Source organism: Hyla sarda, chromosome 4 (assembly GCF_029499605.1).
Source record: "Hyla sarda isolate aHylSar1 chromosome 4, aHylSar1.hap1, whole genome shotgun sequence".
NCBI lineage: Eukaryota > Metazoa > Chordata > Amphibia > Anura > Hylidae > Hyla > Hyla sarda.
The window spans coordinates 284,193,802-284,337,980 of record NC_079192.1 but is presented as its reverse complement, the minus strand read 5'-3'; the positions used below and the strand labels follow the sequence as shown (position 1 = coordinate 284,337,980).

Here is a 144,179-nt window from a genome sequence, read left to right as displayed (position 1 = left end):
TGTATGGAAAAGAGATGTCATTTTTACCGAAAAATGCACTGCGTAGAAAAAGAAGCCCTCAAAATTTACAAAAAGTGTTTTGTTTTTTTTTCACACAAATATTAATTTTTTTGTTTCGTTGTAGATTTTTTTGGTAAAAAGACTGATGTTATTACAAAGTAGAATTGGTGACGCAAAAACAAGCCATCATATGGGTCTGTAGGTGCAAAACTGAAGGGCTATGATTTTTGAACGGTAAGGAGGAAAAAAACATGCAAAAATGGAAAAAAACGCTCAGTCCTTAAGGGGTTAAAGAAAACGCCCATAAACCAGCGTTTCCTAACAGGGAACCTCCAGCTGTTGCTAAACTACAACCTCATCATTTCCAGACAGCCTTTGGTTGTCTAGGAAAGATATACCATATTTATCGGGGTAAACCACGCACCGGCCTATAACACGCACCCTCATTTTACCAAGGATATTTGGGTAAAAAAAGTTTTTTACCCAAATATCCATGGTAAAATGAGGGTGCGTGTGTGCGCGTGTATACCCCGATATACCCCCAGGAAAGGCAGTGGGAGAGAGGCCGTCGCTGCCCGCTTCTCTCCCCCTGCCTTTCCTGTGGTCTAGAGCACTGCTGCCGGCCCTTCTCCCCCGCTGGCTATCGGCGCCGCTGCCCGTTCTGTCCCCCTGACTATCGGTGCCGGCGCCCCATTGCCGGCGCCCCATTGCCGGCGCCGATAGCCAGGGGGAGGGAAGCGGCGCCGACAGCCAGGGGGAGAGAAGGGGCAGCGGCACCCATTGCCGGCGCCGCTGCCCCGTTGCCTCCCCCCATCCCCGGTGGCATAATTACCTGAGTCGGGTGCGCTGCTGCAGGCCTTCGGGGATGGGGGGAGGCAACGGGGCAGCGGCGCCGGCAATGGGTGCCGCTGCCCCTTCTCTCCCCCTGGCTGTCGGCGCCGCTTCTCTCCCCCTGGCTATCGGCGCCGGCAATGGGGCGCCGGCACCGATAGTCAGGGGGACAGAATGGGCAGCGGCGCCGATAGCCAGCGGGAGAGAAGGGCCGGCAGCAGCGCTCTAGACCCCAGGAAAGGCAGGGGGAGAGAAGCGGGCAGCGACGGCCTCTCTCCCCCTGACTTTCCTGGGGGTGTATTGGTGTATAACACGCACACAGACTTTGGGCTAAAAATTTTAGCCTAAAAAGTGCGTGTTATACGCCAATAAATACGGTAAGTAGAGATGAGCGAACTTACAGTAAATTCGATTCGTCACGAACTTCTCGGCTCGGCGGTTGCTGGCTTTTCCTGCATAAATTAGTTCAGCTTTCAGGTGCTCCCGTGGCTGGAAAAGGTGCATACAGTCCTAGGAGACTCTTTCCTAGGACTGTATCCACCGGATAGGACAGCACCGGAAAGCTGAACTAATTTATGCAGGAAAAGTCAGCAACCGCCGAGCTGAGAAGTTTGTGACGCATCGAATTTACTGTAAGTTCGCTAATCTCTAGATATAAGTTGTAACTTGGCAACAGCTGGAAACTCACTGTTTCTAAACTACAACTCCCGTCATAAGAGTTGTAGTTTAGCAACAGCTGGAGACACCCCATTCCTTAACTACAACTTCCATCATGAAAGTTGCAGTTTAGCAAAAGCTGGAGGCACCTCGTTCCTAAACTACAACTCCCGTCATGGAAGTTGTAGTTTAGCAACAGCTGGAGGCAGCCCAATTCTATAACTCCCATCATGAAAGATATAGTTTAGCAGCAGAGTGATTCCAGCCTGGGCTCCTTTGTACAGCAGTTATTTCATATTTCCCGCAGGAGCCATGGTCTCGGCTACCGGAAATATGAAATCCCCCTCTCCAAAGCAAGTTTTGTAAGCCAGTTCCAGGCTGGCTTACATTTGAGGTGCTTTGGAGGCGGTTACGACTTTTCATGCAAATTTCGCACTTGATAAATCCCTGACCACTGCAAAGTGAAAACTGTCTTTCAGCCAAAAGTCGCACAAAAAATTGCTTAGACGCAGATAAAACTTTTTGTGCGACTTTTGTAAGGAAAAAAAAGAGCTCTAAATCCCTTGATAAATCTCCCCCTTAGGTTGCAGTGGGTTTCACGCTGCGGGAAACCTGCTGCGAGTTACACTGCCATTGATTTGAATGGGTCCACAGACAGTCCGCAATAGTGTCAGATTTATTTAAATCAATAGTAGCGTAACTTGCAGCGGGATTCCCGCAGCAGGAAACTCGCTGCTAGCTACTAGCATGTGAGAGGGTATAGAGAAGCACAAGCAAATTGTCAAATCAGCATTGCCATAATTTCATAATTGTTAAATTATCATTATGTAATTGCTGCCTCTTTATGAGACACCGTCTGTCATCCTGAAATTGCTTTTCTTTTCTGTGTTTTGATTTTTGGTGAAAAAGTGTTCCAATAATAATAAGAGATCACCATTTATGTCCCTTCCAAAAGAGCATAGAGTAGAGAATACTTGTTTTCATATATAAATATATATATATATATATATATATATGTATATATATATATATATATATATATATGTTGTGATTGAAAGTTTACCTTCTCAGATGAGAGGGGGAGGGTTCCTTTATGTGGGGAAGCCCATATTAGATGGAACATTCAGTCTGCATATAACTAACTCTTTTTTCCTTCTATATAGGTTGGCACTGCAAGCTGATTCAATTAAAGAGAGTTGCACCACTTCCTCCAGAGCGTGTAAAACTTTTGAGACCACACTTTTTATACACAACATTTTTGTATGGGGTGACATTATTGACCAACTTTTTACCCTGAGATAGCCTAATGAGTCTCTGCCCATGCAGTATGTCCCCCTTCACACATAGAAATCATCCCCAATCTGTGATGTCCCCCCCTTATCCCCAGTCGGTGCAGTATGTCCCCCTTCACACATAGAAATCATTCCCAGTCTGTGATGTCCCCCCCTTATCCCCAGCCTGTGCAGTATGTCCCCTTCACACATAGAAATCATCTCCAGTCTGTGATGTCCCCCCCTTATCCCCAGTCTGTGCAGTATGTCCCCCTTCACACATAGAAATCATCCCCAGTCTGTGATATCCCCCCCTTATCCCCAGTCTGTGCAGTATGTCCCCCTTCACACATAGAAATCATCCCCAGTTTGGGATGTCCCCTCCTTATCCCCAGTCCGTGCAGTATGTCCCCCTTCACACATAGAAATCATCCCCAATCTGTGATGTCCTCCCCCTTATCCCCAGTCCGTGCAGTATGTCCCCATTCACACATAGAAATCATCCCCAGTTTGTGATGTCCCCCCCTTATCCCCAGTCCGTGCAGTATGTCCCCCTTCACACATAGAAATCATCCCCAGTCGGTGATGTCCCCCCTTATCCCCAGCCTGTGCAGTATGTCCCCCTTCACACATAGAAATGATCCCCAGTCTGTGATGTCCCCCCCCTTATCCCCAGCCTGTGCAGTATGTCCCCCTTCACACATAGAAATCATCACCAGTCTGTGATGTCCCCTCCCCTTATCTCCAGCCCGTGCAGTATGTCCCCCCTTCACACATAGAAATCATCCCCAGTCTGTGATGTCCTCCCCCCCTTATCCCCAGCCCGTGCAGTATGTCCCCCTTCACACATAGAAATCGTCCCCAGTCTGTGATGTCCCCCCTGTGATGTTTACCAGTATATCCCTTGTCGTTAGAGTATGACTTAAATAAATCTATAGATAATAATAATTGGATGCAATTGGGTTACAAAAAATTACAAATATGAACATATTCACATCCTAGTATCCAACCAGGTATCACAGATGTAGTATTTATTCCTCATGTGTATATTAGATATGTCCACAAAACATACCCAAGTAATTACACATATAGCCACGTAGTTATGAAGATAATAAATCTACCATTAGCATGATTTTAAGGTTATGCCAAATAATTAGGCACAAACAAGAAATGCACTAGTTCAAACTATAGATACATATAGGTGTTAGTAAAGAAGCGATACTTAGTCTGTCAGATGGAAAGATAATTCATGTCTTAACGCGTTTTCTTGCTTAAGTCGTCAGGAGACTATTGAAAGCTTGATACAGTGAGCACGCCATAGTTACAAATGATGGTCTGATGGAGGATGCGGCTGACGAGATCAGCTGTGCTGTGGTTTAAATACCAGATGGAACGCACATACCTGATTCCAATTCATCGCCTGTGACCCGCATGAATGCCGGAAGTGGTATGATCTCCGTCACATCCGGCCGCTGTATGCCCAGAGTTAGATTATACGTCACTATTGTTGTTGTTACTCGGCAATAGCTCCGCTGGCTCTGGCCAGTTGCCGGGAGAATTTAACGGAGGAACGGTTATCGGAGGAACTGTTCTGCGCGTCATCGTTGCTAAGCGACGGCGGCTCTAGTTCCGACTCACTACTAGGTAAGTTTAACAACATACCTGGCTATCAGATGTCATATTTGAGACATCATCATTGCTAGTTAAATGTTTTCTAGAGATAGTACTCGTTTGCTGTATGCAAGGGATAATTGGTTTCTCAGAGATGATTTTAATCTACTGCGGATCTACCATATGTAATCCAATAGAAGCTGGTAAAACCCATATATGATATAAATATATAATATAATTTTGGAGAATGTGTAGCATATACACCTGATATTAATTCTCCTGTGGTTTACCCTGGAAAATTATAAAACAAGGGTAGAACGTGGTGCTGTTTTTAGCACACACCAGCAGAGTTTCCCACTAGGTTTGTATATATGCATCGGATCCTAAATGTAGATTGATAGGTAAAGACCAATCAGACTATTAGAGATTTACAGATTCTTAAATAAAACAGCCAAATGATAATGCCTCATTGAGGCCATGCGGTGTAAATGATCGTAATCGATATATCCACCTAAGTTCTCGCTGCAATAACAGTTTATTATAGTCTCCATCCCTTGGTGACATTGTATTTATCATATATGATAAATTTATAATATATAAGTTGTATTATATCTGGTTTTGTGGTATTGGTCACAATTTGAGCACTTTTTTTTGGTGTTGTTAGCCCAGTGTGGGCATGGTTTTAAAGTAATCCAATAAAGGTTATATTTTAGTCTATATTTTTGGCTTTCCCTGATTTGGTGATAGACTAGCAGCATCTAGAATTGAATTTTTGGTCCCCCCCCCCTTATACCCAGCCCATGCAGTATGTCACCCTTCACACATAGAAATCATCCTCAGTCTGCGATGTCCCCCCCTTATCCCCAGCCCGTGCAGTATGTCCCCCTTCACACATAGAAATCATCTCCAGTCTGGGATGTCCCTCCTCCACCTTATACCCAGTCTGTGCAGTATGTCCCCCTTCACACATAGAAATCATCTCCAATCTGTGATGCCCCCCCCCCTATCCCCAGCCCGTGCAGTATGTCCCCCTTCACACATAGAAATCATCCTCAGTCTGGGATGTCCCTCCTCTACCTTATACCCAGTCTGTGATGTCCCCCCCTTATCCCCAGTCTGTGCAGTATGTCCCCCTTCACACAGATAAATCATCCTCAGTCTGTGATGTCCCCCCTATCCCCAGCCCGTGCAGTATGTCCCCCTTCACACATAGAAATCATCCCCAGTCTGTGATGTCCCCCCCTATCCCCAGCCCGTGCAGTATGTCCCCCTTCACACATAGAAATCGACCCCAGTCTGTGATGTCCCCCCTTATTCCCAGCCCTTGCAGTATGTCCCCCTTAACACATAGAAATCGACCCCAGTCTGTGAGGTCCCATTCAGGGAATCAGATGGGCTTGAACTTAATTTAAAAAATGGGAGTGAATATCAGGGTGGGATTTTACAGTTAGGGGGTCTGAATTTTTTACATTGAGGACTGTTTAGGTCTAGCACACATCTCATGGCTGTATAATCCCATCCATTACTTGATATTCACTTCCATTATTAAAATAAGTTTACACTCATCTGACTGATTCACTCAATTGTCAGACAAATTATAAAGCCTCATATCATGGGAGTGGGAGGGAGTATCAGGGAACTGCAAAAAGATATGTGATCAGGGTACTGCTATGTAATGATATTTTTGGACTGTTGGTTACAGGTACTCTTAAAATTTGATCATTATGGTTAGTATTTATTTATTAGATTCCCTATAGAAAGGTAGATACCAGCCACAAAAGCATCTTGAAGAAACCATTGAAGAAAATAATTTCATTCCTTCATCTTCCTTGTTTAAAATGCAGTACTACTGTGATTTTGGTCTCTACTCTGTTATATTTAAAGGGTTGTCTGGTAATTCTTCTTATTTCGCTATTGTGCCCATGCTGCCTAATAACCCACCTTCCTCGCTCCCTTGTAGCCTACTGTATCAGATCGCCCCATGTGTGGGAAGTGACACAGCTTTTACCTGAGCTGCAGATCATTGCGTCCGCAGTTCAGGTAACTGGCAGTGCTCATCCACCAATCTCTGGCTGGAGCGGGACACCACTGAGGCCAGTGATTGGTTGAGCAGTGCAGTGACATTCCATCTGCAGCACCGGCTGGTTTCAGGGAAGCAATGACCATCGGAGACAGGCCACAAATGGGACACTCTGATACTGGAGGCTACGAGGGAGCGAGAAAGATAAGTTAAAGATTTTTTGTTGTTTTAGGCAGTCTTGGCACATTAGTAAAATCTATTTTTTTTACTGGACAATCTTTCTAATGCAATCTATTTTCCCACTCCCCCATTTCCTCACAAGTCCACCATATTTCACCCACATATTAAACTATCCCTTCATGCCCATTGGAACCCTTAGGGTATGTTCACACAAGCCGATCCCCAGCATGCATACGCTGCAGATCAGCTGCAAATCCACCGCTGAAGGACCGCTGTATGCTGCCTTTACAGGTGCCTGCTCAGAGTGGCAATCCGCCGCTACGAGCAGACACACTGCGATGTGCAAGTTGCTGTGTGCATGCGCAGTATACTCGCACATCGCAGCAGCTCTCAACCTAGCTCATAGAGCAGGGGGAGCAGCCACGATGTGTGCGAGTCTTCAGTGTGTCTGCTTGTAGTGGCATATTGCTGCTCCGAGCAGGCCCCTGTAAAGGCAGCATACAGCGGTCCTTCAGCGGCGGATCTGCAGCGTAATACGCGCTGGGGATCTGCTCTTGTAAACCTACCCTAAATCGGCTTTCTGGTTATAGCTGTCCCTCTACATATTCCACTAATACACCAACATCTGATTTGATGTGTATTCATCTTTTAGTATCCTGCTGAATAGTATCATGATAGTCGACTATTGCCTTTACAGTTTATGTATGCATTTACTCTTGATCTGAGAAGTTTTGTTTTCCAATTTGATACTTTCTTTATCTGCATACTGTGTTTCTTATTAACTTGAGAAGCATCCTGTGGTGCCGATTTGTTTGACTCTTTAATTTACTGTGTCACTTTTATCCTATGCTTTTAATGTCCCAATATTATATTACATAATATAATGTGTGTTATACTTTTATTGTCGTGAATATATCTGACCCCCTATTACATAATTATGACTCTTTTTTTCTGGTTATTTCAGCGTTTATAAACCATGCACTATATTTTTTTTATTTTCATTGATTTTTGTTTTATATTTGCCTGCCAAAGCATCGGTTTCATGCCAAAATGTGGTACCAGTTAATACATTTTTTTCCTATTTATCTGGATTGTATTCGTCCTTCAGTAGCACTCAACATTTCCAATTTTTTTCCTTTCTGCTACATTGTATTATTTTAGTATTTTGCTTATTACGGTTCTCTGAAAGCTAACATTGCATCATTGTTTTTCATTTTGTGAACCCCTATTGAGAAAACTCTCTTGCCAATAATGTTTGCATATATGAAGAAAAAGATCCCCTCTAGCACAGTCCAAATCCACAGTCTGTGAATGAAATGCTACTTCTCAAAGGTGATACTTTATCATGTTGATAAACACTCAGTTCAACTTGACAGTAACTTTGTATTTAATCAGTAATAAGTGGAACCACTTCCACCAATACTTACTTGCAGGACAGTTACTGCAGACTAGGGTCCCTTCGCAGCTTCTCAATGGCAAGTTTTACAATCTAATGGGATGCCCAGTGCAAAACACAGTCACTGGTTTCCTTGCAATAGTCTTTCAAATGTTTTAGCCTTTATGGCTCTTTCACAAGCTCAGAGTGACAACCGCTTATGGCATCTTTCTCCAGGAACCATCTAACACATCAATGTACACCATTCTCTCAACTGGTCACTCCTTTGACCTTTTCTCTCTCCCAAAAAGCACAACTCTGCTCCTCAGTGGCAATCAGGACCAGATACCCACCCAGTTTCACTGCAGATACTTACTGTGCCTTAACCCCTTGGGGACAGAGCCCATTATGACCCTAAGGAAGGGAGCTTTTTTTTTGCAAATCTGACCTCTATCACTTTATGCATTAATAACTCTGGGATGCTTTTACTTATAAATTTGGTACCGAGATTGTTTTTCTTGACATATTCTACTTTATGTTAGCGGTAAATTTTCGTCCATACTTGCATAATTTCTTGGTGAAAAATGCAAAATTTTCAGAAAAAATTTGCAGTTTTCTAACTTTGAAGCTCTCTGCTTGTAAGGAAAAGGGACATGTCAAATAAATTACATATTGATTCACATATACAATATGTTAACTTTATGTTGGCATCATAAAGTTGACATGTTTTTACTTTTTGAAGACATCAGAGGGCTTCAAAGTATTGCAGCAATTTTCCAATTTTTTATGAAAATTTAAAAATCTGAATTTTTCAGGGACCAGTTAAGTTTTGAAGTGAATATGAGGTTCTTTATGTTGGAAATCCCCTATAATGGACCCCATTATGAAAACTGCACCCCTAAAAGTATTCAAAATGAGATTTAAAAAGTTTGTTAACCCTTAAGGTGTTTCATAGGAATAGCAGCAAAATGGAGGAGAAAAATCTAAATCTCCATTTTTTTACACTAACATGTTATTATAGACCCCTTTTTTCATTTTTTCAAGGGGTAAAAGGTAAAAAGGACCCCCAAAACTTGCAATTTATTTTCTCTTGAGTAAGCAAATACCTCATATGTGGATGTAAAGTGCTCTGTGGGTGCACTAGAGGGCTCAGAAGGAAAGGAGCGACAATGGTATTTTGGCGAGCAAATTTTGCTGAAATGGTTTTTGGGGGGGCATGTCGCATTTAGGAAGCCCCCATGATGCCAGAAAAGTAAAAAAAAAACACATGGCACACTATTAGTGAAACTAGACCACTCAAGGAACGTAACAAGGGGTAAATTGAGTCTTTCTACTCCACCGGTGATTGACGAACTTTCGTTAAAGTGGGATGTGAAAATGAAAAATTTGATTTTGAACACAAAATGCTGGTGTTAACCCAAACTTTTCATTTTCACAAGGAGTAATAGGAGAAAATGCCCCCCAAACTTTGTAACCCCATTTCTCTTGAGTAAGGAAATACTTCATATGGGGATGTAAAGTGCTCTGTGGGTGCACACAGAACAAGGGGTAAAGTGAGCCTTAACACCCCACAGATGATTGATCAACTTTCGTTAAAGTGGGACATAAATATAAAAAAAAGGTAAAAATTGTACGTAAATTTGTTTTGCCTTAGTCCTAACAGCAGCACAATTGGGGTGTTTCTACCCCTGCAAAGCTGGCAGGATGGTGGAATTTTTAAACGCATTATGAGTGCTCCTGGAGGCTGCAGCGCAGATTTGTTCCAGGGGAACAGCTTTCCTCTCAGAAAAAGAGGAAGCGATTGCCTGGGTAGAATGGGTGGTGACAAAAGAAGGAGAAGTTAACTCCTGGGCTACAAAGACCTTCAAGACTAGAGATGAGCGAACTTTTCAAAAATTCGATTCGGCCGATTCGCCGAATTTTCCCGAAAAGTTTGGTTTCGATCCGAATTTATTCGCGGTGAATCGATGTTAAAAAAGGCTATTTCTAGCCTACATACAGCCTCTATAGGGGTATAGAACACTTTGCTGTGTCGTAAAACGCATATGGAGTGTGCTGGGGTAGTGAAATAATACTGTTATTCAGAATAGCATGCAGATTACCGGCATCGCTCTTAGAATCACTGCCGCACAGCAGCACAATGACAGAGCCTGATGGTGGCATCAGTGTCAGGAGACCATATAGTGACTGAATGACATAGCGTGGCAAGAGGAGACCATTTAGTGGCTGAATGGCACAGCGAGTTGGCTGATGCACTAGTACACTACACACCAGGGCTTCACAATCCCCCCAAAAAAACAACACAATATATTACATTTTTGTCAAAGATTTCTCATTGTTAGCACCTGCTATCCAAAAATTTGAAATTTCCAGAACCAGGCCCCACCCCTGTGGCATCAGTAACCCATATATTGCCTGCATGACACAGCCTGGAGTTGGCTGATGCAAGAGTACACACCAGGGCTTCACAATCCCCCCCCCCCCCCAAAAAAAAAAAAAACAACACAATATATGAAATTTTTGTCAAAGATTTCTCATTGGTAGCACCCGCTATCCAAAAATTTTGAAATTTCCAGAACCAGGCCCCTCTCCTGCGGCATCAGTAACCCATATATTGCCTGCATGACACAGCCTGGAGTTGGCTGATGCAAGAGTACACACCAGGGCTTCACAATCCCCCCTCCAAAATCAACACAATGAAAAATGTTTGTCAAAGATTTCTCATTGGTAGCACCCGCTATCCAAAAATTTGAAATTTCAAGACCCAGGCCCCACCTCTGCGGCATCAGGAACCCATATATTGCCTGAAGGACACAGCCTGGAGTTGGCTGATGCACCAGTACACACCTGGGCTTCACAATCCCCTCCAAAAAAAAACAACATTTTAGAAATTTTTTAAAGAAATACCTTTGTGTAAGAACAAGCACATATCCAACAGTTCACAAGACTCTATAATGCAGGACGGTGGACCACCCAAAGACATTCTTCTCAAAAATAATAAACCACACAATGTTTGAATTTTTTTTACAAAAACTAATTCAATATGTGTGTAAGCGCATCTGTCTCCAAAAGATCAGATCACCAAAGGACTTTTTTCGCCCAAAATGATGAAGCCGAGTTAATCCCTGTCCGTATTTTTTATTTTTTTTTTCATTAAAAAATCACACGCAACAAGCGTTCCGTTGTGTAACGATTAGCATTCTGGAAAATTAAATTTTATTACTGATAAAATTATCAGTAAATAAAAAAAAAAACACTACCCAAGAGTGTTTAATTACCCCATACATTGCACCATGAGCAGTCAAGAGTAGGCCTCAGCAGTACCCAAGAGGCTTTAGTAACCCCCTACCTTTGCACGATCAATTGCGAGATCAAGCAATACCAGGTGTGTTATGCCCTCTGATTTCTGGGGCCGCAGGTGCGCTCCACTGAACGGATTAGCGTGTCTCTATCTTTCATCGACCGGTGCTGGTAACCCGCTAACTCCCGGAAAGGTAAGCTGCCACGAAGCAGGTGTTCTCCCCCGGGCACGTTTGGCTCCAGAATTTCCACTACTGCCAGACCACGCTGACTGCCAACCGTGCTACCGCCTTGCTGACTCAAGGGCAACCTGCAACTCTTTTCTCCCGATGATGAACCCCCTTCTCCTGAGATCGAGCAATAACAGGTGTGTTATGCCCTCAGATGTCCGGGGCCGCACACTGAACGGATTAGGGTGTGTCCATCTTTTTTTGTAGCACCCTCAATCCAAAAATTTCAAATTCCCAGGCCCCACCTCTGCAGCATCAGGAACCCATTTATTGCCTAAAGGACAAAGCCTGGAGTTGGCTGATGCACCAGTACACACAGGGCTTCACAATCCGCCCCCAAATCAACAAAATTGTATAATTTTTTTTTTTAATTTACAACTTTGTGTAAGCACAAGCGCATATCCAACATTTCAGAAGACTCTATAAGGCAGGACGGTGGACCACCCAAAGACTTTCTTCTCAAAAATAATGAACCACATAATTGTTGATTTTTTTTTTTTTTTATTGAAATTCCTAGACCCAGGCCCCACTTCAGCTGCATCAGTAACCCATAGATTGCCTGAAAGTCACAACCTGGAGTTTGCTAATGCACGAGTACACACCCGGGCTTCACAATCCACCCCAAAAAAACGCAAATTTTTTTTAGATTGACTGACAAAATACCTTTTTGTTAAAACAAGCGTATATACAGCAGTTCAGAAGACTCTATAATGCAGGACGGGGGACCACCCAAAGACATTCTTCTATAATATAATAAACCACACAATATGTTTAATTTTTTTTTTTAAATAATTGAAATTCCAAGACCAAGGCCCCACCTCTGCTGCATCAGTAACCCATATATTGCCTAACGGACACAGACTGGAGTTGACTGATGCACGAGTACACACTACACACCCCTCACCCGGGCTTCACAATCCACCCCAAAAAAATGCGAAATTTTATCGAAATTGTCTGACAAAATACCTTTTTTTTTTTTTTTTTAAAAACAAGCGCATATACAGCAGTTCAGAAGATTCTATAATGCAGGACGGTGGACCACCCAAAGACATTCTTCTATAATATAATAAACCACACAATATGTTAAATTTTTTTTAAATAATTGAAATTCCAAGACCAAGGCCCCACCTCTGCTGCATCAGTAACCCATATATTGCCTAACGGACACAGACTGGAGTTGACTGATGCACGAGTACACACTACACACCAGTCGCCCGGGCTTCACAATCCACCCCAAAAAAATGCAAAATTTTATCGAAATTGTCAGACAAAATACCTTTTTTTAAAAAAAAAAACAAGCGCATATACAGCAGTTCAGAAGACTTTATAATGCAGGATGGTGGACCACCCAAAGACATTCTTCACAAAAGTAATAAACCACACAATGTTTGAAATTTGGTTAAAAAAATTATTACATGGGTGTAAGTGCAAAATTCTATTTTATTACTGATAAAATTACCAGTAAATTTAACAATAACACTACCCAAGAGTGTTTAATTACCCCATACATTGCACCAGGAGCAGTCAGGAGTAGGCCTCAGCAGTACCCAAGAGGCTTTAATAACCCCTTACCTTGCCCAATCAATTGCGAGATCGAGCAATAACAGGTGTGTTATGGCCTCAGATGTCCTGGGCCGCACTAGCGCTCCACTGAACGGATTAGCGTCTCTCTATCTTTCAAGGACAGGTGCGTGTTGCACGCTGAAACCAGTTCGTGATAGGGATCTGTGATTGCAATTATTTAATTTTAAAACGAGGAATTACCAGTAAGTGAGGGTCATAAGCTGGCGTTTATTAAGTCCCTGCCCTTTGTACACACCGCTCGTCACTATTTAGCAATTGGATTAGTTAGTGAGTTGGTTAGTGAGGTCCTCGGATCGGCCCAGGCGGGGTAGGAGAAGGCCCCAGCAGAGCGCCGAGAATTTAACCATCATTGTTGAAATTTGTATTAAGCATGTATTTAGCTACTGCTAAACATCCAAAAATTTAAGGCCCAAGGCCATAGGCACCAGAGGGGCAAGTAGTTCCTGAAAGACACAGAATGAGTCTGGAGCATGCATTTGCAGCACCCAAGAGGTTTTCATAACCCCTTACATTTAAAGATCAATGTTTACATTTGCATTAAGCATTTATTTAGCTACTGCTAAACTTCAAAAAATTATAGGCCCAAGGCCTGAGGCACCAGGGAGGCAAGTAGTTTGTGAAAGACACAGAATGAGTCTGGAGCAGTCATTCGCAGTACCCAAGAGGGTTTCATAACCCCTTACATTTAAAGATCAATGTTGACATTTGCATTAAGCATGTATTTAGCTACTGCTAAACTTCAAAAAATGATAGGCCCAAAGCCAGAAGCTTCAGTTTTCCCCATATTAGGAGCATAGTTGTCCCCCAGATTAGGTAGCATAGATGTCCCCCAGATTAGGACCATAGTTGTCCCCCAGATTAGGCAGCATAGATGTCACCCAGATTAGGAGCATACTTGTCCCTCAGATTAGGCAGCATAGTTGTCCCCCAATCAGCACGGGCCGGTTAGAGCCAATCAAAGGGCCGTATGTGTTAAGCGGGCCGTACAATCCCCAGGTCTGCCCCAGAGTGTTTCATAACCAACCACAATAGAGAAAATTTTGTTGTAGGAGCATGGTCAATCTACTCAGACCCATCTGTCATTGGTAGCTGGAAATCCTGGGTGATCCATCCCTGATTCATCTTGACAAACGTCAGTCTCTCCACATTTTTAGTGGACAGACGAGTTCGCCTTGGGGTGACTATGGCCCCGGCCGCATTAAACACCCGCTCTGATGGCACACTACTGGCTGGGCAGGACAGCTTTTCCAGGGCAAACTCCGCTAGTTGCGGCTATAAATCGAGTTTGGCTGCCTAGAAGTCCAGCAGATCTTCAACGGTTGTTGGCAGGGTCATGTCGAGGTAAGCCATCACCTGCTGGTTCAGGTCCTGCTCCATGTCCACCTGCTGCTGATGAGTAGCTTCACTATGCGGCTGAAGGAAGCTACTCATCAGCGACTGTAGACTCAGGCTGCTGCTGATTGAGCCGGTACTGCTCCTGCCAACCCTCCCCTCCCCAGCAGCCGTGGCAGGGGAAGGTGAGCGCAGAGGGCCCCCCCGAGTCAGACCTGCGAGTGGATGGACCATGTGGCCGATAGGCATCGGCCAACCGACTACGTAGAAGCTCCCTGAAGTAGGTCAGCTTGTCCTCCCTCTCAGTGGGTGTAAAAAAGGCCCCCATTCTGGGCCGGTAGCGAGGGTCTAATAAGGTGGAGATCCAGAAGTCATTGCGCTGACGAATTTTGACAATTCGGGGGTCACTACGCAAGCAACTCAGCATGCATCGTGCCATTTGTGACAGTGACTCACTGGGACTACCTGCCTCCATCTCCACTGCATACTGCCACGGTGTGTCTGGGTCCTCTGTCTCGCCTCCCTCGTAATAACCCTCCAGCTCCTCTGGCTGCTCCTGCTCCTCCCCTCCTGTCCAATGACCAGAAACACCGGCCATCTCATCCACCGTAAACTGTGCTCCGCTCTGCCCCTCATCATCCTCCTCCAGTTCATCCCCCACAGGACTCATGTAGCCTTCTGATGTAGGCGCAACATCTCCATTGCCGTGACCAGCCATATTTGCAATCATTTTTTGGAGTAAATGTAGGAGTGGAATTACGTCGTTCATGGCGTAATTTGAGCGACTAACAAAAAATGTGGCTTCCTCAAAGGGCCTCAGCAAACGGCAGGTGTCACATATGAGCTGCCACTCGTTCACATTGAAGTTACACAGGGGAGTACTCCTATCTGCTTGTATCATCAAAAAATCCGTGATGGCTTTTCTTTGTTCGTATAGTCTGTCCAACATATGGAGGGTGGAATGCCAACGTGTGGCAACGTCACAAATGAGACTATGTTGTGGGATACCGTTCTGACGCTGCAGCTCAAGCAAAGTGTGCTTGGCGGTGTACGAGTGGCTGAAGTGCATGCACAGTTTCCTTGCCATTGTCAGGACGTCTTGCAAATGGGGTGAAGACTTGATGAACTTCTTGACAACCAGATTCAACACGTGTGCCATGCAGGGCGAATGGTTCACACTTCCTTGTCGCAGCGCGGCCACAATGTTCTTCCCATTGTTGGTCACCATGGTTCCCATTTCCAGATTTCGTGGAGTAAGCCATACTCGGATTTCTTCCCTAATGAACTTCAGCAGTTCCTCCCCTGTGTGACTCCGTTTGCCAAGGCAAACCATGTGAAGGACGGCTTGACACCGCTGTGCCCTACACACGTGGTACGATGAAGGGCCACCGAGATTTGGATGTGCAGTGGAGGACACGGGGGAGGAGGAGGAGGAGGCACACACTGTAAAAGGACCAACTGCCTGGGAGAGAGATCGTGGAGGAGGAAGTGGTGTGACCTGTCCAAGTTGCTGCTGTGGCTGTGCAGGAACAACATTTACCCAGTGGGCCGTAAAAGACATGTATTGTCCCTGCCCGTAGTTACAGCTCCACACATCGGCGCTGCCGTGCACTTTTGAACACACCGACAGGCTCAAGGACTGGCTCACCTTCTCTTGTACAAACTTATGCAGGGCTCGTATTGCCCTCTTCGCAAAGAAATGACGGCTTGGGACTCTCCACATCGGCTCGGCACAAGCCATCAATTCCCTGAAAGCTGCAGAGTCCACCAGTTGGAAAGGGAGGGACTGCAACACCAGCAACTTGGACAGGAGCACATTCAACTTCTGCGCCATTGGATGAGTGGGCGCATACTGTTGTCTCTTGGACAAGGGGTAAAGTGAACCTTAATACCCCACAGGGGTTTCACGACTATTGCATATGTAAAAAAAAATGCATATGTAAAAAAAATTTACCTAAAATGCTTGGTTTCCCAAAAATTTTACATTTTTAGAAAGGGTAATAGCAGAAAATACCCCCCAAAATTTGAAGCCCAATTTCTCCGGATTCAGAAAACACCCCATATGGGGGTGAAAACTGCTCTGCTGGTGCACTACAGGTCTCAGAAGGGAAGGAGTCACATTTGGCTTTTTTGAAGCAAATTTTGCTCTGGGGGCATGCCGCATATAGGAAGCCCCTATGGTGCCAGGACAGAAAAAAAAACACATGGCATCACATTTTGGAAACTAGACCCCTTGGGGAACGTAACAAGGGGTAAAGTGAACCTTAATACCCCACAGGGGTTTCACGACTTTTGCATATGTAAAAAAAAATTATGATAATTTTCACCTAAAATGCTTGGTTTGCCAAAAATTTTACATTTTCACAAAGGGTTAAAGCAGAAAATACCCCCCAAAATTTGAAGCCCAATTTCTCCCAATTCATAAAACACCCCATATGGGGGTGAAAAGTGCTCTGCTGGCGCACTACAGGTCTCAGAAGAGAAGGAGTCACATTTGGCTTTTTGGAAGCAAATTTTGCTCTGGGGGCATGCTGCATTTAGGAAGCCCCTATGGTGCCAGGACAGAAAAAAAACCACATGGCATACATTTTGGAAACTTAACCCCTTGGGGAACGTAACAAGGGGTAAAGTGAACCTTAATACCCCACAGGGGTTTCACGACTTTTGCATATGTAAAAAAAATTTTTTTTTTACCTAAAATGCTTGGTTTCCCAAAAATTTTACATTTTTAGAAAGGGTTAAAGCAGAAAATACCCCCCAAAATTTGAAGCCCAATTTCTCCCGATTCAGAAAACACCCCATATAGGGGTGAAAAGTGCTGGCGCACTACAGATCTCAGAAGAGAAGGAGTCACATTTCGGCTTTTTGGAAGCAAATTTTGCTCTGGGGGCATGCCGCATTTAGGAAGCCCCTATGGTGCCAGGACAGCAAAAAAAAAAAACACATGGCATCACATTTTGGAAACTAGTCCCCTTGGGGAAAGTAACAAGGGGTAAAGTGAACCTTAATACCCCACAGGGGTTTCACGACTTTTGCATATGTAAAAAAAATAATAATAATTTTTTACCTAAAACGCTTGGTTTCCCAGAAATTTTACTTTTTTATAATGGGTTGAAGCAGAAAATACCCCACAAAATTTGAAGCCCAACTTCTCCCGATTCAGAAAACACCCCATATGGGGGTGAAAAGTGCTCTGCTGGTGCACTACAGGTCTCAGAAGAGAAGGAGTCACATTTTGGCTTTTTGGAAGCAAATTTTGCTCTCGGGGCATGCCACATTTAGGAAGCCCCTATGATGCCAGGACAGCAAAAAAAAAACAAAAAACACATGGCATCACATTTTGGAAACTAGACCCCTTGGGGAACGTAACAAGGGGTAAAGTGAACCTTAATACCCCACAGGGGTTTCACGACTTTTGCAAAGGAAAAAAATGTTTTATTTTTTTTTTTACCTAAAATGCTTTGTTTCCCAAAAATGTTACATTTTTACAAAGGGTAATAGCTGAAAATACCCCCCAAAATTTGAAGCCCAATTTCTCCCGATTCAGAAAACATCCCATATGGGCATGGTAAGTGCTCTTTTGGCGCACTACAGGTCTCAGAAGAGAAGGAGTCACATTTGGCTTTTTGGAAGTGCTCTGGGGGCATGCCACATTTAGGAAGCCCCTATGGTGCCAGGACAGCAAAAAAAAAAAAAACACATGGCATACCCTTTTGGAAACTAGACCCTTTGGGGAACGTAACAAGGGGTAAAGTGAACCTTAATACCCCACAGAGGTTTCACGACTTTTGCATATGTAAAAAAATCACTAAAATGCTTATTTTCCCCCAAATTTTGCATTTTTACAAGGGGTTATAGCTGAAAAATCAGCCCAAAATTTGTAACCCCATTTCCCTTGAGCAAGGAAATAACCCATAAAACGACGTAAAAGGCTTTGCTGGTGAACTACATGTCTCAGAAGGGAAGGAGCAAAATTTGGAGAGAGAATTTTTTGGGGGGCATGTCCGATTTAGGAAGCCCCTATGGTGCCAGAACAGCGGGAACCTGCTAAGGTATTCATCTAGGGGTATAATGGAAATGTTTTAACCCCTTAAGGACTGTTTTTTTTTTTCCGTTTTTGCACTTTCATTTTTTGCTCCTTGCCTTTAAAAAATCATAACTCTTTCAATTTTGCACCTAAAAATCCATATGATTGCTTATTTTTTGGGCCACTAATTCTACTTTGTAATGACGTCAGTCATTTTGCCCAAAAATCTACGGTGAAACGAAAAAATAAATCATTGTGAGACAAAATTGAAAAAAAAAACGCAGTTTTGTAACTTTTGGGGGCTTCCGTTTCTACTTAGTAAATTTTTCGGTAAAAATGACACCTTATCTTTATTCTGTAGGTCCATACGATTAAAATGATACCCTACTTATATAGGATTGATTTTGTCGTACTTCTGGAAAAAATCATAACTTCATGAAGGAAAATTAATACGTTTAAAATTGTCATCTTCTGACCCCTATAACTTTAGTTTTCCGCGTATGGGGCAGTATAAGGGCTAATTTTTTGCGCCGTGATCTGAAGTTTTTAACGGTACCATTTTTGCATTGATAGGACTTATTTATCGCTTTTTATTCATTTTCTCATGATATAAAAAGTGACCAAAAATGCACTATTTTGGACTTTGGAATTTTTTTGCGCGTACGCCATTGACCGTGCAGTTTCATTAACAATATATTTTTATAATTCGGACATTTCCGCAAGCGGCGATACCATATATGTTTATTTTTATTTACACTGTGTTTTTTTTTATGGGAAAAGGGGGGTGATTCAAACTTTTAATAGGGGAGGGGTTAAATGATCTTTATTCACTTTTATTTTTCACTTTTTTTTGCAGTGTTATAGCTCCCATAGGGACCTATAACACTGCACACACTGATCTTTTACATTGATCACTGGTTTCTCATAGGAAACCAGTGATCGATGATTCTGCCGATTGAGTGCTCATGCCTGGATCTCAGGCACTGAGCAGTCATTCGGCGATCGGACAGTGAGGAGGCAGGTAGGGACCCTCCGGCTGTCCTGTAAGCTGTTCGGGATGCCGCGATTTCGCCGCAGCTATCCCGAACAGCCCACTGAGCTAACCGGCACTTTTTACTTTCAGTTTTAGCCACGTGGCTCAGCTTTGACCGCACGGCTAAAGGGTTAATTGCGCGCGGCACAGTGATCAGTGCTGCGCGCTATTAGCGGCGGGTCCCGGCTTCACTATGACGCCGGGCCCACCGTGATATGATGCGGGGTCACCGTGGGACCCCGCGTTATATCACGGGAGCGGGACCAAGGACGTACTCATACGTCCTTGGTCCTTAAGGGGTTAAAGTTTTGTTTAGGGGTTTAGCAAGATGGTGAAAATAAAATTATACCTGCCAAGGTATTCATCTAGGGGTATAATGGATTTTTTTTTGTTTTGTTAGAGGTTTTGCTAAATGTTGAAAATATAAAACTATACCTGCCAAGGTATTCATCTAGGGGTATAATGGGAATTTTTAGTTTTATTAGGGGTTTGCCAATTAGATTTTTGGAAATAGTGTAGTGGAGAAAAAGGGGAAATTATTGAATTGCTCACATGTCATTCCAAGGGTGCGTTGGGTAGAATTATTCAAAGTCATTCTAAAAATAGTTAAAGGGGACACATTTAGATATCACATATTGTGTGATAGATTTTAAAACAGTCTTCAATGCACAGACCGGGTTTGTGGGGACATGTCTCACAGTGGTGTATAGTGTCTATTCTAATGCCACGCTTGGAGCACAAGCGACACCGCTTCTGTTGCCTACTACCCGATTCTCTACGGGGAACGACCCCAGGAAAATGTTGCCCTGGAACTATTCTGTTCTCAGAACCTGTGGCTCTGATTCCCTCCCCTTCCTGATCCCCAAACAGAAAGTCCTTAATAACATTTTCCTGGGATTGCAGGTATGTGCATGTATTTCCTGCATGTTTGTACACCACAAATGAATTGTACATGGTAATTTGGAAGAGGTGCAGTGCCAATTTTTTATACCAGGTCTTAGTTTTGCGTAGGGCAGTGTACGGCTGCAAGGCCTGATTTGACAGATTCACCCCTCCCATGAACTTATTATAGTCCTGGATACACACAGGTTTAGGGGCACTCTCTGTGGTACCACGGACTTGGACAGGGGTGGATCTGTTTGGGTGTAAGGTGGTTAGTACAAGGAAACACGCTTGTCCCGGTACTTGACAAGCATCATGTTGTCCTTGCACACAGCCTTGCTTTCCCCCTTCTTCAACTTCTGCCGTACAAAAATTTTAGGCAAATCCCTTTGGTTTCGCCTGATGGTACCACAGGCCACAGTCCCCTTGGCAAACAGGCATTGTAGTAATGGGACGCTAGTGTAAAAATTATCAAGGAAGATGTTATATCCTTGATCTAGCAGGGGGTGAATTAGATCCCATACTATTTTTCCAGTTGTTGTTAGTACGGGGGGACACTCTGGGGGCTCTATTTTAGAGTCTTTCCCCTCATAAACTCTAAATTTGTGTGTATAGCCTGTTGCACTCTCACACAATTTATAAAGTTTTACCCCATACCTGGCCCGTTTGTTAGGCAGGTATTGCCTAAAGTGCAACCTTCCTTTGAAGTGCACAAGAGATTCGTCCACTGCAATCTCTTTTTCTGGGGTGTACACTTCTGAAAATTTTTGATTTAAATAGTTTACAAGGGGCCAAATTTTATATATGCAATCGAAATTTGGATCACTGGGAGGTGGACAATTTTCATTATTAGCATAATGTAGAAATTTGAGGAGGGCTTCAAACCGAGCCCTTGGCATGACCGACCGGTACAGTGGAGTATGGTAAAGCATATCATTACTCCAATAGGAGCGAATTGTGGGCTTTTTAATTAAGCCCATGTTAAACAAAAGGGCAAATATTTTTTTAAGCTCTAGTGGATTGGTTGGCGTCCATCGGAAAGGCTTAGCATAATATGCCTGTTGATTGGCCGCAATTAATTGCTGAGCATACTGGTTGGTTTCCTCCACTATCAAATGAAGCAACTCTTCTGAAAAGAAGAGCTGGAAAAAATCCACTTCTTTTAACCCCGTGGTGTCAACACGGATGCCTGCAGTGGCCACGAACTCAGGCAAATGGGGTAAAAAGTTTGAAGCTGGAGCCCACTCAGAGAGGGCACTAGGACCTGGCTCAATACTGGTACTAAGACCTGTCCTAGGGCGGTGGCGGGGAGGTTCCTTGTCAGAATCAGAGGAGGAGGAAGAAGAAGAGGGCAAATATAGTAACTCTTCCCCACTATCTGAACCAGAGGAAGATGCCTAGAAGACATATGCCTCCTCAGTGCTGTACATGCGATGCCTTGACATATTGTATGTACAACAGTAAAACTATATATTTTTTGTATTTTTATTTTTTTATAATTTTTTTTTACTTTTTTTTTTTTACGGAAGCAAACAACCAAAATGTAATTGCGCTGCGAACAGCAAAACAGTGGCGAACTGTCACCGCTGTCCTAAATCCCTAGAACTAAGCTCGTGGTGTGGAGAGTATAGATAAAAAAAACTGTAACAGCACCACTAGTACTATAAGATGTCTCTAATAACTAATATATATTTTATATATTTTTTTCTTTTTTACTTTTTTTATAACTACGGAAAAACAAAAAGCGCCACTAGAAGTAACAAAAAAACAGTGGCGAACTGTCACTGCTGTCACAAATCAGTGACGCACTAGGTAAAAATGTAAAAGGGTAGTATGGAGGTGTGCGAGGTGGTGATGGGATGAAAGGGTGACAGTCACTTCAGGGGCACTGACAGTAATTTATATTATTCTTCACTGTCACTGTTATGGTCAGTGACAGACTTCAATTTCTTCACTGTAGCCTGTTCACAGGTTACAGCAGCAGTTGATGAATGAATGAACAAATGAATGAATGAATGAATGAACAAATGAATGAATGAACAAATGAATGAATGAATCAGCAGCAGGGTACGGGGCACTGTAACACTTCTGGGAACTGAAACTTTTTATTACTGTACTGTACTGTAAAATGTAACTATATTCAGTTACAGTTACAAGAATCTTCACTGCAGCCTGTCAGATCACACAGGCTGCAGACTTCAGACAGGGAGGACAGCAGCAGGATAAGGGGCACTGATGGGCACTGATGGGCACTAGACTGTCACTGTTATATACAGTGACAGTCACTAGGATCTCCACTGCAGCCTGTCTGATCGCACAGGCTGCAGACTTAGGAGGCAGCAGGTGGGCACTGATGGGCACTGAGGGGCACTGCTGGGCACTACTGGGGCACAGATTTATACAAGACTGTCACTGTTATATACAGTGACAGCCGCTAGGATCTTCACTGCAGCCTGTCAGATCGGACAGGCTGCAGGCTTCAGACGGCGACCGCAGCAGCAGTGTATGGGGCACTACAGGGAGGCTTCTTAGTACTTTTACTTTAAATTTTAGCTTTAAAAAAAAGCTTTTAACACTCTTCTGTCACTCTGCTACAGTGTAACACTCTAACACCGGCTCCGATTGCTATTCTGACTGAACTGAAAGCTTCGGAGCCGGTGTTAGTGTTAAAAAGACGCAGAGACACTGTGATTGGTCCACCCACAGGGACCAATCACAGGGCTCTAATCCCAGGACCAATCACAGATGGTCCTGGGATGTCAGGCAGAACTTGTCTCCCGCCGCTAGCCGTGGGAATTCTGCCAGTTAACCCGTGCGATGCTGCACAGCGCCGGGTTAACTGTATGCCTTTTATAAACGGCGGTTTGAGCAAATGAACTGCACAACCCGCCGTTTATAAACGGCAGTCTGCGGGAAGGGGTTAATCAGCATAGGTTTTACATAAGATTTTTTTTCTTTTCTGTTTGTGTGTGTAGTCTTTTTACTCATTCCATTGTATTTCATTTTTCCCACGCTATGGATGCACTTCTCGTGTATGTTATAGTGACTATATTGTTATAGATTTGCATTCATTTGTATATATTTCCGCATGTGTGCATGCATGTACTTTATGCACTTCACTCTGAATAAATACAATTCATTACTTTTTGTATTTTTATAAAATTTTTTATATTTGTCCATATATGTTTTTGATATATGTTTTTGACATGTTCCTCCTGTATTTGTTAAATCACATTACTTACTCCAAATATCCCCTCTCCCTTCCTTGTACTGACCACTCCTATAAAATACCCATTCCCTGTTATGCCTGATGAAGTTGTTTCCTCTGTCTTTATTTGTACACAGGATTGTCAGGATGCGGTAGCCCTTCTGGGTGTCCCTCCTGGCTGTCTAGGGGAGGTGTGTGTGGCCATTAGGTTCCTCACTTCCCTGCAACCCCTGGGCATCTTGGCTTTGGTCAAGATGCCACCAGTATACGGCTCCTCGGCTGATACCTTAGTTAACGCCTAGGTTGAAGCCAGGAGCATTTTCGGCTCCTTAGTAGCTTCAGCGAAAAGGAGCATTGAACCTGGATCCTTGCAGGTGCCTTCTGGCCCGGAGGTGAAGGGTAGGTTTGTTGGGGGGCCTCTCTCCTGTTGGAGAAGGGCTTAGTGATAGACCACATCCTTTGTGCACGTTTTCTTTGTGTGACATGTTTGCACTTTTTCTTACACTTTTGGTGATAGAGAGCACTTGCCTCGGCTCTTAAAAAAAAAAAAAACTTGGGAAATAAATTCTCTCGATTTTGTATGATCTCTATTCCTTTTGTATCCTGTGCCACGTGGAGCCGCCGTTCTCCTTGAAGCCAGACTGATTGAATACCTTGCCTAGCCAGAGGGCTGCGGATACACTACCTCTTGATGCACTTACCATTGTTGTGTATAATGCTACACAACCACATCTGGTGAGCTGCTGTCTTATTTCACTTTTATACTGATTATCTCTCTTTTATCACAACAATAAGCTCTCTCCTTTTTCTCCCCTTTCACAATAATTAGGCCCTTAAAATTTTAACAGGAACAAAATCGTACACCACCTATGTACGCACAGGTTGCACTTAATTGAGGACAATACGCTCCACCACGCAACCTGTATTCGACACGAATATCTGGTGATTATGGCTTTTCTGCTTACCCTAACTGGCTGGCTACTATTAGTTTTTCAATTGTTGTACACACCAGTGCTGCAGCACACAGTCGCTGTGTACTACACCCAAAATTGCACTTTCAATCTCTCTCCCTTCCCTATCAGTGCTTCTAGGCTGGATTTGGCCTTGAGGTGAATCGCTGCTGTTATAATGATTTTCTGTATAAAACACACTGCTCCCTGTCCCTCTCTCTCTGCAATAGAACACTGATGTGACTGGCTGCAAGATGCCTGATGATTATATAGGGCTGTGACATCACAGGGGTTGCTGGCTGCTTATAGGTTGCATGCTGCATGTGATTCAGGGTCCGCCCCCCTACCCGTGTTCCCACCTTCCCAGAGTTCCTTGCCCCATGTCCTGAGATGTGGAGCCGCCATTTTAGATGCCCTGGACCGCACTAAATGAAGTTTAATGAAGCGATTTGTGCAATTGAATCGCAGTGATATTTGGATTAGTTGCGAAGCAAATTTTTCATGAAATTCGTAGCGAATTTCGTTTAGTCAGATCTGATTCGCTCATCCCTAATATCTATACTAAGATGAAAATCCAAAGTGCAGACTAAAAGAATCAGATGGTCCTATATTGATGTCAATTGTCTATGTTTATATGCAGGATGGCAGTTCATAATGTTTATTGTGTCCTCACCTAACATGACATTGAAACGATGGTTAACTTGGTTCACCAGATTCTATTGAACACACCAGGGAGTACCTGGTCTCTGTAGGTAAAATTACATTAACATTATTTTATAATCTTTTGCATTTAACATCAGCCCAAAGACGCAGAAACACATTTCTCTATAGTGCATTACAACACAATATAACATTGTCAATGAATTCAATTAATATGGATGTCAATAAAGGGGCTTGTAGGAAGAGGTGTAGCTTGTAGCTTCTGGGCCTCAATGCAAAATCTGCAACAGGGCCCCATGTGCCAATTATAATACTGGTCTCTTATGGGGCAGATGTGCTTTGGGGCCCCCTTAGGCACCAGGGCCCTGGTGCGACTGCTACCTCTATAGCTATGCCCCTGCTTGTAGTTCAGCAGCCATCCACCACCTTTTAAGGCATTTAGTAGGAATGGTGGAGAGAGAGCTTGGTTCACAGGGAATGCCCACTGAACTCAGAGATTGTAGCTTCACATACATGTAGGTAAAAAAAATGGTTTTACAAAACAGTAAAGCATAGGTACATATCTAAAATATGTTTCCCATGAAAAAGCTACGCATACACACATACTTCAGGCTCTGTTGAAAAACATCTGTACATCAAGTCAGTATCTGGAATAAAGTTGTCAGGTATAATCCAAACAAGTAAAAACTTGGCTGGGGATAATTAAACATACACAGGCACCATAATCCTAATGCTTCAAGTCTATTATGACATTTTCAAATTTCCAGTGTTTTATACAATTAAACAGATGAGAATTTTTTGAACTTTCCTTTTTCATCATTTTCTAGGCCAACATATTACTTGGAATATTACTGGTATTATTGAGACACAAATTTTCTTTCCAAGCCTAAGGCCCTTTCAATCTACCATGACTGTAGCTGGCAAAATATTTAGTGACCTTTTCTACAATATTTCAGCCAGTCGCTAAAGGCCTAGAAAGTGCTCACTTGTATTTACAATTATTTCTTAGTGAACAGAAAGCCCAGACAATTTTTATTTCCAAATTGCATGCTGTCAGACTTTTTATTTTTTCTTACGCTCTCAATCATATAGTAGAATAAAGATAGATTTCAGTACAAAACAAATAAAACTCAACTTCTTTCTCTGTGTTAAAATAGTAAGTAAAAATGTTACTGGTGTTTAGATACTGTAAGCACCTTCAGACCTTACAGATGTAGCGAGTCTAAGTTTGTCATTTAAGATTTTAAGGGTTGACAGATTTGTGGACTGTGATAATTCTCTAAAATAGTGTAGCAGCTTGATGTGAATCCAAAACCTGACAAATTATCATGAACGGGGGGCAGGGAGCCCTAAGCTATCCCTAGAAACCACTCTCCCTGCCTACTTGCCCAGACACCCTAGTGGCGAATGACAACTTGGAGCTGATCCCTTCCTTGTGCTAAAGTGCATGGGCATTGAAGTCAACAAAACAAATGGAACTGTACAAAGCCGGGGAACAAGTCGGTAACATAACAGGAATACAATAACCAACAAACAGATATCTAAATACAAACAAGGCAGGAAATAGCATAATAACATACAGTTCAGAAACCGGAATCAAGATTAACGGCAGATATGATAATATAAACAAGACTAGATATGGGGATAAGTTTACAGCAGAGAAAACCAGAGGATGCAGGGGATAAACATGTTAACTGAATGTCAGTGAAGCATAGGTGTAACTGTTAAGGATGTTACTAATCCAGATGTGTAAGGAAAATATGTAAGATTTTAGTCAGAATTCAGGAAACAACATATTTGCCAAGTGATACTTTATTATGAACATACAAAACTAATGTACAAAATGTGGTAGATCAAACTATACATAAAAGGTGTATAATATGAATATAACAGTCAACTATTGTACATATACAGGGTGGACCATCAACCTTGGTGCATAGGCTCAGAGGACTTGTAGAAGAAAGAGGACCCTAATTTTGCCCTCGCTAGATATAGAGCCTGCCTAGTAGCTGCAGGTCCCCTGTCCTTGTGACAGGAAGCCTGCACTGGAACCTCTTGTCTGTACCCTGGTGCTGCGGGAAGCAGGGCAATGGCTATAACGATTTGTAATAAGTTACACCAAAAGTCACCACACAATAAGATTGTAAACCAGTTTGCATGCAGTATGCCATAGAGTTTATCTATGGCTATGAAAGAGTATCCCAGAAAGAGTATTACTTTAACCAACGCATTTCACTGTGCTGTGTCATATCAGTCAGCTCATCAGGGATATTTTAGGAGGTACGCAGAGGGTATCAATAACCCATGCATACAGATGGAATGTATAATATATAATCATGTGGACGGATAGCAAGGACCCGAGGACCCAATAAAAAGGATATAGGTAGTGCTTGAATGATGGTATAGTCAGTCCAATTAGAGGAAGACCTAGGGAGCAAATAAAAGGTAAGTATGGTAATTCGTTTTGTTAGGGAGGTAAAAATGTGTATATAGGTGTAAATGCGATATGCGAAAGTGTGGGGATTACCTGAATCCGCACTACTAAGTGCGTATAGTGTGCATGTACGTAATCCCCAAGGTACTAGAAGGATATCGTATACATTATAAACGGATACACCTAGAAGCCACAATAATAGGGGTTGGATGAGCCTTGTGTGCCACAGGGAATTTTAGAGTGATAGACTATGGTTCTCTTGTATGTGGGGAGAGGGTTACCTGTGTGGGTACTGTTAGGTAAATGAGAACATAGCCTGGTCTTCTTGGTACTGGATAAATTGTATTGCACGGGAAGGTACATCTGAAACAAATACCATGAGGTTATGTGGATAACCTCATGGCTCACCCAGCCATTATCAAGTCATTATCAATCTGGCTTGATAATAGCTGGGTGAGCCAGCCGAAACGTCACTCGTTGGAGTGAATAAAGACACCACTTTCTTAACCTATCTGGAGTGCCACTATTTCTACTTCTTGTATCCAGTTTGGATCTCTGACCCAGATCAACAATGGAAGGCACCCGTACATACCTACACCCTACAATGCTTTCCTCTTTTGCGTATATATATATATATATATATATATATATGTGTGTGTGTGTGTGTGTGTGTGTGTGTGGCTGTGAGATACAAGCACACTGTGTTTATTAGGGATCCCATGTAATTACCTGCTGCAGGGATGGACCAAGTATAGGGAAGATGCCTGTGGATAGGTCCTGTGATGTGCCCCAGCAGTTGCGCTGTGGTCCGTGGAGTAGGTCCCTATATTCATGACAGACCTTTTAAGTGCATATGCTCAGGTTTCCAAGGGGCACATCCAATATATCTATCAGGTAGCATTTCATAAGCAGAAGTATACAGTCAGTCTACTAATAAATAGCAAGGGGACAACTCACAAAGTGCGTGTGTTAAGGTCTCCAGGAGGCGCAGCCTATATAGCTATCCGGTGACAACATTAGGCATAAGTATAAGGTAATTCTATTGATGAATAGCAAGGGGACAACTCACCAGGTTCGGTAGTATTGTGAAGCTCCCGTCAGCGTCTTCTCTGTAACGCTCAGTAACCTGCGTCTTAAGACGTAAGGCACCCGGAAGTATATCACACTCAGGGTAGGGATGCGTTCCAGTGTGTAGCACAGTGTCCATGGAAGCTTTTGCTCTCCAGTGTGAAACGGAAAAGCTGCACATGCGCAGTGCGGTGTTATAGCTGCAAGCGTGTGATATGTACTCGCAGCGTTCCCCAGAGTAGTGGTCGCTGCCTAGCCTGCAATTGATAGGGGGTGGCATATTTTAATAACTGAGATTAATGACAGGGTATGGATTGCTGTCTAAGTAGGAAATGTGGTTACAAATAATGGTATGGGCTGAACCAGGGGAGTTGGAGGGAGAGGTAGGGGAGGATTTTTAGGTCTTTGGGTTGATTTTCCACCCTGTATATGTACAATAGTTTACTGTTATATTCATATTATACACCTTGTATGTAGAGTTTGATCTACCACATTTTGTACATTCGTTTTGTGTGTTCATAATAAATTATCACTTGGCAAATATGTTGTTTCTTGAATTCTAACTGAATGTCAGAACACTAAATGGGTCAGGAAATATAGAACACTGTTCACCCTGGACTTAGAACAAGGAACTCACTAGACACCCCACTCCAAACATGGGGGGACATCAATACCAAAGCCAAATAGGCTCCTAGCCCACTTGGAGGAAACAAAAATCCTAAAAACAAGCCCACATGGGTAAAGGCACAAGACTCATTCACTCCTAGATAGACAGATTAGGCCAAGGTTTATAACAGGATTCTATCCTCACACTTGCAGGATCAAAAAAAGTCAAGACAGGACTGTGAAAACACACAATGTGAATAGAGACTAAGGCAACACAAAGCAAATGCAGAGCGAACATTCAAAAATACTAAAACCTGACAAATATACTAAAACAAAGCAGGCTAAAATCTATATATCAAAAGGACAGATAACCATGGTTAAAACTCAGGATATGTGCTCAGACAAACATAACTAAGGTGCATAATAAATAAGACATAGTCAAAGTACAGGTCTAATTACCATCCACAAGCTCCAGCAGAGCCAGGGTCTAAATAACCCCACCCGCGATCTTATAGGCTGGAAACATGAACTCTTCCCTAACCAGGGAGAATTAACACAGAAACTGTTCAGACACAAACCTAATGCCGGACCCAAAGCAGAAAAATGCAAAAACACAGAAACGGACATTACTCAAATCAATTCTACCATCTCTAGATTACACAAAAGGGTATGAATGTATTATTGCTTTTTGCCAGCTGATCGGCGTACAATTGCTACAAATATTTGCACAGTTTAAAATTCTCGACAATTTGCAACATTTACCAAATTTTACACTAGTAGAGCCTCTTTTGAAATGGGACTAAGGGTGCATTTACACCATGATTCGCTTATAGGGTAACCAGAATGATAGTGACTCATTTTTGCCCCATATCTGGTTTTGTGACTGGACTCAAAACCATAGTATACCGGTTTTCACATGACCTAGCAGGATCTGGTGACCGTATTAACTGTGATTTTAGCACAAATTTTTAGCACAAAATTATTTTAGCACAATTTTTGACCCAGGCTTACTCCAGTCCTGGCCACACTTATAAAGGTATTTCAACACAATTTATGGTAAATAGCAAATCAGCTTGTTAGTATCCATCATTGTATTGTGCTAAATTTATCACACACCTAGTTGTTACGTTAGACACATGATACACTGCACTTAAGAGAAGAGGCATGTCCAAGGCAAGCACTGAGCCTGCCTTCACTTATATGGCTGACATGACATATAGGTGAAGTTCAGAAGTACAGTAGGTGTTTATAAATTTGACTTATAGTTTTGTAAAGGGACTCCAGAGAATGGAAACTGTTTACATAAAGTATGTAAACATAAAATGTCATTCAATCATAGTGTTACCACTGCAGAGACCAGCACAATCTTGGTGTCAGCATTATAACCCTATAGATGCCATGGTTAGTTCAGTGGGGTCCGGATGGTTGCCATGGCAACAGAAAGCATGTATCAAAAGGTAAAGTGTCGTAAAAATGGTACCATTAAAAAGCACAGCTCATCCTGTCAAAAAAAAAGCCTTCACAACATAAAAAAGGTATGGCTGTTAGAACATAGCAACACACACACACAAAAAAAAAAAAAGGAAAAGGGAAAAGAACATAAAAAAGCTAGATAACTTGGGTATAACCATAATTTTTTACATTTTTAACATTTATACTGCATAGTGCTCTCCAAAAAAAATCATTAAAAAAAAGTCCAGAAATTATCCAATTTTTTTTACAATATTTTGGAGTTTTTTTTTTACCTAACTCAGTGTTTCACGACCGGTGTGCCTCCAGCTGTTGCAAACTACAACTCCCAGCAGTCACCTTACACCATGCACCGTACATGCTGGGAGTTGTAGTTTTGCAACAGCTGGAGGCACACTGGTTTTGAAACACTGAGTAAGGTCACAAACTCAGTGATACATAACCAGTGTGCCTACAGCTGTTGCAAAACTAAAACTCTCAGCATGTACAGTCTGTCAGCGCATGCTGGGAGTTGTAGTTTTGCAACAGCTGGATGTCCCCCCCAATGTGAATGTACAGGGTACACTCACATGGGCGGAGGCTTACACTAAGTATCGGGCTGCAAGTTTGAGCTGCAGCAAATTTTCTGCAACAGCTCAAACTGCCAGCGAGAAACTACTGTGAACCCTAAAAACACTACACTACACTACGACAAAAAATAAAATGAAAAGTAAAAAACACTACATATACACATACCCCTACACAGCCCCCTCCCCTCCCCAATAAAAATGAAAAACGTCTGGTACGCCACGGTTTCCAAAACGGAGCCTCCAGCTGTTGCAAAACAACAACTCCCAGTATTGTCGGACAGCCGTTGACTGTCCAGGCATGCTGGGAGTTTTACAACAGCTGGAGGCAACCTGTTTGGGAATCACTGGCGTAGAATACCCCTATGTCCACCCCTATGCAATCCCTAATTTAGGCCTCAAATGCGCATGGCGCTCTCACTTTGGAGCCCTGTCGTATTTCAAGGCAACAGTTAAGGGTCACATATGGGGTATCGCCGTACTCGGGAGAAATTGTGTTACAAATTTTGGGGGGTATTTTCTGCTTTTACCCTTTTTAAAAATGTAAAGTTTTTGGGAAAGAAGCATTTTAGGTAAATTATTATTTTTTTTTACATATGCAATAGTCGTGAAACGCCTGTGGGGTATTAAGGTTCACTTAACCCCTTGTTACATTCCCCGAGGGCTCTAGTTTCCAAAATGGTATGCCATGTGTTTTTTTTTGCTGTCCTGGCACCATAGGGGCTTCCTAAATGCGGCATGCCCCCAGAGCAAAATTTGCTTTCAAAAAGCCAAATGTGACTCCTTCTCTTCTGAGACCTGTAGTGCGCCAACAGAACACTTTTCACCCCTATATGGGGTGTTTTCTGAATCGGGAGAAATTGGGCTTCAAATTTTGGGGGATATTTTCTGCTATTACCCTTTTTAAAAATGTAAAACTTTAGGGAAACCAAGCATTTTAGGTAAAAATTTTTTTTTTTTTACATATGCAAAAGTCGTGAATCACCTGTGGGGTATTAAGGTTCACATTACCCCTTGTTACATTCCCTGAGGGGTCTAGTTTCCAAAATGGTATGCCATGTGTTTTTTTTTTTGCTGTTCTGGCACCATAGGGGCTTCCTAAAGGTAACATGCCCCCCCAAAAAACCATTTGACGCTCCTTCCCTTCTGAGCCCTCTACTGCGCCCGCCGAACAATTAACATAGACATATGAGGTATGTGCTTACTCGAGAGAAATTGGGTTTTAAATACAAGTAAAAATTTTCTCCTTTTTACCCCTTGCAAAAATTCAAAAATTGGGTCTACAAGAACATGCGAGTGTAAAAAAGGAAGATTGTGAATTTTCTCCTTCACTTTGCTGCTATTCCTGTGAAACCCGTAAAGGGTTAAAACGCTTACTGAATGTCGTTTTGAATACTTTGGGGGTGCAGTTTTTATAATGGGGTCATTTATGGGGTATTTCTAATATGAAGACCCTTCAAATCCACTTCAAACCTGAACTGGTCCCTGAAAAAAAGCGAGTTTCAAAATGTTGTGAAAAATTGGAAAATTGCTGCGGAACTTTGAAGCCCTCTGGTGTCTTCCAAAAGTAAAAACTCATCAATTTTATGATGCAAACATAAAGTAGACATATTGTATATGTGAATTAAAAAAATTTTTGGGGAATATCCATTTTCCTTACAAGCAGAGAGCTTCAAAGTTAGAAAAATGCTAAATTTTCAAATTTTTCATAAAATTTTGGGATTTTTCACCAAGAAAGGATGCAAGTTACCAAAAATTTTACCACTAGGTTAAAGTAGAATATGTCATGAAAAAACAATCTTGGAATCAGAATGATAACTAAAAGCATTCCAGAGTTATTAATGTTTAAAGTGTCAGTGGTCAGATGTGCAAAAAATGGCCGAGTCCTTAAGGTGAAAAAGGGCTCAGTCCTTAAGGGGTTAAACACCTTGTCAACATGTTTTCTACAGGGAACAACAAAAATACTAAGAATGTCATACAAGTAAAACTGAAGTACTGCGTGTCTAAGGCTCCTTTCACACTATGTGTTGCTCCATTTTAAAGATTCGTTATAATGTCCCATTAAGAAAACCCTTAAAAATGGCCATTAAATGGCCGTTACATGATCCCATTCAAGTCTATGGGATTTTTTCATGTGCGTTATCACCCGTTATAGCCCGTTATGACGCTATTTGTTACGGGAGAAAAAACATTACTTGTACTTATTTTTCTCCCGTCACAAATGACATACTTTATTCATAATGGGCTATAACGGGTGAAGACGAATAATCAAAAATCCCATAGACTTGAATGGGATTTTATAACGGCCGTTAAATGGTCGTGTTTAAGGGTTTTCTTAACGGGACATTGAAACGGGTCTTTAAACGGAGCAACATATAGTGTGAAAGGAGCCTTAATTATAAAACCTTTAGAATATCGAAGAGGCAAAATGTTCACATTATAAATATATTTCACACACAGTTTAAATTTAATAGGCAATTAAACGTTTTTAAATTTTTTTTTTAAATGTACGATAACAATGACGAACAAAGTATCATGTATATAGTAAAAAAGTTCAACGTATTCTAAAATATAGTGCACTATGTGCAGTACTTTATAATAGGTCCTCTTGTTTACCCTTTAATATCCAATTCACACAGAATTATCTTCAGCTTTAAAGGGGTAATCCGCCCCTAGACATCTTATCCCCTATCCAAAGGATAGGGGGTAAGATGTCAGACTGCCGCGGTCCCGCTACTGGGGACCCCCGGGATATCTGCTGCGGCACCGTGCTAACATTACTGCAATGATGGGCGATGCAGGGGACAGAGCAGCATGACGTCATGGCTCTGCCCCTCGTGAAATCACGGCCCGCCCCCTTAATGCAAGGCTATGGCAGGGGCGTGACAACGCCCCCTCCCATAGACTCCTATTGAGGAAGCGGGCCGTGACATCACGAGGGGCAGAGCCATGACGTAAGGATGCTCCGGCCCCTGTATTGCCCGTCATTACGTGCAGAGCGAACTCGCTCTGTGCAGTAATGACAGCGGGGTGCTGCAGCAGCGATCCCGGGGGTCACCAGCAGCGGGACCGCGGCGCTCTGACATCTTATCCCCTATCCTTTGGATAGGGGATAAGATGTTTAGGGGCGGAGTACCCCTTTAAAGTAAAGATTTGTGTATTTTAATTTCAATTCCTAGATCATAAATTTTTTTCTGCTATATCCTATGTATCTATGTTGGTGCTAAAAGTCTATTTATGTTCCTGACATTTGCATTGACATCAGTGGAATAAATGTAGCAATTACATAAGATTTTTGTCTAATGATAATTCTTCATGGATAAGAGCCAACAGATTCACAATGTAATGGCTGCTTGATGAATAAAAATAATCTAACTCTTATTTAATGGAGTGCAGAACTCCTAGGGAATAACATTGTTCAGTTTCCTATAGTTCCACTGGTCCCCGAGGAAACATTAATCTGCTCACAATTTGATTTCACTATTTTAGAATCTGTTCTCAGAAAGCCTAAAAGAGAAAATGAAAAATAATAAATAAACAGCTGCATCTGTAGCCTTGGTAAAGTGCACTTGATCTTATAAAGTAGCTGTCAAGTCTGTTTGTTTTCCTTTCTTTGCTCTCAGCTGCTCATTCACTATTTTTTTAGGTTAACCTTAGAATGGACTCTTTAAAAGACACATAAAAGAGGCTCAAAGCAATATCCGTCTGATTCAGAAATACTTCCAAAATAATACAAAGCTATTAGCTTTCAGTCCAGTGATTACCATTTTAACGCCATGTCTGATGAAGGGAGTGAAGTGGTCACAAAAAGCTCACTATTTGTCATCATCTTTTCATTTAGCCATTAAAAAGGTATCAGCTCTTAGGGACTTTTATTTTTACAACGTTCAGAAAGATTGCTTATAAGCAATGTATAATATGCGTTTAAGAAGATGTTTACAGTTGACAGTTTTGACCTTGTTTTACCACACATTACACTTGAATACTGAGTATACATGAAACCTCATAAACACTAATGCAAAAAACACAAAGCATTGCGTTTATAAACTAATACGATGACTTCCTTTATTTTACACCTTGCACTAGTAACATCAGACTCATTTGAAACATCCGAAGACATGATCCTAGAAATCAACTTTTCGTCTATATAGAATCCGTAAACTTTTAAGCCTATCTTAATCTGGTTTATATTACTGCACACACAGGACATATAACAACAAGGACATTTGCATAGTTTGTGAATTATACAAATAAAAAAGACCCTAGTGGTGAGTGATTGGTTCAGAGAACAACTTGTAAAGGGATTTGTTTTGAGATGGACCATTGGGGTTCATTATTGTTTCAGCCCAGCTCACCGGAGAGTCCTCTGCTTCTCTAGTAGGCCAGTTAGACCTTATGCAATAGAAAAATGTGACAAACAATGGACGTGTATCAGCTAAAGTATTACATTTAATTGCCCGCTCCAAAAGGCATTGTCTAAGTAGTGCACTGGTTTTCACCCTTTAGCCCTTTCTCCAGATTGCTACTTCTGGGTGTTGCCCTGGTGTAGCATGGCCCAGAAGGCCAGGACATGTCAGTACAAGGCGCCAGTACAGGTAGAGAACAGTCCCGGTACTGGGGGTGTCGTCCACTTTGTGCCGTGGTGGACACACTTCATTTTTTGGCCGGGGTGCCAAAAAGGAGATTTCATGAGGGGGGGGGAGGGGGTTTCTGCCACTTATCCCTTGATCAGACCCTTTTCCCTGTGGTAGCAGTGTGGAGAAATTGAATACTTATTGCTAAGTTTCCCTACAAATAAAAGAAGAAACTACACTCATAGTCTACACTTGAAATCTGATTATAGTCTTAGTATGAATCCAATGCAGAGAGCTTATTTAGTGAGAAATGATCTCTAACTCAGAATTCTTTAGTAAGGCATTCCAAAATGTGTTTTTTTTAATTTATTTTTTTAAACAGACTACCTACGAAAAATCAGCAAGTTGGCTTCAGGGTTAACAAATCGCATTCATATTTATGCTAATAACACACAAAAAGGCTTTTAGTTTCATATCCCACTGCGTATTACTCTCCTAATATAATTTTATGCCTGTGAAGAAGTGGGGTATTAGATTATTTTTTAATGATGATGAAGATGATAAGTACTGTGCTGTCTCTTCACCAAATTTGGGAGAAATGATTTATTGGACCACACATACAGTGGATTGCTATCCTATCTAATAGCTATTTGAATCATACTAGTTTATGTCAACATTTTGCATTCTCTGGAGTCCCTTTACACAACTATAAGACAAATTTATAAACACCTAATATACTTTTGAACTTCAGCTATATTTCGTGTACATGTCTGATTGTACAGATTTTCTTTGTAATAATAGTTCAGTTCCTCTTGATAAAGAAATTACAAGCATGAAACTATTTTATTAGACATCTTCTTCTGAAAATGGATTTGAAATGACTAGTTTTATTTCAGATAATACGAATCGCTAAGGTGAATTTCCATCTTTAAACATCATGTCGTTTTTATCCTTAATATATCCATAATGGTCTTCTAGCTCTACTAAGAAGCTAAATTGACAATGCTATAGGCAAAGGATTTCAGACTTAGATATTAAGGCTATTATTGTACTGTATGTGACCTGTGCAGAGGTTTTGGATTATTTTAAAATATAAATAGCTAAATAGAAAATTAGAAACAAACATCACCTACATTTCTCACACAATATTAACTTGGTAAGAACCAAGGGCGTATCTGTACGCCCTTGGCATTTTTGGTTACCGCCGCTCGCCGGGCGGTGATCGGAATGGAATGACTGCTGATATCTATCAGCAGCCATCTCGGAGAGTCCTGAGACCCCCCCCCCCCCAATTCTGACCGGCGAATCACGTTTTTTCCGGGCTAATCGGGTGATCGGTGCTGTCAGCAATTACCCTGAAGGATAGGAGTGAAATAGCAGGGGTGCCACCTCCTCCAATCCCCTGCCATTGGTATTCAGGATTGAACAACCAATGGCAGATGGGGGCAGGGGTGATAAAGTTCATTATCCCCGCTCTGCCCTTCCATGAAAGCACAGGCAGAGCGAGGGAATGCTAAGAGAAGCAGGGCTACTTACCCTCAGTCGCGCAATCCTCCTGGCAGCAGAGGTGTGATCCTATGGGCGGCGATCAGGTCAGTGTTTGCCTAGCAACAGCTGAAGGGCCACAGTTTGGAGACCACTGTGCAGAGGTCTCTAAAATGTGACCCTACAGATCTTGCAAAACCAGAACTCCCAGCATGCCTAGACAGCCGTTTGCTGTCTGGGCATGCTGGGATTTGTTGTATTGCAAGATAATGAGAGCCACAGTTTGGAAATCACTGTGCAGTGATCTCTAAACTGTGGCCCTCCAGAGCTTGCAAAACTTCTGTTCTGGCACCATGGGGGCTTCCTAAGTGTCACATGCCCCCCAAAAACCATTTCAGTAAAATTTGCTCTCCAAAATCCTATTGTCGCTCATTCCCTTCTGGGCACAGTAGTGCGCTCGAAGAGCACTTTACATCCACATATGAGGTATTTCCTTACGTGAGAGAAATTAGGTTACACATTTTGGTGGCTTTTTCTCCTTTTACCCCTTGTAAAAATGAAAAAAAAAATGGGTCTACAAGAACATGTTAGTGTAATAAATGAAGATTTTGAATTTTCTCCTCCACTTTGCTGCTATTCCTGTGAAACACCTTAAGGGTTAACATACTTTTTTGAATGCCATTTTGAATACTTTGAGGGGTGTAGTTTTCATAATGGGGTCCATTATGGGGCATTTCTAAAAAAAAAAAACTCAAATTCACTTCAAAACTGAACTGGTCCCTGAAAAATTCAGATTTAGAAATTTTCGTGAAATATTGGAAAATTGCTGCTGAACTTTGAAGCCCTCTGATGTCTTCCAAAAGTAAAAACATGTCAACTTTATGATGCAAATATAAAGTAGGCATATTGTATATGTGAATCAATATTCAATTTATTTGGCATGTCCATTTTCCTCACAAGCAGAGAGCTTCTAAGTTAGAAAAATGCAAAATTTTTCACGAAGAAATTATTCAATTGTCGATGAAAATTTCCCACTAACATAAAGTAGCATATGTCAGGAAAAAACAATCTCGGAATCATATTCATAGATAAAAGCATCCCAGAGTTATGAATGCTTAAAGTGACAGTAGTCCTTAAGGTCAAAATGGGTTTGGTCCTTAAAGGGGTACTCCTGTGGAAAACTTTTTTTTTTTTTAATCAACTAGTGCCAGAAAGTTAAACAGATTTGTAAATTACTTATTTTAAAAAATCTTAATCTTTCCAGGATTTTTAGGGTCTCTATACTACAGAGGAAATGGTTTTCTTTTTGGATCACAGTGCTCTCTTCTGACATCATGACCACAGTGCTCTCTGCTGACATCTTTGTCCATTTTAGGAACTGTCCAGAGCAGCATATGTTTGCTATGGGAATTTTCTCCTACTCTGGACAGTTCTTAAAATGGACAGAGATGTCAGCATAGAGCACTGTGGTCATGATGTCAGCAGAGAGCTCTGTGTGCCAAAAAGAAAACCATTTCCTCTGTAGTATTGAGTACTGAAAGGATGAAGACTTTTTATAGAAGTAATTTACAAATCTGTTTAACTTTCTGGCACCAGTAGATAAAAAAAAAAAGTTTTCCACATGAGTACCCCTTTAAGGACCAAGCAAATCTGTTTAACTTTCTGGCACCAGTTGATAAAAAAAATAATAAAAATGTTTTCCACGGGAGAACCCCTTTAAGGGGTTAACATAAAAGCTTGAATTAAACAATAGGCCATTTTCTCATGACACGTTCCTTTAAGTCAGATTCATAAACTTGCTGCAGCTCCTCCTGTTAGTACGAAGTGAGCTACAAACACTAATATGGTTAATCTTACTAAGACAATTAAAGGGGTACTCCCCAGAAAACATTTTTTTTAATCAACTGGTGCTAGAAAGTTAAATAGATTTGTAAATCACTTCTATTTAAAAATCTTAAACCTTTCAGTACTTATCAGCTGCTGTATTATCCACAGGAAGTTTTTCTCATTTTTAAATTTCCTTTCTGTCTGACCACAGTGCTCTCTGCTGACACCTCTGTCCAGAGCAGGCGAGGTTTGTTATGGGCATTTTGCTTCTACTCCGGACAGTTCCTAAAATGGACAGAGGTGTCAGCAGAGAGCGCTAAGATCAGACAGAATGGAAATTTAAAAAGAAAAGAGCTTGCTGTGGAGTGTATAACAGCTGATAAGTACTGGAAGAATTAAGATTTTTAAATTGAAGTAATTTACAAATCTGTTTAACTTTCTGGCACCAGTTGATTTAGAAAAAAAATGTTCCCCTTTAATCTCCCTAACTTTTACAGTTGATACTCAAACAGTCTTACAATCTTATTAGAGATATTTAGGCTGTCTTATAGTAAGATTCTCTTAGTTGCCCATAGCAACCAATCACAACTCATATTTCATGTCTCACATTTACATGGTAAAATGAAAGCTGAGCTGTAATTGGTTGCTATGGGCAACAAAGAGAATCTACCCCTATGTCTTTATATAAACTATTGGCTGATTTCAGAGATGCAGAAAGAAATAACAAGTAATTGTATGTTCACACATTGGTTTTTGAAGTGTTTTTAGTTTGAAGAAATGACAGTAAATATGTTACTGTTATTGTAATGGAAAAATGTAATGACACTTTTCGTATGAAATCTAGAGAGAGGGAGGAAGGCGCCTCATGTGCGGGATCAGTAGATCTTGTAGGTGGGGGTAGGGGACGGTAATTCCCAAGCCGCTTACCAAAGTTGGTTGTGCGCCCACACACAACAAGGTAAAGAGCAGAAGAGATATAGAAGAAGGTCCACTGCAGCCCTCCTGGGTAAGAGTAAAATCAAAACCGAATGACCAGGGAGTCAGGAGTTTGTCTGGCGCAGAGAGGAACCATCAGGCAGCCAAGTAAAATCAATGGATTTATTAGATGCAACGCGTTTCGCTGCGCATGCGCAGCTTCATCAGGCATTCATAATGCCTGATGAAGCTGCGCATGCGCAGCGAAACGCGTTGCATCTAATAAATCCATTGATTTTACTTGGCTGCCTGATGGTTCCTCTCTGCGCCAGACAAACTCCTGACTCCCTGGTCATTCGGTTTTGATTTTACTTTTCGTATGAAGGAAAAAGTCCAATAATTGAGACTTGAAATGGTAACACCCAACTATACAGAGCAAATCGCAGGAAATTGAACAAAAAATACAGAAAGGAGGCCATGCCTACTGGTTACTGATACAAGTAACTTGGTACCCAATTGAAACTCACACAAACAAAGGGAGAGCATACAGAATCTAAAAGGATGTTGCCATTGTCCAACTTTGAACCGAGGATCTTAATGCTGCAAGGCAACAATGCTAACTACTTTGCTAATATGGTACTAATGTGTGTGAGGAAGAGTCTGTGAGTCTTGAAAAGCATAAACATTGTTCAGCATGTTGCCTGTTTTACATGGATCTTTAAATGTCAAGCTTTAAATGGGAACTCCGGTGGAAGTAAGTAGAAAACAAATGTTTTCAAATCATCTGGTGCCTGAAAGTTAAACAGATTTGTAAATTATTTCGATTAAAAAAATCTTAATCCTTCCAGTACTTATTAGCTGCTGTATAAAACAGAGACATTTTTTTATTTATTTTCTGTCTGACAACAGTGCTCTCTGTTGACACCTCTGTCCATGTCAGGAACTGTCCAGATTAGAATCTTATCCCCATAGAAAACCTTCCCTGCTCAGGACAGTTCCTGACATGGACAGAGGTGTCAGCAGAGAGCACTGTTGCCAGGCTGGAAAGAACTTCACAAATTTCTCCGTAGCATACAGCAGCTGATAAGTACTAGAAGGGTTAAGCTATTTGAAAACATTTTTTTCACCAGAGTTCCCCTTTAACTCCTGTGGCTTTGGTCCCTTTCAGATGGAGTTTAGGGTTGGCATGTGGCTTGTAATTGTCTATGCTTTCAATTTGTTTCTATACACCAATTTTCATGGTGAAAAATCTTTTTGAAAAGACTAACTTATGTTTTCTTAGGGTCTATTCACACATAAAGTATTGTGAAGGATTTCAAGTGGTGTTCAGTCATTTAGTTTACATTGAAATCTGCAGCAGAAAATCCTGCGCATCAAATCTGCGTACGTGTGAGCGTACCCTTACAGTAACTCTTATAATAGTGGTACAATACCTCTTTAAACATGTATATTGTGCTTGTGTGATTATTCTAACTTTCATAGTATACCTTACATAAGTTGTTATATACACTTCTTGATGTTAAGAAGGTTTGTTGTTGTAAGTCACAAGAAGAGAACAGACTGTATATGATGTATTTACTTACATTTAAAGTGTGTTATGATGATTTATAATGTAGTAAATAAAAAAAAGAATTAACCTGGAACCAGACTGAAAGGAAGTTATTGACTTTAATGACAGCCATTGCCATACTATTGTTATGTAGTTGATGATGCTAATCTAATTATCAATACAAGAACTTATTAGGTGGTTAATCTTTCCTAGGAAGACATGATGACTTCCTGGAGCTATAATATCTCTGACATTTTTCTGTATTTTTTTTAAATAATTTATTTATTATACTTTTCTAAGTATAGCCTTTTATAAGTTATTAAAATTAAATACACATAAGAAAAACATACTGTACATGCAGATGTGTCCCCACTGATAGTTATTAAAGTTCAGAGCCCATCTGTTCAACTCTTAAGGTCCTTGATGTTAACCAATTACATAATTAAAATAACTAATATACTCTTTCCAGAAAAAAGAATTAACCTTAAAACACGACAACACATGGGAGAATACTATGACCTGTCCGTAAAAGGAAATGCAGTGAGTTGCCAGTGTCAACAATAACTGGATCTATCAAATCTCTTGTTTCAGCTAATATAATAAAGAACTGTAGTCCAAATCAAACAAGTCCTCAAGGGATGTTTGAAGTTCACAAATAGGGAGGATGTTTTTTGAGAGGCAATGATGGGTTGTGGAATCCAAATATTCAGCTATAGAAAGATTTGAGATGAATTCAATTATAAATTATTCTCTATAGACTAAATATGCAACAAATAAACAAATGTGGCATTTTCCAATAAAATGGTTAGAGATGAGCACATTTTTTGAAAAATTCGATTCAGCCGATTCGCCAAATATTCTGAAAAAAATTGGTTCGATACGAATTTATTTGCGACGAATTGCTATTAATGCAGTCTATTTCTGGCCTACAGAGAGCCTCAATGGGGGTGTAGAACACTTTACCTTGCTGTAACACTCATAGGGTGTGTGCTGGGTTAGTGAAATAATACCATTATTCAGTATGACATGCAGATATGAGGCGTTGCTATTAGAATCACTGTCGCGGAGCGGCACAATGACAGAGCCTGGAGGTTGCATCAGTACGAGGAGACCATATAGTGGCTGAATAACACAGCATGGAGGTGGCGGCAACATGAGGAGAACATATAGTGGCTGAATGACATGTTTTGGAGTTGGCGGCAGCATGAGGAGACCACATAGTGGCTGAATGACACAACCTGAAGCTTGCGGCAGCATGAGGAGAACATATAGTGGCTGAATGACACAACCTGAAGCTTGCGGCAGCATGAGGAGAACATATAGTGGCTGAATGACACAGCCTGGAGGTGGTGGAAGCAAGAGGAGACCGTATAGTGGCTGAATGAGACAGCGTAGAGGTGGCAGCAGCATGAGGAGACCATATAGAGGCTGATTGACACAGCCTGTAGTTGGCGGCAGCATATAGTGGCTGAATGACACAGCTTGGAGTTGGCGGCAGCATATAGTGGCTGAATGACACAGCCTGGAGTTGGCAGCAGCATAAAGTGGATGAATGACACAGCCTGGAGTTTGGGGCAGCATGAGGAGAACATATAGTGGCTGAATGACACAACCTGAAGTTTGCGGCAGCATGAGGAGAACATATAGTGGCTGAATGACACAGCCTGGAGGTGGTGGCAGCATGAGGAGACCATATAGTGGCTGAATGACACAGCCTGAAATTTGGGGCAGCATGAAGAGACCATATAGTGGCTGAATGACACAGCCTGGAGTTGGCGGCAGCATATAGTGGCTGAATGACAAAGTCTGAAGTTGGCGGCAGCATATAATGGCTTAATGACACAGCCTGGAGTTGTTGGCAGCATGAGAAGAACATATAGTGGCCAAATGACACAGGCTTGAGTAGGAAGCAGCATGAGGAGAACATAAGGATGCAGAATGAGACAGCCTGAAGGTGGCATCAGCATGAGGAGAACATATGGCGGCAGAATGAGACAGCCTGGAGGTGGCAGCAGCATCAGGAGTCCTGAAAGTGACCCGGTGACAGAGTTGTGCGGTGGGTGGAAATACCAGTACCCAGTGATGAAAGTGGGGAAAAAGGGAGAACTTGGCATGAGATGTGTGGCATCAGGTGGGTGGCAGGATAAGAAAAGTAGCTGAGGCAGAAAGGCAGAAGAAAATGGTCTCTTTTGTAAAAGTGTTAGTGTGCATGAGTATTGAGGATAGACATTACGTAAAACTAAACTTTTAATAATGTGCTTAGGATAAAATATAATATATGGACCCCAAATTATTTTTTAATCAAACAAACGGAAAGGTTTGCAAAAAACATGATGTGCCACCTACACCACCAATTATTGATGTGATGCAAAGACCTCTAAAAGGTGGAAGGGAACAATGTATGGTCCATTGTAACCAGTAGGGGTAAAAACTTCCCCTGTAAATCCCTACTCTTGCATTATTAATCCCCTTCTTGGCAAGTGTTACTCACCCTAAAAAAAGCAACCCCACACAGGAACCTCTACCTATTGCCACCTACAAACACTGCCATTTCATAGGGTTTTTGGTGGAATAGGGATTGGTTCCTGTGTGAGACCGCCCTTTTTAAGATGAGTAACACTTTCCTCGAAAAGGTGGAAGGGAACAATGTATTGTCCATTGTTGCAGGTGGGGGTAAAAACTTCCCCTGTAAGGCCCTGCTCTTGCCCTATTAATTCTGTTCTTGGCAATTGTTTCTCACCCTAAAAAGGGCGACACCACACAGGAAACTCTCCCTATTTCCACCTAAAACCTTGGGAAATGGCAGTGTTTGTAGGGGGAAGTAGGGAGAGGTTCCTGTGTGGGGCCGTCCTTTTTTGGGCGAGTAACACTTGCCAAGAAGGGAACTAATAAGGCGAGAGTAGGGCCTTACAGAGGAAGTTTTTACCCAAACCAGTTACAATGGCCCATACGTTGTTCCCTTCCACCTTTTAGAGGTCTTTGCTAGTGTTGAGCGGCATAGGCCATATTCGAATTCGCGAATATTCGCGAATATATGGACGAATATTCGTCATATATTCGCGAATATTCGCATATTCGTTATATTTTCGTTTTATTTTCGCATATGCGAAATTTCGCGTATGCGAAAATTATCATATGTGAAAATTAACATATAGGAAATTCGCATACTCGAAAATTCGCATATGTGAAAATTAGCATACACTAATTTTCGCATATGCGAATTTTCGCACGCCAGTCTCACACAGTAGTATTAGAGCCTTCTTTACACCACACAAGCTGGAAGCAGAGAGGGGTGATCACTGTGATGTGTACTGTGAAGAAAAAAAAAAAAAAAAAAATGAAAATTCGTAATTACGAATATATAGCGCTATATTCGCGAAATTCGCGAATTCGCGAATATGCGATATTCGCGAATAATATTCGAATTGCGAATATTCGCGAGCAACACTAGTCTTTGCATCACATTAATACTTGGCGGTGTAGGAAGCACATGGTGTTTTTTGCACACCTTTCCTTTTGCTTGATTAAAAAAAAATTTGGGTACATATATTTTATCCTTAGAAAAGTTAGGTTTTAGCTAATGCAAATCCTCAATACTTACTTGTGTTCTGATTCGGAGGAATGTCTGTAACTGGGGAGCAGCACCTTAAATATGTTTAGCTCTATCCATATTTGCGAAGTCTTGGTGTGGTTCCATGGTCAATCTACTCTGATGCATCAGGTACTGGTGGGTGGAAATTCTGGCTGATCCATGTCTGATTCATCTTCACAAATGTCAGTCTCTCCACATTTTTCGTGGACAGACGAGTTCTCCTTGGGGTGACTATGGCCTCCGCCACACTAAACAACTGCTCTGATGGCACACTACTGGCCGGGCAGGACAGCTTTTCCAGGGCAAACTCTGCTAGTTGCAGCCACAAATCAAGTTTGGCTGCCCAGAAGTCCAATGGATCTTCAAGGTGTGTTGGCATGGTCATGTCAAGGTATGCCCCCACCTGCTGGTTCAGGTCCTGGCGACTGACTAATAATGTGGCTTCCTCAAAGGGCCTGAGGAAACGTCAGGCGTCAAGTATGAGCTGCCACTGGTTGACATTAAAGTTACACAGGGGAGTCCCCCTATCCGCTTGGATCATCAAGAAATTGGTGATGGTTTTTCTCTGTTCGTATAGTCGGTCCAACATATGGAGGGTGGAATTCCAATGAGTGGAAACATTGCAAATAAGACTATGTTGGGGGATGCCGTTCTGATGCTGCAGCTCAAGGAGGGTGTGCTTTGCGGTGTACGAGTGGCTGAAGTGCATGCAAAGTTTCTCTGAAAGGTGCAGAGTTCACCACTTGAAAAGGGAGGGACTGCAGCACCAGCAACTTGGACAGGAGAACATTCAGCTTCTGCGGTGTTGGATGAGTGGGCGCATACTGTTGTATCTTTGACATGGCTTCAGCAATGGATTGCTGGCAGAAGTAGGAGGAGCAGGAGCATCTGGAGCGACAGCAGATAGGTATGACACACAGCTCCCTTCGGATGAGTTGGTGGAGCCTTGGCTGACTGAAAGAGGAAGCAGCCTGCCACTGGGTGATGCTGCATATGTTGATGCAGGGCCGTGGTGCCAACATTGGGACCCTGGCCATGCTTCACCTTCTGCCGACACATCTTACATGTGCCCAGGTTAACATCCTTGGGATGCTTGATGAAAAACTGCCACACCGCCGAGTAGCCGGTTTTCCCATCAACAGTCTGCACTGATTGACTGCTACTGCCACCAGGAACCCTTATTCCACTACCTCCCAGGAAATTAGGCTGCCGCGAAGCAGATGGTCTACCCTGGGCACGTTTGGCTCCAGACTTTCCACTTCTGCCACCATGCTGACTGCCAACCATGCTACCACCTTGCTGGCTCAGCTGCTGCCTTATGGGCAACCTGCAACCCTCTTCTCCTGATGAAGCCCCTTCTGCACCTGGCTCCCAAGTGCGATCAGCTTTATCATCATCGAGTTGTGTCTGCACGTCACTGATGTCCTCCTCAGGTCCCTCAACATTGTCTGCTTGAGGAGCCTGAACGCTCGCAACACCACCTCCCACGCAACTCTCCTCATCACTACTTGCCTGCCTAGCGGAGGAAGAGGAGGACGTCTCCTCCACTTCTTGGCTGGGCAGTAGCTGCTGAATGTCCTCTAGATCCTCCTCACTAAATAGTGGAGCTGAACCCACAGCATACAATACTTCTGTGGGGGAGGGAACAGCATAGGACAGAGGTAATGGGAGGACATGTACTGCTCTTGGGCTATGCCAACTGAGGGTTGTGCCTGAGTAACCCACCGACTGTTGACTGGGGGTGTCAGATGTCACTTGTGATGAAGTGGATGACCATATTAACCAATCGATGATGGCAGATGGGTTGCTGATTGAGACAAGACCGCTAGCTGATACTGGGAGCTCAAGCCTCTCGCTGCGACTCCTGCTGCCACTCGCCACTAGTCTGCTGCGACCTCTGTCTGATGAATTTAGGCCTCTGTCACTCCTCTGTGCATGTCCTGGCACTTCTCTGCCTGACATACTTAGTGCGTATACGCTCCACTACGCTCCAGAAGGGTGTGTACTTTTGACTGGCCTTTCACAATATCGAGGCCTTTAAGACTTTAACAGGAACAAAATAGTACACCACTTAGATATACGTATGTGGTATGCACTTATGAGGGGTATGCTTAAAAGATTATTTTTGTACAACACCAGCAGTACACAACAGTGCTGCAGCACACAGTCGCTGTGTACTACACCCAAAATTGAACTCTCTCTCTCAATCCTACTCCCTTCCCTATCAGTGCTTCTAGGCTGGATTTGGGCTTGAGGTGAATTTCTGCTGTGAAAAAGCTTTTCTGTGCAACACACTGCTCTCTGTCCCTCTCTGCAATAGAATGCTGATGTGACTGGAAAGTGAATCGCTGCTGTAAAAATGCTTTTCTGTGCAACACACACTGTTCTCTGTCCCTCTCTGCAATAGAACGCTGTAGACAGTGACTGGGAGGTGAATCACTGCTGGAAAAATGCTTTTCTGTGCAACACACAGCGCTGTCTATCCCTCTCTCTCTCTCTCTCTCTCTCTCTCCCTCCCTCTCTGCAATAAAAGGCTGAAGTGACTAGCTGCAAGATAACTGCCGATTATGTAGGGCTGTGACATCACAGGGGTGGCTTATTGCTGATAGGCTGCATGCGGCATGCGATTCAGGATCCCGCCTACCCCTCCCAGGATTCCTTGCCCCATGTCCTCACATGTTGATCCGCCATTTTAGATGCCCTGGAGCCTGGACCGCACAAAATGGAGTTTATTGAAGCAATTTGCGTGATCGAATTACGCCGATATTCACATTCGTTGCTGACCGAATATTTCTTGAAATTCGTAACAAATTCGGATTTGGCAGATTCGATTCGCTCATTCCTAAACATGGTCATTTCACTGAACTTTTGCATTGCTTTCTATACATAGACATTATATTTTAAAATTGGCAGTGGCATTTGTGTTGTTGTATTAATTTTATACAAAACTATGGTATAGGTAAAGAAAACTTGACCTACCCACTATTCACCTTAAGGCCACAAAGCTGCTGATTCTCTTACATTGGCATGATACAGATCCTGCTTCTGAGTCAGAGTGGGTGAACAAAGTTTAACAAATCACAAGATTAGAGTGCAAACATTGTTCATTCCATAATGTAACATCAGAATCTGTACTCATTTGTTCAACCTTCTATGCTTTCAGCATCAACACTGTGGTTCTTCCTGTTGAGCTTAGGTTACTTGGCAGTATTGATGGTGTTCATGGGTATGATGTCTCATACCCATGATCCCACTGCAGCCAGTCACTGGCATCAGTAGTCTCATCCTGAATGTGAACTATGTTAGCTGTTTATTGTTAGCTGTTTAGTATTTTACCTGGACTTTTTCTGACCCTGGCTCTGCATCGCTGCCTGTCCTGACCTGTTTTTCAGTTCTCGTACCTCATTGTGGAAATACCACCAGCAAATCACCAGGGCACATCAACTGAAGATTAGATTATACCTCTAAACATCTTCAGTCAAACATGTTTTGTAGTGAAATACTAAACATACCACTATTTTTATGAGAATTGATACCAAGGTGTGTGACACATTCTAATCATTTGCTTTTCTTCTATCACTGTAAAATATATACATATATATATATATATATATATATATATTTATATATATATAAATATATCTATTGTCTAATGTTTTAATATTACTGCTCAATTACTGGCCTTATCTGGATCCTTGGTACAGGGATATTAAAGGGGTTCTCCCTTGTTTATACTGTTTTTTGTTATTATGTTTGTGTTATGTGTGTATAAGTATGTGGTTTTTTATGTGTGTTGTGATTATGTATATATGTATTTTCTTACCCTTTGTGAAGATCCGGAAGCTGGCCCCTTTTTCTTGTAGTGGGTTGCTGTGCACCTCGGCCTCCGCCATGTTGTGTTCGGTAAGTGGGATGTCGTGGGGGGTGTTCTTGCTTCTAATTTTCCTATCTTCTGACGTCCGAGGCAAATCTTTTCTTCCTGTTTCTTCCGTGGCTCAGCGACGAATCTGCGGCCTCTTCCGGCGCATGCGCAGGTAGTTTTCTTTTTTTTTTAACCAATAAAGTTTTTTTTGTCTAATTGACAAACTGTCTGCGGATGCGCGAGTACGCAAGTGCTACGCTAACAGCGTAGCGTACATTAGGTCTACGCTAATAGCGTAGCTTCGCGCAAGCGCAGACAGTTTGTCAATTAGCCAAAAAAAAGAAGAGGCCGCAGATTCGTCGCTGAGCCACGGAAGAAACAGGAAGAAAAGATTCGCCTCGGACATCAGAAGATCCCACTTACCAAACACAACATGGCGGAGGCCGAGGTGCACAGCAACCCACTGGAAGAAAAAGGGGCCAGCTTCCGGATCTTCACAAAAGGTAAGAAAATACATATATACATAATCACAACACACATAAAAAACACATACTTATATACACATAACACACAAACATAATAAAAAAGAACAGCATAAGCAAGGGAGAACCCCTTTAATATTTCCCATAGGTACCTGCAGTATGTGGATACCAGGTTTCTGGAAGCACATATCTTTATCCAGAAAAAGCTGTGTAAGATATAGGAAATCCAAAAATTGGTAAATCACTAGGGAGACTTAGCTTGCTAGGAACTATGGTAAGTCCTATTGACTGGATTTCTATTGGATAAAAGGCAGGTTTGGTATTGGGGTCTTTCATCCTCTTCCTTGGCCGTTCCAGCTTTTCAGTCTAGCCCAGATCAGCACAGGTGCTGAAGACAGTTTGTCACTGGGCTTTAAAATTAGGTGAGAGTCAGTCTGAAAGTGCAAACCTGTACCACTGATCAAAGTTTGAATTTGGAGATTTGTAGCTTCAAAAAAGTGACTTTGTGACCTGTGTCAGTAACACATTTGTTGTCTACTTTGTTGGGTGGCTGGTAGTAAGTTAACTGTATAGAAAGCAAGGAGATCTGTATTGTAAGCATTCATTCATAGCTGGAGGTCTATTACATACTTATATGTTGATTCTAAAGTAATGTGACATTTTCACTAGAGATGAGCAAATCGAATCTGACAAAGTCGAATTTGTTTCGAATTTCATGAAAAATTTGATTCGGACCGAATCCGAAATTCTACTCGATTCTAAATAACTAATTTCTTAATTAGTGACATCCCTGTGATTGTCCTGTATAATGTATATATGCGAGTGGCTTTCTCCTAAGCTTGCATCTCTGCAATAGATAGGACAAATGCAGTGGGTGTCAGGAGTGACACTTGCTGTGTTCTGTCCTCAACTGCAGGTACTACTGCTCCTAACATGGAGCACACTCTGCTCCATGCTGGGAGCTGTAGTACCTGCACTAATAGACAGGACGCGAGTGTCTCTTCTGACGCCCGATGCGATTGTTCTGTATAATGTATAGATGCGGGCGGCCACTCTTCTCTGGTCCCACTGTAGTATGAGTATATGCCGCATATGTACAAATAGGGTGACTGGTTCTCAAGGTCTGAATTATGACTGTATATGGGAATGTGGCTCAGTAAATGGTGAGTAAATCAAATATAATGAAATAAAATTGGGAAGTACTGTAATTACCACTACAAATGGATGTATATTAAATGAGCAATAAACTATATATAAAAAAAATGTATAAAATAAAAATATCTAAGTGTGATTTGATTGTGTATAGGTGGTAGGAGATCAGAGGAAGGAGAGACAAAAGAGGAAAAACAAAAAAAAAATGGTGAATTAAAGCACTTGATTGAAGAGAGGAAGAAAGAGATACTGAATCAGAGACAAGTAGGTGATCCCCAAATGTGCACAAAAAATAGGATTAAATAATGCGTTATAACAATAAAATACACTTTATTTATGATAAAAATGAAACAAGTGCAAATCATGGAGAGCGCTGGGCCCTAGCGCTATAAATCTCCGAGATAGGAGTAGTCATATATGTTATAAATACAATAATGCAATCAATGGTTAAAAAACTAAATATCACACATGACTGTGGGTCACTATATGGATGCAACAATACCTTAAAAATAAAGTAATCTGTGCTTGTTCAATAATCATATATCAGTTACTAATGTTGCAACAATTATATCCGTGCGATGCTATCGCTGTAAGAAAATGTTAGTGGCAACAGTTCCCAATGTTGCAACAGTTGTATCCGTGCGATTATATCTTTGTAAAAAATATGTTAGTGGCACGTTTGCCACAAACGCCGGCTGTGCGAACCTGCAAAGGAATACTGAAAATGATGGTACTGCAGCCGTTGCAAGGCAGTCCCGGGTATAATCCAAAAGGTAGTTGAAGGTATATACCATGCATCTACGGCACGGCCCTGCAGAGCAAAGTGAAAGTAACGGCACTGCGGCCATTGCAAAACAGTCTCGGGTGTATAAAGTTACTATGTACCACTCACCCATACTCCTGTGTAGTCTTACTGTTGTCCGCTCCAGCTGCAGTCGGGGTCTCCGCTGGACTGTATTCCTGGCAGGACAGTTGGTGGTGAATGGATTCTGATGTCTGTAAAATGATGAAGGGTGCGTCATCATGGTGGGGAGCGCACAGTGATGATGGTGTTATGCAGTAAAAGCGGCAATAGCTCTGTAGCCTGGTTTTAGTAATGCTTAATATAGTGACTGATGGCACAGCCAGTGGCTGTCCAACAGACCAGATGCCTTTAGACCCCTCTAGGTCCTTCCTCAGTAGGCTTGCTGTTATAAGAGCAAAAACTCCAGGGAAAAAAGGAAAACAAGGGTGGAAGAATCCAGGATTGGGATATAATGGTGTCATGACCGACTGGGGTACAAGGAGAGTGAGCCCTAACTGACCCTAAAAAGACTCTCATCTGCCTACTTGCCCATCCATCCTAAACGATGAATTAACAACTGGGCACCGGTCCCTTCCTGCGCTAAAGTGCAGTGGCATAAAAACACATAATATACATAGTCGGTCACAGGCCAGAAACGCAAAACAACTAGACAACCAGATATACCAGACAGAATGCAAATACTAACAAGCAGAATATAGTGAATTAACAAACAGTTCATAAACCGGATATCAGATAAACGGCAGACATGATAAAATACAAGGAAAATGCTCAAGCAGACATAGTCAGAATATAGCACAAACCGACATAGTAGTATGTCTCACTCAGAGCATTCACTCAGAGCATTAACTATTCCCTATACATGGTGGAATAGCAAACTTCTCTGAACAAACAAGTGTGTGAATACACACCTAAACAGAAAAATACAAAAACAAATAAACAAACAATACAGATGGATTCCAAGAGCAGATTGCAGATAGGAAAACAAAGAGGACAAAAATTCAGAGTTAAATAAAATAAAAAACAAAGATGGAAACTGAAAAATCAGCAATATGATGTACATTGTATGTGTAGACCATTAAAATGGACACTATAAAAATGGACAATATAAAGATGGATAATATATAATATTATAATAATATATATTACCGTATTTATCGGCGTATAACACGCACTTTTTAGGCTAAAATTTTTAGCCTAAAGTCTGTGTGCGTGTTATACGCCGATACACCCCCAGGAAAGGCAGGGGGAGAGAGGCCGTCGCTGCCCGCTTCTCTCCCCCTGCCTTTCCTGGGGTCTAGAGCGCTGCTGTCGGCCCTTCTCACCCCCTGGTTATCGGCGCCGCTGCCCGTTCTGTCCCCCTGACTATCGGTGCCGGCGCCGATAGCCAGGGGGAGAGAAGCGGCGCCGACAGCCAGGGGGAGAGAAGGGGCAGCGGCACCCATTGCCGTCGCCGCTGCCCCGTTGCCTCCCCCCATCCCCGGTGGCATAATTACCTGAGTCCGGTCCGCGCTGCTCCGCTGCACCAGGCCTCCGTCGTGCGTCCCCGGCGTCATTGCTATGCGCTGAACAGCGCGGCGCATGACGTCAGTGCGCCGCGCCGCGCATAGCAACGACGCTGGAGACGCACGACGGAGGCCTGGAGCAGCGGAGCAGCGCGGACCGAACTCAGGTAATTATGCCACCGGGGATGGGGGGAGGCAACGGGGCAGCGGCGCCGGCAATGGGTGCCGCTGCCCCTTCTCTCCCCCTGGCTGTCGGCGCCGCTTCTCTCCCCCTGGCTATCGGCGCCGGCACCGATAGTCAGGGGGACAGAACGGGCAGCGGCGCCGATAACCAGGGGGTGAGAAGGGCCGACAGCAGCGCTCTAGACCCCAGGAAAGGCAGGGGGAGAGAAGCGGGCAGCGACGGCCTCTCTCCCCCTGCCTTTCCTGGGGGTATATCGGGGTATACACACGCACACACGCACCCTCATTTTTTCATGGATATTTGGGTAAAAAACTTTTTTTACCCAAATATCCGTGGTAAAATGAGGGTGCGTGTTATAGGCGGGTGCGTGGTATACCCCGATAAATACGGTAAATCTCTAAAAAATAAATATGCATGTAAAAATATTTTATATTATGAAATAAAACCGAATATTTCATATCTGAATTTAAACCACAAGGTGCCAAGGTTTGGAGATCATATATCATCTTACTTTCTCGACATCCTATTAATATGGTTGCTTCCTCTTCAGTCTTTTTTAATTTTCTTGATAGCTGCAAACATTGGTCCTGATGGATCTTTATTATGTTGTTTCCCGGAAATGTGCGGATAAAGAGTGATTCTTGAAACCTGTCTTAATATTGTAAATGTGTTCATGAATCTTTTTCTTTAGGCTTCTTTTTGTGTGTCCTACGTATTGCTTCCCACAGGGACATGTAATAACGTATATAACAGATGCACTATCGCAGGTGAGGAGTTCCGCGATTTTGTTCTTAGCCGTTTGATTTTGAGTTTCCGTTTTTCTTGGAGAATTTGTGTTTCTGCAGTTTAAACACTTCCCACATAAATAAACCTTTGAGAGCCAACCAAGTCTTGATGGGGTTTGTATTTTCTTCAAATATAGGTTGTTTCGTTGTTGTTGCTATTTTAATCCCAGGTTAGGCTCTTTAGTGTAAATTATTTTTGGTTTCTCTGTTAGAATTGAGGTTAAGATCTTATCTTGTTTCAGTAATGCACAATGACGTTTTATGATGTTCTCAATCTGTCTATGTTGGCTATTAAAAGGTAAAATGATTTTGAGACTCTGTTCTTATGTATTTATTTTTATTTTTTGTTCGAAGTAATCTTTCCGTTCTCAGGATAATCTTTTTTTTTTTAAACTCTTCTGTTAGTTGTTTGGCGTCTTACTCAAAATCCTCCTCATTAGTGCAATTCCTCTTCAAGCGTCTGTATTGGCCTTGGGGTACATTGAGAAGCCACTGTGGGAGATGGCAACTGTTAAAAGGAATGTAAGAATTCCTAGCAGTTGGTTTTTTATATGTTTGGTATTTTAGTTTTCCACTTTTGACTGTAATTAATAAATCTAAAAAATCCACCTGTTCAGTACTGATTTGAGGAGTAAAAAGTAGATACAAATTGTTAATATTTAAGGAATCTAAAAATGTATCTTATTGAGATCTCAAACCTATCCAAACCATGGTATATGGTATATTGATGTCATCAATATACCTCCGCCACAGGACCAGATTTGCGTTTAATATGGGAGTTGCGTAGAGTTGTTCCCAGTAGCCCAACACAGGCAATCTGTCAATTAGTACTGGTACTACTACTCCCATCATGGAACAGTGTGTTCCATGGTGGGAGTAGTAGTACTACCTAAAAAAATAATAAAAAAATAAAGGAAAAACACACACACACATTTTTATTATTATCAGCTACGTTTTTAGTGCCCTGCCTGCCCACATAAATTCATCCCTGTTTAAAAAATAATAAAAATTTCCTTATAATAAAGATACATTTCGTTAAATACAATTATTTCTATCACTGCTGTATCTTTTCAATATATTTTTTTAATGGTACCCTATGAAATTTTATTTTTTTTGATTGCTAAAGGATGTAATCTCTGTTATTGCCTCCTAAAAGGACCATTCTAATAACGAATACAAACTGATGCAAAGGGATGTCATCGTCCAGTTTTTCATCCGTTGGTATAAGCTGTCGGCAGACTCCCGCCGGGACTACTACTACTTTCGATGATGGGATTAACAGTCCCCTGGCTGCGGGAGTCTGCCGGAGGCTGGAGAGGCTACATTAGTATTTGTACTACTACCCCCATCATTGAACAGAGTCTGTTCCATGTTGGGGGTAGTAGTGCAGGGGATAGGGATTGTGTTATGATTCGGCTAGCTGGATGTGGATCCACTGTGTCAGCGAGGGATTGGCGTGGACCGTGTCGGTGGACCAGTTCTAGGGTTGCTACTGGTTTTCACCAGAGCCCGCCGCAAAGCGGGATGGTCTTGCTGCGGCGGTAGCAACCAGGTCGTATCCACCGGCAACGGCTCAACCTCGCTGACTGCTGAGAAGATGTGGGACAAAAGGACTAGACAGAGGCAAGGTCAGACATAGCAGAAGGCCGGGGCAGGCGGCAAGGTTCGTAGTCAATGTGGATAGCAGAAGATCTGGAACACAGGCTTTGGACAACACTAACGCTTTCTCTGGCACAAGGCAACAAGATCCGGCAAGGAAGTGCAGGGGAAGTGAGGTAATATACACAGGGAGCAGGTGGAAGCTAATTAGACTGATTGGGCCAGGCACCAATCACTGGTGCACTGGCCCTTTAAATCTTAGAGCGCTGGCACGCGCGCGCCCTGGAGAGCGGAGCCGCGTGCGCCAGAACATGACAGCCGGGGACCGGGACTGGTAAGTGGCTTGGGATGCGATTCGCGAGCGGGCGCGTCCCGCTATGCGAATCGCATCCACATCGCGAATGTCAGTGCAGCGCTCTCGGTCAGCGGGTCTGACCAGGGCGCTGCAGAAGGGAGAACGCCGCGAGCGCTCCGGGGAGGAGCAGGGACCCGGAGCGCTCGGCGTAACAGTACCCCCCCCCCCTTAGGTCTCCCCCTCTCTTTGTCTCCTTGTCCCTTTAACTGAGAAGAGAACATAGGGGGCGTCTCTTGAGTTTCCTTCCGGAACAAAAAACAGTCCTGGGTAGCTACATCAGTGGCCGGTAATCCGGAAGAAGTGGGAATGGGGAGGGGGGGCAGAGGGTGAAGCTTGTCACGGGGCAGAGTGTCACCAGGACGGGGGCTATGAGGAGGCACTACACAGTCCTGATAGGCCTTGGGGAGACCATGCACAGTAGGAGACACTGAGGCCCAACAGACAGGACTGGAAGCAGACGTGAGGCATTTCTTGCGGCAAGCAGGGCCCCAATTCTTGATCTCCCCGGTGGTCCAGTCAAGGGTGGGAGAATGATGCTGGAGCCATGGCAGACCGAGGAGGACTTCAGAGGTGCAGTTGGGAAGGACGAAAAATTCAATTTACTTGTGATCCAGTCCAATGCTCATAAGCAAGGGCTCTGTGCGGTAAAGCACAGTGCAGTCCAACTTCACTCCGTTGACCGAAGAAATGTAGAGCGGCTTGACGAGACGGGTCACCGGGATGCAGAACCTATTCACCAAAGAGGCCAGAATAAAATTTCCAGAAGCACCAGAGTCCAAGCAGGCCACGGCTGAGAAGGAGCAGTTGGCAGAAGGAGAAATCCGCACGGGCACAGTGAGACGTGGAGAAGCAGACTTTGTACCAAGAGACGCCACACCCACGTGAGCTGGGTGCGTGCGTTTCCCAGACGTGGAGGACGAATAGGGCAATCCACCAAGAAATGTTCGGTACTGGCGCAGTACAGACATTTATCCCTACGGCGAGTGCTCCCTTCTTGGGTCAGACGAGACCGATCCACTTGCATAGCCTCCTCGACGGGAGGCACAGGGGTAGTTTGCAAAGGATACTGTGAGAGAGGTGCCCAGAGATCAAGGTCTTTTTCCTGGCGGAGCTCCTGGTGTCTTTCAGAAAAACGCATGTCAATGGATAAGTTCTTGCAGGTTGGCAGGAATCTCTCGTGCGGCCAGCACATCCTTGATGTTACTGGATAGGCCTTTTTTAAAGGTCGCGCAGAGAGCCTCGTTATTCCAAGATAATTTTGAGGCGAGAGTACAAAATTGGATGGCGTACTCGCCTACAGAAGAATTACCCTGGACCAGGTTCAGCAGGGCAGTCTCGGCAGAAGAAGCTCAGGCTGGTTCCTCGAAGACACTACGGACTTCAGCGAAGAAGGACTGGACTGTGGCTGTGGCAGGATCATTGCGGTCCCAGAGCGGTGTGGCCCAAGACAAGGCCTTTCCAGACAGAAGACTCACTGCGAACGCCACCTTAGACCGTTCTGTAGGAAATTGGTCCGACAACATCTCCATATGTAGGGAACATTGAGACAAGAAGCCACGGCAGAGTCCCCATCATATTTGTCCGGCAGGGACAAGCGGAGGCTAGGAGCGGCCACTCGCTGCGGAGGAGGTGCAGGAGCTGGCGGAGGAGATGGTTGCTGCTGTAGCAGTGGCAGAAGTTGCTGTAACGTGGTGGTCAACTGCGACAGCTGCTGTCCTTGTTGGGCAATTTGCTGCGATTGCTGGGCGACCACCGTGGATAGGTCAGCGAGACTTGGCAGCGGCACCTCAGCGGGATCCATGGCCGGATCTACTATTATGATTCGGCTAGCTGGATGTGGATCGACTGTGTCAGCGAGGGATTGGCGTGGACCGTGTCGGTGGACCGGTTCTAGGGTTGCTACTGGTTTTCACCAGAGCCCGCCGCAAAGCGGGATGGTCTTGCTGTGGCGGTAGCAACCAGGTCGTATCCACCGGCAACGGCTCAACCTCGCTGAGAAGACGTGGGACAGAAGGACTAGACAGAGGCAAGGTCAGACGTAGCAGAAGGTCGGGGCAGGCGGCAAGGTTCGTAGTTAATGTGGATAGCAGAAGATCTGGAACACAGGCTTTGGACAACACTAACGCTTTCTCTGGCACAAGGCAACAAGATCCGACAAGGAAGTGCAGGGGAAGTGAGGTAATATACACAGGGAGCAGGTGGAAGTTAATTAGACTGATTGGGCCAGGCACCAATCACTGGTGCACTGGCCCTTTAAATCTCAGCGAGAGCGGAGCCGCGCGCGCCAGAACATGACAGCCGGGGACCGGGACGGGTAAGTGGCTTGGGATGCGATTCGCGAGCGGGCGCGTCCCGCTATGCGAATCGCATCCCCATCGCGAATGTCAGTGCAGCACTCCCGGTCAGCGGGTTTGACCGGGGCGCTGCAGAAGGGAGAACGCCGCGAGCGCTCCGGGGAGGAGCAGGGACCCGGAGCGCTCGGCGTAACAGATTGATTGCACCCAGTCTCACTTCTGAGACCTGATGCGATCAGCAGTTATAGCAGTTATAGGAGAGAGTGGCATGCTCCGCTCTCCTGCGATGTATATACTACTGTGTAAACTTTCCTTTTTAAATCCCCCGCCAGGAGCCCTGATTGGCCGGCACTGAGGAGCTATTCAGGGCTTTTAAACTACTACTTTGTCCCCCAAATTTATGTCCCCATGCATGTTTATAATAATTCATTGGCCCCAGTGTGTTTAAAATTATTCATTAGCCCAAGTGTGCTTATAATAATTTATTGGCCCCAGTGTGCTTATAATAATACATTGGCCCCAGTGTGCTTATTCCCCCTCCTGTGTCCTTCTCCTCTTCTTCTTGGAGCAGGGCAGCAGCGGATGTAGGCTTCATTCATTCATTCGCCGCCGACATGTCCCAGCTTCTGCCCTGCTCCTAGCGCAATCATTGCACTGCCGGGACATGTCTATTCTCTGCTGCTCAATTCTGAACCTGACGGTAATGAGCAGCAGAGAATAGACATGTACCGGGGGTGCGCTGATAGCTCTAGGAGCAGGGTAGCAGCTGGGATGTGTCGGGTGGCGGTGGCGAATGAATGAAGCCTACATGCGGGACATGTCGGCTTCATTCATTCATTCACTGCCACCAGTCCCGCTGCTGCCCTGTTTCAAGAAACTGAGAGCAGGGATTTGCTGCCACCATCCGGCCAATCCCCACACTATGAATGAGTGATGTGAATTTAATTTCACATCACTGGCCAGCCCGGAGTATAGTGCCGAGATGCGAGCACTGTATAGAGCTGCTCCGCATCTCTGCTATATTATGGATGATCGCATCAGATGTCAGGAGTGATACCCGGGGCGATCTGTCTATTAATACAGGAACTACTACTCCCATCATGGAACAGTGTGTTCCATGCTGGAAGTAGTAGTACTTCCTAAAAAATATTAAAAAATTAAGAAAAAAAAGTGAAAAACACACACACACTACATTTTTATAATTGTCGGCTACATTTTTAGGTCCCTACCCACCCACATAAATTAATCCCTGATTAAAAATTAACATAAACTTTTTTTTTTTGCATTTCATAATTTTTTTTCTAGTTTTCATTCTGAATCAAATTTTTTTTTATTTTCACTTTACTTTTTTAGCCCCATTTTTAATATTTTGCACTGAATTTTCTGGTCCCTGACCACTCCCGAAAATTAAAAGACAAAATAAAAAATGTTAATGATAATTTTTAAACAGGGATCAATAGGCAGGGACCTAAAAATTTAGCCGACAATAATAAAAATGTAGAAAGGGGCCATTTAAATGTAAAAATAATATATTTTTTATAATTATTTTTTTTTATTAGTAATGTATTTTGATATTGTGTTTAATAAAGTGTTTGTATGTGTGTTTCACTTTTTTTTCTCTTTTTTTTTTATTTATTAGGTAGTACTGCTACTCCCAGCATGGAGCAGACTGTTCCATGATGGGAGCTGACTTTAACGAAAAGTCGTCAAACACCTGTGGGGTATTAAGGCTCACTGGACCCCTTGTTACGTGCCTTGAGGGGTATAGTTTCCAAAATGGTATGCCATGTGGGGGGTTTTCTGCTGTTCTGGCACCATAGGGGCTTCCTAAATGTGACATGTCCCGCAAAAACCATTTCAGAAAAACTCACTCTCCAAAATCCCATTGTCGCTTCTTCCTTTCTGAGCCCTCTACTGCGCCCGCCGAACACTTATGAGGTATTTCCTCACTTGAGAGAAATTGGGTTACAAATTTTGAGAGGATTTTTCTCCTTTTACCCCTACAAGAACATGCGAGAGTAAAAAATGAAGATTTAGAATTTTCTCCTTCACTTTGCTGCTATTCCTGTGAAACACCTAAAGGGTTAACACACTTACTGAATGAAATTTTGAATAGTTTGAGGGTGCAGTTTTTATATTGGGGTCATTTGTGGGGTATTTCTAATAAAAAAAAAGCCCTTCAAATCCACTGCAAACCTGAACTGGTCCATGAAAAATTCCGATTTAGAAAATGTTGTGAAAAATTGGAAAATTGCTACTGATCTTTGAAGCCCTCTGATGTCTTCCAAAAGTAAAAATATGTCAACTGTATGATGCAAACATAAAGTAGACATATTATATATGTGAATCAAAATATAATTTATTTGGAATGTCTGTTTTCCTTACAAGCAGAGAGAATTTTTCACCAAAAAATGATGCAAGTATCGACAAAATTTTACCACTAACATAAAGTACAATATGTCAAGAAAAAACAATCTCTGAATCACAATGATAGGTAAAAGCATCCCAGAGCTATTAATGCTTAAAATGAAAGTGGTCAGATGTGCAAAAAAACGCTCTGGCCCTACAGTGAAAAATGGCCTTGTCCTTAAATGGGTTAATCTTGCATTTTTATCTAAAGTACATTTTACTTAAGTTTAAAACAACTGATCATGACAGATCAGATGAAGAATCTCATTATTTGTATTGGACATACTGCTGCTTAATCTGTGTTATTGAAGCAGAACAGTGAAAAAAACTGGCTAACATGGCACACACAAACAATGCCCACAAAGCCCATCGACTTTAATAGGGTATGTCAGGTTTCTTTCATTTTATCAGAAAACATATTTCTGTATGCTGTCCTATTTTGTCTGACATTATTGGCATAATTGATTATTGACTTTACTCTGACACAAGCATACACCCCAAGAAATAGTGTTGAGCGGCATAGGCCATATTCGAATTCGCGAATATTCGCGAATATATGGACGAATATTCGTCATATATTCGCGAATATTCGCATATTCGTTATATTCCAGTTTTATTTTCGCATATGCGAACATTCGCGTATGCGAAAACTATCATATGTGCATATTAGCATATACAAAATTAACATACGCGAAAATTCGCATATGTGAAAATTCGCATGTGCTAATTTTCGCATATGCGAATTTTCGCGCGCCAGTCTTACACAGTAGTATTAGAGCCTTCTTTACACCACACAAGCTGGAAGCAGAGAGGGATGATCACTGTGATGTGTACTGTGAAAAAAAAAAAATACAAAAAAAAACGAATATTCGTAATTACGAATATATAGCGCTATATTCGCGAAATTCGCGAATTCGCGAATATGCGATATTCGCGAATAATATTCGAATTGCGAATATTCGTGAGCAACACTACCAAGAAATAAAGACATACTGGTGTGACGTGCTATACATACTGTCTATTACTTTAATCTGGGATTATCAAATGGATTATCAAGGGATTACAGAAAAGTACATTGGTGGAATTTTAAATTTTTTGTATCAAGTTTTTTTATCCCCTTTTCCCTGGGCATATGTCATGTTTACTTTCCCCCATGGGTGGTGCATATTCTTCACAAATAGCAAAATAGCACAAAAAAAATCCAGCAGGGCTAATGGAAGGTGTCTCCAAATCACTGTGGGGAGAGGGGGATGGCTCTATTTTGGGGGCTTCCATTTCTATGCAGTATATTTTGCGTATAAATGATACTTTCACTTTATTCTGTAGGTCCATACGATTAAAATGATACCCTACTTTAAAAAAATAAAAAATAAAAATAGCTTAGATGTAGACAAATTTCTAGGTGTAATCCAAGATGATGTGATTTAGTGCAACAATGTAAGTGTTTACTCAAAAATTTGACACAATTAAAAAAAAATTACAGTTAATAAATCCCCAACCTCTGCAAAAACTGACCATGCCACACTACATACAAGTTGTTTCCTTGAATGACTCTAAATGCATTGTGCAAACAGTAGCATCTTATTACCACCAGAAAAACAGGGTAAAAGCAATACATTCCCCCTCAAAGTACTGTAAGGGTACAGAACCTTTCAGAAAGAAAGCCCAAAATACAATATTAAAATTTGTTATGACTATTTTTTAGTACCCTGACTTATTAGACTTAGGTTATTGGAAGCTGGATTAAAAGAAAATGATTGTATATGTATAATGACTGTACGAATACACATAAAGGTTCAGTAAATTACAATCTAGAACAGTACCCTAAGGAAAATTTCCGTGCAGACATTGCCAGAACAGTGGAGCACCGACATAACATGCAGGTGCTAGGACTTCTCGGAAATGCGCCGTCTCACAGACGGCAAAGCATTTCCATTCAGAGTCCGCTAAAAGAATAGACATGTCTATTCCATTGTGTGAATATAGTCTCACATTACAAGCATATTACATACAGAAAAATCAGCTACAAGAACAGAGATGAATATATGTGTTTTTATGCCATTCCAAAAACTTTTGAAATGTCACAGAAATATGTAAAAAGTTTTGACCAGTTGGGGGTCTAAGTGCTGAGACCCCCTACTGATCCGGAGCAGTGGGGAAAAATGCACAATAGCGCACTTTACACCCCGGCTCTCGTTGAGCTACCTTGAGTCAGTATGATGGAGTTTGCTGCAAACTGGGGTGTGAAACTTACTTCTCCCCTTCATTCTTCTGCTTGGTGGGAGTCTCAGCCCCAAGACCCTGACCAATCAAAACTTTTGACAACACTGTGATATTTTCACACTGTGAAGTTTTAATTCATAAGATAAATGAGAACTTATGCTGTGGTCACTATTACCAAGATGACCCCCTAGCTTTGCTTCATTGTCTGGCCAGTTGGTTGGTATAAGGTCCAGAAATGTACCCCCTACTCACCCAACCACTGGGTCCTTCTCTAGTTGGGAAAGGTAATAAAAAGTCCTTTATAATAAAAAAAAAAAAAAAAAACTGTTTTCTTTGCTATAGGTTTCAGCTTCCCAGTGTATACCAGGGTAGTTGAAGTCCCCATTATAAAACCCGTCTTTGCTGGCCCATTTATTTGTCTTATTAGTAGGTTGTCTGCTGCTTCCATTATACGTGGCATAAAGGGTAAGCACAAAAGTTGACTTTTGAAGGGCTATTATTCAAATACATAAAAGTATACAGAAGTATATTCATGGCAGATTTTTTACAGTATTGCAATTTAAATTCCCTTGCAAAGAATTCATCCAAGATTATGACATCTGATCTTTGTACAGCATCAACATATTGCTGACATGCTATTTTTCTACTTTGATGTGCCAGATCCTTACAGCATTAAGAAAAAAGAAAAAAAAGAAAACAATAGCTGGGAAAATTCTCATGCTTTTACTCCCCTACCTATTACCTAATAACATGACTGTCAAGCAACTCTGAATGACCTGCAAGTTAAATTTGGCAGGTGAAGCATTTTACGAAATGAAGTGAGTAATTGTAACCCTTGTCTGGTATATTTCACTCAAACTTTCCCGAAAAGTATGTCTCTGGTGAAAAGGAAATAAAATGTTTCTAAAATGAAAATTAATAATGTGCAGTCCACTCATTCATACACAATGGCAGAATATTTTCTATTTTCACACCTACTTGAGTTTTAAAGTTTTAAGATGAAAAAAATATTTACTCCGATATCTGTAATCGAACTAGAATTTTAGAAATGTTTGGAATTTTTTTTTAAATGAAAAACTAAAATTTTGCATGGACTTATGTATTTAGACCCTTTTCTCTGACACTTGAAACTAAGCTCTTGTCGGGGCCTTTTATTTCTCTACATCATTATTGAGATGTTTTAGCACCTTGTTCAGAGTCACCTGTGGTAAATTCAGTCAGATGTGATTTGAAAGACACACGCCTGTCTATATAATGTCTTACAACTAATAATGCATATCAGAGCAAAAACCAAGCCATGAGAAGGAAAGAACTGCCTGTAGAGCTCAGAGCAAGAACTATGTGGAGGCACTAAAATGGAGAAGGGTAAAATCTCTACTGCACTATAGTTCCCAAGAATATAGGGGCCTCTGTAATTCTTGAGGAAAATGTTTGGAACAACCAGTACTCTTCCTAGAGCTGGCTGCCCCTCTAAACTAATTAATATGGAGAGAAGGGTCTAGCTAAGAGAGGGGACCAACATCCTAATGGTCACTCAGGCAGAGCTCCTGATTCAGATCCATCTTGTGTGCAAATAGGAGGAACTTCCATCACTGCAGCACTCCCCTAATCTGGAATGTATGGTAGGGTGACCAGAAAGAAGCTACTCCTCAGTATTAGACACATGAAGACCCACCTGATCATCCTTGAGTGGTCAAGCCAGAGCCCCGACTCAGTTAAACATCTCTGGTCCCTACAGAGCTTTAGCTCTAGAAAATCCATAAATCCAGGTTTGGCATCATACTCAAGAAGACTGGAGATTTTTCTTGCTGCCAAAGGTGTTTCAACTAAGTACTAAGTTAAGGGCCTGAATACTCATGCTATGTTTTAGTAATAAACAAGCAGTAATACATTTTAATAAATTTGTAAAGATTTCTAAAATTCTATATAATCTCGAAGACAAACAGGCACAGCCAGCACCGCCGCTGTGTATATCCGACAGTCAAACTCAGCTCGGGATACCGGGTCCAGGTATGTAAATCTGGCAATAGCAAGGTGGCGCTACAAGACAGGAAAATCACAGAGCTCAATACAACTTTACACAGAGAAAGAAAAGTAGCGGAGCGCTCACCGTTCTAGTTGCAGGCAGACCGATCGGATACAATAATCCATTTACCTTACCGGTCCTAGAAGGGAGGCGGTAGTTGGATCCGGGGGGAGCTCAGACGTCGGGCCACGGACCGTATCATGCCCCTCGGCGCCTCGTCAGGCCGCTGAGCCTTTCAAGTCCCCCCCCCCTATTCAACCCCCCCTCCCTGCTTCTGCCTTTGCCCGTTTGCATTAAAAATCCCCGCTCCCCACCCTCACCTGTGCACTGTTGTGTACGCGGGCTGCCGGGAAGCATCCCACATTGTCGCTGCAGTGATGTGGGTGTTTAGAACAGTCAGCAGCGGCGGCACAGAGCCGCTGCTCACATGTGTGTTGTGTGAGGTGGCCCGCTGCCCCTTCAAAGGATGGCAGGCCCCCTCACACGCTGGGCCCCCATGCAGCAGAACTGGTTGCACAGGTGTATGTCTGCCCCTGACTGGCACCCTGTATATGCCTTATCTGTGTGCAACAATAATACTAAGCAACTACCCCATTCATGAATAGTTGGCATGTGAGAGGTTGTTTATCAGTATTTCACACCTGTGCGACATCCCCTTATATAGCATCGTGGCTGATCTGCATCATAATGGAAATAGGTGCCTAACCTGCCCTTGTAACAGTAACAAGGTAGTGTGGCCCTTTTCTGTGATGTTTTGATTGATTTTTGTCCCGTTTTTTGTGATTTTTTTTTTCATTAATGTTAGTGTAGGGACTCACAAGAGACTGAGGACCCTTAATGTGGGTTGCAAGCTTGCATATTTTTGTAAAAATATCAACTAATACCTCATGTTTATCTTATGGAGTGTATATTTTTTATGATGTGTCAGGGTGTCAGTGCGTTGTGGGGTGCACATACAACTAATAGGTTGTGAAACAGCATGGCTATCATGTAACTGGCACCCTGTGTAAGCCTTATCTGTGTGCAACTATAATACTAAGCAGCTACCCCCCCTCATGAATAGTAGGCGTAAGAGGTTGTTTATCAGTATTTTGCACCACTGCGGCCTTCCCTTATATAGAATTGTGGCTGATCTGCATTATAGTGGGAATAGGTGCCTAACCTGCCCTTGTACCAGTAACTGGTAAGTGTGGCCTATTTTTCTGTGACTTTTTTAAAGTGATTTTGTCAGATTTTTCTGTGATTGTTTCAATTACATTTATGGGTGTTCCACACCAACTCTATACTGACTATAAAAGTTTGCAACAGTCCTGGTTGCCTTCTGCCTGTTATAGTTTTATGTTCCTTGACTTTCAATTTTGCCAATTATTTTATACTACAGATCAAATACTATCAGATCTTCACTTTTATCTATATCCCTATATGTATATATGCTGACATTATCATTTTCATAGGGCTATGGGGCTTCAGAAGGGAATACAAAAAATTTAGACCTTGAAATGTTATGTTAAAATTGAAATAGAGAAGTTGTTACTGACTAGGACACTCTTAACCAATTAAGTTATTTGTATTCCTTAAGCTGAATGCCTCTGATTTTCTATCACTAATTAAAAGTAACAAAGCCCATATTTCCTCTAGTTTTAGTCATTAGAAAAACACTCCTGCTTAATAGAATGCCCACAACTCTTTTCTCTAGTGATATCAGATTGGAATATTTTTAGAACATTTTATATAGAACAGCTGGCATACATTCAACACCTTTGAGTTGTCTGTTGAAATTTGTATTGGTTTTTGTTGGCAAGAGTCCAGTACGAACCAGAATTTAAAGCATACAAGGTCATGTCAGATTGTACTGAGAGATTACGCATGAATAATTGTATGGATCAAAGTGGTAACATTGACTGTGTTTGAAGAGACACAAGCTGTAAGTGGTATAGAAGAAAACAATAACATTTGGCCTAAGCAATTGGTTAAAGTCAAGAGGTGTAATTTTTTATTTTTTTTTGCTTCCTTAGTTTCTTGGATATTTTGTACATTTCCCACATTTGCATTATGTTCAGTCACTTACCTATTGACCACATTAGACAGCCCATCAACGACAAAATTGAGTCAGTGGCACAGTGTTGCACTTTTATTAACATTTTTCACATTATCTTGCCAAGAGGTTTATAATCTCAGAAAAACCGAACATTTTTTTGAACAAAAAGTCCTTGGCAAAAACCATGTTACTGCTGCATAGAAAGAGGGGGGTACTGTAAATCTGCCTCTGCCCTTCAGTCCTAGGATGAAATAATGTAGCAGTTAAAAAAGTAACAGAAATAATTCTAATTGTCATGTATTCTCTTGGACTGTCATCAGTATAACCTTGTACACTATTTATGCAGTTTTTTACCAGTCCGTGGAACTTGAGCTGTTGAAAAACTACAGCCTTCTTGGCTTTTCCAGTAAACCCACCTAGACTGGAATGGAGATGTGGGAATATGCCACCATCTATCTATTCAATTGAGCCCTGGGCAGAGTTCAATGGCCACCTTACCAGGCAGACCAGTGATCAGCGCACACCTGCTTACCAATAGGTGAGGATTCACTCATCCATAATGTATAGTAAATCTTACAGCTATGTCATAAATGTTTAATGGACAGTAACTTTCTCTAATCTGACATCTTATTTAGCAATCAGAAACCATTCAATGAGTAAGATAGGCAATCTTGAGACTTTTTCACTATCACTATGAATATAAAAAGTATCCCATAAAATAATTTTAGTTCATTCCAATTTTCCATATGCTATTCTCCAAAAGATGCCATAGAAAAGTATATAAATATAATAATTTCAGTAATGCATTAGTGAATATTTTTTTCAAGATTTTGTGTATTTATGGTGTGTATTCTGATAAATATTCAATATACATTTTTGGTTTCTAGAAATAACTTCAGGTAAATGTGAAACTACTGCATGTATTTATATTACACATATTTAGCCATGGTTTTCATTTCAAATGTCAAGTGCATTTTCTCTCAGACATATAAGGAAGTTAAACTTGGCTTTTTAGAGATTCTTGTAAAACATTTTTTTTGTCATTTGTGAGGCAAATCATTTATCAATGTCATGAACTTGGTTTCATATACTCTATGACAGAATAGCTATTCTGTATGGGGTGAATAGTCTGGCTGGTCAGTCTTGGGAAGGAGTAAAATCAGGGTTGCACCTATGAGCAATGAACAATATTATTAAAGGGGGGCTGCAGCTTCCTCATTGTTAAAGAGTAACTCTCATGATCTTGTTAAATTTCATAATCCTCCCAGTACACAGCTCCCATCATGATAAACCACCCACATGCTTTAATTTTTATTTGTTTGTTTTCTGCCTTGATATTGCTCTGTATTTTCTGCTCAGTCTCAGTCAGATTCAGAGACTGGAAAGGGGCGTTCCCCAGCAGGTGTGACATCATATGAAGCCATACAGGGGAGAACTTCCTCCCTCACTCTGCTACACACAGCCCAGAGCAGTTCAGTGTGAGATGAGCTATCATTGACTAAGGCTGCACTGCCCCCCCCCCCCCCTCAGCACACAAGACTGCATTTCCTGCTTTTGGACTTCTGCCCGAACAGCAGGAGTCCAAATTCTGTGCAAGAGATGGAGGGGGGGTGGGGATGTGCTCTGGACAAATAGGGAGACACCTAGTGGCAGCTTTTTTAAGCACAAATAAAACATAGAAAACTTTTTTTTTAAGCAAAGTACATTAGAAAGATTTTTCATTTACCATAAGGAGTACAATAGCAAAAATGAGTTCTTAATAGCGGCTGTGCATGATACTGGTGTATGGGACTGAAGTGTAGTTCCAGGCTCAGTCACTATAGAATGTAAGGCGCTGTATCTGGCAATAAAGAAGCTAAGTGTCATGACCTCTCAATGATCTAATATTCTTTGGATAGTCCATCAGAATTAATATCCCAGAAAGCCTTTTTAATCCATCAAGTTGAGATTATTACATCTTTACTATGGTGTGTGGTTCTTATCTTAGAGAGAAGGTGGGCACTGGTGTAATGAGTAATTTTACATCTTGATTCCATGACTATATATGAGGATATTGTGTCCAATGCAGATACTAAAGCATGTACGGTACGTTTTAAGATTCCAGTTAGACATACCATTTATTTACTATAAGAATTACACATGCTCAGGGTCTTGGTCTCAGGGTGCACCATAAACTTACTTTATTTGTTTATCATGTCTTAGCTTCCTTTTCATTTAGTTATCTTTAAGACTGTGTTTCCACTTGGCAGTTTTATGGAGAACAGCCACTACAGTTTTTGAGCCAAAGTCAGAAGTGTATTCAAAATATAAAGGAAGGACTTCCTCTTTTTGCTGGATCCACTTCTGGCTTTGGCTCAAAAATTGCCAAGTGGAAATGTGCTGGATTTACCTAAACACAAGATAGACCTAAACCTAGAGGTAACTTTGGGGAAAGGGCGTGCGCTAAAATGAGAATTTATAAATTAAGCTGCTGAACCATTTGCATTTATGTGTATATTATTCATTTAAATGTGGTATTCACTATGAGGAGGATATTCAGTGGTGACAGATGAAAGGTAGCCACGAGTTCTAGTTGTTATGAGAAGTGTACCAAAATGTTATGCAGCACACATTTTTAAAGCCTCTAAAAAACATTTGTCCTAGGTAGCATGGTTGGCAGTCAGTATGGTGGCAGAAGTGGAAAGTCTGGAGTCAAACGTTCCCGGGGTAGAATACCTGCTTCTCAGCAGCCTACCTTCCCGGGAGGCAATGGAACAGGGATTCCTGGAGATGGCGGCAGTAGCAGTCAATCAGTGCGGACTGTTGGTGGGAAAATCAGCTACTCTACGGTGTGGAAGATTTTCATTAAGCATCCGGAGAAGGTTAGCATGGCCAGATGTAAGATGTGTCATCCCTGCGTTACCATATGCAGCATCACCATTAGGCAGCCTGGGAGAAGCGTGGCTCTGATGTGGTGATCCAGCCTGCTGCATCACCCAGTGGCAAGCCGCTCCCTGTTTCAGCCAGCAACGGCTCCACCACCTCAGCTGAAGGGAGCTGTGTGTCATACCCATCTTCTCTCGCTCCAGATGCTCCTGCTCCTCCTACTTCGAGTCATTCCGCCAGCAATCCATCGGCGAAGCCATGTCCAAGAGGCAACAGTATGCGCCCACTCATCCCATGGCACAGAAGCGGAATGTGCTCCTGTCCAAATTGCTGGTGCTGCAGTCCCTCCCTTTTCAAGTGGTGGACTCTGCACCTTTCAGAGAACTGTTGGCTTGTGCCGAGCCGAGGTGGAGAGTCCCAAGCCGACATTTCTTTGCGAAGAAGGCAGCACCAGCCCTGCACAATTTTGTGGAATAGAAGGTGGACCAGTCCTTGAGCCTGTCGATGTGTACCAAAGTGCAAGGCAGCGCCGACGTGTGGAGCTATAACTACGGTCAGGGACAATAAAACCACTGGGTGAATGTGCTTCCTGCACAGCCACAACAGCAACTTGGACAGGTCACGCCGCTTCCGCCTCCGCGCTCTCAGGCCGTTGGTTCTGTGACAGTGTGCGACTTCGCCTCCTCATCCTCCACCGTGTCCTCAGCCTCCACTGTACGTACAAGTCTCAGTGCCCCTCCAGCATACCATCCTGTTTTTCACATGGTTTGCCTTGGCAAATTGTGTCACACAGGGGAGGAACTGCTCAAAGTAATTTATCAAAAAATCAAATCATGGCTTGGTTCACGAAAATTGGAAATGAGAACCATGGTGACCAACAACGGGAAGAACATTGTGTCTGCGCTTTGACAAGGAAGCCTGAGACATGCGCCCTGCATGGTACATGTGTTCAATCTGGTTGTCAAGTGGTTCCTGAAGTGTTCCCCCCATCTGCAAGACATCCTAACAATGGGAAGGAAACTTTACATGCACTTCAGCCTCTCATACACCACAAAGCACACCCTCCTTGAGCTGCAGCTTCAGAACGGCATCCCCCAACATAGTCTGATTTGAGACATTTTCATATGTTGGAATTCCACCCTCCATATGTCGGACCGACTGTACAAACAGAGAAAAGCCATCACCGATCTTTTGATGATCCAGCAGATAGGGGGTCTCCCCTGTGTAACTTCAATGTCAACCAGTAGCAGCTCATACGTGACACCTGCCGTTTGATCAGGCCCTTTGAGGAAGCCACATTATTAGTCAGTCGCCATGATTATGGGATGAACAACGTAATTCCACTGCTTCATCTACTGCAACACGTGTTGGGACCTATGGCTGCTCAGGGCACTGGAGACATAGCCCCTACATTTCACTGCCACATGAGCCCTGTGGGGGCTGAACTGGAGGAGGCACAGTGGAGCACAGTTTAGGTTTGGCAAGAGGGGCAGTTTTTCTAATCATCTGACAGGAGAGGAGAAGCAGGTGCAGCTAGAGGAGCAAGAGGGTTATAAGGAAGGCGAGACAGAGGACCCAGACACACTGTGGCAATATGCAGTGGAGATGGAGGCAGGGAGTCTCTCCGAGTCACTTGCACAAATGGCACGATGCATGCTCGCTTGCTTAAGTAGTGATTGCTGAATTATCACCATTCAGCAGCGGGATGACTTATGGCTCTCACCCTTATTGGACCATCGCTACTGGCACAAAATGGCACAAAAATTAAACCCACTGAGAGGGAGGACAAACTGACCTATTACAGAGGCATACTACATAGTCAGTTGGCCGATGACTCGGAGCAGTACGAGCTCCATCAGCTTCAGCCTGAGTCTACAGTCTCTGATGAGTAGCTTTCTTCACCCGCATGGTGAAGCAACTCATCAGCAGCAGGTAGACCTGGAGCAGGACCTGAACCACCAGGTGGTGGCATACCTTGACATAACCATGCCAACACATGCTGAAGATCCGCTGGACTTATGGACAGCCAAATTTGATTTGTGGCTGCAACTACCAAATTTTTACCCTGGAAAAGCTATCCTGCCTGGCTAGTAGTGTGCCATCAGAGCGGGTGTTTAGTGCAGTGGGGGCCATAGTAATCCCAAGGAGAACTCGTCAGTCCATGAAAAATGTGGAGAGACTGACATTTGTGAAGATGAATCAGGCATGGATAAGCAAGGATTTCCACCCACCAATGCCTGATGCATCAGAGTAGATTGACCATGGTGCCACACCAACACTTCACAAATGTGGATTGTGCCAAACATATTTAAGGCACTGCTCCCCAGTTAGAGACATTCTTCCGCATCAAACCACAAGTAAGTGTTGAGGATATGCATTATGTAAAACTTAACTTTTAATAATATGCTTAGGATAAAATATATGGACCCCAAATGTTTTTTTTTAAATCACACAAAAGGAAAGGTGTGCAAAAAACACCATGTGCCACCTACACCACCAAGTATTGATGTGATGCAAAGATCTCTAAAAGGTGTAAGGGAAAAACATATGGTTCATTGTAACTCGTGGGGAAAAAACTTCCCCTGTAAGGCCCTTCTCTCGCATTATTAATTCCCTTCTTGGCAAGTGTTACTCACCCTAAAAAGGGTGGCCCCACATGGGAACCTCTACCTATTTCCCCCTACAAACTGTTACGCCGAGCGCTCCGGGTCCCCGTTCCTCCCCGGAGCGCTCGCCTCATCCTTGTTGCTGCAGCGCCCCGGTCAGATCCACTGACCGGGTGCGCTGCGGTTCCGCCTCCAGCCGGGATGCGATTCGCGATGCGGGTAGCGCCCGCTCGCGATGCGCACCCCGGCTCCCCTACCTGACTCGCTCTCCGTCTGTTCTGTCCCGGCGCGCGCGGCCCCGCTCCCTAGGGCGCGCGCGCGCCGGGTCTCTGCGGTTTAAAGGGCCACTGCGCCGCTGATTGGCGCAGTGGTTCCAATTAGTGTGTTCACCTGTGCACTTCCCTATATCACCTCACTTCCCCTGCACTCCCTTGCCGGATCTTGTTGCCTTAGTGCCTAGTGAAAGCGTTCCCTTGTCTGTTCCTAGCCCGTGTTCCTGACCTCCTGCCGTTGCCCCTGACTACGATCCTTGCTGCCTGCCTCGACCTTCTGCTACGTCCGACCTTGCTTCTGCTTACTCCCTTGTACCTCGCCTATCTTCAGTTTCTTCAGCAGCCAGAGAGGTGGGCCGTTGCTAGTGGATACGACCTGGTCACTACCGCCGCAGCAAGACCATCCCGCTTTGCGGCGGGCTCTGGTGAAAACCTGTAGTGGCTTAGAACCGGTCCACTAGCGCGGTCCTCGCCATCCCTCTCTGGCACAGAGGATCCACTACCTGCCAGCCGGCACCGTGACAGTAGATCCGGCCATGGATCCCGCTGAAGTTCCTCTGCCAGTTGTCGCTGACCTCACCACGGTGGCCGCCCAGCAAGCCCGACAGATCGCCCTTCTAACCCGTCAGCTGTCGGAAATGTCCACCATTTCGCACCAACTTCAGTCGCAACTTCTCCAGCAATCTTCTCCTCCGCCAGCTCCTGCACCTCCTCCGCAGCGAGTGGCCACTCCTAGCCTCCGCCTGTCCTTGCCGGACAAATTTAATGGGGACTCTAAGTATTGCCGTGGCTTTCTTTCGCAATGTTCCCAGCACTTGGAGATGATGTCGGACCAGTTTCCTACTGAAAGGTCTAAGGTGGCTTTCGTGTTCTGCCTTCTGTCTGGAAAGGCCCTGTCATGGGCCGCACCGCTCTGGGACCACAATGACCCCGTCACTGCCTCTGTACACTCCTTCTTCTCGGAAATTCGAAGTGTCTTTGAGGAACCTGCCCGAGCTTCTTCAGCCGAGATTGCCCTGCTGAACCTGGCCCAGGGTGTTTCTTCCGTTGGCGAGTACGCCATTCAGTTCCGTGCTCTTGCTTACGAGTTGTCCTGGAATAGTGAGGTTCTCTGCGCGACCTTTAAAAAAGGCCTATCCAGCAACATTAAAGATGTTCTGGCCGCACGAGAGACTCCTGCTGACCTACATGAACTCATTCATCTTGCCACTCGCATTGACATGCGTTCTTCCGGATGGCGTCTGGAGCTCCGCCTGGATATGGACTTTGTTCGCACGAAGCGTTTTTTCTCCCCGGCTCCTCTCTCCTCTGGTCCTCTGCAATCTGTTCCTGTGCTTCCCGCCGCGGAGGCTATGCAAGATGACCGGTCTCGCTTGACACCTCAAGAGAGGACACGACGCCGCATGGAGAATCTTTGCCTGTACTATGCCGGTACCGAACACTTCCTGAAGGATTGTCCTATCCGTCCTCCCCGCCTGGAAAGACGTACGCTGACTCCGCACAAAGGTGACACAGTTCTTGATGTCAACTCTGCTTCTCCACGCCTTACTGTGCCTGTGCGGATATCTGCCTCTACCTTCTCCTTCTCTACTATGCTCTTCTTGGATTCCGGATCTGCAGGAAAATTTTTTTTGGCCTCTCTTATCAACAGGTTCTACGTTCCTGTGACCAGTCTCGCCAGACCCCTCTACATCTATTGTTTTTACAATAAAAGATTGGACTGTCTCGTGCGTTTTCACACAGAACCCCTCCTAATGTGCATCGGACCTCATCACGGAAAAATTGAGTTTTTTTTCCTCCGGTTCTTTGGCCCCAAGAAGAGGGGGAGACCCAAGGGGGGGGTACTGTTACGCCGAGCGCTCCGGGTCCCCGTTCCTCCCCGGAGCGCTCGCCTCATCCTTGTTGCTGCAGCGCCCCGGTCAGATCCACTGACCGGGTGCGCTGCGGTTCCGCCTCCAGCCGGGATGCGATTCGCGATGCGGGTAGCGCCCGCTCGCGATGCGCACCCCGGCTCCCCTACCTGACTCGCTCTCCGTCTGTTCTGTCCCGGCGCGCGCGGCCCCGCTCCCTAGGGCGCGCGCGCGCCGGGTCTCTGCGGTTTAAAGGGCCACTGCGCCGCTGATTGGCGCAGTGGTTCCAATTAGTGTGTTCACCTGTGCACTTCCCTATATCACCTCACTTCCCCTGCACTCCCTTGCCGGATCTTGTTGCCTTAGTGCCTAGTGAAAGCGTTCCCTTGTCTGTTCCTAGCCCGTGTTCCTGACCTCCTGCCGTTGCCCCTGACTACGATCCTTGCTGCCTGCCTCGACCTTCTGCTACGTCCGACCTTGCTTCTGCCTACTCCCTTGTACCTCGCCTATCTTCAGTTTCTTCAGCAGCCAGAGAGGTGGGCCGTTGCTAGTGGATACGACCTGGTCACTACCGCCGCAGCAAGACCATCCCGCTTTGCGGCGGGCTCTGGTGAAAACCTGTAGTGGCTTAGAACCGGTCCACTAGCGCGGTCCTCGCCATCCCTCTCTGGCACAGAGGATCCACTACCTGCCAGCCGGCACCGTGACACAAACACTGCCATTTCCCAGAGTTTTTAAGGTGAAAATAGAGAGTTTCCTGTGTGGGGCTGCCCTTTTTAGGGTGAGTAACAATTGCCAAGAAGGGAATTAATAGAGCGAGAGTAGGACCTTACAGGGGAAGTTTTTACCCCACCTGCTACAATGGACAATACGTTGTTCCCTTCCACCATTTCAAGGAAAGTGTTACTTGTCTTAAAAAGTGCGGCCCCACACAGGAACCAATTCCTATTTCCACCTAAAAACCCTGGGAAATGGCAGTGTTTGTAGGTGGAAATAGGGAGAGGTTTCTATGTGGGGCTGCCCTTTTTAGGGTGAGTAACAATTGCCAAGAACAGAATTAATAGGGCGAGAGTACAGCCTTACAGGGGAAGTTTTTACCCCCACCTGCTACAACGGACAATACGTTGTTCCCTTCCACCTTTTAGAGGAAAGTGTTACTCGTCTTAAAAAATGCGGCCCCACTCAGGAACTAATCCCGCTTTCCACCTAAAAACCCTGGGAAATGGCAGTTTATAGGTGGAAATAAGAAGAGGTTCCAGTGTTTTTTGCACACCTTCCCTTTCCTTTTCCTTTTTGTTTGATTAAAAAAAAAAAAAATTGGTCTATATATTTTATCCTAAGAGACCATTTTCTTCTCCCTACCTGTGTCAACTACTATTCTGATCCTGCCACACATCTGATGCCACACATCTGATGCCAAGTTCTCCTTTTTTCACCCACCTTCGTCACCGGGTACTGGTATTGCCACCCACCGCACCACTCTGTCACCAGGTTACTTTCAGGACTCCTGATGCTGCTGCTGCCACCTCCAGGCTGTCTCATTCTGCCACCATATGTTCTCCTCATGCTGCTGCCACCTCCAGCTGTGTCATTCAGCCACTATATGGTCTCCTCATGCTGCCGCCAGCTCCAGGCTGTGTCATTCAGCCACTATATGGTCTCCTCATGCTGCCGCCAACTCCAGGCTGTGCCATTCAGCCACTACATGGTCTCCTCATGCTGTCGCCAACTCCAGGCTGTGTCATTAAGCCACTATATGGTCTCCTCATGCTGCCGCCAACTCCAGGCTGTGTCATTCAGCCAGTATATGGTCTCCTCATGCTGCCGCCACCTCAACGCTGTGTCATTCAGCCACTATATGTTCTCCTCATGCTGCCGCCAACTCCAGGCTGTGTCATTCAGCCTCTATATGGTCTCCAAATGCTGCCGTCAACTCCAGGCTGTGTCATTCAGCCATTATGTGGTCTCCTCATGCTGCCGCCACCTCCATGCTGTGTCATTCAGGCACTATATGGTCTCCTCATATATGCCTCTGATCTGCATGTCATACTGAATAACAGTATTATTTCACTAACCCAGCACACACCCTATGCGTGTTACAGCAAGGCAAGGTGTTCTACACCCCTATTGAGGCTCTTTTTAGGACAGAAATATACATTTTTAATAGAGATCCGCCATTGAAAATTTGGAGAATAGGCAGATTCGAATTTTTCAAAAATAGAAGCCCTAATGACACAGGATTTCCTTCTGGTGAGTGCCTGCAAATGGTCTGGGCAAAGTCAGGCATGTGAAATGAAGGTGCCACCTGTCTCTGAAACTGTGGAAGTTACTTGTGTTTGTCGGCAAATCAAAGAATCCTTTTTACTTTTGGTCTGCCCCATTTTTCATTGTTTGCACAAATCTCATACAGGGTTTTCCCCAACCCTTTGCCCTATAGTGACAGGAATAGGGTCGGTTTGTGAAAGACTGTCCATGTGGCTGGATAGCCTACTGCAGCTATTGGTGGTCCATATCACAGGATATGTCTGATACACTAAGGACCTCCTCACATCATTTAAAATTTTGCAGTGGACAAATTTTGGATTCCTGGATCTCTTGTGATGTTGCATCTTTGTAGGGTGATCCCACATGGTTGAGCACTTGTAGCTACAGTTATATACAATTGCATTTACAGTATTACATTGTAGATGTAACCAGATTTTTGTTGGCCAACAATTACTTTAGTTTAAATGGATCTTTCCTCCTTCAGGTTTTTGGTTGTCCAATGGGGAATAAATTCTCACAGTTATTGGCCAATCTCCACATGGCCTGGTAGGCGGACAGATAATGCATTTGTCTGCCAAATTGCCTGGTACGGTTGTTATATAGATCATGGGGGTGATTTATCAAAACCTGTCCAGAGGAAAAGTTGCCTAAAGCAACCAATCAGATTGCTTTTTTCATTTTTAACAAGGCCTCTGCAAAATGAAAGAAGCAATCTGATTGATTGCTATGGGTAACTCAGCAACTTTTCCTTTGCACAGTTTTTGATAAATCTCCCCAGATGTCCTGGTGATGTGACTGGGAGTCAGTGACAGTCACATTGTGGACTCATTCTTGAATTATCTAAAAAAAAAAAAAAAAATCCTGACAGTCTTACTTTTACATTCAATTCTCATAATATTGAAATGGTCTTTTTGGATGTTAAGTTTGTTTCAGATCCTATACAAGGCAGTATAGGGATAGAGTTGTACAGAAAGACCATCTCAGGTAATTCCGTATTACATTCAAGCAGTGGGCATGAGAATCACACAACTAAAAACCTTCCAACAGGAAAGTTCATTAGAGCAACGAGATCCTGTTCAACAAAGGAATTCATGATGAGGAATGTATGAACATTAGGCTGAGATTTTCCAATAAAGGTTATACTAATAGTCTAATATCCAGAGCGAAGAATATAGTCAGAAACTATCTGAGATAAGAATTTCTATATATTGGACAAAGGATAGCAAATCCCATGTTTTTTTTTTTATTTTATTTTTTTAATTATCTTTTCTAAACAATTTTCTCAAATCAAACACATAATTATAAAGAGTTTACCTATTTTGCAACAAGATCCGATCCTAGATAATATTCTGCAATTTGGCTGCAGATATGTAGCCAAGAAGAACTGCACTATTGGCAACAATGTTTCCCTACTCTCTTTGATCGATATTATGTGAACCAAAAAAAAATAAAAAACAACAAAAGAAAACTGGTAGTGTCCAATGCGGCAGAGCCAGATGTTTATTATGTTGTTTTATTAAGTTGGAAACAAATAAACAAAGATGTACTATTAAATCTTATGTCTCCTGTAAATCAGATCATTTTGTATATTATATCAACTGTATTTAGTTCAAGTTACAATATGAATTTTTAACTATCCTTAAAGGGGTTCTCCAGTGCTTACACATCTTTTCCCCTATCCAAAGGATAGGGGATAAGATGGCTGATCGCGGGAGTCCCGCTGCTGGGGACCCCCGTGATCTTGCACGCTGCACCCCATTTGTAATCAGTCCCCGGAGCGTGTTCACTCCGGGTCTGATTACCGGCGACCACAGGGCCGATGGCGTGTGATGTCACGCCTCCGCCCCCGTGTGACGTCACGCTCCGCCCCTCAATGCAAGCCTACGGGAGGGGGCGTTATATTATGTTCTTTTATTGATCTTATGAAGGTAGAGTAGCTTTTTTTCATGTGGTATTAGTTTACAATATGGATTGTTTTATTAGAATAGCTTTATGGTACGCATAAAGGTCGGGCATCCCAGCACCCCCATTTTCTGGTTTCTTACTCATCAAATTGGTGGGGATTCTGGGCTTGCTTCCGCGCCAGATGAACGTGGACATCTGTTTTTGGAACTTTTTTAATAGATAATCTGGTATTGTTATAGGGATAGTCCTCATAAGGTACAAAATTTAAGGTAGTATAAACATTTTGTACAAATTAATCCTGCCAAACCAGCTCCATGAAAATTTGTCATAGGAAGTTAGATCTTGCTGAATTCTTGCACACAATTTAGGGTAATTTTAATTTGTCAAATGGTTAATGTTTGCCGTCAAGTTGATACCTAAAAACGATATTGAGTTTGTTACCCATTTGTATGGAAATTTTTGTTTCAGATTTGTGGTTTCTGTTTTTTTTAAGAGTATTGGTAATATAAAGGATTTGTATTTACTCTGTGGTAGGAAATTAAACTAAATTGTCTGAGTTCTGTGGCCAATTCCTGTAAAGACTTTTGTGGATTGGAGAGTATCAATAGAATGTCGTCAGCAAATAAACTTATTTTATTATGTACTCCTGGAGTATATATGCCTGTCAAATTCTCGTTTTTCCTGATCAGGTGGGATTTACACCTGGTAGACAAGCTGGAGACGGAACTAGGAGAATCATAAATCTAATAAATTGGGCAAAAAAACGTGGTACGCCTTCCCTATTATTATCACTTGATGCAGAGAAGGCTTTTGATAGGGTTAATTGGGCATATATGAAAGCAACATTAATAAAAATAGGACTCCCGACGTCACTTGTGACAGCGATATTCACCTTATACACAAATCCTACAGCTAAAATATTTATTAACAGCCATTTCTCAAAGACATTCCCCATTACAAACGGTACACGTCAGGGATGCCCACTTTCCCCCCTACTATTCGTCTTAGCAATAGAACCCCTGGCCATCAACAATGTGGACAATATGAATGCACAGAAAATGCTTTTATATTATAGAGGTTTATTATGCAGCACTGGTTTACAATAATAATATGAATGTACAGGAAATGCTTCTATAGTTTGCAATATGAATAACATGTTTACACAGAATATGCATCTACATAATAGCGGTATAATTTTGTTGCATCAGTTTATAACAAATAGGAATGTACAGAAACCACTTCTATAGTGCTAGTATTATATTTATGATAATACTATTTAGATTTTAGAATAGGAGCAGACTCCGTTTAGATCAGTTTGATTTTTCCGTAAACACAATGGCCCTCATTTAATATTGCAAACCCGACATGTTTTGTCGGGTTGTGCACCAGATTCTGTCGTATTGCGCCAGAAATCCTGTCTGCACCAAATTTGCGCCAGATTTTCTGCCAGAATTGAAAAAACCCAGACTAACTCTCCATTTTGCTAAGAAAACCCAAAAGGGGGCATGGCTGCTGGGAAAAGGGGGCGTTGTCTCCGAAAAGGGGCATGTTACCGACATTTTCACAAAAACCCAACATATTTACTAAGGTTTCCACAGAAAATGTGGTGGATTTGAGCTGAGGAAAACCAGACAGATCAGAGTATGAGTAAAAAAAGCAAAGTGTAGGGAAAAGTGGAAAATGTAGGGAAACCTTAGTAAATACCGTGGAAATAAATTGTAGGGAATTAAAACCCACAAAGAAACCTACACTCCACTCTTAGTAAATAAGGACCAATCTGTATATGGCTGTTGTATAATCAGTGGGTTAATTATGTTTTAAAACTAGAGCCAGGAAAAGGTTAATTTGGCTGAAGTTTGGAGTGCTGGAATTTTGCTCCCTGTAAAGTTCCTACATTCACTGTTGTTCCTGCATCTGGCTGCAATGCCCTGTGCACTTGGCCAGTCTTAGATTTAACATGAGGAGGGATGAGCGGACACAAAAAAAATTTTCTTAGGCTGTTGAGAGCCTTTTACCATGTGTGTGTGTGATCCCTCATGTAACCACTGCTCCCAACACCTGGTAAAAGCTTAGTTAGAACGGCCTAGATGACGGGCAATTCACCTTAAAAATCATTCTGCTTCTCTCAGTCCAATGATGTGCCCCCCTTTAAAGTCTGTGAACTGGAGGACAAAATATCTCCGAGTGCACCAGGGAGGCATATCTAGCAGCCAATGGTTTCTCACTAAGAGGCACACTACACAAAAGAAGTCTCTGAGAGCATTTTTATAGGGTAGAGGGGGGCTTGCCTGAAGAAGAAATCGATCCGGTTTCGCAAAGTGTATCATGTTTTAATAAAATATGTTTTATTATCACTTCTGGATCACCTCATTGGGAGCGCCTATTATCCTCCGTGGAGTTTGGAGTGGTATTGAAATCAAATGTGAGAGAAAATCTCTTTGCAGACCTTCTTTTAGACATTAATTTGCCTCAAAATTAAAACTAAAACAAATAAAGTTAAACACACAGACAAACAAGCTCCCCAAAGGCAGGGCAGATATGATCTGAAAGCAGCGGAAGAAAATGATCTGGATGTGGTTGTGCTGATCTGCGTGAAATTTATCATGGTTACTGCGACAATATGATAAATTTGGCGCAGCACCACCAAAAAAAATGCATCCAAACAAACAACAAAAATTATCTAGCCAAGACCATTACTGATTAATAACCCCCATAATTTTTTGTCAGTGAGTATATGTTGTTTATCATGGGCATGGTGGAAATGAAAATAAAAACAACCAAAACATTTATCAACATTGATATAAATATACAGGTAGCATGTGCTATTAATATCCACTATAAGATATAAGTTAAAAAAAATGGCTACCGCGCATTAAAACAGAAGTGAACTCCCTTAAATAGAGTCTCCTTATATAGGTTCATGGCCCAATAACATTAATATAAACATGACGAAACAATGGAAGAATTATCAAAATAGCAAAGAGGTAGAGAAATCAAATATAATAAGGAACACTCAACAAACATTTTCCATTTGTGTGCGATATGGATTTCATCAATATCTATGCCAAATATGTTGATAGCTGTCTATTGTTAACATGTGTGTGCCCGGGGCTCTTTTGGTGTCAGGCCTAAAATAAAGATTTCACTAACAGACACTTTAGTATGAATATCAGGTTACAGGGTAAAACTCTGAGTGAACTGTAAAGAGTTTGTTTTTTACTTACAAAATTTAAAGAAAAAAGGGATTTTAGGTTGATGACATTCTTCCCATAATTGCAAAGACACAAGAAAACTTTTTGCATAACTAAAATGCCAAGTAAAGGTCCATTTTAATCAAGAGATATTTTTTTGAGAAGGATGGATGTTTAAAAAAATGTACCCCAAAGGCCTGGTTAACATGTGGTTAAAATTTGAAGATATTTCAGATATAATGACAAGTAAGAGATCACTAAGGAAAGTTAATCTTTTCATCAGAATAGTAGACTTATTGTACAATTTAACCACTGGGAAAACATTGCTAGAATGTTTCACAGCCCATGATAAATATAGGTCACAGAACAGAGGCTGGCAAACCTCCACTTTTATGTTATAGATGTTGGGTTGATATATTAATGTTTATTTAAATTTTAGATCTTTAACAAAACTTGAATTAACTTTAGATCCAAAAAGTAAACATCACCTCTTGTAGCTTCAAGGCTGTCAAACACCACTTATTCATTTACAACTCATTAAAAGTCGTTTCACAACCATTTTTTTTTATTGCTCTAATACATCTAAGGTGATAACTGAAGTAACGTTTTCTTTTGTGTCTTAAGCCTCTTTGTGTCCCCATAGTAACAGAGTACAAATAAACCATGTCATACTCCCTTCCATCTGTGCCCTAATTCCTTTGTATCTACCATTTGTGTTATATAGTTAGAAAAATGGAACAATTAATGAATGTATGGATGGTACCGAAAAGTGCTGGTACCGAAAAGAAGGTTTTTGTTGAAGAATGTATTTTGTTATAAACAGTGACTCAGATTTACTATTAACCGTTTAAAGATGCAGGGCGTATATTTATGTCCTGTGCTAGCTCCCGTTCTAGGAAGCATGCTCTGGAGCTGAGCCCTCTTCATACCAGGTTGGTCCTGGCTGTTAACAGTAGCTGGGACCTGTGGCTAATGCCAGACATCGCTAATTGTCCCAATACCCGGCATTAACCATTTAGAAGCCACAATCAGAGTTAATTACAGCATCTAAAAGTCCCCAAAACACTTTCTGGCAGCTCAGAGTAGTTGATCGGGACAGCTGTGGTGAAATCACAAGGTCCCGATCAGCTGATAGGACAGAGTAAAAAGTCTTACGTGCTTTCCTCCCATCCAATTGGTGCTCCAATCCTGCAGGAAACCTCATCAGCCTGTAGCAATGGAGCACTGATAACACTGATCGATGCTGTGCTATGAAACATGAGTATTCAATATATGCAATCTGCAAATTGCATGTAATAGTCCCCTATGGAGACTAAAAAATAGTGAAAAAAGTGTTAAAAAGTTAATAAATGCCTCTTCCCTTATAAAAGTTTAATCCCCCTTTCCCATTTTGTAAATTAAATAATGTAAACAAAAGTGAACATAAAGTATGTGGTATCGCTAAATGTGTAAATATCCATATTATTAAAATATCATGTATATTAAACCGCACAGTCAATTGCCTTAACATAAAAATATCAGTGCAGAATTACATATTTTATATAATAATAAAAAATAATAAAAAACAATAAAAATGTCCCAACAAAACAAAAACCATATCAATAAAAATTAAAGATCACATTGCAAAAATTGAGCCCTCATATAGCCCTGTTTACATAAATATAAAAAAGTTGGGGTCAGAAGGGAACAATTGTAAGCATATTATTTAAAATAAAGCAAAACCTTTGTAAGTTGGGCATCTTTGTAATCTTATGGACCTACAGAATTAAGATAATGTGTCATTTTTACGAAAAAGTGCACGGCATAGAAATGGATGCTCCGATAAAAATTTTTAAATAGCAGGGATTTTTCCCACCCCATAAATAATCTATTATTTTTTACCGTCATTTTGTGGGAAAATTAGTGAACTCTTTACAAAGTACAAATGATGGAGCAAAAACAAGCCCTACTATCAAAGGTGAGAAGGAAACAAAGTGCAAAAATGAAAAATCCCCGCATCCTTAACCCCTTATGGACCACGGGTTTTTCAGTATTTGCACTTTCGTTTTTTCCTCCTCACCTTTAACCCCTTAAGGACCCAGCCAATTTTCACTGTAGGACTCGGCCATTTTTTGAACATCTGACCACTTTCACTTTAACCCATTGAGGACCTAGCCTAAATATACCTTAAGGACCCGGCCATTTTTTGAACATCTGACCACTGTCACTTTAAGTATTAATAACTCTAGGATGCTTTTACCTTTCATTCTGATTCCGAGAAAATTTTTTCGTGACATATTCTAGTTTATGTTAGTGGTAAAATTTTGTCAATACTTGCATCATTTCTTGGTAAAAAATTCCAAAATTTGATGAAAAAATTGAAAATGTTGCATTTTTTTTAACTTTGAAGCTCTCTTTTTATAAGGAAAATGGATATTCCAAATAAATTATATATTGATTCACATATACAATATGTCTACTTTATGTTTCCATCATAAAGTTGACATGTTTTTACTTTTGGAAGACACCAGAGGGCTTCAAAATATAGCAGCAAATTTCTAATTTTTCAAAAAAAATTCTAAATCGGAATTTTTCAGGGACCACTTTAGTTTTGAAATGGATTTCAAGGGCTTTCTTATTAAAAATAACACATAAATGACCCCATTATAAAAACTGCCCCCCTGAAAGTATTCAAAATGACATTCAGAAAGTTTTTTTTAACCCTTTAGGTGTTTCACAGGAATAGCAGCAAAGTGAAGGAGAAAATTCAAAATCTTCATTTTTTTTACACTCACATGTTCTTGTAGACCCAGTTTTTGAATTTTTACAAGGGGTAATAGATGAAAAATCCCCCCAAAATTTGTAACCCAATTTCTCTCGAGTAAGGAAATACCTCATATGTGGATGTCAAGTGTTCGGCGGGCGCAGTAGAGGGCTCAGAAGGGAAGGAGCGACAATAGGATTTTGGAGAGTGAATTTTGCTGAAATGGTTTTTGGGGGCATGTCACATTCAGGAAGCCCCTATGATGCCAGAACAGCAGAAAACCCCCATATGGCATACCATTTTGGAAACTACACCCCTCAAGGCACGTAACAAGGGGTCCAGTGAGCCTTAACACCCCACAGGTGTTTGACGACTTTTCGTTAAAGTCGGATGTGTAAATGAAAAAAAAAATTTCACTAAAGTGCAGTTTTTCCCCCAAATTTATCATTTTTACAAAGGGTAATGGAAGGAAATGCCTCCCAAAATTTGTAATACCATCTCTTCTGAGTATATAAATACTGCATGTTAGGACGTAAAATGCTCTGCGAGCGAACTACAATGCTCAGAAGAGAAGAAGTCACATTTAGCTTTTGGAGAGCAAATTTATCTGAAATGGTGTTTGGGGGGCATTTCGCATTTAGGAAACACCTAGGGTGCCAGAACAGCACAAAAAAAATACACATGGCATACCATTTTGGAAACTACACCCCTCAAGGAATGTAACAAGGGGTACAGTGAGCCTTAACACCTCACAGGTATTTCACGACTTTTTGTGAAAGTTGGATGTGTAAATGAAAAAATATTATTTTTTCACTAAAATGCTGGTTTTTCCCCAAATTTTACATTTTTACAAGAGGTAATAGGAGAAAATGACCACTAAAATTTGTAACCCCATTTCTTCTGAGTATGGAAATACCCCATGTTTGGACGTCAAGTGCTCTGCTGGCACAATACAATGCTCAGAAGAGGAGGGGCGCCATTGAGCTTTTTGAAAGAGAATTTGTTTGGAATGGAAGTTGGGGGGGCATGTGCGTTTAAAAAGGCCCCCGAAGTGCCAAAACAGTCGACCCCCGCACATGTGACCCCATTTTGGAAACTACACCCCTCACAGAATTTAATAAGTGGTGCAGTGAGTATTTACACCCCACTGGCCTTTGACAGATCTTTGGAACAGTGGGCTGTGCAAATGAAAAATGTAATTTTTCATTTTCACGGATCACTGTTCCAAAAATCTGTCAGACACCTGTGGGGCGTAAATGCTCACTGTACCCCTTATTACATTACGTGAGAGATGTAGCTTCCAAAATGGGGTCACATGTGGGGGGGTCCATTGTTCTGGCACTATGGGGGCTTTTTAAACACACGTGGTCTTCAATTCCGGACAAATTTTCTCTTCAAAATCCCAATGGCGCTCCTTCTCTTCTGAGCATTGTAGTTTGCCCATAGAGCACTTTACATGCACACATGGAGTATGTTCTTACTCAGAAGAAATGGGGTTGCAAATTTTGGGGGGGCTTTTTTCCTATTTTCCCTTGTGAAAATGAAAAATTTAGGGTAACACCAGCATTTCAGCGAAAAAAAATGTTTTTCTCATTTTCCCATCCAACTATTTTGTCAAACACCTGTGGGGTGTTAAGGCGCACTATACCCCTTGTTACGTTCAGTGAGGGGTGTAGTTTCCAAAATGGGGTCACATGTGGGTATTTCTTTTTTTGTGTTTATGTCAGAGCCGCTGTAAAATCAGCCACCCCTGTGCAAATCCCCAATTTAGGCCTCAAATGTACACAGTGCGCTCTCACTCCTGAGCCTTGTTGTGCGTCCGCAGAACATTTTACGTCCACATCTGGGGTATTTCCGTACTCAGGAGAAATTGCGTTACAAATTTTGGGGTCTTTTTTTGCTTTTACCGCTTGTGAAAATAAAAAGTATGGGGTAACACCAGCATGTTAGTTTAAAAAATAAAAAAAATGTTACACAACAGGCTGGTATAGACCCCAACTTTTCCTTTTCATAAGGGGTAAAAGGAAAAAAAGCCCCCCAAATTTGTAGTGCAATTTCTCCCGAGTACGGCCATACCCCATATGTGACCCTAAACTGTTTCCTTGAAATACGACAGGGCTCTGAAGTAAGAGAGCGCCATGCGCATTTGAGGACTAAATTAGGGATTGCATAGGGGTGGACATAGGGGTATTCTACGCCAGTGATTCCCAAACAGGGTGCCTCCAGCTTTTGCTAATCTCCCAGCATGCCTGGACAGTCAGTGGCTGTCCGGAAATGCTGGGAGTTGGGGTTTTGCAACAGCTGGAGGCTCCATTTTGGAAACACTGCTGTACAGTAAGTTTTTCATTTTTATTGGGGGGGACAGTGTAAGGGGGTGTATATGTAGCGTTTTACCCTTTATTTGGTGTTATTGTAGTGTAGTGTTTTTAGGGTACATCCGCACTGGCGGAGGTGTACAGTGATCTTCCCGCTAGAAATTTGCCACAGCTCATACTTGAGGCAGGAAACTTACTGTAAACCTGCTCATGTGAGTGTACCCTGTACGTTCACATGGGGGGACAAACCTCCAGCTGTTTCAAAACTACAACTCCCAGCATGCACTGACAGACCATGCATGCTGGGAGTTGTAGTTTTGCAACAGCTGGAGGCACACTGGTTGGAAAACCTTCAGTTAGGTTCTATTACCTAACTCAGTATTTTCTAACCAGTGTGCCTATAGCTGTTGCAAAACTACAACTCCCAGCATGTACTGATGCTGGGAGACGTAGTTATGCAATAGCTGGAGGTACGCAACTACAACTCCCAGCATGCCGAGACAGCTGTTTGCTGTTTGGGCATGCTGGGATTTGCAGTTTTCAAAAATTGTAGACTAAAATATAACCTTTATTGGATTACTGTTACGCCGAGCGCTCCGGGTCCCCGCTCCTCCCCGGAGCGCTCGCTTCACTCTCCCCGCGGCAGCGCTCCGGTCACGTCCTCTGACCCGGGGCGCTGCGATTCCGCTGCCAGCCGGGATGCGATTCGCGATGCGGGTAGCGCCCGCTCGCGATGCGCACCCCGGCTCCCCTACCTGACTCGCTCTCCGTCTGTTCTGTCCCGGCGCGCGCGGCCCCGCTCCCTAGGGCGCGCGCGCGCCGGGTCTCTGCGATTTAAAGGGCCACTGCGCCGCTGATTGGCGCAGTGGTTCCAATTAGTGTGTTCACCTGTGCACTTCCCTATATCACCTCACTTCCCCTGCACTCCCTTGCCGGATCTTGTTGCCTTAGTGCCAGTGAAAGCGTTCCTTGTGTGTTCCTTGCCTGTGTTTCCAGACCTTCTGCCGTTGCCCCTGACTACGATCCTTGCTGCCTGCCCCGACCTTCTGCTACGTCCGACCTTGCTTTTGCCTACTCCTTTGTACCGCGCCTATCTTCAGCAGCCAGAGAGGTGAGCCGTTGCTAGTGGATACGACCTGGTCACTACCGCCGCAGCAAGACCATCCCGCTTTGCGGCGGGCTCTGGTGAAAACCAGTAGTGGCTTAGAACCGGTCCACTAGCACGGTCCACGCCAATCCCTCTCTGGCACAGAGGATCCACTACCTGCCAGCCGGCATCGTGACAGTAGATCCGGCCATGGATCCCGCTGAAGTTCCTCTGCCAGTTGTCGCTGACCTCACCACGGTGGTCGCCCAGCAGTCACAACAGATAGCGCAACAAGGCCAACAGCTGTCTCAACTGACCGTTATGCTACAACAGTTACTACCACAGCTTCAGCAGTCATCTCCTCCGCCAGCTCCTGCACCTCCTCCGCAGCGAGTGGCCGCTCCTGGGATACGCTTATCCTTGCCGGATAAATTTGATGGGGACTCTAAGTTTTGCCGTGGCTTTCTTTCCCAATGTTCCCTGCATCTGGAGATGATGTCGGACCTGTTTCCCACTGAAAGGTCTAAGGTGGCTTTCGTAGTCAGCCTTCTGTCCGGAAAAGCCCTGTCATGGGCCACACCGCTCTGGGACCGCAATGACCCCGTCACTGCCTCTGTACACTCCTTCTTCTCGGAAATCCGAAGTGTCTTTGAGGAACCTGCCCGAGCCTCTTCTGCTGAGACTGCCCTGTTGAACCTGGTCCAGGGTAATTCTTCCGTTGGCGAGTATGCCGTACAATTCCGTACTCTTGCTTCAGAATTGTCCTGGAATAATGAGGCCCTCTGCGCGACCTTCAAAAAAGGCCTATCCAGCAACATTAAAGATGTTCTGGCCGCACGAGAAATTCCTGCTAATCTACATGAACTTATTCACCTAGCCACTCTCATTGACATGCGTTTTTCCGAAAGGCGTCAGGAACTCCGCCAAGATATGGACTCTGTTCGCACGAGGCGTTTCTTCTCCTCGGCTCCTCTCTCCTCTGGTCCCCTGCAATCTGTTCCTGTGCCTCCCGCCGTGGAGGCTATGCAGGTCGACCGGTCTCGCCTGACACCTCAAGAGAGGACACGACGCCGTATGGAGAACCTCTGCCTGTACTGTGCTAGTACCGAACACTTCCTGAGAGATTGTCCTATCCGTCCTCCCCGCCTGGAAAGACGTACGCTGACTCCGCACAAAGTTGAGACAGTCCTTGATGTCTACTCTGCTTCTCCACGTCTTACTGTGCCTGTGCGGATGTCTGCCTCTGCCTTCTCCTTCTCTACAGTGGCCTTCTTGGACTCTGGATCTGCAGGAAATTTTATTTTGGCCTCTCTCGTCAACAGGTTCAACATCCCGGTGACCAGTCTCGCCAGACCCCTCTACATCAATTGTGTAAATAATGAAAGATTGGACTGTACCTTACGTTTCCGCACGGAGCCCCTTCTTATGAGCATCGGATCTCATCATGAGAGGATTGAACTTTTGGTCCTCCCCAATTGCACCTCGGAAATTCTCCTTGGACTTCCCTGGCTTCAACTTCATTCCCCTACCCTGGATTGGTCCACTGGGGAGATCAAGAGTTGGGGGTCCTCTTGTTCCAAGAAATGTCTAAAACCGGTTCCCAGTAACCTTGCCGTAACTCTGTGGTTCCTCCAGTAACCGGTCTCCCTAAGGCCTATATGGACTTCGCGGATGTTTTCTGCAAAAAACAAGCTGAGACTCTACCTCCTCACAGGCCTTATGATTGCCCTATCGACCTCCTCCCGGGCACTACTCCACCCCGGGGCAGAATTTATCCTCTCTCTGCCCCAGAGACTCTTGCCATGTCCGAATACGTCCAGGAGAATCTAAAAAAGGGCTTTATCCGTAAATCCTCCTCTCCTGCCGGAGCCGGATTTTTCTTGGTGTCCAAAAAAGATGGCTCCCTACGTCCTTGCATTGACTACCGCGGTCTTAATAAAATCACGGTTAAGAACCGCTACCCCTTACCCCTCATCTCTGAACTATTTGATCGCCTCCAAGGTGCCCACATCTTCACTAAATTGGACTTAAGAGGCGCCTATAACCTCATCCGCATCAGAGAGGGGGACGAGTGGAAAACGGCATTTAACACCAGAGATGGACACTTTGAGTATCTGGTCATGCCCTTTGGACTGTGCAACGCCCCTGCCGTCTTCCAAGACTTTGTCAATGAAATTTTTCGTGATCTGTTATACTCCTGTGTTGTTGTATATCTGGACGATATCCTAATTTTTTCTGCCAATCTAGAAGAACACCGCCAGCATGTCCGTATGGTTCTTCAGAGACTTCGTGACAACCAACTCTATGCCAAGATTGAGAAATGTCTGTTTGAATGCCAATCTCTTCCTTTTCTAGGATATTTGGTCTCTGGCCAGGGACTACAGATGGATCCAGACAAACTCTCTGCCGTCTTAGATTGGCCACGCCCCTCCGGACTCCGTGCTATCCAACGCTTTTTGGGGTTCGCCAATTATTACAGGCAATTTATTCCACATTTTTCTACCATTGTGGCTCCTATCGTGGCTTTAACCAAAAAAAATGCTGATCCCAAGTCCTGGCCTCCTCAAGCAGAAGACGCCTTTAAACGACTCAAGTCTGCCTTTTCTTCGGCTCCCGTCCTCTCCAGACCTGACCCTTCCAAACCCTTCCTGTTGGAGGTTGATGCCTCCTCAGTGGGAGCTGGAGCTGTTCTTCTACAAAAAAATTCTTCCGGGCATGCTGTCACTTGTGGTTTTTTCTCTAGGACCTTCTCTCCAGCAGAGAGGAACTACTCCATCGGGGATCGAGAGCTTCTAGCCATTAAATTAGCACTTGAGGAATGGAGGCATCTGCTGGAGGGATCAAGTTCTCCTGTTATTATCTACACCGACCACAAGAACCTCTCCTACCTCCAGTCTGCCCAACGGCTGAATCCTCGCCAGGCCCGGTGGTCTCTGTTCTTTGCCCGATTTAATTTTGAGATTCACTTTCGTCCTGCCGATAAGAACATTAGGGCCGATGCTCTCTCTCGTTCCTCGGATGCCTCAGAAGTTGAACTCTCTCCGCAACACATCATTCCACCTGACTGCCTGATCTCCACTTCTCCTGCCTCCATCAGGCAGACTCCTCCAGGAAAGACCTTTGTTTCTCCTCGCCAACGCCTCGGAATCCTCAAATGGGGTCACTCCTCCCATCTCGCAGGTCATGCGGGTATCAAGAAATCTGTGCAACTCATCTCCCGCTTCTATTGGTGGCCGACTCTGGAGACGGATGTTGTGGACTTTGTGCGAGCCTGCACTATCTGTGCCCGGGATAAGACTCCTCGCCAGAAGCCCGCTGGTTTTCTTCATCCTCTGCCTGTCCCCGAACAGCCTTGGTCTCTGATTGGTATGGATTTTATTACTGATTTACCCCCTTCCCGTGGCAACACTGTTATTTGGGTGGTCGTTGATCGATTCTCCAAAATGGCACATTTCATCCCTCTTCCTGGTCTTCCTTCTGCGCCTCAGTTGGCTAAACAATTTTTTGTACACATTTTTCGTCTTCACGGGTTGCCTACGCAGATTGTCTCGGATAGAGGCGTCCAATTCGTGTCTAAATTCTGGAGGGCTCTCTGTAAACAACTCAAGATTAAATTAAATTTTTCTTCTGCATATCATCCCCAGTCCAATGGACAAGTAGAAAGGATTAACCAGATCTTGGGTGATTATTTGCGACATTTTGTTTCCTCCCGCCAGGATGACTGGGCAGATCTCCTCCCATGGGCCGAATTCTCGTATAACTTCAGGGTCTCTGAGTCTTCCTCCAAATCCCCATTTTTCGTGGTGTACGGCCGTCACCCTCTTCCCCCCCTCCCTACTCCCTTGCCCTCTGGTCTGCCCGCTGTGGATGAAATTTCTCGTGACCTTTCCATCATATGGAGAGAGACCCAAAATTCTCTCTTACAGGCTTCATCACGCATGAAGAAGTTCGCGGATAAGAAAAGAAGAGCTCCCCCCGTTTTTTCCCCTGGAGACAAGGTATGGCTCTCCGCTAAATATGTCCGCTTCCGTGTCCCTAGCTACAAGTTGGGACCACGCTATCTTGGTCCTTTCAAAATTTTGTGTCAAATTAATCCTGTCTCTTATAAACTTCTTCTTCCTCCCTCTCTTCGTATCCCTAATGCCTTTCACGTCTCTCTTCTCAAACCACTCATCCTCAACCGTTTTTCTCCCAAATCTGTTCCTCCCACTCCTGTTTCCGGCTCCTCGGACATCTTCTCGGTCAAAGAAATTTTAGCTGCCAAAAAGGTCAGAGGGAAAAATTTTTTTTTAGTGGACTGGGAGGGTTGTGGTCCTGAAGAGAGATCCTGGGAACCTGAGGACAACATCCTAGACAAAAGTCTGCTCCTCAGGTTCTCAGGCTCTAAGAAGAGGGGGAGACCCAAGGGGGGGGGTACTGTTACGCCGAGCGCTCCGGGTCCCCGCTCCTCCCCGGAGCGCTCGCTTCACTCTCCCCGCGGCAGCGCTCCGGTCACGTCCTCTGACCCGGGGCGCTGCGATTCCGCTGCCAGCCGGGATGCGATTCGCGATGCGGGTAGCGCCCGCTCGCGATGCGCACCCCGGCTCCCCTACCTGACTCGCTCTCCGTCTGTTCTGTCCCGGCGCGCGCGGCCCCGCTCCCTAGGGCGCGCGCGCGCCGGGTCTCTGCGATTTAAAGGGCCACTGCGCCGCTGATTGGCGCAGTGGTTCCAATTAGTGTGTTCACCTGTGCACTTCCCTATATCACCTCACTTCCCCTGCACTCCCTTGCCGGATCTTGTTGCCTTAGTGCCAGTGAAAGCGTTCCTTGTGTGTTCCTTGCCTGTGTTTCCAGACCTTCTGCCGTTGCCCCTGACTACGATCCTTGCTGCCTGCCCCGACCTTCTGCTACGTCCGACCTTGCTTTTGCCTACTCCTTTGTACCGCGCCTATCTTCAGCAGCCAGAGAGGTGAGCCGTTGCTAGTGGATACGACCTGGTCACTACCGCCGCAGCAAGACCATCCCGCTTTGCGGCGGGCTCTGGTGAAAACCAGTAGTGGCTTAGAACCGGTCCACTAGCACGGTCCACGCCAATCCCTCTCTGGCACAGAGGATCCACTACCTGCCAGCCGGCATCGTGACAATTACCTTAAAAACCATGCCCCTATTGGGCTAACAACAATTCAACACCAAATTAAAGTGCTCAAATTCGTGACCAATACCACAAAACTTGAAAAGTTAATATAGTACAAATGTAATATAATATAAAATTGGTATAAGTATCGTTTCTGACTACCACTCTCCCTAACCCCTTGACTCGGGGGGGGGGGGGGGGTTGGTTGTGGGACAACAGGCAGGGCGGGGTCAGGAACCTGGTACGCCCTACAATACCCCTATTCTATAAGCCTGCCCTAGGCGGAGTTTACGCTCTGGAACCTAGTCTGGTCTTACTAGGTATCCCTAGATGAACTAGCTCACTTACTAGTGTTATTTTCTGACTCACTAGGTGGACCAATCCCTATGTGTATCTATGATGATAAATACATCAAGGTTAGGGTTTCCCCAGTGTCGCTGATAAGGGGATATAGAAATATCAATCTAAGTGTTCATCAAATATTCTCTGTGATTATTAGATAGACTTGAAAAGCTTGGATATATTTACAGATAGTGAAAGATCTATGGAATTGGACCCACCGGTGCGCATATGGGTCCACTTACACTCTATTGTACATCCAGATAAATATTAGTATCTCAGGTACCTTATTAACATTACCACTGGTCATACTCAACCTCTTTAGCATATAGAAAGAGGGGTTTTACAAAGAGAATATCAGGTACATCATTATACATGTCTCCCAGTTATACCCAGATTAGCATAAACGAACAGGGGCAAAAAAAATCAGGTTTAAAAATGCAAACAAGTGTCTTCTATGAAGTGATACTTATTCTGTCAGATGAAGGGATATTCATGTCTCAACACGTTTCCTTGCTTAGGTCATCAGGAGACTGATAAGGGCTTGATGCAGTGAGCACGCCATGGTTGCAAGTGATGGTCTGATAAGAAATGCGGCTGACGAGATCAGGTGAGCGTCGGTTTAAAAATCAGATGGAACGCACATACCTGATGTCTATTTGTCGCCTATGACCCGCATGAATGCCGAAAGTGACGTAACTTACGTCACACCCGGCCGCTCTGTAAACAGAGCTAGGTGATGTCCGCGATACCGGAAGTGACATGTTATACGTCACTTCTGTTATTACTGTTGCTGAGCAACAATCCCGCTGCCTCTGGCTGAGTTGAAGGTAAGTCTGACAGCACATCCGGCTTGCGGGAATACTAAGCAACGATACCATTGATACTAGCAGTTTGACAGGTGATTTCACTTGTGCTGGAATCGATACATTATTTGTCACCATTTAATATTATCTTCGCTTATTGGTGTCTGTAATGTAGTAAGACTTCACCTAGTCATATGATATATATGCACAAAGGGTTCATTGTAGTTAGTAAAAATCTGAAAATAATTATTTTTAGAATTTTTGTTAAACAATCTTGCTGCGGGTCTGATAATGGATAATCCAATAGGTTAGGTAAGACCAGACAAGGTTCCAGGGCGGGGCCGTCCTTATCAGGACGTAAACTCTGCCTAGGGCAGGCTTATAGAATAGGGGTATTGTAGGGCGTACCAGGTTCCTGACCCCGCCCTGCCTGTTGTCCCACAACCAACCCCCCCCCCCCCCCCCCCGAGTCAAGGGGTTAGGGAGAGTGGTAGTCAGAAACGATACTTATACCAATTTTATATTATGTTACATTTGTACTATATTTACTTTTCAAGTTTTGTGGTATTGGTCACGAATTTGAGCACTTTAATTTGGTGTTGAATTGTTGTTAGCCCAATAGGGGAATGGTTTTTAAGGTAATCCAATAAAGGTTATATTTTAGTCTACAATTTTGGATTTTTGATGCTTTGGTGGTAGACTATTAGTATCGATATTTAGATTTTGATTTGCAGTTTTGCAATATCTGGAGGGCTACAGTTAGAGACCACTGCACAGTTATCTCCAAACTGTGGACCTCCAGATGTTGCAAAACTACAAATCCCAGCATGCACAGACAGAAAACTGCTGTGTGGGCATGCTAGGAGTTGTAGTTTTGCAAGATCTAGAGGGCAGTATGGAGATCACTGTGCAGTGGTCTCTAAATTGTAGACCTCCAGCTGTTGCAAAACTGCAAATCCCAGCATGCCCAAACAGCTGTCTGGGCATGCTGGGAGTTGTAGTTTTGCAACATCTGGAGGGCTAAAGTCTCAGACTGTAACCCTCCAGATGTTGCTAGGCAACTTACCGGCTTCCATCGGATCCAGGGAACCTTCCTCTTCTGCCGCACGACATGGCGCCCGCGCTGATCACCGCAGCCGATCCCGTCCCGCAGCCTCCACCGAAGGGTAAGTGGATCTTCGGCGTTTGGTCCCCTTCGGTTCCCCGTTCTGCCCCGCCTATTGTGGGTGGGCAGGATGGGGAAAATGATAGTTAACCCCTCTGCCCCCAATCTGCTATTGGTGGTCGCGTCTAGACCACCAATAGCAGGGATAGGAGGGGTGGCACCCCTGCCACCTCACTCCTATCCCTTCAGGGGGATCGTAGGTGTCTTAGACAACCGCGATCCCCCTTATATTCCGCGTCACCATAGATCCGTATGACCCGGAATCTGCGCAAATTGCAAGTGTGAATTTACTTTCGATTTGCGCCGATCGATGACATGGGGGGAGGGGTCTGATTACCCCCCTGGGCATTTGCGCGGGGTGCCTGCTGATCGATATCAGCAGTCACCCCGGTCCGGTCCCCGGTCAGCAGGTACGCCCTGGGCCCTTAAGACCCAGGTACACAGGGTGTATCCATACACCCTGGGTCCTGTATGGGTTAAAAATCATAACCCTTTCAATTTTGCACCTAAAAATCCATATGATGGCTTATTTTTTGTGCCACCAATTCTACTTTGCAGTGACATCAGTCATTTAACCCAAAAATCTACGGTGAAACGGAAAAAAAATCATTGTGCGACAAAATTGAAGAAAAAACGCCATTGTGTAACTTTTGGGGGCTTCCGTTTCTACGCAGTACATTTTTCGGTAAAAAATCACACCATATATTTATTCTGTAGGTCCATACGATAAAAATGATACCCTACTTATATAGGTTTGATTTTATCGTACTTCTGTAAAAAATCTACATGCAGAAAAATGTATTTGTTTAAATTGTCATATTCTGACCCCTATAACTTTTTTATTTTACCACTTATGGGGCGGTATGAGGGCTCATTTTTTTGGGCCGGGATCTGAAGTTTTTAGCTGTATCATTTTTGTATTGATCAGACTTTTTGATCACTTTTTATTCATTTTTTCATGAAATAGAAAGTGACCAAAAATACGTTATTTTGGACTTTGGAATTTTTTTTCGCGTGCGCTATTGACCGTGCAGTTTAATTAATGATATATGTTTATATTTCGGACATTTACGCAATACCACATATGTTTATATTTATTTTTATTTACATGGTTTTTTTTATGGGAAAAGGGGGGTGATTCAAACTTTTATTAGGGAAAGGGTTAAATGACATTTATTAACTGTTTTTTACACTTTTTTTTTTGCAGTGTTATAGCTACCATAGGGACCTATAACACTGCACACACTGATCTTATACCCTGTTATCAGCGTTCGATTGCTCAAGCCTGTATCTCAGGCTTGGAGCAATCAATTGCCGAAGGGACGCGACGGAGGAAGGTAAGAGGACCTCCGCTCGTGTCCCAGTTGATCAGGACACCGCATTTTCACTGCAGTGGTCCCGATCAGCCCCATTGAGCAGCCAGGCAGCTTTCACTTTCGTTTTAGACGCGGCGTTCATCTTTGAACGCTGCATCTAAAGGGTTAATAACGCGCGGCACCACGATCGCTGCCGCGCGCTATTAGCCCCAGGTCCCGGCTTCAGATACATGCCGGGACCGACCCGATATGACCGCGCGTTATATCGCGGGAGCCGGCCAAAGATGTAAATATACGTCCTTGGTCGTTAAGGGGTTAAGTAGTTAAAATGCATCAGAATTTTAACATTGTGCTATTTACTTGGCTTACATGTTGTGCACAATTTATTACCTTTTTCTGACAGTTTTTCTTCCATCCCCTACAAAGGGGAGTGCTTTGCTTCAAAATGGTACATGGATTAAGATGCGACGCTGTGTGACAAAATTGTGTCCTGACTCTGGTGCAGTATTCTGGCATAATTTAGGCCAAATAATAATGAGGGAGATTTATCAAGATCTGTGCAGAGGAAAAGTTGACCAGTTGCCCATACCAACCAATCACATTGCTTCTTTGTTTATAGGGGCCTCTCAAAAATAAAAGAAGCGATGTGATTGGTTGCTATGGGCAACTGGTCAACTTTTCTTCTGTACATGTCTTGATAAATCTTCCCTACTGACTAAGAATGTGCCAGATTTATCAATTAGACTAAGCCACTGTTGCAAATGTTGTGCTTTTTGAGACTGTCTAGTCTAAATTTCCTCTAAGAAATAGACAGTTTTAGTAGTATTTTTCTTAATTTTGTTGTGTGAGAAACCTGAAATAAGTTCTAGGAAGAAAAGAGGGGGTTCTGCTTAATCTGTGAGGAAAGTTGGGGATTTGAACCCTGTTATGTGCCGGCTGAGAAGTTTCTTTGAGAAACATGTAATAAAAAGGTCTCCCAGCCAGGTGAATAACAGGTGATGCCAGCCTATGGTTTGAACTATTGTGTAATGTTTGGAGGAGCTGAGTATAAGCCCTGTCACCTGGACAGCTAGGGGTATTTTTTGTGGAGTCTGAATTGCTGTATATGTTATCTATGCACAATTTGCACGTGATTCTATATTTGCTGATTTTGTACTGTTAATAAATATGTAGGGTCCCTGTTTGGTAGTATTTAGGTTAAGATTTATTTTTGCACTGTTGATGTGATAAAAAGCAAATGAGATTGGCCGAAGCCAGTTTGAATGAAAGACCTTTGAATTGGACTGCACAGCTAGGTGCCATAAACTTGTCCAACCCAGGAGATGGCGATCCTGTAAACTTAATCCCACTGAAATTTTGACAATAGATAAAGATAATAGACTAGCATAATTCTACCACTGTACAAATCACTTGTCGGACCGAACATATTGTTCACTATTGTGTGTACCAGGAAAGATGTAGTAGAGCCTAGGCAGGTAACCAAAGTAAATGGAATGGATGGAATATAGCCCAGAAAATATCAAATAAGGGTTATAAATAAAAGAGATGGATAAGGGCTGACCAAATGACTAGGTTTACACATAAAAATGTCAATACACAGATCCCTCCCATGATCCATTTATACCAGTACTGTAAGTATAACAAGGGGAATGCACTGTGTCTAGAGGAAAGAAGTTTCTAAACTACCATAAAAGTAAGGGCAGTGAGACTATGGGTGGTGGTTTGGCCTCTGTGCCCCCCCCCCCCCCCGTAATCTCCCCATCTCTCACCTCTGGTTGCTGCTTCTCCCTGCCGAGAGCTACACTGGCCCCCACCTTCCAAGGTGGCCTCGTAATGTTTACTGTTGCTTATTCAATATGTATTGTACACTTTCGAACATATACACTGCCGTATTCACCATTGTTTCAGTGTTGAGGTCCCGGTGATGCTGTCATCTGCTATGCGTAACCCCTCCTTTTTAATTGTTGCTGATTTTTAATGTTTATAAATAAATAAACTTTTATAAATATTTTGTATACAAGTGACTATTTGGTCTTTTCTCTTTGGTTGTGTTTCCCTTTTTCCCTTTGGTTGTGTTTCCCTAATATTCAACCATGAATACAGAGTCTCACTACATATGTCACAATTAAGATAATGGGCCTCATTTACTAAGAGTGTTGGGCTGTGTTAACGGTCCATTGCTTTTTTCCACCTTCTGCTTTCCGTCCGTATTTACTATAGCGACATCTAATGGTCGCATCGGACGTTCCTGACGCATGACGTCATTAAAGAACCCGACGTGGGAACTTTCCAGACAGTTGCGCGCCAAGCGACCGAGAAGGAGGATCATTAAACCAGTGGAGAAGCGCAATTTTACTCCCCAAAAAAGTGATATTTAAGTTGTTCCTGGCTTTTTTACAAACACATTTTCCCCAGGATGATGAGCTCTCTCAGTCACGGCCCGTCACCCACTCTCGAATGTAAATCTTCTCAGGCTCAGGCTCTTGTCGAGGATGAAGTTGGCCTTATGGAAGCTGACTCGCATAATGAGGAAGGAGAGGATGATGGATCATCATCAAAGAAGAAGCGTTTTACACGTGAGGAAAAGCATTTTCTCGTTGTTCAGGTACGTAGCCACTTTTTTTTAGACCCCTACATGTTTTTCAGGCCTGATTCCTGAGGTTTATTAGCGCTCCATGTGGTTTTTATAGTTGTCCAATTTTTTTGCTTTGGTGTCCCTAATGGTGTTACGTAGTTTAATGCAAACTGTAGTGGTCTAAACTTATCCCCTATCCGAAGCATAGGGGATAAGTCATAGTTCAGTGGTGGTTCATACCATGGGCATTTAGTCCCCACATGACGCAGCTTCAGACACGGCCCGTCCATGTATCTCTATAGGATACATGGGGGGGGAGTGTCTGCTATCACATCATAGTGGCTAAGTTAGATTACCATTTTTTTTTTAATAAAAACCTTTATACTTGTGTAGCTCAAGTTTTTACATTTCAAAATGTTTTTAATTTTCGATGGTGAGTTTCCCGTTTCGGTCCACAGTGAACATTCTATCAGGGGGCGTTCCGCTGTAGTGAAGAAAACTGATCCCTGTGGAGAAATGTTCCCAAGCAGCTGATGATAAATGCTGAGCTCTCACAGTGGAATATAGCAAACTGTATCCTTGCTATGAGAGCATAGAGATCGGACCAGAGAAGCGGAGAACAGGGATGTTGAAAACTATGTCCCCGCTGCTGCAGCTCACTCTCACTGCTGCTGTAAAACTGTGAACCTGATCCCCACAGCTCTCATCAGCCTGGGGGATGTAGAAATGTGTGCCCCCACTGCTGGCTCTCTCCATCCTCGATCCCTGCGGCAGGGATGTAGAAATGTGTGTCTTGAGGTGCAGAGGCAGGGGAGACCGCTATCCATCACCGCTCTCCCTTGCCTCTGATTACCAAGGTGTGGGGATCAGGTTCACAGTTTTACAGCAGTGGCGAGAGTGAGCCGCAGCAGCAGGGACACAGTTTTCTACATCCCTGTTCTCTGCTTCTGTCCAGATCTCTCTGCTCTCATAGCGATGATACAGTTTTCTTTATCCTGCTGTGAGAGCGCATAGATTGGGGTGTGGTGAAATGTGTCCAGGGAGCTGGTGCCAAATACTGAGCTGAGCGAGGATGCACACACCCCCAACAACCAATAGTAAGGGGCGGGTGTGCGCGTCTCAGCCAATCACAGTGGCTCAGCATTTATCATCAGCTGCTTGTGAACATTTCTCTACAGGGAACAGTTTTCTTCACTACACCTCCACCAACATATAGCTGTATGAGAGAGTCTATCGCCCTTGTGCCCCGCCCCCCCCCCCCCCCCCCGTGATGTCCCTGCAACACCCGCATTGTATGCGGGGCTGCGTCTCCAGTCTCGGAAACTTGTGGTTTTCCGAGACTGGATATGTGACGTAACGTCATGACACCCTTGTGATGTAACGCCACGTCCTCTCCATTCATGTCTATGTGAGGGGGAGTGATGGAGGTTCCGCACCCTTGCATAGACATGAATGGAGGTGTCGTGGCGCGAAATCACTAGGGGGGTGGGATGTTAGGTCACGTATCTAGTTTTGGAAAACCGCAAGTTTCTGAGACTCGAGACGCAGCCTTGCATACAATGCAGGTGTTAGAGGGAGATTGCGGGGGGCCCAGCTGTGGGCCAGCCACGATCAGACAGTTAAGCCCCTATCCTAGGGGATAAAATGTTACATCACTGACTACAACTTTAAAGGCCAAGGTTGTTAACCATGTTTGAATTTTCTGATGGCATCTTAGTAAGAAATTTTAGTCTATTGTAAATTAGCTATGTGTTATGTTTTTATTTTATAGGTGTGTGAAAAGTATTAACTAAATTGTGTCAGGCTCCGTGAAAAACTTCCTAAATCAAACAAAATGAAAGTATGGAGCGAAATATGCCAAAAGATTAGTGCCCTTTGGGTAGGGAAATGGTCAATCCTTGATGTACAAAGGAAACGGTACGATGATGTGGATTGCAAAGTCCTCCCAAAAAAACTGGCGGTGGTCCAGGGTGTCAAATTCGTCTGATGTCATGTGCATGATTTGTATATTATGAAAAGAATCTGGATTCAGTCTTTTTTTTTACATTGAAATCTGCCGCACAAAATCATGGTCATGAAATCATGCACATCAAATCTGCGCAGGATCATTTACATGTGAATGTACCATTATCTAAAAAACTTTCCTGACATGGTGTCCAAGCTATGTGGCTTCTATGTGCAAAATATTTTGCACTTTTAATTTACTCCACAAGGGTTGCTTAGCCTGAAATTTTTATCTTACAGGAGATAGGCTAGCAACTCCAGCGATGTGGATGATTTAGCCACTGAAACTCCTCCACCACATTCGGGAAATGTTGAAGCATCCAGTATTATTCTGGCCAAAAGACAGAATCCTACTGAGGACATGGAGACAATTGAACCACTACCTATTCTCTTGAAACAATACATGCATAAGAATGAGGCTTTCTTTCATAACATCCAAGATGGCAAGATGTGATTCATGGTGCATCTGACAACATTTGCATGCAACTTGGTTATTTAAACACAAGCCTGTGTGATGTTGCCATGGTTTTGCATGACATTTGCGTGGTCATAACAACAACAAGGTCACATGTACAATTGTGGTAGAGGAGCAGGAGGATGTATGTCAAATGATGACATTATTGAAAAATACTGACAATTAAGTTGACATTTTTAGAGGAGTTTGCAGGGACAGAAACTGCACCAATTGATCTAAGCCATAATACAGAGCCACAGTTTGTTGAAACACTCTGGTTTGTTGAACCACTCTGGCTGTATTATGTTCTTAACAAACATTTAAACAACTTCAAGGAAATCTGTCCCCAGTGTCACCTGCACTAACCTGTCGGTACCGACAGGTAGTGCAGGTAACACTGGGGACAACAGTGCTTACCTTGTCCCGTTCTCCTGTAATCTTCTCTGGTATCTTTGCTCCGGGCACCTGGCTTGGGGCACAGGCAGAACTTACTGACGTCACCACTGCTGCTCCCTGCTGGGTCCCACTGTGAGAGAACAGCAGCGGTGACATCACTAAGCTCCGCCCGTGCCCCAAGCCGGTTGCACGGAGCGGAGATACCAGAAAAGATTACAAGAGATCCCCTGCATGGAATGGGACAAGGTAAGTACCGTTGTCACCAGTATCACTGTTACGCCTAGCGCTCCGGGTCCCCGCTCCTCCCCGGAGTGCTCACGGCGTCTCTCTCCCTGCAGCGCCCCGGTCAGTCCCGCTGACCGGGAGCGCTGCACTGACATGGCCGTCGGGGATGCGATTCGCACAGCGGGACGCGCCCGCTCGCGAATCGCATCCCAGGTCACTTACCCGTCCCGGGCCCCTCCTGTCATGTGCTGGCGCGCGCGGCTCCGCTCTCTAGGGCGCGCGCGCGCCAGCTCTCTGAGATTTAAAGGGCCAGTGCACCAATGATTGGTGCCTGGCCCAATTAGCTTAATTGGCTTCCATCTGCTCCCAGGCTATATCTGCTCACTGCCCCTGCACTCCCTTTCCGGATCTTGTTGCCTTGTGCCAGTGAAAGCGTTTAGTGTTGTCCAAGCCTGTGTTACCTGAACTTCTGCTATCCATCTTGACTACGAACCTTGCCGCCTGCCCCGACCCTCTGCTACGTCTGACCTTGCCTCTGCCTAGTCCTTCTGTCCCACGCCTTCTCAGCAGTCAGCGAGGTTGAGCCTTTGCTAGTGGATACGACCTGGTTGCTACTGCCGCAGCAAGACCATCCCGCTTTGCGGCGGGCTCTGGTGAACACCAGTAGCCTCTTAGAACCGGTCCACCAGCACGGTCCACGCCAATCCCTCGCTGACACAGTGGATCCACAATCTGTGAGCCGAATCGTGACAGTAGATCCGGCCATGGATCCCGCTGAGGTGCCGCTGCCAAGTCTCGCTGACCTTCCCTCGGTGGTCGCTCAGCAATCGCAGCAGATTCCCCAACAAGGACAGCAGCTGTCGCAGTTGACCTCCATGTTACAGCAACTTCTGCCTCTGCTACAGCAGCAACCATCTCCTCCGCCAGCTCCTGCACCTCCTCCGCAGCGAGTGGCCGCTCCTAGCCTCCGCTTGTCCCTGCCGGACAAATTTGATGGGGACTCTAGACTCTGCCGTGGATTCCTGTCTCAGTGTTCCCTGCATATGGAGATGTTGTCGGACTTGTTTCCTACAGAACGGTCTAAGGTGGCGTTCGTAGTGAGCCTTCTTTCAGGAAAGGCCTTGTCTTGGGCCACACCGCTCTGGGACCGCAATGATCCTGCCACAGCCACAGTCCAGTCCTTCTTCGCTGAGGTCCGTAGTGTCTTCGAGGAGCCAGCCCAAGCTTCTTCTGCCGAGACTGCCCTGCTGAACCTGGTCCAGGGTAATTCTTCAGTGGGCGAGTACGCCATCCAATTTCGTACTCTTGCTTCCGAATTATCATGGAATAACGAGGCTCTCTGCGCGACCTTTAAAAAAGGCCTACCCAGTCGCATCAAGGATGTGCTGGCCGCACGAGAGATTCCTGCCAACCTGCAAGAACTTATCCATTTGGCCACCCGCATTGACATGCGTTTTTCTGAGAGACATCAAGAGCTCCGCCAGGAAAAAGACTTAGATCTCTGGGCACCTCTCCCACAGTATCCGCTGCAATCTACGCCTGGGCCTCCCGCCGAGGAGGCCATGCAAGTGGATCGGTCTTGCCTGACCCAGGAAGAGAGGAATCGCCGTAGGGAAGAAAATCTTTGTCTGTACTGTGCCAGTACCGAACATTTCTTGGTGGATTGCCCTATTCGTCCTCCACGTCTGGGAAACGCACGCACGCACCCAGCTCACGTGGGTGTGGCGTCTCTTGGTTCAAAGTCTGCTTCTCCACATCTCACGGTGCCGTGCGGATTTCTTCTTCAGCCAACTCCTCCCTCTCAGCCGTGGCCTGCTTGGACTCTGGTGCCTCTGGGAATTTTATTCTGGATTCTTTTGTGAATAAATTCCGCATCCCGGTGACCCGTCTCGTCAAGCCGCTCTACATTTCCGCGGTCAACGGAGTCAGATTGGATTGCACCGTGCGTTACCGCACAGAACCCCTCTTGATGTGCATTGGACCCCACCACGAAAGGATTGAATTTTTCGTCCTCCCCAACTGCACCTCTGAGGTCCTCCTCGGTCTGCCATGGCTCCAGCTTCATTCTCCCACCCTTGACTGGACCACCGGGGAGATCAAGAACTGGGACTCTGCTTGCCACAAGAGATGCCTCTCCCCCCCTCCCAGTCCCGTCAGGCAAGCCTCTGTGCCTCCTCATGGCCCCCGTCCTTGTGTCACCCTGCCCCGTGCCAAGCTTCACCCTCTGCCCTCCCTCCCCATTCCCACTCCTGCTGTACTGCCTGCCTTTGAGGAAACCCTCCATTCACTCCCGGTGTCCTCGTCCCAGGTAAAGCAGTTGTCGGACAAAAAAAGGGGGAGACCTAAGGGGGGGGGTACTGTTACGCCTAGCGCTCCGGGTCCCCGCTCCTCCCCGGAGCGCTCACGGCGTCTCTCTCCCTGCAGCGCCCCGGTCAGTCCCGCTGACCGGGAGCGCTGCACTGACATGGCCGTCGGGGATGCGATTCGCACAGCGGGACGCGCCCGCTCGCGAATCGCATCCCAGGTCACTTACCCGTCCCGGGCCCCTCCTGTCATGTGCTGGCGCGCGCGGCTCCGCTCTCTAGGGCGCGCGCGTGCCAGCTCTCTGAGATTTAAAGGGCCAGTGCACCAATGATTTGTGCCTGGCCCAATTAGCTTAATTGGCTTCCATCTGCTCCCAGGCTATATCTGCTCACTGCCCCTGCACTCCCTTGCCGGATCTTGTTGCCTTGTGCCAGTGAAAGCGTTTAGTGTTGTCCAAGCCTGTGTTACCTGAACTTCTGCTATCCATCTTGACTACGAACCTTGCCGCCTGCCCCGACCCTCTGCTACGTCTGACCTTGCCTCTGCCTAGTCCTTCTGTCCCACGCCTTCTCAGCAGTCAGCGAGGTTGAGCCGTTGCTAGTGGATACGACCTGGTTGCTACTGCCGCAGCAAGACCATCCCGCTTTGCGGCGGGCTCTGGTGAACACCAGTAGCCTCTTAGAACCGGTCCACCAGCACGGTCCACGCCAATCCCTCGCTGACACAGTGGATCCACAATCTGTGAGCCGAATCGTGACAATCACCTGCACTACCTGTCAGTACTGACAGGTTAGTGCAGGTGACACTGGGGACAGATTTCCTTTAAAATTTTGGAAGCATTAACCTCATGAATGTTTTTATTTTTTTGTGTGTCAAATCTTTAATGTTTAGATAGTATGAAATATTAATACTGTAATATGCTTAAAGGTAGGAGCATACCACATGAATCCTCTCATTAACCAGAAAAACATGTTGAACTGGTATGTTACAATCTATAATTGACACCACAATATTTTTTATTGTCTTGTTCCTCTGTTGTTTGTGAATTTAGGTATCTTTGGAGTGAAAATAAAGAAAATGTTTACTGACTGTGCTTGTTTTATCCACCAGTGACTTCAACAATACTCAAAATCATGTCAATTTGTGGTATACACAATCAATGAGTAAGGTTGGGGTTTGTGATGTCACAAGGGGGCATTGCATGACCTTAGGAAACCCACCACCAGCACCCACCATTGTCACAAAAAAAAACATCAATGCTGGAGTGATCATCTAAGAACAGCTTTACATCCTTTAAACTATTTGTAGGCTCACAAACACAACTTCAAGAAATTATAATCCAACAAATAATTGGAAGACAAACTTAACAAGGGTGCATGAAAATAACTTTTATTTCATACTTGCTCCAGTGCAAACTTTGTAAAAAAAGAAAAAAACAATTTCCAAAAGTTAGAAATCAGTTAAACTTTACTAAGCCATTTGACAAGTTAGTCCCTTGAGAGTCCCTATAAGTGCACTCAGCCACTGTTCACAATTAGGCTTATACTTAAAACATGTAAACTTAAGTATATTCCTTAACACATAGAACAGCTACATTAATGAGATAAGTTTATGACCATCTTAACATTGTTCATTGGGCATGAGTATTCCTTTACAGCTTTTTGTGATTAGCCAATATTTTTTTGTTTGTTTTTAATGTTGCTTTCAAACTAAATAAAGTTGCTCCATTTTAAGGACCTGTTATAATGTCCCGTTAAGAAAACCCTTTAATAACCGACGTAATTTATTACAGGAGAAAAAAACATTACATCCACTAATTTTTCTCCCGTCACAAATAACGTCCTTTATTCATAACGGGCTATAACAGGTGAAAACGGATAATCACAAAATGCCATAGACTTGAATGGCCATTTTTAACCCTTTAAGGACCAGGCCCATTTTGGCCTTAAGGACCAAACCAATTTTATTTTTGCATTTTCGTTTTTTCCTCCTCGCCTTCTAAAAATCATAACTTTTATATTTCCATCCACAGACCCATATGAGGGCTTGTTTTTTACGTCACCAATTGTACTTTGTAATTACATCAATAATTTTACCATAAAATGTACGGTGCAACTAAACAAATATTATTTATGTGGGAAAATTGAAAAGAAAAACGCAATTTAGCAAATTGTAGAAGGTTTTATTTTCACGCTGTACACTTGAATGACATGTTTCATTTATTCTGTGGGTCAATATAATTAAAATGATAACCATGTTATATGCTTTTCTATAATTGTACCGCTTAAAAAAAATCTCAAACCATTTTAACAAAATTAGTATGTTTGAAATTGCACTATTTTGACCACCTATAACTTTCAATTTTTTCCGTATATGGGGTGATATGAGGACTAATTTTTTGTGCCATGATCTGTAGTTTTTATCAGTACCACTTTTGCTTAGGTTTTACTTTTTATAAATTTTTTATAAATTTTTTTTGAATAAAATGTGACAATATTTCAGACTTTTACGCAAGTGATGATACCAAATGTGTGTATTAATAACTTTTTTTAACGCTTTTTAGGGGGTAAAATGGGAAAAATGGACGTTTTACTTTTTTATTTGGGAAGGGGATTTTTAAAATTTTTTTACTTTTTTATTTTCCATTTTTTTACTTTTCTTTACACTTTAACCGTCCCCATAGGGGACAATTTATAGCAATTATTTGATTACTAATGCTGTTCAGTGCTATGCATAGAGCATAGCACTGATCAGTGTTATCGTGATCTTCTGCTCTGGTTTGCTCGATCTCAGACCAGAGCAGAAGACCCCAGGAGACAGGTGAGGGGACCTCCAGCTGCCATGCTGGATGATCGGAACCCCGCGGCAGCGCTGTGGGCGATCCGATCATCCATTCAAAGTACCGCATTGCCGCAGATGCCATGATCTGTATTGATCAGGGCATCTGAAGGGTTAATGGCGGACATCCGCGCCATTACCGGCGGGTCCCTGGCTGCTGATAGCAGCCGGGACCTGCTGCACATGACGATCATGGTGGCGCGTAAATGTACGTCATGGTGTGTTAAGTACCATGGCACTATTATTAGGAAAGGGGTTAAATGATCTTTATTCACTTTTTTTTCCACTTTTTTTTTTGCAGTGTTATAGCTCCCATAGGGGACTGTAACACTGCAAACACTGATCTTTTACATTGATCAATGGTTTCTCATAGGAAACCATTGATCAATGATTCTGCTGCTTGACTGCTCATGTCTGGATCTCAGGCACTGAGCAGTCATTCGGCGATCGGACAGCGAGGAGGAAGGTAGGGACCTTCCTGCTGTCCTGTAAGCTGTTCAGGATACCGCGATTTCACCATGGCAATACCGAACAGCTCCCTGAGCTAACCGGCAATGTCTTACTTTCACTTTAACTAAAGGGTTAATAGTGCATGGCACCGCTATTAGCGGCTGGTCCCGGCCGTTGTTAGAAAGGGAGTGGGCGGAGGGCGTATAGGTACGCCCTCCGTCCCCAACAGGTTAAGGGAAAAACCGCAAATAAAATTATGGCTATTGTTATCACATATGAGTGTAGTGTCACACATAACAAGATCCAATGCATATTTTATGCTGAAGATCCACCAGTGACCTGACCTCAAATTTTGATCATCCAGCTGTTGCCACCCCCCCCCCCCTTATCCCACCTCTCTCTTCCACCAGGGATGTTGGCAGTGGCAATCCGCCGCTACAAGCAGACACACAGGGGCTTGCGATTCGCCAAGTACACTCTGACATTCAGCTGCCGTGATGTCTGACTGCATTGCGCATGTGTGCACTGTATCCCGGGGGAAAGGGGGTGTCAACAGCTGGAGACACAAAAATAAATACAATGCTGATCCTTTACGTGTGACCCAACCTGAAAACAAAATATATAAAAATAGATAAAACACTAGACCATAACATTTTAAAAACAACATTTTTTAATATATGTTTAAAAATGTACCATTGCTGTTGTTATCCATGAACTTGTATTAGTCTGTACACATTCAAAACACAACCTGCGTATTTGGTTCAAATCTGAAAGGTATCCTGTGGCAAAGGAACATCATTTAATAGTTATGGCATGGTCAAATTTTAGAATACTCACAGTTCACTGGCCCCATCATGATAAACCCCCCTATACCCTATTTATTTATTTATTTTTGCTACCTTCATATTGTTCTGTATTTTCTGCTCAGTCTCAGTCAGGTTCACAAACTGTAAAGGGTGCATTACCCAGCAGGCATGACATCATCTGAAGCCATACAGGGGAGAACTTCCTCCCTCACTATGCTACACACAGCATAGAGCAGGTCAGTGTGATATGAGCTATGATTGGCTACTTCTGTGCCCAAAAATCACCCATGTATTTATCTTTAAGAATTTATTTCTAAATTTATGGTAGCTATTTATAAAAACCTCTCTAGAGGAAAAGTTGGTGAGTTGACCTTAGCAACCAATCAGATCACTTCTTTCTTTTCGTAAAAGGCCTATGAAAAATGAGAAAACTGATATGATTGGTTGCTATGGGCAACTCACCCCCTTTGCCTCTGGACAGATTTATATAAATCTCTCCCTTATGTATTCAAACAACCTGAAGATCAATAATTAAAAAGGTTTTTGTTTTTTAAAGGCAAATTTAAAAAGACTGACGATGTTGTCAATAGCAACTCAGGCCTTGCAAAAAGTCATGGAACACAGGTCTATATTCCAACTACCTTACCTAAGTATTGTCAAAACCATACATTTAAAAACACCTGTAATAACCCCCTTTAACCACTAAAAGCACATGTTAGGCAGGTCTGTTCTGTCTACGCTGCGTCACACTCGGGCCCTTCCTGGCGCGTAAATTGATAGGTTTGCGCATGCGCAGTTAGAAACTATTTTAAAGCATACCCATCAGATCCAACAACAAAAAATGTTTTTTTTAATACACCACTCAGTACCTAATCCTGACCATGTACATCTAATTTTTATGTGTCTAGCACCTTTTTTTTATTTTTTTATTACACTTTTAATTTAGCTCACTAATCTGAATTCCTCTCAAAGGGAGGGGGCATGGCCTCACTGTGCAGGTCTCCGCCCCCTCCCTCAGTAAGCTGTCTGCTCACATCTCCCCTAGCATTAGCAAAACTACAACTCCCAGCTTGTCCTCACTGACAGTAGCGGGACACAAGCTGACAGTGGGAGGATTTTTCCTCCAGCTGTGAGCCCTGCACTCACAGCTGTCAATCAAGGAAGTGTGTCCATGACGTAGGTGATGACACATGGACACAGCAGGACTAATATGTGTCCAAGCAGGCAGGCGGGCAGTTGTTTGACTGGCGTTTTCAATATGAAATACTGAAAAATTTCTAATGAAAGCAATTGCAATACCTATTGGTTTTGCATGCTTTACAACATATTAAAAGTTTTTGTATCTGACAGTGCCCATTTAAACACGAACATGTCTGGAAAATGTACCTAATTGTGACAGTAATAAAAAATCAATAAAATGCTTAAATAATAATTGTGTGCGGACACTTGTATGTGACTCCAGAAGTTAGAGGATTACCTTTGAAGTGGGTTCACACTATGTTTGTAGTGTATGGCTTCCGGATACGGTTGTGGGGAGCAAAAACCGCCCACTCCCGTTTCCCATCCGGATCCTGCACGAACCCCATTAGTTTCAATGAGCCGACCATAGTCAAAGCTGACTCCAGTCAGCAAATTTTTGGCCCGTATACAGTTTTCACACCGGGACTAAAACCGTGGTATACCACGGTTTTAGGTCCGGTTAGAGAACCGTGCACAGGGCAAAAATGAGCGGAACTGAGTCAGCGTTTGACTATGGTCGGCTCATTGAAGCTAATCTCGGTTGGGCTCCTTACATGACAGTTCGCTCAGCCTATCACCGACCGAGGCGGGACATCGCTGCTGCTGAGCGTACCGTGACATTTCAAGCCTAGAAAGCGCAGAGAACAGCAGCAGCGGAGAAATGGGAGCTGATACCAGAGCAACAGGGGAACGTAGGAAGGTGAGGCACAGTGAGGCATCAAAGTTTTGTCATGCAAATCTCCTTTAAGATGTGGCCTGCATTGTTCATGCTAAAAAGTATATTTCAACAAAGGCTTCACAAAAAATAAAAAATAGTTGCGAACTTTCATAACGAAAGACCTCTACGAGGTCCAGCTACTCAGACTATTCATAGCATCAAAGATTTTCGAGGAAAAAACTAATCTAGCCATAAAACGGTGTGTCTCGTTGAAAACAAAAACCATTGCTAGTTGTTGTGATGTAATTCCCCATGTGAGCAGTTTGTGTAATGCAAAACTGACCTGCTTTTACCTGGTTTATTTTTCGGCACATAAACCTGACGAGTTTTGGTGGGCTTGGATAGTAAATACTAAGTATGTCTCAGACATACTGCGCCTAAAAAAAAAAAAACAAAAGCCGACATAACTAGATCAGGAAACGTTAAGTTAATGAGGTCCAATGTCTATATCATGTCTGTTCTCCCATAGGAGGGAATGAATTGAACTATATTCTCTGGAATATCTTCAGTATGTTTGTGATCAGGTGCATCATTGTACGGGAAGTCATGCTGATGAAGTATCTGATACACTGATTTACTGTGTGTATTGCTCTGTGTGTTTTTTTCTGTTCTCATGTGTTATTCACATAACCAGGTTTGGTTCTTCCACACTCACCCAACTATATCTGACAGTCTAGTTACACTAATCAAACTAGAGGTATGGTTTCCATTTAGCATATGTTCTTCATGACATCCCCCACTCATCATAGCTGTATCTTATGTTTTGGTACTGTCTGATCTGTGTAAGCATACAGTATTAAGAACGAGGAGCTGTCTTTCAAAGATAAACTTAGCATTAACCAACCAAACTGCAGCTGATGAAGAATTTAGTGCAGTTAAAGCATCTACTTTATTCCAATTTTCAGCACAAAAACTTTGAAGTATAAGACACATGTATTCAATCAGGTCATGCCTGTTCTACTCTGCTAAAAGCCGATTACTGACCTGTCTAATTGATTCCTTAAGTTTTCTGAGCAAATATTTCAACTGGCATCTCAAGAGGATTTGAGTTTCATCCCAACTGTCTGCATGCAAGGTCTGTGGTCTCAGAGAACTCATATAGGAAAAATACTTCATAATTTTAACACATCACAATACTTCACAATTTTAACACATTTACATGTTATTTGTAAATTTGTAAAAAAAAAAAAAGTTAATGGAGATTTCCACCTTACACACAAATTTGGCTTTATGTTTATGAAATAAGAGGATAGACTGGCAGCAGATGTTCGGTGTCTATATTTATTATACTTACAAAGATATCAGCATTCTTCTGTGCGATGGCCATTTTCACAGGGGACAATAACATTTTCAGATACTTTTAGATTTGTGTTACTTTCTTATTGTTTGAAAATGGTCCATCAGTGATCCATCAGTTTTAAGAAGTTAATTCAAAAGTAAATGTTTACTGTGCAGAATTCCACGCTTGGAATTCCACACGTGGCATTTCATTCACGCAATTCCACTCACAGAATTCTGCTGACGGAATTCTGTGGGAATTAAACAGTGTGAACATACTCTAATTGTTGGCCTGGTCTTCAACCTATATTCTGCTCCAAGATGCGGAAGCTGGTCTTAGCTGCAGAGGAGTCACAGAGTTGCTAGATGCCTAGAATGTTATCTTCACTATCACTTTATTTAATTTAACATAAAAACTTGATTTAAACAATAGATCACTTTCTCATGAAACATTCCATTTAACCTTTTAACACATGACACAGCCTCTGGCTTTAAAGGGATACTCTGTCCAGACCAACTGTATTGCAAAATACAATTAAAAGCTATACAGGGCCAATTCTCCTGTTGGAAAATGCAACGAAAGGCAGGAAGTGAAGAAACACCTGCCATCCTCTGTCGACTTCCTCTCTTCTCCCCCCCCCCCCCCAACAGAGACAAAGACCACTTTGTCCTGGCTTTCAGCATCCTTTCCTTATAAGCCACACCCCTTTCTGGTATCATACTGGCAAGCCATCCCCCTCTTTATCATACCTCTATCATAGAGAGAAAATGGAGCAGTGGGCAGAGGAGAACAATGCACCAGAGACAAGGGAATGGTGAAAGAAACAGCCAGGGGTACTATATAAGTATATTCCACGCCATAGAGAGTCTATTTTTATTTTTTTTTACTGTCCCTGGATAACTCCTTTACTCACCAAGCCCCATTTTTCAAATTTTCTTACTTTAAGTGATAATAACTTTGGGATACTTTAACTTATCCAAGTGCTTCTGAGAATGTTGTTTGTGACACATTTGACTTTATGTTAATGTGATGTTAACTTTGGTCAATGCTTTGCGCTATCATTTGTGGAAAAACTCCCCCAAAATTTTAAATTTGACATTCTCTGATCATAAGAAAGATAGCCATTCCACATTAATTATCAAATTATTTACACTGTGTCTACAATGTTGGCATTATTTGGTGAATGTCTTTCTACTTTTTCGGATGTCAGAGGGCTTTAAAGTATTGCCGCAAATTTTTAAATTTTCATGAAAATTTCTAAAATAGATTTTTTAAGGGACCAGTTTATTTCTAATATGGATTTGGGAGGCTTGGATGCTAAAAACCTGCCTCATATGAACACATTTAAATTCACCCTTCAAAGAATTCATAACATGATTTCAAAACTTTGCTAACCCTCAAGGTAGCTTACATGAATTAAAGCCAAGTAGAGGTGAAATTAAAAATTTCAATGTTTTTACAATTTGTAATGTTACTCAACACAGAAACACAGCAGGTATTAACATAAAAATTCAGCTAACTATTTATTATCCCGAATCTGCCTTTTTTTTAAAGACATAACTATAATTGGCCCTAGTGCGCTGCCTGACTTGCACGCATGTCTCAAAAATCAAGGAGTGCCAAATGGATTATGGTGCCTTCTTTTTATTACGGTGTATATCAAGCATACTATTATGAGGTACACATGAGTTTTTGATCTGTTTTTATAATTTATTTGGGGGGGGGGAATGAAAATAATAATTCTGTAATTGTTTATTTATTTTATGGCATACACTGTGTAGTAAGGCTGCTTTCACACTAATAAAAACACATCCGTTATAAACATCCCTCTGTTAAACCCTAACGGCTCTTAGAAAATCCCATTATAGTCTATGGGATTTTTCTAATAGCTGTTTACCCCTTTTAATAACGGCCGTTATTTTGTGACGGGCGATAGTAATGGGAGAAATAGTGCATGCACTATTTCTTCTATTTCATTCGCCCATTACAAAATAACGTCCGTTATTAATAACGTGCGATAACAGGTTAAAACAGCTATTCGAAAAATCCCATAGACTATATTGGCCAATTTTCAAGATTTTTATGATGGACGTTTATAACGGAAGTATTTTCATAGCCTGAAAATTACATGTTATCTTTACTCTGTACAAAAGGTCTTTACAATGTATAAAGTTTTTTTTTATATTTTTCTTCCTAAATCACTAAAAAACAAAAAAAAATTTGTATTGCCACATTCTGGCAGTCATAACTTATTTTCTTTTTTAGCTGACAGAGTTGTGTAAGGCTTATTTTTTTCTAAGACATGCTGTAATTTCTATTGTTTGTATTGGGGTACATGACCTTTTGATCAACTTTTACAATTTTTTTTGGGCGAAGCAAAAAAATAATAATTGTGCTCACCCTGTGGTATAAATGAAATATTATCTTTATTTTGTGGGTTGGTATGAACATGGCAATACCCAATTTATATAATTAAAAAAAAAAAAAGTTTTTCTTCCTTTTTCACAAAAAAAATCACTTTTCTTGTTGCCATATTCTGAGAGCCATAACATTTCGGCTGGACAAAGGCGGGACTACACAAAAGTAAAGAAAAAGTTCTGCTCATCATGCAGATGTGGGATCTCCAGCATTAAATCTCATGGTGACCCACAAGAACACCAACCTTCCAGTATTTTGCTCCCTGTGCATGAACTTTCTGTCAACAAATGTCCTTAACCTTGAAGATTTCACTGGTATACATTTTTCCTTTAGTTGACCCGATTCAGAGAAGTCTTTCAAAAACAGTCAGGAACAAGCATGATAGATTTATTGTCCTATATTGGAGAACTTCTACTAACCCTAAATTGATGTATGAAGTCCTGCAGTCCAGCAGGGTGTCAGCTCCTCCATATGAAGTTTCTGCATTATCTACACCCTCCTGGGATCTGCCTTTGGTCCTAAATAGACTTTTCTGCTGAAGGATTACATGTGGTTACCCTGCAGATTTACCATTAAATAGATATACACCGGTCCTCAGATCATTTCTGATTATTACCTGTGGTGCATCCATTATCTATTTGTGTATTAGAGAGATATGAAACTTCTTTGGACTTCATCAGGTGAATAGAACCCTATGGATATGTTAGGGGTGTTATCTGGGAGATTTTCCCAGCAAATTTTTACAGTACATACACCAGGTGTAGACTAGTTTCAAGCTGCCTGACACTGACAGGGACCCTTAAATGACTTTATTAGGCACAAAAAATCCTGCTGAATAATATAATTTCAAGCAGTTATGTAAATCAGCAGAAGTAAACAGGTTCTGTGTGATTCAACCCTTCCATGGAAAAATTGTAGTCCCTGATTCTTCTAATCTATCTCCAAATGACTACTTCTCTCTTCATATCTATCTATCCAAAGCAAATAAAAACGGCACAACGAATATCCAGAGTAAAGAAGAAATTTGGGGTGCCCGCATATCTGGAACCTGGGTTCGCCGGTTCCTTAATCCAGACAAAGCAAATATGATGCAGCACTCCACAGGTAGCAAAGAAGGTGGTTTTTATTCCATCATGTGTATAGACAACGTTTCACCAGTCTCACACTGGCTTTTTCAAGTGAAAAAGCCAGTGTGAGACTGGTGAAACGTTGTCTATGCCCATGATGGAATAAAAACCATCTTCTTTGCTACCTGTGGAGTGCTGCATCATATTTGCTTTATCTATCTGTCTGTCTGTCTGTCTATCTATCTAATCTCTAATATGTGAATACTAGAGATGGGCAAATTTTTCAAAAATTACATTTGGCCGATTTGCCGAACTTTCCCCCAAAAATTATGATCGATCCAAATATATTAAAAACGACTACAGAGAACTTTTACACTTACTGCCCCCTATTAGTTTTAACCATAAAAAACGTAGAACTGGGGAGTGCGTATATTTTTCCCTTTTTTTACAGTAATACACCCTAGTAGGTTGCAAAAGAAAAAAGCATACTCTCTCTCTCTCTCTCTCTCTCTCTCTTTCTCTCTCTCTCTGAACTGTCCCTGCCTGCACTATGGTTTCTTGCAGTCTTTGAATGGGGAGTGCTTCCTTTGATGATCTCAATTGGCAGACTATGAAACTAATCCTAAACTCTCCCTGCCAGCCTTCCTGCGGTGATGGGGGCTTGAGGTCAATGGATTTCCCCTGTGCTGATCTGTATTATCAGTAACACTGATTAGTGACCACACAGTGTCTGCTCTCTCTCTAGCCAGAACAAATGCGGGCTCGAGGTGAATGGATTCGCCGTTGTAAAGATCTGTATTGTCAGTAACGGTGATTAGTGCGCACACACAGTCTCTACTCTCTCGGCAAAACAGTAAATGCCTGTCTACGACAATGGCTGCTGAATATATAGGGCTGTGACATTACAGGGCTGGCTGCTGATAGGCTGCATGCCGCCATGTGATTCAGGGTGATCCCGCCTTCCCAGACTTCCTTGCACCATTTCCTCACATATGTAGCCACCATTTTAGCCCCCTCCCCAGCTTACACAAAATGAAGCGATTCGTTACCACGAAGCACGAGGAAATTCGGATTAGTTCAGAATCAAATTTTTCATGAAATTCAGAACTAATTTGACATTTGTCCCATTCGCCCATCTCTAGTGAATACCAGTATAGGAAATTTTATTGTACCACTTATCCTGGCTCAACACACATTAATGGCGCTGCAGAAATAGATACCATTTCATTTTATAAATATTTATGACACAAGAAAGAGCCTTGAATAACCTTGACATTTTGCACATTTGAGATATAATAAACTCAGCCACAGCAGTTTGCAAACTTGTAGTTATTATGAAATCTACGTCCAATTTATAAGTTGAACTGTCACTGCATATAAACATAGAGAGATGTATGACTGCTTTTTGGCATGCTGGGTCAATAGCAGGGGTTGCCACAGTTGAAACATATTTACTTTTCATGTAAAGTTTTGGTTCATTAAATTCTCTGTATATTATGTAGTAAAATGAGCTGATATTATCCTTAAGGAGTCTGGCCACAAAAGGTACAAATAAGTCTTAATCTGAGTGACATTTATACTATATAAACAAGACCTGAACTACACAATTTTCCCAACACGTCTGTCTAATTTGTGATTTACATCCACATGGTAAATGCATAATATATTATTCTTTCATTCACATGAAATCCCTAGGCGGACATTTTAATTCTATACTATTTTCTACAATTTTCTGTACTGTGTGAAATAGGAAACTATCCATCGTATGGACAAAGATTAGTATATGTCAAGGGTTTTCCATTACCTAATTAAAATGTAATCTTATGTAAAATCAACATGTATGTAATAATAATTTTACATTTATAACCATTGTTACCGATAATATATTTTCATTTCATTTCATTACAGTCTACATACCCCATTTACTTATTTTCCCCAATTCCGGTGGACGTTCAGTAACATTTTTCCTACTACTTCTATACTTCCTTTCTGGCATATCAGTCAGCTCTGTATCCCAACCTGCCTACCATACCCAAGGGAACCACCTTTGTTCTTCCCTATACTATTGTGTATTAGTAGTATTGTTAGCACCCCTTCCCAACACTGAGTGTCTACTATACACACCCTTTTGAAGTGACTGGCAAATACGTTGAACTGCACTGCAGCATGAATGCAATGTATATGATGTCAGGAAAAGAAAAATTGCACAGCACAAAAAAAGGTTTTAGAGAACCCCATTAAACAATAAGTTTATGTTCTGAGGCATAGACAAACATTTTTATAGGATTTTTAGTAATTAAAAAAAAACAAGTGGACATCTATAGCTAAACCTAGGGGCCTGGGTCGATATCAGTGGGCATTATAAAAGGGTTTTAAATTTTTAATTCTTATTCAATTTAATTTTATTTAAAGGTCATCTGAAGTGGAATCATAAGGTTTCACAACCCCATGTCACAAGGATCAGTAGTATCTTTGATTTAATACTTTAAGGCTAGGTTCAGACTACGGAATTTCCGACTGACTGCCTGCAAAATTTTCTGCGACTATTTTCCGCCTCCAAAGGCATTTTTCAGTTTCATGCGTAATTTTGTTATTTCCGCGAGTAATCCGCTGCTATTCCAAACGGAAATGACGCCACCAAATCCGCCTTAAATTTCCGCTTAAATTCGATGCAGAAAACAGTGGGACTGCACTGAGAGCCAAGTTCAGAACCTTTTGGACGATGTGACCACATGACCCGACCCAGGTCCGTCAATTTTTTCAAGTTTGGCTGGGGAAGTAAGCTGCTGAGGTACAGACATGAGCCGTCAAGCCAATTCCCGAATGTGTATAAGCACAGAGGATGTCATCACTGAGGTATAATCTATGTCACCTACTGTTTCCTGTACCCAAAGTCAACTTTGTATATTGCTTGTTCTTAGTAATGTTTTTCAAAATGTCCACAAAATAAGCATATGTGTTTTCAAGCATAGTGTACTATGGGCCTGAGAAGATCTGCATTTAGCCATGCACATGTTTCCAAATACACACACTTTGCTAATGGTAGCATGTACAGTGTAATAAGGCCATGAGGAGATCTGCATGTAGCCCAGCACATGTTTCCAAATACACACACTTTGCTAATGGGAGCATGTACAGTGTAATACGGCCATTATGAGATCTACATTTAGCCAAGCACATGTTTCCAAATACACGTTTTTCTAATGGCAGCATGTACAGTGTAATACGGCTGTCACGATGCCGGCTGGCAGGAGGTGGATCCTCTGTGCCAGAGAGGGATTGGCGTGGACCTTGCTAGTGGACCGGTTCTAAGTCACTACTGGTGTTCACCAGAGCCCGCCGCAAAGCGGGTTGGTCTTGCTGCGGCGGTAGTGACCAGGTCGTATCCACTAGCAACGGCTCAACCTCTCTGACTGCTGAAGATAGGCGCGGTACAAGGGAGTAGACAGAAGCAAGGTCGGACGTAGCAGAAGGTCGGGGCAGGCAGCAAGGATCGTAGTCAGGGGCAACGGCAGGAGGTCTGGAACACAGGCTAGGAACACACAAGGGAACGCTTTCACTAGGCACAAGGGCAACAAGATCCGGCGAGGGAGTGCAGGGGAAGTGAGGTATACATAGGGAGTGCACAGGTGAACACACTAATTGGAACCACTGCGCCAATCAGTGGCGCAGTGGCCCTTTAAATCGCAGAGATCCGGCGCGCGCGCGCCCTAGGGAGCGGGGCCGCGCGCGCCGGGACAGGACCGACGGAGAGCGAGTCAGGTACGGAAGCCGGGGTGCGCATCGCGAGCAGGCGCCACCCGCATCGCGAATCGCATCCCGGCTGGAGGCGGTATCGCGGCGCACCCGGTCAGTGGATCTGACCGGGGCGCTGCCGTAGCGAGGATGTTGCGAGCGCTCCGGGGAGGAGCGGGGACCCGGAGCGCTCGGCGTAACAGTACCCCCCCCCCTTGGGTCTCCCCCTCTTCTTAGAGCCTGAGAACCTGAGGACCAGACTTTTATCTAGGATATTGTCCTCAGGTTCCCAGGATCTCTCTTCAGGACCACAGCCCTCCCAGTCAACCAGGAAAAAAGTTTTTCCTCTGACCTTTTTGGAGGCCAGTATCTCCTTTACAGAAAAGATGTCCGAAGAACCAGAGACAGGAGTAGGAGAAATAAGTTTGGGAGAGAAACGGTTGATGATGAGTGGTTTAAGAAGAGAGACGTGAAAGGCATTAGGAATACGAAGAGAAGGAGGAAGAAGAAGTTTGTAAGAGACAGGATTAATTTGGCACAAGATTTTGAAAGGACCAAGGTAGCGTGGTCCCAATTTGTAGCTGGGAACACGGAAGCGGACATATTTAGCGGAGAGCCATACCTTGTCTCCGGGAGAAAAAATGGGGGGAGCTCTTCTTTTCTTATCGGCAAAATTTTTCATGCGCGATGAAGCCTGTAGGAGAGAATTTTGGGTCTCTTTCCAGATGGTGGAAAGATCACGAGTTATTTCATCCACAGCGGGCAAACCAGAGGGCAAGGGAGTAGGGTGACGGCCGTACACCACGAAAAATGGGGATTTGGAAGAAGATTCAGAGACTCTGAAGTTGTACGAGAATTCGGCCCATGGTAGAAGATCTGCCCAGTCATCCTGGCGGGAGGAAACAAAATGCCGTAAGTAATCACCCAGGACCTGGTTAATTCTTTCTACTTGCCCATTGGATTGAGGATGATAAGCAGAAGAAAAGTTTAATTTAATCTTGAGTTGTTTACAGAGAGCCCTCCAGAATTTTGACACGAATTGGACGCCTCTATCCGAGACGATCTGCGTGGGCAACCCGTGAAGACGAAAAATGTGTACAAAAAATTGTTTTGCCAACTGAGGCGCTGAAGGAAGACCAGGAAGAGGAATAAAATGTGCCATCTTGGAAAATCGATCAACGACCACCCAAACCACAGTGTTGCCACGGGATGGGGGTAAGTCTGTAATAAAGTCCATACCAATCAGAGACCAAGGCTGTTCGGGGACAGGCAGAGGATGAAGGAGACCAGCAGGCTTCTGGCGAGGAGTCTTATCCCGGGCACAGACAGTGCAGGCCCGCACAAAATCAACAACATCCGTCTCCAGAGTCGGCCACCAATAGAAACGAGAGATGAGTTGCAAGGATTTCTTGATGCCCGCATGGCCTGCGAGATGGGAGGAGTGACCCCATTTGAGGATTCCGAGGCGTTGGCGTGGAGAGACGAAGGTCTTCCCTGGAGGAGTTTGCCTGATGGAGGCTGGAGAAGTGGAGATCAGGCAGTCAGGAGGAATGATGTGTTGCGGAGAGAGCTCTACTTCCGAGGCATCCGAGGAACGAGAAAGAGCATCGGCCCTAATGTTCTTGTCGGCAGGGCGAAAGTGAATTTCAAAATTAAACCGGGCAAAGAACAGAGACCACCTGGCCTGGCGAGGATTCAGCCGTTGGGCAGACTGGAGATAGGAGAGATTCTTGTGATCGGTGTAAATAATAACTGGAAATTTTGATCCCTCCAGCAGATGCCTCCATTCCTCAAGTGCTAATTTATTGGCCAGTAGCTCTCGATCCCCAATGGAGTAGTTCCTCTCCGCCGTAGAGAAGGTCCTAGAAAAAAAACCACAAGTAACAGCATGCCCGGAAGAATTTTTTTGTAGAAGAACCGCTCCAGCTCCCACTGAGGAGGCATCAACCTCCAATAGGAAGGGTTTAGATGGGTCAGGTCTGGAGAGCACGGGAGCAGAAGAAAAGGCAGACTTGAGCCGTTTAAAGGCGTCTTCCGCTTGAGGAGGCCATGACTTAGGATTGGCATTCTTCTTGGTTAAAGCCACGATAGGAGCCACAATGGTGGAAAAATGTGGAATAAATTGTCTGTAATAATTGGCGAACCCCAAAAAACGTTGGATAGCTCGGAGTCCGGAGGGGCATGGCCAATCTAAGACGGCAGAGAGTTTATGTCACGATTCGGCTTCCAGGTAGTGGATCCTCTGTGTCAGCGAGGGATTGGCGTGGACCGTGCTAGTGGACCGGTTCTAAGAGGCTACTGGTTTTCACCAGAGCCCGCCGCAAAGCGGGATGGTCTTGCTGCGGCAGTAGCAACCAGGTCGTATCCACTAGCAACGGCTCTACCTCGCTGACTGCTGAGAAGGCGTGGGACAGAAGGACTAGGCAGAGGCAAGGTCAGACGTAGCAGAAGGTCGGGGGCAGGCGGCAAGGTTCGTAGTCAGGATGGGTAGCAGAAGTTCAGGTACACAGGCTTTGGACACACTAAACGCTTTCACTGGCACAAGGCAACAAGATCCGGCAAGGGAGTGCAAGGGAGGAGACCAGATATAGCCAGGGAGCAGGTGGAAGCCAATTAAGCTAATTGGGCCAGGCACCAATCATTGGTGCACTGGCCCTTTAAGTCTCAGAGAGCTGGCGCGCGCGCGCCCTAGAGAGCGGAGCCGCGCGCGCCAGCACATGACAGCAGGGGACCGGGACGGGTAAGTGACCTGGGATGCGATTCGCGAGCGGGCGCGTCCCGCTGTGCGAATCGCATCCCCAACGGCCATGACAGTGCGGCGCTCCCGGTCAGCGGGACTGACCGGGGCGCTGCAGGGAGAAAGACGCCGTGAGCGCTCCGGGGAGGAGCGGGGACCCGGAGCGCTAGGCGTAACAGTACCCCCCCCCTTAGGTCTCCCCTTCTCTTTGTCCAGTAACTGCCTCCCCTGGGATGAGGACACCGGGAAAGAATGGAGGGTTTCCTCAACGGCAGGCAGTACAGCAGGAGTGGGAATGGGGAGGGAGGGCAGAGGGCGAGGCCTGGCACGGGGCAGTGTGACACCAGGACGGGGGCCATGGGGTGGCACAGAGGCTTGCCTGACGGGACTGGGAGGGGGGGAGAGGCACTTCCTGTGGCAGGCAGAGTCCCAGTTCCTGATCTCCCCGGTGGTCCAATCAATGGTGGGGGAATGAAGCCGGAGCCAAGGCAGACCGAGGAGAACCTCAGAGGTACAGTTGGGGAGAATGAAGAACTCAATCCTCTCAAGGTGGGGTCCAATAGACATGAGGAGGGGCTCTGTGCGGTAACGCACGGTGCAGTCCAATCTGGCTCCGTTGACCGCGGAAATGTAGAGCGGCTTGACGAGACGGGTCACCGGGATGCTGAATTTATTAACAAACGACTCCAAAATAAAATTTCCTGAGGCACCGGAGTCCAAGCAGGCCACGGCTGAGAGGGAGGAGCTGGCTGAAGAAGAAATCCGCACGGGTACCGTGAGACGTGGAGGAGCAGACTTGGAACCAAGAGGCGCCACACCCACGTGAGCTGGGTGCGTGCGTGCGTTTCCCAGGCGTGGAGGACGGATAGGGCAATCCACCAAGAAATGCTCGGTACTGGCACAGTAAAGACAGAGATTTTCTTCCCTACGGCGATTCCTCTCTTCCTGGGTCAGGCGAGACTTATCCACTTGCATGGCCTCCTCGGCGGGAGGCCCAGGCGTAGATTGCAACGGATACTGTGGAAGAGGTGCCCAGAGATCTAAGTCTTTTTCCTGGCGGAGCTCTTGGTGTCGCTCAGAAAAACGCATGTCAATGCGGGTAGCTAGATGGATGAGTTCTTGCAGATTGGCAGGAATCTCTCGTGCGGCCAGCACATCCTTGATGCGACTGGATAGGCCTTTTTTAAAGGTCGCGCAGAGAGCCTCGTTATTCCAGGATAATTCTGAAGCAAGAGTACGGAATTGTACGGCATACTCGCCAACGGAAGAATTACCCTGGACCAGGTTCAACAGGGCAGTCTCGGCGGAAGAAGCTCGGGCTGGCTCCTCGAAGACACTCCGGAGTTCAGTGAAGAAGGCCTGGACTGTGGCTGTGGCAGGATCATTGCGGTCCCAGAGCGGTGTGGCCCAAGACAAGGCCTTTCCTGAAAGAAGGCTTACTACGAACGCCACCTTAGACCGTTCTGAAGGAAACAAGTCCGACATCATCTCCATATGCAGGGAACACTGAGACAAAAATCCACGGCAGAGTCTGGAGTCCCCATCAAATTTGTCCGGCAGGGACAAGCGGAGGCTAGGAGCGGCCACTCGCTGCAGAGGAGGTGCAGGAGCTGGCGGAGGAGATGGTTGCTGCTGTAGCAGAGGCAGAAGTTGCTGTAACGTGGCGGTCAACTGCGACAGCTGCTGTCCTTGTTGGGCAATCTGCTGCGATTGCTGAGCGACCACCGTGGTAAGGTCAGCGAGACTTGGCAGCGGCACCTCAGCGGGATCCATGGCCGGATCTACTGTCACGATTCGGCTTCCAGGTAGTGGATCCTCTGTGTCAGCGAGGGATTGGCGTGGACCGTGCTAGTGGACCGGTTCTAAGAGGCTACTGGTTTTCACCAGAGCCCGCCGCAAAGCGGGATGGTCTTGCTGCGGCAGTAGCAACCAGGTCGTATCCACTAGCAACGGCTCTACCTCGCTGACTGCTGAGAAGGCGTGGGACAGAAGGACTAGGCAGAGGCAAGGTCAGACGTAGCAGAAGGTCGGGGGCAGGCGGCAAGGTTCGTAGTCAGGATGGGTAGCAGAAGTTCAGGTACACAGGCTTTGGACACACTAAACGCTTTCACTGGCACAAGGCAACAAGATCCGGCAAGGGAGTGCAAGGGAGGAGACCAGATATAGCCAGGGAGCAGGTGGAAGCCAATTAAGCTAATTGGGCCAGGCACCAATCATTGGTGCACTGGCCCTTTAAGTCTCAGAGAGCTGGCGCGCGCGCGCCCTAGAGAGCGGAGCCGCGCGCGCCAGCACATGACAGCAGGGGACCGGGACGGGTAAGTGACCTGGGATGCGATTCGCGAGCGGGCGCGTCCCGCTGTGCGAATCGCATCCCCAACGGCCATGACAGTGCGGCGCTCCCGGTCAGCGGGACTGACCGGGGCGCTGCAGGGAGAAAGACGCCGTGAGCACTCCGGGGAGGAGCGGGGACCCGGAGCGCTAGGCGTAACAGTTTATCTGGGTCCATTTGTAGTCCCTGGCCAGAGACCAAGTATCCTAGGAAAGGAAGAGATTGACATTCAAACAGACATTTCTCCATTTTGGCATAAAGTTGATTGTCACAAAGTCTCTGAAGAACCATGCGGACATGCTGGCGGTGTTCTTCTAGGTTGGCAGAAAAAATCTGAATATCGTCCAGATACACAACAACACAGGAATATAAGAGATCACGAAAAATTTCATTAACAAAGTCTTGGAAGACGGCAGGGGCGTTGCACAGGCCAAAGGGCATGACCAGATACTCAAAGTGTCCATCTCTAGTGTTAAATGCCGTTTTCCATTCGTCCCCCTCCCTGATGCGGATGAGATTATAAGCACCTCTTAAGTCCAGTTTGGTAAAGATGTGGGCACCTTGGAGGCGATCAAAGAGTTCAGAGATAAGAGGTAGGGGGTAGCGGTTCTTTACCGTGATTTTATTAAGTCCGCGGTAGTCAATGCAAGGACGTAGGGAGCCATCTTTTTTGGACACAAAGAAAAATCCAGCTCCGGCAGGAGAGGAGGATTTGCGGATAAACCCCTTTTTTTAAATTTTCCTGGATGTACTCGGACATAGCAAGAGTCTCAGGGGCGGACAGAGGATAAATTCTGCCCCGGGGTGGAGTAGTGCCCGGGAGGAGGTCAATAGGACAGTCATAAGGTCTGTGAGGAGGTAAAGTCTCAGCTTGTTTTTTGCAAAATACGTCAGCATAGTCCATATAGACCTTAGGGAGACCGGTTACAGGGGGAACCACAGGGTCACGGCAGAGAGTATTGGGAACCGGTTTAAGGCAGTCTTTGAAACAAAAGGTACCCCAGCTCTTGATCTCTCCTGAGGACCAATCAAGGGTTGGGGAATGGCGTTGAAGCCATGGTAGTCCAAGGAGAATTTCGGAAGTGCAATTGGAGAGGACCAAAAACTCAATTTTTTCGTGATGAGGTCCGATGCACATTAGGAGGGGTTCCGTGCGGTAACGCACAGCACAGTCCAATCTTTCATTGTTAACGCAATTGATGTAGAGGGGTCTGGCGAGACTGGTCACTGGGATGCTGAACTTGTTGATGAGAGAGGCCAAAATAAAGTTTCCTGCAGATCCGGAATCCAAGAAGGCCTTAGTGGAGAAGGAGAAGGTAGAGGCAGATATCCGCACAGGCACAGTAAGACGTGGAGAAGCAGAGTTGATATCAAGGACTGTTTCACCTTTGTGCGGAGTCAGCGTACGTCTTTCCAGGCGGGGAGGACGGATAGGACAATCCTTCAGGAAGTGTTCGGTACCGGCACAGTACAGGCAGAGATTCTCCATGCGGCGTCGTGTCCTCTCTTGAGGTGTCAGGCGAGACCGGTCAACTTGCATAGCCTCCACGGCGGGAGGCACAGGAACGGATTGCAGAGGACCAGATGAGAGAGGAGCCGGGGAGAAAAAACGCCTCGAGCGAACAAAGTCCATATCCTGGCGGAGCTCCTGACACCTTTCGGAAAAACGCATGTCAATGCGAGTGGCTAGATGAATGAGTTCATGTAGGTTAGCAGGAATTTCTCGTGCTGCCAGAACATCTTTAATGTTGCTGGATAGGCCTTTTTTAAAGGTCGCGCAGAGGGCCTCATTATTCCAGGATAGTTCAGAAGCAAGAGTACGGAATTGTATGGCGTACTCGCCAACGGAAGAATTACCCTGGACCAGGTTCAGCAGGGCAGTCTCAGCAGAAGAGGCTCGAGCAGGTTCCTCAAAGACACTTCGAATTTCCGAGAAGAAGGAGTGTACAGAGGCAGTGACGGGGTCATTACGGTCCCAGAGCGGTGTGGCCCATGACAGAGCTTTTCCAGACAGAAGGCTGACTACGAAAGCCACCTTAGACCTTTCAGTAGGAAACTGGTCCGACATCATCTCCAAGTGCAGGGAACATTGTGAAAGAAAGCCACGGCAAAACTTAGAGTCCCCATCAAATTTATCCGGCAAGGATAGTCGTAGGCTGGAAGCGGCCACTCGCTGCGGAGGAGGTGCAGGAGCTGGCGGAGGAGATGATTGCTGAAGCTGTGGTAGTAGCTGCTGAAGCATCACGGTCAGTTGAGACAGCTGATGGCCTTGTTGCGCTATCTGTTGTGACTGCTGGGCGACCACCGTGGTGAGGTCGGCGACAACTGGCAGAGGAACTTCAGCGGGATCCATGGCCGGATCTACTGTCACGATGCCGGCTGGCAGGAGGTGGATCCTCTGTGCCAGAGAGGGATTGGCGTGGACCGTGCTAGTGGACCGGTTCTAAGTCACTACTGGTGTTCACCAGAGCCCGCCGCAAAGCGGGTTGGTCTTGCTGCGGCGGTAGTGACCAGGTCGTATCCACTAGCAACGGCTCAACCTCTCTGACTGCTGAAGATAGGCGCGGTACAAGGGAGTAGACAGAAGCAAGGTCGGACGTAGCAGAAGGTCGGGGCAGGCAGCAAGGATCGTAGTCAGGGGCAACGGCAGGAGGTCTGGAACACAGGCTAGGAACACACAAGGGAACGCTTTCACTAGGCACAAGGGCAACAAGATCCGGCGAGGGAGTGCAGGGGAAGTGAGGTATACATAGGGAGTGCACAGGTGAACACACTAATTGGAACCACTGCGCCAATCAGTGGCGCAGTGGCCCTTTAATTCGCAAAGATCCGGCGCGCGCGCGCCCTAGGGAGCGGGGCCGCGCGCGCCGGGACAGGACCGACGGAGAGCGAGTCAGGTACGGAAGCCGGGGTGCGCATCGCGAGCGGGCGCCACCCGCATCGCGAATCGCATCCCGGCTGGAGGCGGTATCGCAGCGCACCCGGTCAGTGGATCTGACCGGGGCGCTGCCGTAGCGAGGATGTTGCGAGCGCTCCGGGGAGGAGCGGGGACCCGGAGCGCTCGGCGTAACAACGGCCATGAGAAGATCTGCATTTAGCCAAGCACGTTTCCAAATACACATAGTTTTCTAATGGCAGCATGTACAGTGTATTAAGGGCTTGAGGAGATTTGCTTTTTGCAAAGCACATGTTGTTCTAAAAATATGGTGAATCTGGTATTATTAATTTTTGCTTTTTCAAAAAAATTTGGTTGTAGGTAGAGTGTCATACCTGGATTTGGGATAAGGGCCATGGTGAATATTTTAATAGAACCAGACGTGAAGAAGCATGGCATGAGATTGCAGTAGCCTTATTTGACAACTTTGATTAAATGTCTTCTTCAATTCAGAATGAGATTTGTAAGTTTGGTATAATTTTTATTTATTTTATTTATAACTTGTACAATTTATCAACATAAAATAATGAAAAGGATGGCAATCTAATTTTTCTAAGTAACATAGATCTTTGTACTTTTAATTCCTCATGTACATTTTTATCTTATGAAAAATTAGAAAGATAGTTGAAGTTGCTCAAAGTATTTCTATCCCTATTTATCTTTGTGTTTATATTCCCTTCGTGTAAACATGTACATTAATCATAGCCTTATATATTGCAAGACAATCATCACTAATTTTGTTAACGGATGAGTTTGATTGAATTTTTGTACCTGTATCTCAGTTAATTATATTTTTACAAGATAAAAATGTTTTCGTTTTGTTTTTTATTTTGAAATACTATATAGTAAAGGACATCAGAAACCGACGGAAATACATGTTGAATTTTTGCATGCAGGTTCATCACCCATACCCCCCCCCCCTTAAAAAAATATCTTACATCAAAATTTAACATCTGTTTATTCTAGAACTTCAGGCAACTTTCAGGCACCATCCAATACACAACAAGATGCAGATGAAGAGCCAAGGTCTGAGCCAGTACGTTCAGACACACCTTTGGAATCTGAAGCACCAGACCCATCCAATCCATTGGAATAATTTTGACGAACATCTGGATGTAGAGGAGGATGTGTCTAACCTTAGCAGTGATCTTCCCCCCAGCAGCACACCTACACCAGCTGCTGGTGAGATTGAAGAGATGGCAGAAGCAACAAACATACCTTCTTCACAAACAACGACCAGACCACCCACTGCTCAAAGGACCCGTAGATCCCTCCGAATAACTGATAGTCAGCTTGAGGTTGAAAGTCAAGCTCTATCATTTATTCAGAGGGTTGACAGCAGTGATGACTGTTCTTATTTTGGTTATGAAATGGCATCTTGCTGCCATAAAGTGCCTCTTGACTGCCAAAGCCATTTTAAACCATACTGTCACGCTGTTGTGCAAGTCTTTCTTTCCCCCCAGGCCCTGCCTCCATTAGAGGATATGATAAAACATTTGCACATCACAGCTGGACACAGGGCCCCCAGCCCTCCACCACCTGCACACAATATTTCCACACAAACCGAAGGTTTTTATGTGGGTACTTACAACCCCCTGCCTTCTCGGTCCTCTTCTGGGGTTTACCCCTACCATCCTCCCTTTCAAACACAATACCCTAGCAGTGTAATTAGCCACCCCAACCCCTCTGCATCATCTGCGTTGGAGTCTTTTTCTTCAGAACCCACATATCACAATCTGGGATTTTTCCCATGAGCATCATTGAAGTTGGTCCACATATTTTCTTGTTACATTGTTTGTACATTTTTGCTCCAGATATTTATCTTGTAAAAATATTTTTTTAAGGCATTGTTGCTTTAAAATGTTTATAAAGTGTAATTTTATGGCTAGTTAGCCAAATTTACAATTACACTAAAAATCAAAATTTTGGGTCTGTTAATTTGTTATACAAATATAATGAGATCCTCAAGGAGTTGGAGGGTCTATAAACTTGCTCTGGTCTTTACATTGGGATATTGAGCTTACAACATATCCATGGTCAAGTATAGTTGATTCAACATGGGAATTTAATGTAGGTTGCAGATTTTCGATTCAATGACTTTGTCATTCTAATCACTTTGAAAATTCCTTACACTATAATCTAATCACATTGACCATTGATATTTTGTGGCATGTATATGGCAAAACCTACTACTTTGAACTATTTTCCACACAGGACCTCAGGATGCCATGGTTAATACACACAACATTTTCAATACATTTCTGTATAATTTGGTTTGAAGAGTATGACAAGTAAAATACATCTCCAAATCAATTGGAAACACAATACAGAACATTGAATACAGGATAAGGTAAAGATATATTGAGGCAAATTATAATTTGAGTTTACTACTCATCCTTTTGTAAAAAAAAAATAATAACACAGAAAATTAGGCATGATCCAACATTTACAAAGGGGGATGTTCTTCATATCTAACAAAAAATACATGAAAAGGAACAAAAATGAGCATCTTCTTGTGTCTAGAAGACATCTTCAAATGGACAACCTGTTTATCAACAAAAGGCTGTCAATTTGTCCAGGGAACGGCACCTTCAGTAGACAGGAAATAGGAAGTGAATGCTTCTCTAACCACTATCGCTTGTTGAGCTGTGCGTCCAGAACCCCATGACCCAGCAGACTCACCCCACGACACATGTTCCTCCTCTTCTATATCAGGGCTAGCATAGTCCAGAATATAGTTGTGGAGAACACATGTAGCTTTTATGACTGAGTCTACTGTGTCAACATCCAACTGAATAGCAGTGCTCAAGATCCTCCACTTCCCAGCCATGATCCCAAATGCGCACTCCACGAAGCGTCGTGCCCGGGTAAGCCTCTGGTTGAACACTCGCTTCCGGTCATCAATTCCCCTTTGTGGGTATGGGCGCATCAGGTTCGGCAGAAGTGAGAAAGCATCATCAGAGACGAAAACATAGGGAAGTGGATTCATGGTACCAGGAAGTGGCTTTGGTGGAGGCAGAGTAAGTTGATTTTGAAGGACATGACGGACAAATTCTGAAGACATCAGCACCCGTGAGTCCCCGGTACTGCCATAGGCGCCAACTTCAATAGCAATAAACTTGTACTGAACATCAGCCACAGCTATCAGGACCACTGAAAAATACTTTTTATAATTGTAGAAGCGTGATCCTGATCCCTGTGGCTGCTGTACACGAATATGCTTACCGTCGACAGCGCCTATGCAGTTGGGAAAGTGAGCAACAGACTGAAATACTGATCCTGCCTGAAGCCATCTCTCCTGGTTTGGAATGGGCAACGAAATTGGCTGCATGTACTGCCAAATCAAGGTGCATGTTTCCTTCACAATACCGCTGATGGTTGATTTGCCAACACGGAATTGCAAATGTAACAAGGCATAACTCTCCCCAGTCGCCAGAAAGCTAAAAAAAAAAAAAAAATTGAAAACAGCTGTATGACAAAAGGTCACATATAAATCTATGTCAACATTATTAAATCATAACATATATATTTGAAAATACTACAAAATTCTTTGAAGATTTATATTACATTCTAAGGAGTTAATAAAAAAAAAAACTAATAAAATTAAATAAGACAAAATACAATGTTTGATAATTAAACTCCACATAGGAATCCAAATAATATATTACATTTACCTCAAGGTGATCAAAAGACGCTCCATTGATGAGATTGCTGTGCGCAAATGTGTGTGGGAATGCTGAACATGTGGTCCAACAATGGACAAAAGATTATCAAATGCCTCCATTGGAATACGGACAAAGTTATAGAATTTATCAGGAAAACTACAATAGAAATTAAAAAAAAGTAAATAAATATGTAACACAGACATAAAAATTTTACAGGATACATATACACACATACCGTCTGAGCTCAGCATAAAGATGACCAATATGACCACGGTCGTCACGCAGCAGATTTATGGGGTGAATCCAATAACGGCGAAGCCTCCAGGCTTCCAACTAAAAACAACATACAAAATGAAAGCTATTTCACATTGGTACAACACATGTAAAGTTGATTAAAACATCCTTTAAAGTTACAAAGAAGTTAAACAATAAATTACCTGACGCTGCCTGCGATGACGCAATACATTCACCAAAATGCTCATCAAAGCACGCATCTCAAGGGGTTGCAAGTGCGTAATTGGTGGTTCCGTGGCAGGAATGATTGCAGAAGAAGTAAGATCCGACATTATATTAAATTAGTGTGGAGAAAAAGCTGAAAGGAAGCCAAACACCAAGCCACAAGAAAAAGCACAACTCCTTGACCACAAAGGAAAATGGAGATTGCAAACTGGATAAGGGGCGTATTTAAAAGGAAGAATGTGGGCTAGTCCAAGAACCAGTGGGCTGATCATATTTAAATTTCTGACTCAAATCCGTACAGATTTTCTGCATGTAATCCGCTTTCAATCTGCCTACGTTCCGCGCTCGAACAAAAATCGGAAATTTTCAAGCGGAAATTCGGCACGCAAATTCCGAGTGAAAAAATCCGAAGTATGAACAGGTGCACAGAAATCCCATTGACTCGCATGTACTTTTTAGCAAGCGGAATTTCGGACAGAAATTTTTAAACGGAATTTCTGTCGGAAATTCTGTAGTCTGAACCTAGCCTAATACTCTTTAAGGCCATGTTCACATGGTGGAATTTTCTAGCGAAATCCACGGGAAAGATTCAGCTCAAAAATTCACATTCATTTTAATAAGATTCTGCTGCACTGTGCACTTCCCGATCCCAGCATCCGCAGAAACAATGAACAGGTTCACCTAATTTTTCCTCTGTGTCTAAATAGGGTATTAGAAGATACAGAGATGGGAGCTCTACATAAAATACTTAAACGAGTACCCAGGCCAAGCTGGAGACTCTCAGTGCAGACAGGGAGAGTGGGCTCAGCACTGGGAGTCTCCAGCGCTGTCGAGCGCTGCAACTACAGCCAACACTGTGGATTTAAAGGGGTATTCCAGGAAAAAACTTTTTTATATATATCAACTGGCTCCAGAAAGTTAAACAGATTTGTAAATTACTTCTATTAAAAAATCTTAATCCTTTCAGTACTTATGAGCTTCTGAAGTTAAGGTTGTTCTTTTCTGTAAGTAATCTCTGATGACACGTGTCTCGGGAAGCGCCCAGTTTAGAAGCAAATACCCATAGCAAACCTCTTCTAAACTGGGCGTTTCCCAAGACACGTGTCATCAGAGATTACTTAGACAGAAAAGAACAACCTAAACTTCAGAAGCTCATAAGTACTGAAAGGATTAAGATTTTTTAATAGAAGTAATTTACAAATCTGTTTAACTTTCTGGAGCCAGTTGATATATATAAAAAAAAGTTTTTTCATGGATAACCCCTTTAATCTTTCAGTGCTATTTGCGCTAAATACCCTCACTGAGACTACAATTCACACCAATCATCACCTATAACAAATAGGACATTTGCAATTTCCAGACTGTCTCACTGTGCTTACTATAGCACAGACCCTGTGTCCCAGCCACCTCATTAGTGCAATTTTAGCTAGCAATTGTGTTTTTATGTATTTTACATTTTATATATCATTTGTATTATATTGTGTGTTGTCCAAAGCAAGGGCCCTGCCAAGGACATCACCATTAAGTCATCAAGAGTATCATTGTTATTTTAAATAAATGTCCAATATTTGACACAGACCTTTTTTTCTCTCCTATTATTTCAATTCTTCTGATTTCTATAACCTTTTTTCCCCTAGCCTAGTAGGACTGCTCCGTTTATTGTTAATTATAAATAGGGTATTAATCGACAAACTGTTCATTTACTAGTATCTGAATTTTTTCTGAAATAAAATATTCCAAACCGATACACAAATTTAGTAAAGGTACATTCACATGTGTGTATTTTGTCACAAATTTTCTACTGCTGACTTTCCTATTCATTGAAGTTAATGGGTAGGAAAAACAGCAGCCAAAAATCTGCTGCAAATGAAGCACATGTGGACCCGAAGGGTAGGGTCACACGTGCCATATTTTTCTGTGTATTTGCTGCTGCATATTTTCCTACCCATTGTAGTCAATGGGTAGCAAAATCAGCTGCAGTAAAAAGACAGCAATATATGGCACATGTGACCCTACCCTTTGAGTATGTTATCACGTTGATAACTTGCAGCAGGTTTTCTGCGACAGAAGATCTGCTGCAAGTTTCACTCGCAGTGGATTTCCTGCAGCAGGTAACCCCTGCGATTTTATCAAGTATGAATGCACCCTTAAGTTAGGTTTCAGTTATGTTTTGGGAATTGATAATGATCATAAAGTTGAATTATTAAAGGGGTACTGTGCCCCTAGACATCTTATCCCCTATCCAAAGGATCGGGGATAAGATGTCTGATCACGGGGGTCCCACCGCTGAGGACCCCCGGGATCTTGGCTGCAGCACCGCACTGTCATTACTGAAAAGAGCTAACTCGCTCCGTGCGTAATGACGGGCGATACAGGGGCCGGAGCATCGCGATGTCATGGCTCCGCCCCCTCGTGATGTCACCGTCCACCCCCTCAATACAAGTCTATGGGAGGGGGAGTGGCGGCCGTCACACCCCCTCCCATAGACTTGCATTAACGGGGCGGGCTGAGACTTCATGAGGGGGTGGAGCCGTGACGTCACGATGCTCCGGACCCTTTATCGCCCCTTCATTACGAGAGCGAGTTAGCTGTGTTCAGTAATGACAGTGGGGTGCTGCAGATGAGATCCCCGGGGTCCCCAGCGTTCAGACGTCTTATCCCCTATCCTTTGGATAGGGGATAAGGTATCTAGGGGCGGAATACCCCTTTAACTCAATTAAAATGCATGCAAAAATTGGTTTCTACATACCTGTGGTTTTGACATTTCTTCAGCACATTCACTATAGAATGTAGATATGTGGTGGTATGTAGAAACTTACAGCTTACATGTTTTGCAGAGTTCTTTACATATGGGGTTTGCTTAAGCACACATTTTAGTTGAATTCAATAAAGTAGAATTTTCATGGTTGTGTGTATAAATCAGTATGTGGTATTTTTATACACAGTATACTGAGCGCTCTCAATAGAGTGGATTTGGCTCATTGATATCATGTATTATTCTGTCATTGTTTAAAGAGTACCTGTCATCAACAAAAACTTTTAATATGTTGTTCATAATCATTAATGAAGACATATTGTAATATATCTTCATTAAAAAATATTTATACCAGTTTTTTCATTTTATACTTTTGGCCACGAGGAGTCTCTCTTCTATGCCCGGTCTGCAGGCAGCTTCCTATGCTTTTCATAGTAAGTGTACAGTTTTTAGGACTAATGCTGAAAGGGCACTGGTCCTTCCACAGGAAGTTCAGTACTCTCAGCTCAGGACTTGCTCCCAGCCTGGAGCAGCACTGTGAGCTACAAGCCTGCACATGCCTCTCATATAACAGAGGCCAGTCACCTCCCCCTGCTCTGAATTCTCCCTGCCCCTCACCACACGTTATCTTATACATTGTATTATCTCACTGCACTCCCTGCTCTGTGCCACCCCCCCCCCCTGACATTCATCTTAATTACTGCCTCTGTAATTGCTCCCACCGCCCCTGGTTCTCAGCATTGACTTTTTAGTGCATAGAGACACATGAGAGAGAGAGACAGAGGCTGCTGTCCCTCCCCTGCCTCCAGCTGTTGCAAAACTACAACTCCCAGCATGCCCGGACAGCTGTTGGCTGTCTGGGCTTGCTGGGAGTTGTAGTTTTGTAACAGCTGGAGGTACCCTGGTTGGGAAACACTGCTGCAGAGGGAGAGCAGCATACCGGAAGACTGGCAGAAGCAGAGTCCCGGCCAGGCTTCATGTGACATCATGCCTGCCGGGACCCGCCTCCTTCCACCCCTCAGAAAGACAGTGCTCCTGAGCTAATGAAGAGGGATAAAAAAAAGGTATTTCCACAGTGTTTTAAACCTCAATAAACACAGAGATAGGTATAGTTAGAGTAAGGGACAGATGGGGAGGGGGATCATGGAAAGTTTAGTTGATAACAGGTACTCTTTAACTTTTATGCAAAAAGGCAATAAAATACATTAAAAAGAGAAGAAAAATGTAGCTTTAGTTAGTATAGTAGCAGCATATATTTTGCTTCCATTTGTGTTAGATGATGACCCAATGACTATTGCTTCAGCAGAAGCTTTTGTTGATGTAGATGATTGTTGTATATATGAACTTTGCACCCTGATTTATTGTTTTGTGTGTAAACCTCTCCTTGTCTGTGTAAATATAAGTTTTTTTTTTAATATATATATAATTAATGTGTGTTGCAGAATTACTTGAAACAGAATCATAGAAGAGTGTCAACAGAAAAAGACCACGTGGAAAACTGATCTGCTGAACATTTGTTCCAAACATCTACTATTTCAGTAAAATTGTATTTTTTGGCATTGCTTCAGATCTTTCCCCAATTCTTCCTTTGTGAATTGGTACACAATAATACTTAAATTTAGGTGCACTACTGTGGTAGATGTAAACAGTAACAGATGAGTAACCCTCAAAACTATGTTAAAATTGAGACATTGGCCAGTCTATCCTTATATGAAGGACATAGCTGAGCCTGCACACCAACGCCAAGGTTTCTCAAGTGGCACGGGACCTAACGCTTGAGACACCCAAGCCACTTGAGAAACCTTAAGGGGATTGCCCTTAGCAACAGACCACAAGCGCAGGGTCTGCTCCCCCAGCATAAATGCACAACTGCATTTGGGGTTGAGAATTTCCTGCAATTTGAAACCACGTTTTTTTCTTGTTGTTCAAATCTTGTACTTGGAAGTGTAAAGACTCCCAATCTAATCCGCCTTAATCACTATTATAGGCAGCATTTTGGGGCACCTGTGAGGCTGACAACATATCAGCCTATTTGGGTGGGGCTCATATCCTTCCTCCCTCCTCCCACTGTATGTGTGCTTAGCCACACTGGAGTGAACTTGGAGCAGGCTGTGAGTCAGACCTAATGCCGCTGTAATTGCCCACTGGCCCCTGGTATTGCCCATACGGTACAGGCAGGTTTAGTGTTAGGTCCTGTGCCACTTGAGAAACCTTGGCGTTGGTGTGAGGACTCAGGTATGTCCTTCATATAAGGATATACTGGCTAAGATCTCAATTTTAACATCATTTTGAGGGTTAGTCACATGTTACTGTTTAGATCTACCACAGTAGTGCATATGTTACACATCCACACTTTTCATCGGGTGTAGGATGCCATTGTGGCACTTGTGGTTGTTTGCAGGCATCCTCCATTGTATGCATTTTATGCTGGGGAATACCCTTAGCAACAGACCACAAGCGCAGGATCTGCTCCCCCAGCATAAATGCACAACTACATTTGGGGTTGAGCATTTCCTGCCATTTGAAACCACGTTTTTTTCTTGTTGTTTCAATTGGTACATAGCCTGCACCGTTCGGATAGCAGAGCCGAGAAGTGCAGAAGATAAACAAATGGGCAGTGTACTCGACTGAGCGCTGCCCTCCACTCATTTTAGGGATTGATCAAAACTTCTGACAGGTATCCTTTAAAAACTCTTTACTGTGAACCTTATTTATCTTTTTGATATTTTTGAAAGTTTTTATAATTTCCTTTTGATCCTCTTGACCATATGTATTTAGACTTTAAAGACTTTCTTAAAAAGGTTTTATACTTAAAGGGGTACTCCCGTGGAAAACTTTGTTTTTAAATAAACTGGTGCCAGAAAGTTAAACAGATTTGTAAATCACTTCTATTAAAAAAATCCTTCCAGTACTTTTTAGGGGCTGTATACTAAAGAGAAATCGAAAAAAGAAATGCATTTCCTTTGATGTCATGACCACAGTGCTCTCTGCTGACCTCTGCTGTCCATTTTAGGAACTGTCCAGAGCAGAAGAAAATCCCCATAGCAAACATATGCTGCTCTGAACAGTTCCTAAAATGGACATCAGTTCCTAAAATGGTCATGACATCAGAGGAAATGCATTTCTTTTTTGGATTTCTCTTCAGTATGCAGCCCCTAAAAAGTACTGGAAGGATTAAGATTTTTTTTTTAATAGAAGTGATTTACAAATCTGTTTAACTTTCTGGCACCAGTTGATTTAAAAAAAAAAAAGTTTTCCATGGGAGTACCCCTTTAAGACCTTCCACCACTACCATCTATTTTATCAATAGCTTTTTGTAGGTGAAGTTTTACATACATACCATGCCAGCTCCAGTACCACTTTAATTCCATTTTTAACATGCCAGGCAGCTTCCCTCCTAGTCCTGACAATCAGGCAGAAAAATCACGGGCCAATCAGCCCTAACATCTCTCGGTGGTGGGTGATTTTAACTTGCCTGTATTTCAGGCCTATGCGCCTTGACTGAGCTTTTCCCCCTCACTAGCTTTACTAGTTCTCTCTTATCCTATATTTTTTCTGAGCTCCTGTGACCTGGGCTCCTGTGATTCTGTTTTTGTCTAATTTTGTGTTACGCTTCCCTCTTGGTTCTGACTATCTGGCTTGCTCTTGTTAACTCCTTGTCTATTGATTTGGTAGGATTGTTGCCCATTGACCTGAAATGTATGATGCTTCTTGACGCCCCTGCCCTAGTCCAGCATAGAGGCTGTTGCCTAGTTAGAGGCCACTGTTTAGGACTAATTGTTCAAGTAAGTAGGGACAGTGGTTGGGACTAGATCCAGGTCTGCACTGGTCCCTACCCCCAGACATGACATGACAGGTCTCTTAACTCAACATAGTATTTTAGATGTGTTTCTAGAGCTTTTTATAGTTAGATCAAAATATCCCTCTTTCTACTGGTTCTAACTGTAGCTATGCAGCCAAGCATTTCTCTTGCTTTTCCTACTGCCTGGACACAATGTAGACAAATTCCATACTGTCTGGAATCAATACTATAAATTCTTCTTTACTGAAGACTTCACTAATGCAGACCTGCCAATACTATACTCAGACAGAAGATTTATTTTCTTCCCTAAATAAATCATTTTACATTTGGAAACATTGAACTGCAGTTTACTTCACAGTCATGGCCACAGAATTTCGGGACAGGCACAAATTTTGGTTTTCACAAAGTTTGCTTCATCATTGATTTCAGATCTTTTTAGTCAGATGTTTCCATGGTATACTGAAGTACAATTATAAGCATTTTATATATTTTCAAAATGTTATTGACAAATACATCAAGTTAATGCAAAGACTTAATATTAACAGTGTTGACCCTTCTATTTAAAAAATTTCTCTAATTGGCCCAGGCATGTTCAATAACAGCATCTGGGCCAAACCTTACTTATGATAGCCTATTATTGTATAATGCTTGAAGTTTATCATAATTTCTGTGTTTTTGCTTGTCTACTTCCCTTTTGAGGATTGAGGACAGATTCTCAATGAGATTTGGGGATTTTACTGGCCATGGACCCCAAAATTCAATGTCTTGGTCACGAAACCACTTGATTATTACTTTTGCCTTGTAATATAGTGCTCCATAATGCTTGAAAAAAGCATTGCTCATCCCCAAATAGATCCTGGATTGTTGGCAGATGTGGCTCTTGGCAGCAGTATAAGGGAAACTAAGATTTTTTGCCAGGTTCTGCCGAGAAGAGTTGTGGCTGGGAGGCATCTTTATGATCGTCTGGACCAGATGAAAAAGAAATGGAAAGTGAACAACACCAACCATAGAATAAGCTCTCTGTGAGTTACTGAATGTAACTGCACTGTAATCACTTATATGGACTGAAGAGCCTGTGTAATTATGGTATCTACCGCTAAATAGTCACTGTATCGGGTTATTTCTGGCTTTTGTATTGTGCATCTATTTTGTAACAGTATGGCAGAATTATTCAGTCAGTATGTTATCATGGTTTGGCGGTATTATTTGTTCCTTAATTGGTTTATTTCAGTAACAGTATGGTGGCATTATTGTGGCATTATATATAATTAATGGCAATGTATGGTCATGATGCAGTGGTATTATTTGTCCTTTATATAGTAATAGTTGTTCAGTACATATTTATTTATCTGTCCAGGGAACAAGCCACACAGCTTCTGAGAGAATGTTCTTTTATTTGAAGCATAAAAAGAAAAGAACTCTGTACTTACTGTGTAGAATGGAGAAGGCCCCATTAAGTTTTGAGGCTGCTTTGCTGCATCTTGTCCAGGGTGTCTTGAATCTGTACAGGATACAAAAAAAATCTTAAGACTATCAAGGCATTCTGAAGTGAAAATATATATATTTGTGCAAATCCATTATACATTAAAATGGTGAAGGTTCAGCCCATGTGTCAGCAAATGACAATAAAGTATTTTTCAAGTTTAAATAAGCATTTTCTTGCTGGAGGTAAGATACAGTTTACATTACAGGTAACAAACATCAAACAAACTCTGCATGACACGTTATGGTTTAGAACAAAAGATAAAAGCAAAACCAAAGGCAAAATAGTGAAACATGTACTGGCAAAAAGAATAAAATAATAGTCAAAGGTTCAATCAAAATTGTAAATGTTAGTTGTTAGAAGGAATGTTTGATTAATCATTTCTCAAAGAATACAGTAAAAATGAATGTTCCAGATATTACTCCTTATGTAACATTATAGAAGATATTATACAGTACTATGTGACAGGTGACTCACTGCAAGTCTGTAGAAATCATTGGTTTGTATTTTATAACAAAACCCCTTACTATGTCCTAAAGGACCAGGCCAACACAAAATGATTGGATTTTTTGTTTTTGCCAATTTGGAACAAATAAATCCTTCTGAGACAAGCAGGATTTATCTTGAAAATTTTATTTGTTATTAAACACATGAGCCAGATAAAGCACACATAGCGTGAAACGGACCGTTGTTGTTGGATTGCACCTGCACTATGGGGGGAGATTTATCAAAACCTGTCTAGAGGAAAAGTTGCCGAGTTGCCCATAGCAACCAATCAGATCCCTTTTTTCCTTTTTCAGAGGCCTTTTCAAAAATGAAAGAAGCGATCTGACTGGTTGCTATGGGCAACTCAGAAACATTTCCTATAGACAGGTTTTGATAAATCTCCCTCTATATCCCTGACCTGTTTTGTATATTAATAAAGCCTGGAACCTATAGCGGAAATTTTTTCTCCCTTCATATCTTTCTTGTTATTGACTTGTTATTGAACACTATTTGTTGTGAACTAAGGAATAAGTGCATAGTGAATATAGTGTGTCTTGATGCCATCTTTTTCCCAGGCAGAGGCAGCAGCAGACTAGGGGCGAGTGGCAGCAGGAGTTGCAGCGAGAGGCCTGAGCTCCCCGTATCAGCTAGCGGACGTGTCTCGACCAGCAACCCATCTGCAGTCATCAATTTGTTAACACAGTCATCCCCTTCATCACAAGTGACATCTGATACCCCCAGTCAACAGTTAGTGGGTTCCTAAAAGACAACCATCAGTTGGCATGGCCTGGGAGCAGTCCCTTTCCTTCCATTGTCTCTGTCCTATGCTGTTCCCTCCCTTACAGAAGTATCATATGCTGTGGGTTCAGCTCCACTTTTCAGTGAGGACGATCTAATAGAGGACAGTCAGCAGCTACTGCCCAGCCAAGAAGGGGAGTAGACATCCGCAGCTTCCTCCACTAGGCAGGAAACTAGTGATGAGGAGAGTGACATGGGAGGTGGTATTTTCAGCGGTAAGGGTTCTGAAGCAGACACTGTTGAGGAACCTGAGGAGCACATCAGTGACGTGCAGACACTTGATGATGAAGAAGACAATCACAATTGGGAGCCGGATGGAGGAGGGGCTTCATCATCATCAGGAGAAGAGGGTTGCAGGTTTGCCCGTGAGGCAGCAGCTGAACCAGCAAGGTGGTAGCATGGTTGGCAGTCAGCATGGTGGCAGAAGTGGAAATTCTGGAGCCAAATGTGCGCGGGGAAACCACCTGCATCGCGGTAGTCTACCTTCCCGGGAGGTAGTGTAACAGGGATTCTTGGAGACTGCAGCAGTAGCAGTCAATTAGTGCGGACTGTTGGTGGGAAAATTAGCTACTCGGCAGTGAAGCAGTTTTTCATTAAGCATCTGTAGGAGGTGAACATAGGCACATGCAAGATGTGTCGGCAGAAGGTGAAGTGTGGCACCAATGTTGGCACCACGGGGTCCCAATGTTGACACCATGGCCCTGCATCCACATATGCTTTGCCACCATAAAGCGGCCTGGGAGAACCGTGGCTCCGATGTGGTGGTCCAACTTGCTGCATCACCCAGTGGCACGCAGCTCCATGTTTCAACCAGCCAAGGCTCCACCAACTCAGCTGAAGGGAGCTGCGTGTCATACCCTCCTTCTGTCGCTCCAGATGCTCCTGCTCCTCCTACTTTATGTCAGTCATTCCGCCAGCAATCCATCGGCAAAGCCATGTCCATGAGACAACAGTATGCACCCACTCGCTTTTCAAGTGGTGGACTCTGCACCTTTCAGAGAACTGATGGCTTGTGCCGAGCCGAGGTGGAGAGTCCCAAGCCGTCATTTCTTTGCGAAGAAGGCAGTATCAGCCCTGCACAATTTTGTGGAAGAGAAGGTGAGCCAGTCCTTGAGCGTCTGAAGCTGTAACTATGGTCCTTTACGGAACACTGGGTGAATGTGGTTCCTGCACAGCCACAACAGCAAATTGGACAAGTTCAATCCGCTTCCTCCTCCACACTCTCAGGCCATTGGACCTGTGACAATGTGCAACTCCGCCTCCTCATCCTCCACTGTGTCCTCAGCCTCAACTGCACGGACAAGTCTCAGTGCCCCTTTAGCATACCATGTGTGCAGGGCACAGCGGTGTCACTCTGTTCTTCATATGGTTTGCCGTGGCGAATGGAGTCACACAGGGGAGGAACTGCTAAAAGTAATTCATAAAGAAATCGGAGCATGGCTTACTCCATGAAAACTGGAAATGTGAACCATGGTGACTAACAATGGGAAGAACATCTTGTCTGCGCTTCGACAAGGAAGGCTGAGCCATGCGCCCTGCATGGCACAGATGTTCAATCTGGTTGTCAAGCGGTTCCTGAAGTGTTTCCCCCATTTGCAGACATCATAACAATGGGAAGGAAACTTTCCATGCACTTCAACCTCTCGTACACCGCAAAGCACACCCTCCTTGAGCTGCAGCATTTGCTCAGGCCCTTTGAGGAAGCCACATTATTGGTCAGTCGCCAGGATTACGGGATGAATGACGTAATTCCACTGCTTCATTTCCTACAACACGTGTTGGAAATGATGGCTGGTCAGGGCACTGGAGACGTTGCGCCTACATCTCACGGCAACATGACCCTTGTGGGAGCTGAACTGGAGGAGGAAGAGGAGGGGGAGGGACACAGTGGAGCACAGTTTAGGTTTCGCAAAATGGGCAGTTTTTATGGTCATCTGACAGGACAGGAGGAGCAGGAGCAGCCAGAGGAGCTAGAGAGTTATTAGGAAGGCGAGACAGAATTAATCAAAAATAATATTAGGAGTGTCGCTAAAAGAATAAAATAATTTTTCCTAATATTAAAAGCCACCAGAGAGAAAAAGTGCTTCTTAAGCCAGTGTGTAAGCAACAATCATGCTGACAAGCAGCCGAGGAGTGACCTATAAAAAGTACTTCTGTCATAGGTCACAAGTCCTCAATACATATATGAAACGTGTATGCACTCCTGATAGATATACGGCATACTGAATGTGTGGTATACAGGAATATTTTCCACAAATCCTGTTTATACAGTCTATAAATACAAAAGAGTATATATATATATATATATATATATATATATATATCTATATATATATATATAGATATATATCTATATATGTACATGCGTTCCCAAACTAGTGTTCCCAACGCGTTTCTGTCCTACATGCTAAATACTGTACATGGGGATGTCCTCAGGGGAACCTATATCACATAGTATATTGGTCAAAGTGTAAAGTTGTTGTAGATAGGCACAATAGCCCAATGCAGTTATGTAAAGATATTCCACACAGGCCAAATAGTCAGAAGAAAATAGTAAATATTCTTACCCCTCCAGAGGCTATCTTTCTCTCATAATTATGGAAGATTATACTCACAAAACCTAAATATGGAGTGTGGCCCTGGAACAAAAATAGCGGGGTGATATAGCATTTATATTGCAGCTTACAGATCAAAATACCCGCTCCTATGTATGCTTACAATATGCGCCGAGTGGTGATAGCATAAGCGCTCCTGCAGTGGCAGGAGGACGTGAGGTGCTCCCGGTGTGCTAGTTCGGCTCGTGGTGAAGCTAATGCACGTCATGCCACTTCTGGTTTATATCCGCATCCGGTCCGCTCACCTCCCGATGTCAGAGGAGGGAGCAGGACCACTATAGAGAGCGCATGCGCTGTAGTGCTCGCTTTGAACAGTATGCTGGACAGGAGTGGGCGATCGCCACATTGCCATATTGGTTTCTGGCAAAGTGAAGGCAACATATGTAGAAGTATATAATTTACTATTTATTACCATATGGATGTTTAGAGAGTGAGACAACAAGGACCATAGGTAGTTTACAACGAGCCAAACTGGTTGATGTATAGAAGGGAGGATTAGAATAGAGAATTTAACCATAGTATACCAAATGTCCCCACAGCTAGACATATGTATGCAGGGAGATTATGGCAATGGGGAATTCTCAGTGGCTCTAATTTAAAAAAATAAGAGGCAGAGGGCCCAGAAACCGTGGCAGTATGCAGTGGAGATGGAGGCAGGGAGTCTCTTCGAGTCACTTACACAAATGGCACGATGCATGCTCAGTTGCTTGCACAGTGACCGCCGAATTGTCACCATCTGGCAGCGGGATGACTTCTGGCTCTCCACCTTTTTGGACCCTTGCTTTCGGCACAAAATGGGGGCCTTTTTTACACCCA

The 144,179-nt window shown here is 43.6% G+C and overlaps 1 protein-coding gene across 1 annotated transcript; it reads left to right on the top strand.

Annotated features, from left to right (window-relative positions):
• Positions 1–50,885: 50,885 nt before the first annotated feature.
• Positions 50,886–129,143, top strand: LOC130369316 (uncharacterized). The gene is made up of 3 exons (XM_056574415.1): positions 50,886–50,997; positions 63,550–63,707; positions 128,267–129,143. The coding sequence occupies exon 3, from the start codon at positions 128,308–128,310 to the stop codon at positions 129,052–129,054; it is 747 nt and encodes a 248-aa protein (XP_056430390.1). The 5' UTR covers positions 50,886–50,997; positions 63,550–63,707; positions 128,267–128,307; the 3' UTR covers positions 129,055–129,143.
• The last annotated feature ends 15,036 nt before the right edge of the window (positions 129,144–144,179 follow it).

What these genes read in the sequence shown, in the direction of transcription:
- LOC130369316 (XM_056574415.1), top strand. Translation starts at nt 128,308, where the DNA reads ATGCAGATGAAGAGCCAAGGTCTGAGCCAGTACGTTCAGACACACCTT.